The sequence below is a fragment of the Myotis daubentonii genome, chromosome 15 (assembly GCF_963259705.1).
Source record: "Myotis daubentonii chromosome 15, mMyoDau2.1, whole genome shotgun sequence".
Taxonomy (NCBI): Eukaryota; Metazoa; Chordata; class Mammalia; order Chiroptera; family Vespertilionidae; genus Myotis; species Myotis daubentonii.
This window is the reverse complement of record NC_081854.1, coordinates 42,255,146-42,395,487: the sequence shown is the minus strand read 5'-3', so window position 1 is coordinate 42,395,487 and position 140,342 is coordinate 42,255,146. Positions and strand designations below refer to the sequence as shown.

At 47.0% G+C, this 140,342-nt stretch overlaps 6 protein-coding genes, 2 non-coding genes and 2 pseudogenes across 31 annotated transcripts; 5 read left to right on the top strand and 5 right to left on the bottom strand.

Annotated features, from left to right (window-relative positions):
* Positions 1-2,668: 2,668 nt before the first annotated feature.
* LOC132216275 (endogenous retrovirus group K member 10 Gag polyprotein-like) lies at positions 2,669-4,035 on the bottom strand. Its single transcript, XM_059665444.1, has one exon. It carries the CDS (start codon positions 4,033-4,035, stop codon positions 3,241-3,243), a length of 795 nt encoding a protein of 264 aa, XP_059521427.1. The 3' UTR covers positions 2,669-3,240.
* Positions 4,036-25,394: 21,359 nt separating this feature from the next.
* Positions 25,395-36,187, top strand: TAT (tyrosine aminotransferase). The gene is made up of 12 exons (XM_059667503.1): positions 25,395-25,519; positions 26,141-26,387; positions 26,542-26,646; positions 28,823-28,890; positions 30,285-30,443; positions 30,886-31,024; positions 31,421-31,473; positions 32,244-32,396; positions 32,992-33,120; positions 33,872-33,955; positions 34,638-34,736; positions 35,126-36,187. Exons 2-12 carry the CDS (start codon positions 26,153-26,155, stop codon positions 35,264-35,266), a joined length of 1,365 nt encoding a protein of 454 aa, XP_059523486.1. The 5' UTR covers positions 25,395-25,519; positions 26,141-26,152; the 3' UTR covers positions 35,267-36,187.
* A 2,228-nt stretch (positions 36,188-38,415) lies between these two features.
* Positions 38,416-93,312, top strand: ZNF19 (zinc finger protein 19). 12 transcript variants are annotated; one of them, XM_059667528.1, is made up of 7 exons: positions 38,416-38,633; positions 43,859-43,937; positions 87,473-87,537; positions 88,688-88,783; positions 90,019-90,247; positions 90,457-90,570; positions 91,850-93,312. In XM_059667528.1, the coding sequence occupies exons 3-7, from the start codon at positions 87,505-87,507 to the stop codon at positions 92,950-92,952; spliced, it is 1,575 nt and encodes a 524-aa protein (XP_059523511.1). In that variant the 5' UTR covers positions 38,416-38,633; positions 43,859-43,937; positions 87,473-87,504; the 3' UTR covers positions 92,953-93,312. The 12 variants fall into 12 exon arrangements, with proteins under 12 accessions (XP_059523511.1, XP_059523515.1, XP_059523512.1 ...); XM_059667532.1 differs by lacking the exon at positions 88,688-88,783 and having other exon boundaries at positions 38,419-38,633; XM_059667529.1 differs by lacking the exons at positions 38,416-38,633; positions 43,859-43,937 and adding an exon at positions 85,101-85,326.
* CHST4 (carbohydrate sulfotransferase 4) lies at positions 53,508-65,569 on the bottom strand. Of its 3 annotated transcripts, XM_059667540.1 has the most exons (3): positions 65,333-65,569; positions 59,768-59,937; positions 53,508-56,046 (listed from the first exon to the last, which is right to left on the bottom strand). In XM_059667540.1, the coding sequence occupies exons 2-3, from the start codon at positions 59,924-59,926 to the stop codon at positions 54,880-54,882; spliced, it is 1,326 nt and encodes a 441-aa protein (XP_059523523.1). In that variant the 5' UTR covers positions 59,927-59,937; positions 65,333-65,569; the 3' UTR covers positions 53,508-54,879. The 3 variants fall into 3 exon arrangements, with proteins under 3 accessions (XP_059523523.1, XP_059523526.1, XP_059523524.1); XM_059667543.1 differs by lacking the exon at positions 59,768-59,937 and having other exon boundaries at positions 53,508-56,068; XM_059667541.1 differs by lacking the exon at positions 59,768-59,937 and having other exon boundaries at positions 65,333-65,567.
* On the top strand, positions 73,194-77,073 carry LOC132216274 (glyceraldehyde-3-phosphate dehydrogenase-like; annotated as a pseudogene).
* A 2,498-nt stretch (positions 93,313-95,810) lies between the features above and the next one.
* On the top strand, positions 95,811-109,047 carry ZNF23 (zinc finger protein 23). 11 transcript variants are annotated; one of them, XM_059667521.1, is made up of 5 exons: positions 95,811-95,828; positions 101,867-101,931; positions 103,983-104,159; positions 104,752-104,865; positions 106,674-109,047. In XM_059667521.1, exons 3-5 carry the CDS (start codon positions 104,126-104,128, stop codon positions 108,473-108,475), a joined length of 1,950 nt encoding a protein of 649 aa, XP_059523504.1. In that variant the 5' UTR covers positions 95,811-95,828; positions 101,867-101,931; positions 103,983-104,125; the 3' UTR covers positions 108,476-109,047. The 11 variants fall into 11 exon arrangements, with proteins under 11 accessions (XP_059523504.1, XP_059523502.1, XP_059523500.1 ...); XM_059667517.1 differs by lacking the exon at positions 95,811-95,828 and adding an exon at positions 95,847-96,551 and having other exon boundaries at positions 104,033-104,159; XM_059667515.1 differs by lacking the exon at positions 95,811-95,828 and adding an exon at positions 100,940-101,277 and having other exon boundaries at positions 104,033-104,159.
* On the bottom strand, positions 99,852-100,502 carry LOC132217387 (large ribosomal subunit protein uL1-like; annotated as a pseudogene).
* Positions 109,048-113,401: 4,354 nt separating the features above from the next.
* Positions 113,402-113,504, bottom strand: LOC132217750 (U6 spliceosomal RNA). The gene has a single exon (XR_009449008.1). It is a non-coding gene; the product is annotated as a U6 spliceosomal RNA (small nuclear RNA).
* Positions 113,505-116,697: 3,193 nt separating this feature from the next.
* On the top strand, positions 116,698-120,292 carry TLE7 (TLE family member 7). Its single transcript, XM_059665542.1, has 9 exons — positions 116,698-117,008; positions 117,170-117,192; positions 117,336-117,394; positions 117,872-118,084; positions 118,191-118,432; positions 118,822-118,963; positions 119,109-119,262; positions 119,802-119,875; positions 120,188-120,292. Exons 1-9 carry the CDS (start codon positions 116,698-116,700, stop codon positions 120,290-120,292), a joined length of 1,323 nt encoding a protein of 440 aa, XP_059521525.1.
* Positions 120,293-124,819: 4,527 nt separating this feature from the next.
* On the bottom strand, positions 124,820-124,892 carry TRNAM-CAU (transfer RNA methionine (anticodon CAU)). The gene has a single exon. It is a non-coding gene; the product is annotated as a tRNA-Met (tRNA).
* Positions 124,893-140,342: the final 15,450 nt, after the last annotated feature.

The following is a 140,342-nucleotide window of genomic DNA, read 5'->3' as shown; positions in this document are numbered from 1 at the left end:
ACACATGCCCTCATCCCCAGATTGGTACTGGATCGGGCCCATACCATAAGCCTGTCAAAGGATCTTCCCAGCGCACCTGAGCATAAGTGTTTGCGGTACCGGTACACCAAAAACGCTGAGCAGCAGAGTTCCCTTGTGAGTCCAGAATTAAAAAAATTAAGAATAAAGAGAGCATGATGTAGAGAATTCTGTGGAGATATAGGATATAGCTCCCCCTTTTTTATTTTTTGCAACTGATTTTTTAAGGTGCTGTGTGCTCTTTCAATTATACCTTGACCTTGGGGGTTGTAAGGAATACCTGTTTTATGACCAATCCCTAGAGTATGACAAAATTTTTGAAATTTTTGATCTATGTAGCCTGGTCCATTATCAGTTTTTATACATTTGGGCTGTCCCATGACTGCAAAACATTTTAAACAATGAGCTATGCAATGCTTACCTGCTTCTCCGGCCTGAGCAGTAGCCATCAAGAATCCTGAAAAAGTGTCTATAGTGACATGCATATTTTTTAATTTGCCAAAAGAGGCAATATGAGTGATGTCCATCTGTCATAAGTGATTGGGTTTTAACCCTCTAGGGTTAACTCCATAATGAGGAACAGTATGAGTTTCAGGACAATGGGCACATTGTTTGACAATTTGTCTGGCTGCTTCTCTGGTAATTTTAAATTGCTGGCGAAGGCTGTTGCTATTCTGGTGTTGTATAGCATGAGATTGTTGTGCTAATTGTTCTTGAGAGTAAAAAATTTGCTGTGTAGCTAGATCTGCCTGATTATTTCCTTCTGAAAGAGGGCCTGGAAGGCCAGTATGAGCCCGTAAGTGGCCAAAAAAAACAGGGTAAAGTACGCTGCGGAAGAGCATGTTGTATTTCCCTGAAAAGGCTCTGTACCTGTGGATTAGTAGTTTCTATGAAAGGTACAGTCTCTATTACCTCCATAGCACATACAACATAGTGGCTATCTGTGTAGAGATTAAAAGCTTGTGTAGGCAAATGCTCAATAACAGCTAAAACAGCATGGAGTTCTACAACTTGAGCAGAGGTGTATCTAGTATTAAAGACAGTGACTTGACCCTGAGTTGTAAATACTGCTCTTCCATTGGAAGAGCCATCAGTGAAAACCAAGACAGCGGAAACAATTGGAGCATCCCTCACTACTTTGGGAAATATAAAGGCATGACTGCTAGCAAGTTGTAATAATTTTTCCTTTGGATAATGATTATCTAGGACATCTGAATATCGTGCTAAAGCGATGGCCCAATTGTCGCTGTTTTGCAAGAGCCAATCTAACTGTTGCTTGGCATATGGGAGGCAGATAGTGGGTGGTTCTTTTCCGATAATTCTTCGAGCTTCTACCCTAATCATTTGTACTAAAGTAGTAACCTGATCAAAATATGGTGTAAGGATTCTGGCAGGAGATACTGGAAGATGGAGCCACAGTCAGGGTCCTTTTTGCCACAGCACCGCTGTAGGGGTGTGTCGAGTGGCTAAAATATACGCAGACCATGTTGAAGAGTAATCAAAGTAGGTAACCTGCTGCTGACTGATAGCCTCCTCGACTAGGGCCAAGGCTTGACGAGCCTCCTCGGTGAGCTCTCTTGGAGAGGTAGGCTGTGCATCTCCTTTTAGAATGTCAAATAAAGGTTTTAACTGACCAGTTGTAATCTTTAAATATGGTCTTAGCCAATTTATATCCCCTAGAAGCTTCTGGAAGTCATTCAAAGTTTTTAAGTGATCTTTTCGGAGTTGCACTTTCTGAGGAGTTATATTGTGTGGATGTATTAGATACCCTAAATATGAATAAGGGGGCTTTCTCTGCACCTTTTAAGGCGCAATGACTAATCCCATCTCGTTAAGTCCTAATTGTAGCTGGGCATATGCAGCTAAGAGTAGACCTTCTTGTTCATGTGCCATTAATATACCATCCATGTAATGAATTATATATACCTGAGGGGAAAGTTTTCTAGTCTGGCTGAGAGCTTGTGCTACAAATTTTTGACACAAAGTGGGGCTATTAGCCATACCTTGAGGTAGGAAAAGATAGCCAGTGATATCTTTTCATAGGCTCTTGAAAGTTGGTGGAAGGGACACTGAATGCAAACCTTTTGTAATCTTGAGGTGCCAGAGGGATAGTATAAAAACAATCTTTTAGATCTAAAATAATTTTAAATGTATTAGCTGGAATTACCGAGGGCGAAGGCAAACCTGGCTGTAAAGCACCCATTAATTCCATAGTTTCATTTACTTTCCTCAGATCCTGTAAAAGCCTCCACGTTCCTGACTTCTTCTTGATAACAAAAATAGGAGAGTTCCAAGGCCAGTTGGAAGGAGCTATGTGGCCTTTATCCAGCTGCTCCTGCACCAGCTGCTCTGCGGCCTTAATTTTTTCAGTTATTAGGGGCCATTGATCAACCCACACAGGAACATCCGATTTCCAAGTAATCGGGTCTGCATGGACTGCAGGAGTGTCAAGGACCCCTTCTAGATATACCCTAGTCCTGCTCTAGTAGGTCTTACTTGTGGTATAATAGGCTCAGCTCTTCCTTGATTCTGTCTTCCCAAGCCCTGTGTGGGCAGTAGCCCTTGATCAAACATCTGCTGAGTCACAGCTGCACTAGGGCTATAGATGTATACTCCCATGTCCTGCATGACATCCCTTCCCCATAGGTTCACAGGAAATCCTGGAATGATATATGGTTGAAAAGTTCTTTCATGACCCTCTTCGTCTTTCCATTGTAGGCAATTACTGCTCTGCTCTGGGGCATTGGCCTGACCTATTCCTTGTAGTTGAGTCATAGCCGACTGTTTTGGCCAAGAGGGTGGCCAGTGATGGTCTGCAATAACAGAGACATCAGCTCCTGTGTCTAATACCCCCTTTAAATTTCTTTCTATCTATGGTAAGTACGAGTTCAGGTCGCCGTGCCTTGATGGCCTGTACCCAATAAACATCCGATGATCCAAATCCTCTCCTCCCTCGGAAGGCACTTGTTGCTGTTCTACCTGCCTTAATATAGGGAATGAGCAAGAGCTGTGCTATTCTTTGCCCTGACTGTATTATAGAAATTGTTGTAGGGGAATATGTCATAATTCTTATTTCTCCTGTGTAGTCCTCATCAATAACTCCAGGGGCCACATGCAATCCCTTCATGGTACTACTGCTCCTACCTAAAATTAAACCCATAGTGCCTTTTGGAAGTGGCCCATATACCCCTGTAGGTAAGGCCTGCATTCCCATTTCTGGAGTTAATACTGTGTAGGTGGAGGTCCAGAGGTCCAGTCCTGCGCTTCCTGGGGTTGCCCTGTATAATTCCTGAATGGATTTCCTTGCTGCAGACTGGGTTTGCTCTGCAGCGCCCCGTAACACTGTTGAGGGGCCTGGGGCTGGCCCCTCTTCCCGTTTCTCTGCATCGGGGGTAATGGATTTCCTTGACTGTCCTTTTTGGAACGGCATTCATTTGCCCAATGTTTACCTCTCTTGCATCTAGGACAGGTCCCAGACTGTTTGCTCCCATCTTGTTTCTTAGGGCATTGTTTGACTTGGTGACCTAGTTGTCCACATCTATAACAACTACCAGGTGGACCAGCTGTTCGCTGACCCGTAGACTTTTGCTGTTGGAACAAAACTTCTTTGACAGATTTTCCTTGCAAAGCAGCAGCGATAGCGAGTCCCTGGACATAGGAGGGCCCAATATCTGAGCAAAGCCTCACATAATCAGATAAACTACTTTTCTTTCTAAAGGGGCGTATAGCCGCCTGACAGGCTGAGTTAGCATTTTCATAGGCAAGCTGTTTTACCAGTAACATGCCTGACTCTCCATCTCCTATAAGTCTTCCCGCTGCTTGTAACAGCCTGGACACAAAGTCCTGAAAAGGCTCTTCAGGCCCTTGACGGATTTTGGATAAGTCCTCTGTCTGCCTACCACTAGATGGTAACTTTCTCCAAGCTTTAAGTGCTTCAGTATTTGTCTGGGCATAGACTCCCGGAGCAAAATGAATCTGCTGATCTGTATCTCTGTAAATCCCTTCTCCTGCAAGCATAGAACCGGCCATTTTTAATTCCTTAAGTTGCTTAAAAGGGAGAGGTTGATGCACTCTTTGCACTTGCCCTTGGGCATCTAATTGCTCAATTACTGGATATAGCTGAAATCCTCCTGTATCCTCACCTCAATCAACAGCCTTCTGCAAGGAAAGCTGAAGCGGAGAGGCTTCTGGCACCCAAGGAGGGTCTCTGTTAGGTTGAGACGGAATTCTCAGTGGGTGTTTTTCCTGGTTATTTTGAACCATAGCTATGACAGGGGTTGCAGGGGGTGGAGGATCTAATCCAGCTATTATAGTTGGAGTTGCTGGAGGGACAGGGGTTAACAACCGCCTCCTTACAACCATCTGCTCTACCTTGGAAGTCAATGCAGCTATAGCCTCTTGCAATTTTCTCATTTCTTTTTCAATTCTTTGTTCATGCTCCTTGTCGGATCTTCCTGAGCCGCTGGCCATGGACATGACAAGCCATTCATCATCCTCATGATAATGAGCGGCAGCTTCTTCTAAAGCCTCCTGATCCTCCTTTGAAGGCTCAACAGGGTCACTATAGGGGTGTTCTTCCTTTTTAAAAGCCAAAAGTTTGTCCTCTCCTGGTTTTAAACTATAGGGATTTTCAGGAGGTGGAGGTAGCGGAGGCAAGTCCACCTCTTTTTCGGGCAGGGAAAGAGGAGGGGCTGATGGTACAGCCACAGTCTCCTCCAATGTTAGCTTCTCTAGACTCGGGCAAGAGGGACTTTTCCCTTTTATCTCTGGTCCCCATCGATTGCTTTCATGGTGGGGGTCAATACAATCCCTGATAAAATTCCATAAAGAAAATGTATCTACAGGAATCTTTTTTGGTCCATGTACAGAATAATAATCCTGTAACCTCTCACCTACCTTTGCCCACGTCTCTAGACTCACAGTCCCTTCCTCTGGAAACCATGGACAAACTTCTACAGATTCTAAAAAGCGCTCAAGCTGTTTCTGGCCAACCCTTGTTCCTCTAGCGTGAAGCATATTTTTTAGCACTTGCATAAACAACACGCGGCTATTGCCTTGCCCCATGATTATTCTCTCCCGACTCTACCTCCTCACTGCCCCTACTTACTTTGAATAGACACATCCCCTGCTTCGGCAATGTCCTTCACCTGGTCCCCTGTTTCAAGTCCCTGTTCGGGCGCCACCTACTGGAGCCCGCCGGCACTACAGCTGAACAGTACCTGAAAGGGGGGTGAGGATTAAGAAAAGAGACAGACACAAAGATGGGATCGGAAGGACTGACAGTTCAAGACTGCAGCCCCGAGTTTATTTCACACCGTCTTTTTATACCCTCACTGGTTACATATGCATTTAGCAGAACTTAAGCACCTTTCGATATCATCAGCGCAAGCCTCTCCTCTAACTGTCTCGGCCAGCTTCCCTTTTTTCAGATCCTTCATCTCAGCGGTGGCTGAGACTGACTTTCTTGTTCTGAACTCAGCCTGACTACTTCCTTATACTCACATGCTATACTGCTGCAGCACAATTTCCTGCTTATGTGGCATTTAGCAAGCTAAATAAGTAACTTGAACTTTAGAGGGATAGAGCGTGAGACAGCCCACCTTGTGAGAGACTGTCTTCTCGGGACCTTGTCAAGCCGAGACCGCTCCCCACAATGGGGGGCAGTATTCAGTTTACTACACTGTGGGTCTGAAGTTCAGGAGTGGGTGGGCTGGCTGGTTAGGGGGTCTTCCCCAAGGTTGCAGCCAAGAGTTTGGCAGGGACTGCAGTCTGCTAGGCTTTAATGGGGCTGGAGGAAGTATCTGCTCCAAAGGCCATTCATGCACATGGTGGGCAAGTTGTCAAGAGGTCTTACTTTCTCTTCACGGGGAGCTCTCCACACAGCTGTTTGGTGTACTTACAACATGGCAGCTGGCTTTTCCCAGAGCAAGAGATCCAAGAGTCCAAGTTGGAAGTTGCAATGCCTTTTTTGACCTTTGCCTTGGAGGTCACATGGTCCTTATGAAGGACCATGCAGAGGCTTGAATATAGATGTCAAGGATCATTGGGCCACCTAGGAGACTGGTTATCCCAAATGGTTATTCTCACTCATTTTTTAAAAAGTACATTTTATTGATTTTTCACAGAGAGGAAGGGAGAGGGATAGAGAGTTAGAAACATCGATGAGGGAGAAACATCGATCAGCTGCCTCCTGAAACTCCCTACTGGGGATGTGCCCACAACCAAGGTACATGCCCTTGACCGGAATCAAACCTGGGACCCGTCAGTCTCAGGCTGACGCTCTATCCACTGAGCCAAACCGGTTGGGGCCTCACTCATTTTTTGATGTGTGGTATCCTTAAGAATTTCTCCAGATTGTGGAGATTTTTGCACAGTAATCTCTGGTTTTAGAAAAAGTCTATAAAAGCATCCTATAGAATAAAAGACTAATATGCAAAATGACCGAACGGCAGAACGACCAGTTGCTATGATGCGCACTGACCACCAAACGGCAGACGTAGGAGCTCCCCGCTGGTGGTCACTGTGCTCCCACAGGGGGACCACCACTCAGCCATATAAGCCCTGAGCCGGGCTCACAGCTGGCAAGCTCAGTGGCAGTGGTAGGAGCCTCTCCTGCCTCCGGGGCAGTGGTAAGGATGTCCAACTGCTGGCTTAAGTCCACTCCCCACAGGTCTAAGATGTGCGTTGGACATCCCCCAAGGGCTCCTGGACTGCGAGAGGGCGCAGGCCGGGCTGAGGGACCCCCCACCCCTGAGTGCATGAATTTCGTGCACCAGACCTCTAGTGTCCTTATAAAAAGGGTACATTTGGCCCAGCTGGTGTGGCTCAGTAGATTGAGCATCACCCCATGGATCAAGAACCAGTTCACCTCCTGTCAGGACACATGCCCAGGTTGCGGGCTCCAAACCTAGTAGGGAGCATGGGCCCATGCACTTGCCTCACACTGTTGTCCCCAGTATGTCCTGTCCTGTTCTCAGCCCCATGTTGACCAGTACCAGGTGTGGGGTGATTCCCAACTCAGGTTTCACAATGTTCCAGGGAGGGTGGTTACGAATAGGAGGTGGCCTTGGATCAGAGAGAGTGGCGCTCTGACGACAAGAGCCAGATCCAGTAAAACCTAAACACAGATGAAGCATGCTGCTCACTACCTTCAAACCTCTCCACACCACATTGTTTCCCTCTTTGGGTCACACGTTGCCCCCAGCAGGCCGCAGTCTCTCCCCCCATATCACCTATCCCCAAAATCTGCTCAAAGTACACTTTTCCACAGAGGGACAAATGATCTGTGCCTCATAACATTACCCTTCCCCACCATGGAAGCTTCCCGGGACCTGCTATTTTACGGTTAAGACAGTGCCTGGCATGTAGTAAGTGCTCAAGAAACACATGTTGAATAGAGGAATAAACTTCTTCATCTTTTAAAGTTATTGCTATTATTTTGGATTATTAGCAGTAGTTACTTACAGTAGAACTATTTGAAAATAGAGAAAAGTGTAGAGAAGAAACAAAAATCACCCTTAAACCTACCATCCCTTATTCCAAAAAATGTTAATGCTTTATTTTTTCCCCAGTAATGTTGACATCCAATCCTATACACTTGCTATTGTGAAAGTGCTTTAAAATAGTATAAGGTGGGCCCTAGCCGGTTTGGCTTAGTGAATAGAGCGTCAGCCTGCAGACTGAAGGGTCTCAAGTTTGATTACAGTCTAAGGTACAGACCTTGGTTGCAGGCTCCTCCCCTGCCTGGGGCCCTGGTTGAGTGTGAGCAGGAGGCAACCAATCGATGTTTCTCTCATATTGATATTTCTCTCTGTCTTGCCCTCTCTCTTCCACTCTCTCTAAAAATCAGTGGAAAAACATCTTCAGCTGAGGGTTAAAAAAAATAGTATAAGGTGGTTGTTATGCCCAGATTTCAGGATCCCCAATAGACCACACCAGGGAGCCAGCTGTGTCCGATGCAAAAGCAAAGAGTCTTTATTCGAACTAGTTCGGCTCCCTGACCACACTCACCGATGCAACGGCAAGCCAAGTGGCAGAGAGAGCTAGCCCGGTGGGAAGAGGAGTTTTATAGGGGGGTGGAGTAAGGGGAGGAGAGGTGACTATGGGCCCTGTCGATTGGCCAGGTGCAAGTCGGGTCTTGTTACACAGGATGTGGTCATATCTATGGCGCGCACCTCCCTTGATTGTCATTGCTTAGTTTAAAGAAATCCTTGGTGTGGCTAGCAGAGGCTTGGGCTTCTGGGAAGACCGAGCACATGGCCCAAAAATGGAGGATCTAGGGTAAGATGGAGGGCGTAGTCCTCGCCTTTTCAATGGTATTAAAGATAATAATTTATAATTTCCTAAAAATGGTCTCTTGGTCCCAAATATTCTCTCCTGCATCCATTCCTGTGCCCAGGGGCCATCTTCTTTTGTTTACAATCTTGACAGAGGGGATAGGATTATCTTAGGATATGATGACACTTGCAAGAACGAATTAATTTTTAAAAGTAAGCCCATGCTTTGGAGAGGGAGGCTGTAGGGAGCTGGAGGGTAATGGGTAGTGTCACAAAATCAAATAAACAACCACAACATCTTGTATGTCGCAACTCCAAAAAGGTTGGGAATGATCGTTTACCAACAGCAATGGTCCTGTGACTCTGTATGTGAAGGACAACCCTTCTAACAAGCCAGCCCCAGGGACCGTACACCTTCTGTGCTGGGCCTCTTCAGACTACAGTTCTCTCAAAAGCTCTCTCTTTTGAGTTGATGGCTTGTTTAAAACCCAAAATCTAACTTAAAACTTTGTTTTAGGTCTTCTCATAGCAGTGCTATTGTGAGAACAGTAGGACTAGGAGAGAAACTTGGGTATTTGTAGGAACTCCCTTGTTTTGCAAATGAAGAAACGGGCCCAGTTCGCTCAGGATCAGCCACACATCCTCAACAGACTAAGACTAGAACCCAAATTCCATGACCTCTTTTTATTTTGTCACACCAGTACTGCTGTTTGCTCCTTGTTAGGGCTTGAATTATGCCGCCAGGTGAGGATGTGGAGAAACAGGAATCTCATTCATCAATGGTGGTGAAAGGAGTTTTAGCAGAAAAATAGGCAGGTTTAGGGAGATTTAGTAAAAAAGAGTGTCCACGGGGGAGGACTGCGTAGGTGAGGGCTGGGAGCTGCCAAAAGGCAGACATTCACAGAGGGAAAAGGAAGGTGCCACAGGATAAGGGGAGAGGAAGACATCCGTCTACAGAAGAAAAGGAAAAGCCGCAGGGTATGGGGAGAAAAAGGAAACAATCTTTCACAGAGGATAGAGAAATGCGGACAAATGGGAGACAGAGGAAAACAGATTTTCACAGGAGAGAGAGAATTCTACCACTGAAGGGGAGAGAGAGAGCGCGGGCGCACCAGGTGGGTTTTGGGCTTTGAAGCTGATATAGTGACCAATAAGAAGGGAGCATCAAGAGACGAAAGAACTGCAGCCTTTATAAACCTTAGCAAAAAAGAGCGTGGTGGGTTACCCCCTTGAGACCCCCACCCTACTTGGGAGCCTGTATTTGCTGCCAATACATTTCCACTCTTTTCGTCTACCACCTTTTGTCGGTGGCTTCATTCTTTGAATCCACCTGGACAAGAACCTGGGAAAGGAAATCACCCTTGCATCCTGCTCAGGAAAACGACCTGACTCAGTGGGAATGCAAAATTATATAACTGCTTTGGAAGACAGTTTGGCAGTTTCTTCCAAGGTCAACATCATCTTACCATCGGATCCAGCAATAGCGCTCTGTGATATTTACCCAAAGAAGTTGAAAACTTATGTCCTCATCAGAACCTACTTGATGTTTATTCATCATTGCCAAAACTTGGAAGCAAACAAGATGTCCTTCAGTAGGTGAACAAATAAACTCAAGCTAAAGAAATAGCTTAAGCATTATCAGAAGTCCCCAAGCTTCCTGAATCTTCCATTCTCAGCTATCATGTTACCAAAATGCACATTACATATACACCAACAATCCAATAACTTAAAGTAAGTTTTAAATATTTTGGATTTTTTTTTTGCCCTGACTGGATAGCTCAGTTGGTTAGAGCATCATCCTAATACACCAAGGTTTCGGGTTTGATCCCCGGTCAGGGCACATAGAAGAAGCAACCAATGAATGCGCAAATAAATGTAACAACAAATTGATCTCTCTCTCTCTCAAATCAAAAAATTAAAATTAAAAAATATTTCAGAATTTTTGTTGCTGTTTCCTTTTTCAGTCTGTGGTTTTGCTATGGAAAAAGAAATTTAAGAAATTTGAGGGTTACTGTACCACTTACTAAGTACCTGGTCAAAAGCACTCATGATAAAAAAAAAAACAAACACAAAGAAACACTCATGATAACGATAAAAGTGACTGGCAAATCCTTGAGAAGTTTCTTTCTGGTTATATATTTGTGATTAAGGTAGATCTGGGAGCCAGTCTATCTGGTTTTGTGTAGGAAATGGGCCTCTGTGATCCATCTCCAGCATGGTCTGCTTTTGATGGAATTGGTTGCTGAATTTCCCCAGGGCAAACAGAATGTAGGGAGGAGGGAAGAGGATGTAGGAACAAAGAACTGTGGATGTGGGCTAGCAACAGGGTAGAAACCCCTGAGGCGACTGCCTCAGCTATACAGGGGGAGGTGGAGGCAACTAGAAAAGGCCTCAGCCCATGTTTATTTTATTTTATTGTAGTTTTGCACATTACTTTATTTATTTATGTATTTATTTTTATGATTCTTTATTGTTGAAAGTATTACATATGTCTCCTTCCCTCCCGCCATTGACCTCCTCCATCCTGTCCCCCCCCCCCCCCCCACCTCACTGCCCCCTTGTCTGTATCTATGGGCCATGCATATATGCATACAAGGTCCTTGGTTGATTACCTCCCACCCACCCACCCTCCCCCACTTCCCTCCGAGACTCTACACTCTGTTCCGAGCTTCCATGTCTCTGGATCCCCTCCATTCATTAGTTTATTTTGTTACTTAGATTCCACATATGAGTGAGATCATATGATACTTGTCTTTCTCTAACTGACTTATTTCACTTAGCATGATGCTGTCTCAAAGAGTAAGAGATTCTTCTTTTATATTGCTGCAGAGTAGTCCATGGTATAAATGTACCACAGCTTTTTTATCCACTTATCTACTGATAGGCACTTGGGCTGTTTCCAGATCTTAGCTACTGTAAATTGTGCTTCTATGAACATAGGGGTGCATACATTCTTTCTGATTGGTATTTTGAATTTCTTAGGATATATTTCTAGAAGTGGGATCACTGGGTCAACAGGCAGTTCCATATTTAATTTTTTGAGGAAACTTCATACAGGTTTCCATAATGGCTGCACCAGTCTGCATTCCCACCAGCAGTGTACTAGGGTTCCCTTTTTTCCACATCCTTGCCAGCACTTGTCATTTGTTGATTTGTTAATGGTAGCCATTCTGACAGGTGTGAGGTGATACTTCATTGTTGTTTTAATTTGCATCTCTCTGATGATCAGTGACTTTGAGAATTTTTTCATATGTCTCTTGGCCATCTGTATGTCCTTTTTGGAGAAGTGTCTATTTAGGTCCTTTGCCCACCATTTTTTTTTTTAAATGGCACAATGGGAGACAGCAAAACCTAGGAGACGTTTGAGGAAACAGGTGACTCCCTAGTACTCAGCCTGTGAGGAACCGGAAGAGGAACTGAATAAATAAGCTGTGTTTGTTGCTGCAGGTGTGCCTGAACAACCAGACAAACACCCGCTCTCAAGAACATGTTATAAGTCTCGTTTTCGCCATACTTCTGTCTCTGAGTGCGTTATTTGACTTTGAACAGGTGAGCATTTCTCACAGTTTGGACCCCAGATCCATCACCTGGTAGACTTGTGAACTTGAGCAAAATATTTAACCTTTCTGGACCCATGTTTCCTTCAATGAAGTGAAGTTTCCCTACATTGAAAATGAGTGTAATAGAACTGACCTCATAGAGTGGTTGTAAGAATTGAATAACTAAAGGTATGTAAAATATCTAGAATTAAGACTGATGTATAGTAAGTTCTATGTAAGTGTTAGCTGTCATTTTTAGTTTCTCTTGTATCACTTTACCCTCCCATATTTTGCCAGGAGGGAAAATATACGCTTGAAAAAAACCTATTTTTATTTAAAAGAGGGGAAAGTCTTTTTTTTAAAAAAAATATATTTTATTGATTTTTTACAGAGAGGAAGGGTGAGGGATAGAGAGTTAGAAACATCGATGAGAGAGAAACATCGACCAGCTGCCTCCTGCACACTCCCCACTGGGGATGTGCCTGCAACCAAGGTACATGCCCTTGACCGGAATCGAACCTGGGACCTTTCAGTCTGCAGGCTGATGCTCTATCCACTGAGCCAAACCGGTTAGGGCTAGAGGGGAAAGTTTTGATCGAATGACTTAAAGATCCACGCAGAAGGGCAGTTGGAAGAGGACCTCCACTGCTGTGCTGGAATCTTCTCCCCACTCTGCCTACATCAGACCCAGTCGAGAACTGGCGCTCCGTGCTAAAAACATCAGAGTACACGTGCTTGCCCAAACTGTCGCTTGAGCTGGGGTGTATTTTTGGTCTGATTTATTTGGCACTTGTAAATCACCTTTGTTTTATGAGTTTTAAAAAACTGAGATGTGTAAAGGTGTCATATTTTAACCTTCCCTTGAAAATAAGCACCCACCTCTGGATTGCATTGGGTTGTTTATGTATGCCCTTGTGCGTGGAACTAGCACTGTGTAAAGTCAGTTAAACAAACATGGCCCCTGCCCTCAGAAATGCACAAATATGTTGGTCTTTCGGGAAGGTAATGCAGGGAACCCAAAACTAGTGTAAGAATTCAGCTCCTGTGCAGGTCGCTGTAAAGACAGCACACCTCGCAAATAGAAGATACACAAATGTTTGCTGAACATAAGAGTGAGATTTTGTTTAAATGAACCTGTATGTCCAGTGTAATGGAGCACGTGGGGTATCGATGTAAGAAATGTTTTGATGAACAAGAAGAAGAAAAAAGAAAATAAAAGACACAGATATACATACACTTTCCCAGAGTTCATACTTTGGTAAAACACAAGCCAGGAATACATTGGTCAAATATTTACAAGACACAAAAGCATTGTAGTTAATAATTTTAATGTTAGGGCTCACTGACATCTAAGTGGGAACTTAGTGATAGTTGAGAAATCAATAGAGCTGTAAAAATTAATAAGTTTTTTAAAATATATATTTTTTGGTTTCAGAGAGGAAGAGAGAGATAGAAACATCAATGATGAGAGAGACTCATCGATCAAGCCGCCAACCCAGGCATGTGCCCTTGACTGGAATCGAACCTGAGACTCTTTAGTCCGCAAGCCGACACTCTATCTACTGAGCCAATCTGGGCTCGGGCTAAAATTCGTAAGTTTTATGAGCAAATGTATTGGTTACTTTGCTAGATTGATCATATATATTAAATCTCTTGGGAAAAAACTGATGTAAGTACCTGTGTATATAGTTATAACTATTATTTGCTGGTTTTTGTTTGTTTGTTTGTTTTAAAGAAAAGAGACAGGGTTCCCGGGAGACCCTAGAACAGCTGGCATTCACTGGCCTTGTAGTGACTGATTATTGGGCTGATGTCAGGCAATCTTCCGTCACCATCTCCACATGCCCGGTGCCCTTTCCAACGTATGCAGGGAACTTGGCAGGCCCAATCTCCAGCCACTCTTTTTGGGTTCTTCCCTCTCTCTCTGTATCTGCAGGTGGTCCTTAGTTATTTCCCACTCCCATTTCCCAGGATTCAGCTCTGCCTTGGCCTCTTGATTCTCATTTGGGGTGGGAAGGTGGGGGTGCGGGGGTTGGAGAATAGATCCATTCTGTGGCATACGCAATCGGGTGCAACACTGAAGTCATTGCGGCCGACATTTCTCAATGTTTGCTCTAGCAGAGATAGGGAGCCAAGGCTGATCTCTTGTTCCAGGGGACTGACAACCATGTTGTCAACAGAAGGCCATGAATCTACTCAGCCTCAGGTCTGGAGGGCAGGAGGCTTGCAGGGCAGTTCAGTCCAGTCTTCCTTTGCTCATTCACTTGGCAAATCGACTCCTTCAAGTTTAAGCTCGAGGGTCGACAAAGTTCCCTCTCCTCCTCTGGGCTTAGCCGGCACTGCCTACAGATCTGCACAGTGGCAATCATTGGCTTACCAGCCTGTCCCTTATCTGTCCATCCCAGGCATCTGCCACCGTGCTTGTCATGTCAAGGACACTCAATAAGTGTCAATAGAACAGAAGCCAACCAGAGCAGGTTGGCTCTGCCTTCTCTCTGCCACTTGAGATAATGTAGGGCAGAAAACAAAATGGCCCAGTTAACCAGGGGGTCCCTTTGGTCAAAAAAGATTTTCGTAGCTTTATTAACTACCCCTTAAGTCTCATCAACATAAGGTAGGATGTTTTAGGGGTTATGAGATAGCCTGATGGATAAGAGTGCAGGTGCCTTGGTCTGAGTTTTGACTCTGCCATTTAGTAGCTGTGTGATCTTGGGCAAGTTCCTTAACCTTTCTGTGCCCTCTAATTCGGTTCTGTCCCATGCTCCTTGCGAATGTACCTCACGCACAGAGACTCGTCGTAATAGCAAAACCACTCCAAACCAGTGTCCTGATAGTGATATGTTTTCACAAAGGACATTCCTTCCTAAAATGAGCAACACACCGCTCCTGGGCGAAATCCCAGCTGTTTCTGCAGAATTACTTTGGAGGATGAGATATTCGATTGAGATTCAGTGGTAACCTTCTCAGCACAGATGTCTTTGGTTTGGTTTGATTTTTGGGGGAGGTAACCTGTTATTCTTCCTCTTTAAAAATTAAGATACAATGTCCAAACAGTAAAATGCACTCTTTTGGTGTACAATTCTTCAGTCTTTTGTCATATAACCAGCATCACAATCAAGATATGGAACAATTCCTTCGTCCTCCCAAATTCCCGCATGGAGCCATTCCCTCCTTCCAGCCCCAGCCCTGGGAAACCACTGATCTGTTTTCTATCCTTGTAATGCTGCCTTTTCCAGAACAAGAGTGAGAGCCTTTAAAATAAATTAATAGCTTTCTAATGTCTCCTACAAAACCTGTAAGGTCCTATAGCCGTAACCACTGAAATTATTGCTCCCTCAAACCGTCTCTCCGCAGGACTCTCAGATGAGGGCCAAGGGAATGGCTGGATTTGCAGGTCCTTGAGTGAGAGGAGGCAGAGTGTGTGTGAAGCCCCTGAAGGGTGGGCTCCCCACCAGAGCCCTAGTCTGTACAGACTCAACCAGAAGAACAGCTGCTTACACCTTATCTGCCTGTCTGTTTGTCCTTCTGGTCTGCACCCAAAAGCAGAGTTGAGTGACCCTGCTGACCCACGGCCGGCAGCACATTGCTTTGTGGGATTTGTTTTAGTTTTGAGTGGGGGTCAGTTCTGACGCAGATGCGCGCTCCCACCCCTTTCTGTCCGAAGGCATTCGTAGGTGGCAATCTGGGCTGGGAAACAAATTGCCCCAAGTTAAGCCAGGAGTCCTACTCAGTCCTCTCAGTAGCAAGACTGGAGCGCTTTCTCTCTTACTCCGTCCCGGCAACCTCTGCTCTGCTCTGCTTGCAGCAGCCCGCTCACCTGGCTCTGCCTGGAACATGCCAGGTGTAGTCCTGCCTCAAGGCCTTTGACCTTGCTGTTCCCTCTGCCTAGAATGCTTGTTGCCCCGGCCCCATCCACAGGACTCATTCTCTCTCCTCATTCCCATCTCCCATTAAATGTCACTATGTGGTGGTTGGAGGGCGCGGCATTTCGATGATCGTACACTTCTAATCCCGCGTCCTGCTTTATGTTTCTTTACGACATTGATGGCTCCTACCATATGTTTCTCTGTTCATTGCTTTTCTACCCCCCAAAGGAACATCAGTTCTAGGAAGGTGGGGGCTTGGTTTGATTCCCTCATTACTGTATCTCCAGCACTCGGAGCAGAGCCTGGCTCATAAACACTTGTTCAATGAGTGTATTCATGGAAGTTGGTTGCAGAACTCTTGCTGTGGAAGAGCTTTAAGTGATCAGTAGGCACTATGCCCCGCCTCTCCAGGGTTGACTTGGTTCAAACCTGAATTCTGTTCTTGTCTCATTTTTTTTTTCATTCTCTCTGCCAGTCCTCCAGCTGAGAGAGGTGTGTGTCCCGTGGTCCTCTTCGCAAACATGACAGTCCCACTGTGTTTCATCACTTTTGCACAAGGTCTTGCGAGAACTCAATGTTCCCAGGCTTGGGTAGTTCCCTGTGGTTTGCCCCCATGAATGGTTCTCTCCCATCCACAGATGCCAGCAGTGAACCTGGATAAAGTTTGTGGAGTTACATCACCTCTGGCACCTGGTTCGAGGCAGCATGCTGAAGAGGTGGCCTTGAGGCCTCATTGGGGGATGGCAGCAACAAACCCTTTCACCTTTGGAACTTCTGATACTTCTTGGCCGAGAGAATTCTTCAGAACGGCAGAGCCATGGAGATCTACCCAGGACTTTCTACAGCACAGAAGCCAGGCTCAGCACCTGCCTTGTCTGTAAGGAAGACCCCGTAAGGCACAGGGCAGGGGGTGCTTAAGTTTGTGCTGTGCTATAAGCAGCTGCTCTTCTGCATGGGAAGTCCTATGTTGTGGCTCAGACATCTCACTGCAGAGGAAAATGTAGGCCTGAGTAAAAAGCTGAAGGCTCTTTTGGGTCTCATAAGCTCAGGAGCCCCCCAGAAGCTCAGGAAAAGAGAGAAAGGTTATGTAATTCATGTCATCATTAAAACTATCCCTTTATCATTAAAACTATCCCTTTAGTTGGCTGCTCAGAGATCAGACTGGATGCGGAAGGAATCCCTCTCTCTACGTACACTATATCTATATATCCTCCTCTTATTCACAGAACTAGTTAGACCTTCATGAAAGACTGAGCTCCATTTTTCAAAGAAGGACAAGGAAATTACAAAAAAACAATTTGCTCGGCTTGGAAAGTAAAAGACGATGCTTTCTTGAGCATATGAACGATTCACTGTGCAGCAGAATACATCCCTCCTTCTCCTTCTCCTTCTTCTCCTTCTCCTTCTCCTTCTTCTCCTTCTCCTTCTCCTTCTCCTCCTTCTCCTTCTCCTTCTCCTTCTCCTTCTCCTTCTCCTTCTCCTTCTCCTTCTCCTTCTCCTTCTCCTTCTCCTTCTCCTTCTCCTTCTCCTTCTCCTTCTCCTTCTCCTTCTCCTTCTCCTTCTCCTTCTCCTTCTCCTTCTCCTTCTCCTTCTCCTTCTCCTTCTCCTTCTCCTTCTCCTTCTCCTTCTCCTTCTCCTTCTCCTTCTCCTTCTCCTTCTCCTTCTCCTTCTCCTTCTCCTTCTCCTTCTCCTTCTCCTTCTCCTTCTCCTTCTCCTTCTCCTTCTCCTTCTCCTTCTCCTTCTCCTTCTCCTTTTGTGGATGGCTGAAATCTCAGTCCCTCGGTAAGTACAAATGACACTCGTTCTCGATGAATGTGGGACTGAGATTTCAGCCATCCACAAATGAAGGGACACCGAGTTCTGACCAAAGAAAAATGACTGCGTTAATAGGGCATGATTTCAATGGTTATGCAAAGCACAAAACAAACAAGATGGTGTTATTTGCCAGACTTCATGCCAGCAGTTATTTCAATCAGCAAATAGATGAAAGTTTTATGTCCTTTTTAACCATTAGAGCTCTGATATGAAGTGAATGGCCATTACATTAAAGCTCCACTGGTCCTCCCTTCTAACCAGGAGAAAAACATCAGATGAACGCAAATGGAGGGACCTTCTGCATCACAACTGCCAAGGTCATGAAAAATAAGGAAAGTCTGAAAAACTGTCAGGGGAAACTGTCTAAGAGCAGATTAGTTTCAGGAGACAGAAAAAAGGATATTAGAAAAACTAGTGAAGTCCAAATAAAGTGTGGAATTCAGTTAATATTAATGGACCAAGGTTTATTTCTTAGTGTGACTAAAAATGTGTCATAGTAACATAGACGTGAAAAATAGGAGAAAAATTTGTAATCCTTTTGCAACTTTTCTGTAGATCTAAAACTATTCTAAAATAAAAAGTTTAGTTAAAAAATTTAAAGCTCGCCGAAACCAGTTTGGCTCAGTGGATAGAGCGTCAGCCTGCGGACTGAAAGGTCCCAGGTTCGATTCCGGTCAAGGCCATGTACCTGGGTTGCAGGCACATCCCCAGTGGGAGATGTGCAGGAGGCAGCTGATCGATGTTTCTCTCTCATCGATGTTTCTGACTCTCTATCTCTCTCCCTTCCTCTCTGTGAAGAATCAATAAAATATATTTAAAAAAAAAAATTTAAAGCTCAACCAGGTTCACCTCTCTGTTCTGACAGCCTTTTCTCTACCCAGCTTACAGATATAACTTATTTGTTTTGTTTTTTGATTTTGATTTTGTAAAAATTACATGTGGGGACAAATTACAAAGCTCTCTCTATGAATTAAGATGGCATTATGAGTGATCAAAGTCCAATCTAGCCTCCCAATCCCTCCTAAATTCCTTACCCCACCCTCTCTAACTATGCAAAGGCTTTGGTTTCCCTCATCTACCACACCTACCATTTCTTTCCCTCTAATTTATGTACTATCCATTGTCAACTGGCAAGCAAGCATTGAACATGGCTCATATAAGGCTCCATGCCAGAGGCTGTGGAGAAGTCCAGGATAAGGGATGCCCCCTTGTACTTTCTCAGAGAACTTACGGTCCACTAGGGGAATTAAAACCTCAGTACCCAACTGATGAATGATCATTCATAATGGTTTAGGACGAGAATGCACAAAGAAATAAGCAATAAAAAGCTGGTGAATAGCCCATGCTTAATCCACATAGTTAATTCATTATTTTCTTAAAGTTATCACCAGCTGCCTGTCTCTTCATGTTTTCTATTTATTTATTTTTTCCTATTTATTGAAGAAAGGACTCTACTTTTCAACTTACATTGTCCTCTAAAGAGAGGCAGACTTGTGTAGTGAGATCTGGAACTCCAATTCACCACTCATTACCTGTGTGACTCATGTTCACCCGTAAAGTGGGCAGAGCCAAGGCCCGACTCCTAGAACGGATTTGAGGATTCTGAGTTGATTCAGCTAGAGTGTGTCAAATAGTGCTTGGTATGGGATAATTGTCCAGTGAGTATGCTCTGTTATGCCGCTCTGCATGGGTAAAGGAAGGGTGTAAGAATTAGATCTCTAGACATGAAGAGCCCAGGCAATCATTAAAAAATAAGTTTAGCCTTGGCCAGTGTGGCTCAATTGGTTGGGCGTCATCCTGTGCACCGAAGGGTTGCTGGTTCAATTCCCGGTCAGGGCACATGCTTGGGTTACAGGCTTGATCCCTGGTAGGAAGCGTGTAAGAGGCAGCCGATCAATGTTTCAGCTTCAGATTGATGTTTCTTTCTCTCCCTCTAAAACTCAATAAAAAAATAATATATTTTTTTGAAAAAGTAAGTTCATAAAAATTTTATAGTTGTAGGAAAATGTTCATAATACCATGAAAAATGAGACTCACTGAACATTGTGATACATAAAGCCTATGGATGTACGCCTAGAAAAAGATACATTTCAAAATGTTAATTGTTGGGAAAATGGTTAACAGTGGTTATCTTTGGGTCGTGGCACTATTTAAAAATTAGTTTTCTATCCAAAAAGCAGAAAGTTTTAATGTAGAAAGGTGGTTGCCAAGAGCTGGGAAGAGGATGGAGGGAGAATGAGTGTTTAACGGATGTAGACTTTCAGTTTTGCAATATGAAAAAGCTCTAGAGATCTGTTGCCCATCAGTGTGAATATACTTAACATTACTTGTTGAACTGTACACTTAAAAATAATTAAATTGATAAATTTAACCCTTTGAGTGCCAACCAATATCCTAGGAACTATGCCAAAATTGCCAAGGCATTTTTGCTGATTTTACAGCAGTTTAGGAAAAAAATTATGATTCGCAAGGAAATGAAATTACATATTCAAAAACTTAAGGGAACATTTACTACATTGACATATTTAGCAATATCATCATCACTAACAAAAGCAGACTTAGAACTGGACACCATTTCAAAGCTTTGATAGCGCTCCCGACACTTTTGGCGAAAGACGGGAGGAGCGTGATTGCACTCCCTGGCACTCTAGGGGTTAATGTTATGTGTGTGTTTTTTTACCATAATTGAAAAATTACTTTTCTATGGCAATCACAATCTTATCTAATAAAGAGGGAATATGCTAATTGACCCTCATGCCATCACAAAGATGGCGGCACCCACAGCCAATAAGGAGGGAATATGCTAATTGACTGCCCCGCACTCAAAGATGGCGGTGCCAAAGCCACAACATGGCCACCAGGGTAGGGCAGTTGTGGGCGATCAGGCCAGCAGGGGAGGGAGGTTGGGGGAGTCCAGACTGGCAGGACAGGGCAGTTGGGGGCAACCAGGCTGGCAGGGGAGGGCAGTTGGGGGTGACAGGGTTGGCAGGGGAGGGCTGTTGCGGGAGACTGGGCCAGTAGGGGAGGGCAGTTGGGGGTGACCAGGCCAGCAGGGGAGCAGTTAGGTATCGATCAGGCTGGCAGGGGAGTGGTTAGGGGGCAATCAGGCAGGCAGGCAGGCGAGAGGTTGGGAGCCAGCAGTCCCGGATTGTGAGAGGGATGTCTGACTGCCGGTTTAGGCCTGATCCCTATTGAGGGTCCCAGATCTGAGAGGGTGCGGCTGGGCTCAGGGACACCACCCGCCCCCAGTGCACAAATTTTGTGTACCATGCCTCTAGTAGTTTTATATTTAAGAAAAAATCAATGAAAGGTGTTCTTTGATTTTTAAATGAACATCTTAACTATGGCTGGGTGGTGCAGATTGTATGAGTATTTCTACAGTGCCAGTGGAGTTCACCTGGTAGCAGTATTTTCCTAAATAGAGTGGGGTGGGGTCCTCTCTTTTGTCCCCTACCCTGCTCCACCCCCGCCCCCTCCCCAGCTTTCTACAGAGAGAAAACATGAGCTACAGAAGAGGGGTATTACCAAAACAGTTTGCTTTGTCTGTTTTTCCTTCTGACGTAGGTTCAGTTGTCAGCTACTGAATGAGGGTGGTACCGCAGCCCCGGCCCCCTCAACCCTCCTTGGGTCCTGCAGAATCTGCGTCAGCTGCTCTGTTTGCAGACTGCCCTCCACTGTCTTGTGCTGCTGGCTGTTTATTGATTTGTAAACCTGAGTCTGAGCCAGACTAGTTGAGACAGAGGAGGCTGGGCTGATGATCTCAGAGCAGCTGTTTTGTTGCCTTGGGTAGCTTCCTAGGCCCAGGTGTTACCTAAGGAAAACATGTGTTCCCCTGCAAGACAGGTGAGGGACAGATAATTCACAGACCACCAAGAGCTAATAAATACTTGCAAAGTGACCCCCCCCCCCAACACACACTAAAATAAAAATAACAGAAATAACAGCAACCTTTTCTTTTCTGTCAATCAAGGAGCAAAGATTTTTTTTTTTTTTTAAGAAAACCATTTCCAGGGTTTGCAAACAGTGACTAATAGGTAGGAATTGGCCTTTCTGAAAGCGAGCTCACAATGTGTATCAAGAACCGTAGAAACATTTGTTCTAGGAATATCCCATAAAAGTTTCAGGAAGACTCACTCGGGAATTCCGTGTAAGGTAAAGGGGACATTTCAAATGAACAAGGAGAGAGACTTCCATGTCTGACAACACTGAGCTTAGGATGACCTGAAAAACCTGTAATTATAAAAATATTGAGAAGTGTTGGATAACATATAACAAAATGCTTGAGCTCCAAAGGTAAAAAGAGGCCAAGCAACGAGGACAGAACACCAGTGACAAGGGCGGGCTGACACGGCGGCTGCCCTAGGTTATTTATTTGAACAATCTAAGGCTACCGTTTTAGTGTCCGAATGAGGACAGGACACCAAGCCTTGAGGTGGTGTGTGTGTGTGTGTGTGTGTGTGTGTGTGTGTGTGTGTGTGTGTGTAGGAGTTGAACCTGAGTCTCAGGTGTAGCTGGGGTCCTTGAAAGTCCAAACCTTGAGGGGCAGAAATCAGTCACAATAGCTTCTCCCTTCCAGGAAATCCCACCCTTGTTGCCTTGACTCTTTGCTAAGACTGATATCAAGGAGGGTCTTCACCTCGGAGAGCCTGCTCACCATGAGAACGCTCGCTGATTCCCTGTGTCACCCCTGAAGGCAGACATGTTATCCAGAACAGGCAGTCTCAAGTCCAAGAGGATGCCAAAATAAGACATATTTGTATGTTTTCTCTTCCTACCGGCCTATCTGTGGATCAGTTTGGCAGGCCTATCAGTGTTTGAAATGTGATTCTATCTCCCGGAAACTATCCCATAAATCACATGATTCTTATAACAGTTGGGTTCATTATGCTTCATCTGTAATAGAAAAAAGTAGAAGCTGCCCATGTCCAAAAGCCAGGAATGGTTAAACAAACACTATTAAAAGGAGTGAAGTGGATCTCAATGCATGAGCAAGGAAAGAATATCCCCACTACACATCATTCATTAAGGCGTTTTAAAAAGTGAACAGCATTGTCCAATAAGAACAGAGTGCAAACACATAGTAATTTCAGATTTTCTAGTAAAAATATCTTAAAACATAAAAAAGAAAGAGGTGAAAGTAATTTTAATAATATACTTTATTTCTCCCAATGTACCCAGAATACTAGTTAAGCATGTAATCAATAGAACATAATTGATGAGATAGTTTACATTACTTTTATATGTCTTTGAAACCTGGTGTGTATTTTATACCAACAATACATCTCATTTCAGACAAGTCACATCTACAAGCACTCAAGAGCCACTTATGGCCAATGGCTGTAATAAGGGACAGTGCAGCGAGATATATGTGTGTATATTTGTGTGTGTGTGTGTGTGTGTATATATATATATTTTTTTTCCCCAGGGCCAGTTATATAGTACTGTACAGACATAGGAAACACTTGGAAAGATACACAAGAAATGGTTATAGGGTCTATCTCTTCAGAGTGGGATTGTGGGGAAAGAAGGTGTTCAGAGTTTAGAAACATCTATATTTGAATTTATTACATGAGGATATATCATGCTTTAACTACTAAAAAAAAAACAAACCTAGAAGTAAAATGTTTATTTTCTTCAATGCAGTAAATCAATGTACAGAAAAATTTATCTTAAGGAAATAATAACTATACAAACCAACATTTTTGTGGCATTACTCACAATGATATAAACTAGACTCCACATCATGTCCAACAATAGGAAAATTATTTAATAAATTGTGATACTTTATGATGGATATTTTGCATAACATGGGAAAATAAATATTCATGACACAATTTTAAAATCCACAAAACAAAAACGATCCAAATGAATTAGAATAGATATATGTTCAGACAAAAAAAATGTGTACAAATGTTAATAGTAGCATAATTCATAGTAGCCAAAAAGTATAAACAAAGCAGTGTCCACCAGCTGGTGAGTGGATAAATAAATGCGGTACATCCATGCATAGAATATTAATCAGCTATGAAAAGGAATGGAATATTGATATAAGCACCACATGGATGAACCTTGAAAACATTTGCTATATGACAGGAGTCAGACACAAAAGGCCACACATGGTATGAATCCATTGATAAGCAATGTCAGGAATAGACAAGTCCATAGGGACAAAAAGTGGGTTTGTGGTTGCCAGGGGCTGGGAGGAGGGGAGGGGGAGTGGCTTTTCCATGAAAATGTCTTGGAATTAGATGGCGATGATGGTGACACAACATCGTGAGCTCTGCTGACCCTTCTACTTTGAAATGGCTAAAACGATGGATCTTTGTTATGTGAATTTTATCTCACTTTGAAAAAGATGTCTATAGACTAAGATCCCAACTTGATAAAATAAGACTAATGTGCCAAGAATGGTGGTGGGGTTATAAATGCTTTTTAACTTTTTCTGATTTTCTCCAGCACACATGCACTATATTTTAAATGGAGGGCCATGGAATAAAAGCACTTAGAAAAGAATGGTCTCTCTGGGTAAAATCTGTGTGCTTTGGAAACAATGCCATGCTCTCACTGTATTAGCTGCTACACAAAGGGCCGGCCTATCCAACCTGTGGAGCATGCTCCCACCTATGCAGTGTTTAATGGCGTTTGCTACAACAAACAAGCCGTAGGTGCCGAGTAGCAGAGTTGACTCCAGACTTTCCTTCTCTGTATCTGTGCATGTTGTAGAGATGGGGTTATCCAGTCACCTTTTGAAACAGGGTTGCCCTGATTACGTACCGTAATGTTCAGGGCTCCAGCTTCAGAACTTGGACTCTCTTTGTGCAGGCTGGCTTCCTGCCCTTGGAAGAAACCCTGATGATTTCTGCCACTGCACTGATAAGAGGAGGTGGTAAATGCTTGCTTCACCGGAGTGGAGAAGAGAATGTATTAGATAAGATCTTCAACGCACTAAGAAACGAAAAGGTCCAGAAAAACAAAAGGTTATTCAACCCCTCTGGAGACTCGAATCACTGAAAAGTAGATGGAGGTGAAAGAACTTACATAATGACTCCTCATCACCCAATAAAATCAATAAATAAACAGATAGGATCTGGGGGGAAGGGGTTGGAAGGGGGGTGTCACTGAGGTTTCTCTTAACCCTTGAATGGGTGGCATTTTTCATAGGCTCACAGGAATGATGGGATCTCGGCTGTGCTTGCTTAGTGATGTTTTGCTTAGTGATGTTTTGCTGAGTGGGCCTTAAGTCACTTCAGCTGTCCAGTTTGTTTTGACGGGGGTAGAGCTTTGTAGACTGACAGGGAAGGGAGTCCCAGATGTAGGAAGCAAACAAACATGTCGTGGGACAAGTTGCAGAGCATGATCCCATCTGTGTTTTGAAAATCTAAAATCTACATGTATCTATGTACCCTCTACCTACCTCCCTACCTAGCTGCCTATCATCTCTCTACCTTGGTGAATGGATAGAAAAGGCCCTATTATTACCACTGCTTGCCCCTGAGCGCGAGAATGGAGTGTGGGTTAGCAGAAGGCAAGGAAGGACTCTCACTTTCTACTTTGCACATTTCTGTACTATTATAAAATGCTAATAAGTTGTTTTGTAACAAAAAATAATAAAAATTACCAATTGTAATCACAACTAACACCCCCCCCCCCCCCCACATACACACACATACAGTCCTCTCCAGCATCTCTCCACATACCTAGAAAGAGTTAACACAGAAAATTCCAGATGTCTGATGAGGACAAATTCCTGATTTGGTCCCTGGGGGTGGGAGGAGGGTTAGAGGTGAGAAGCGCCAAAAAGTGAAAAGGGGAGGAATGCAGAGGATTGGCTGCCCAGCTCTCCACCCAACCAATAGCACAAAAGTTTCAGGTCCAACACCCACCTGTGGAGGGTATTTCAGGAGACAGGAGTTGCATCGGAGTTCACTGTCACCTGTCAGAGAAGAATTAAGACAGCTTTCTGGTTTGGCTCCCCGGAGGCTGCTTGCAACTCCTTCCCTCAGAGGTAAAATCTAAAGCGTCAGCGGTTCTGCTGGTGGGGATGGGGGGGTATGCTTTTCCCTCTGTGGTGTATTGACTTATTTTTCCACAGGGCAGACATGTGTTTATAGGAGAGTGCTCGATTTTGACAACACTATTAACACGAAATCCCTAACAACGTGGAATGAGCCTTCCTGGTTCTTGCTTACAGAAGGCAAGATACAGTCTGTTGGTGTGTTAGGGAGTCGTTTTGCTTGGACAGGCACTACATGGGAAAGAGAAAAATACCTGTTCTTTGATTGTTTAATAGTTATTGTGTCAGTCCCCCTGTTTCATTGAGAGCCCGGTTAAACTTTTATGAGGACTAGGATTGCAAACAGCGAATCTCACCGTAGATAAGTATTCAACAGAATGCTAACATTATAGAATGGGCTCTTGATTTTCCATCTCAGCAAAAGGTCTTAAGACTCCCCTCATTCATCACACAGCTACTCTTCACGAGAGAGCAGCAAAACAAAGAAAGAAGTTTGAAAAGGGATGTCCAATGAAATCACTCCTATGTTCAGGTCCAAATATAGCCGCCTAGGATGGTGCTCTGTGCTTAGTATCTCTGCGACCTCCTTTCCTCTCCCTTCTCCCCCCACAGACCTTGCTAGTGATGGACCCATACGTGATCGAGATGAATGGCAGCGGCGACCTCCCCTCCGTTCTGGATGTGCATGTCAGCGTCGGTGGGAGAGGCTCCACGCCAGGAAAAGCAAAAGGCAGGAAGGCCCGGTGGTCTGTGAAACCCTCGGACATGTCCAATAACACTTTCAATCCCATCCGGGCCATCGTGGACAGCATGAAGGTGAAGCCAAACCCGGACAAAACCATGATTTCTCTGTCAATTGGTGAGTTGGGGACACTCGACTGAGGGGTGGTCATCGTTGCCCTCTCCCCCATCCTCGTAGGCTGTTGGGAGAAGCCGGGAGAGGAGGGTGAGTCTGAGCACTGGGCGTGGAAGAGTAATCTCTTGGTGGCTTTTCTTTTTCCTCCCATGAAAAGGGGACCCTACTGTGTTTGGAAACCTGCCCACGGACCCAGAAGTTACCCAGGCGATGAAAGATGCCCTGGACTCCGGGAAGTATAACGGCTACGCCCCCTCCATTGGTAAGCTTCTCCTGAGACTCTGAGTGGCTTCCGAATCTTTGGTGCTCTTCCAATAGGAGTACATTTCTAGCAGTTCTCCTTGCTTTCCCGCACATGGTTCCTCAGGAGAGGCTAAGATAAATGGCCACCTGGATTCGGGGAAAAGGGTCTAGGATGCTTAAACACAAGCCTCAAGGTCCAGCTTCTTACCCGGCTTTCTTGGGCGTACTGATACCTCCCTCTAGGCTCCCATCACATACTTCTTTCTCAAACAATGCTCCTATCCCAGCCGTGGGCAAACTACGGCCCGCGGGCCGGATCTGGCCCGTTTGAAATGAATAAAACTACGAAAAAAAAGAGACCGTACCCTTTTATGTAATGATGTTTACTTTGAATTTATATTAGTTCACACAAACACTCCATCCGTGCTTTTGTTCCGGCCCTCCGGTCCAGTTTAAGAACCCATGGTGGCCCTCGAGTCAAAAAGTTTGCCCACCCCTGTCCTATCCTATCATGGCTAATTCTCAAATGAAGGCCTCGAACTTGGCTGCAGCTGCTTGTTTACTGAGCCCTCTGGGTCCTAAGTTAATTGGCTTGGCTTTATTTCTCCTCCTCTGTGTATTCAAGGCTTATTTTATTTACTAGAGGCCTGGTGCACGAAATTTGTGCACGAGGGAGTGGGCCTACGCCGTCAGCCAGACACCTTAGTGCTGCCACGGAGGTGGGAGAGGCTGCTGTGGAGGTGGGAGAGGCTCCCGCCACCGCCGCTGTGCTCGCCAGTCATGAGCCCAGCTTCTGGCTGAGTGGCGCTCTCCCTGTGAGGGTGCACTGACCACCAGGGGGCAGCTCTTGTATTAAGCATCTACCCCCTGGTGGTCAGTGCGCATCATAGCGAGCAGTTGAGTGGCCTTAGCATATTATTAGCATATTATGCTTTGATTGGTTGAACAGCTAACTGGATGACCAGACACTTATCATATTAGGCTTTTATTATATAGGATGGTCCTGATCACACTCCTAATGAAGTTGTAATTGTTTCATATTAAAGAGGAATAAATACCACCCACACCACCAACAAAGAATAGACTGTCCTATTGAAGAATAGAGGGTTGTTTCTGACAGAAAGAAATTATTCTTATTTATGTTTAACCCTCTCCATCTACGAAACATGTGTACACTACACATTTTGGTAAAATACGTGATTCCTTGGCTTTGTTTCAGTGTTCACATTTTTCTCCTGTGTTTATGTGCACATAGAAACGTATTCTTAAGGCAGAATAAAAGTTAAGTTTCATGTTAAAATAGAATTTTAAAAATACTTCACAGAGGTTTCAGGGGCATGATTTTTAGGTTGCTTATTTACATTTTATAAAGCTTCATATAACAAAAATAAAGACAAATTAAGACCAAAAATTAGGTTATAAAAAAAGTTTGTAGTGATTTTTATAACCAAAGCTTAGAGAATTGACTCAACCTGAAAAACCAAAAACAAGTTTTGTAAATATTCAAAGGATATGAGCACTCAGGCCAAAGAAAACACAGATAGGAATAGACAGTATATCTTGGGAAATGCTCTTCCTTGTTAGTAATTAAAGAAGTGCTGATATCTGTAACTTCAAGAGAGCTTTCTCTACCTTTTAAGTTAACAAACATTGTAAAATATTGTCTCTGGCCCTGCCAATGAAAGACAATCTTTTTGAAGAGCAGTTTTGCAAAACATGGTCATTTGCATGAAACTGTCTATACTTTCAGCTTATAAGCCAACATTTGGAAGTAATGTATGAGACTATGATTTCAAAGGTAAAAATTGTACAAAAAACAGTAATAGGGATATAATATGAAAAACTTAAGATGGACTGAATGCATCACACTCTTTGATTATAACTTTTCAAAAAATATAGTCCCTGGGTGGGACTAGGGAATAATTGAAATCCTGTATTTTATGGAGAATAAACACATAATCATAGTAACCAAGACGGTGCAGAGTGTCCTACAGTTTGGTGAGCTCTTTCTTGTTATTATTTCACAAATTTCAAATATAAACTTAATTTCCTTTGTCAACAGCGGCTGAGAGCTAACCTGAGTAGTATGTGCTCTGAGCAGGGGCAAAAGGAAGCCCACAGCCCTGTGACTCTGGTAGAGCTGTCAGTCCTGGGATGGAAACTTCCAGCTTCCTCCTTCTGTTCCTTTCGTTCAGGTTACCTGTCCAGCCGGGAAGAGGTCGCATCCTATTACCACTGCCCCGAGGCACCCCTGGAAGCTAAGGTGAGCCTGAGACAGGGTTCCAGCTCTGAAGCAACACTGGGCAAACTACACCCTTTCCATGGTTCCTGTTCTGCAAATAAAGGTTTCTAGGGGAACACACGCCGGGGATGGTTTCCCTTTAACAACTTGAGGACTTCTTATATAAGGAGGACCCTAATCAGTGATTACATTTAATGTCGTCACAGTATGATGATGACACTGCATACAGTTTATATGGTGTCAATCTAAAGGAGGCTCAAATGACTCAGAGATCATTCTATGTTTGAGTCATAAATGCCAAACAGTTAAAACTTTTTATTTTACCAATAGGATCTTTGCATTTTGTTAATCTTCACTTGAGGATATTTTCCCATTGATTTTTAGGAAGAGTGGCAGAAAGAGGGAAAGACAGAGAGAAACATTGATGTGAGAGAAACACATCGATTGGTTGCCTCCTGCATGAGCTCTGACCAGGGCCCGGGCCTGGGAAGAGCCTGCAACCAAGGTACGTGCCCTTGACCGAAATCGAACCCGGGACCCTTTGGTCCGCAGGCTGACTGAAGTTCTATCCACTGAGCCAAACCGGCTAGGGCCCAATAGGATCTTTTTAAAGCTTCCCTCATTCACTTTAGGTCCCTCAAATAGGAAGACTGAGCTACCATGACATATTGAATTGATGGCAGCGCCAAGTTTAAATACCACCCTCACCTCTATTGTTTACCCTTCACCTACATTTCAGAGAAGAGCTAGGCTTCAAATCTCTGGTCAAAAGTAAATAAATAACCAGGTGAAAATACCCAAGGTTATAATGGCCACTCATGGAAGTTGGCTGAATCAGAGTTGACCTGTCCTTTTTTTAAAAAAAATGATTTGTTTACTTCTTTTAAGTGGCCAGCATTTTCAACAATCTTTAGATCAGCGGTTCTCAACCTGTGGGTCGCGACCCCTTTGGGGGGTCGAACGACCCTTTCACAGGGGTCGCCTAAGACCATCGGAAAACACATATATAATTATATATTGTTTTTGTGATTAATCACTATGCTTTAATTATGTTCAATATGTAACAATGAAAATACATCCTGCATATCAGATATTTACATGATGATTCATAACAGTAGCAAAATGACAGTTGTGAAGTAGCAACGAAAATAATTTTATGGTTGGGGGTCAGCACAACATGAGGAACTGTATTAAAGGGTCGCGGCGTTAGGAAGGTTGAGAACCACTGCTTTAGCTAGAGACATATATATAAGGCTGTTAAATTCTTTCTGGCTTAGTACAATCCCTACTCCTTTACTTAGAATTTGTAAGTCAGTTTATCTTTGTCCCACACACACCCATCTGACAATTTCCTTTCTCCTGTTGCTGGTGGAACTGCTAACAAAATGAATCTTTTATTTTTTTTTTCTTCACAGGATGTCATTCTGACAAGTGGCTGCAGTCAGGCTATTGAACTTTGTTTAGCTGTGTTGGCCAACCCAGGGCAAAACATCCTTGTTCCGAGACCCGGTTTCTCTCTCTACAGGACTTTGGCTGAATCTATGGGGATTGAGGTCAAACTCTACAACTTATTGGTAAATGACTTTTTAATTTAAGACACAAGTGCTCAATTACTACTAATGTTAGCAGGAAAAGATCTGGAAGTGGGTGGTTGAAACCACAGACACATTTTATTATTTATATTACACCATTGGTTTAAATGAGTTTTCTCCTTAAATTTCTCAGAATCATCTTTTTTAATGTATATATAATATTTTTTATTATATATATAATATTTTTTATTGATTTCAGAGAGGAAGGGAGAGGGAGAGAGAGATAGAAACATCAGTGATGAGAGAGAATCATTGATCGGCTGCCTCCTGCACGCTCCACACTGGGGATGGAGCCTGCAACCCAGGCAGGTGCCCTAACCGGGAATCAAACAGTGACCTCCTGTTTCATAGGTCAATGCTCAACCACTGAGCAACACTGGCCGGGCTCAGAATCATCTTAACCTCACCCTTTCTTCCTCCGCAGCCAGAGAAGTCTTGGGAAATTGACCTGAAACAATTGGAATCTCTGATTGATGAAAAGACAGCTTGTCTCATTGTCAATAATCCATCAAACCCCTGTGGGTCAGTGTTCAGCAGAAGTCATCTTCAGAAGATTCTGGCCGGTGAGTCCAGCAGGGGAGAAGATGAGGATGCAATCCTTTAGTCATTGATCCAAATAAGAAAAGAGTCTGTCACTACGTTCCAAGCCTAGGATGGAGGTTGGGGCGCTCCACTAGGGTCTCTAGTGTGCCATTGGAATGGTAGGACTTGCTTAAAAGAAGGAGAAAGAGAGGAAATACTTGACACATCACCCATCATGTGGAAGAAAGGGTCTGAAATATCTAGTTAATTAAATGGCAAATTTAGGCCTTGTACCTTGCAAGAATGTGTACCCATTTAGTTCTTAGTGAGCAAGACAAAGTACAAAAACATGAAAAGCAAAGTACAAAAGCTCAGGTAGATAATAAATGCACAGGCAATTCACAGTAATGATTTCTGCATGTTTCTTTTATTTTCAGTGGCTGCAAGGCAGTGTGTCCCCATCTTAGCTGATGAGATCTATGGAGACATGGTGAGTCTTGGGCAGGAAATCTCACTGCAATAATCTCCATTCCAAATTATTTCGTTGGACCTTCAGAGGTGGCATCTAAATCATCAGAAGCAACTCCTAATCACTTCAGTACAGACAATCACGATCCCTGTACTCTTCACAGATACATAGATCTATCTATGACTCCTCAGCCAGTTGTCTGAAATCCAGAAAAGCTATGCAAATCCAAAGATTTTTTGCAATTCATTTGGTGGCAAACCCTGACTTGGCTGATATAAAGATATTTGTAGATTTCTATTTTTCTCACTTATGGACCTGTATGAGCGTAGGGGGAGGGGCAGAGACGTTAATATGCTTGATTAGGGGTGCTATCCCAGAGTGCTCTGGGACTGTTACATAATAGGTGGTGACACGTGCTATATAACCTTTCTAAAATCCAAATAATTCTGCAACATATTTGGGCCCAGGGATTTCAGCTAAGTGTCTGTGGACCCATATTATACTTCTAAACCTATAGCTCCAAAAGCCATGCCTTCTCTAGAACTGGCTTCAAGGGGCTGTCCAGATTTCAGGGCTAGGGCCAGTTTCCTCACTTTAGGCTTCCTTTAATCCAGACCAGACACCAGGTTCAATGTCTTCCCATAGCCCCCTTGGGAGCCCCTTGGGGTCCCAATCAAGCTTCAGGGTAGGGATGAGCCCCCAAATCCGAGTGATATAAGGAAAAGGGGAGGAGGCGTGGGATTTGGAGGAGGGTACGCCAGAAGACAACTACAGCAAGCTCTTCTCCACAGGTGTTTTCAGGTTCCAAATTTGAGCCTCTGGCCACCCTCAGCAGCAACGTCCCCATCCTGTCCTGCGGAGGGTTGGCCAAGCGCTGGCTGGTTCCTGGCTGGAGGTTGGGCTGGATCCTCATCCATGACCGCAGGGACATTTTTGGCAATGAGGTGAGAGCCGCGTGGTGTGTCTACTTTGGGATATAGACTTACTTTGGGTGCACAGTGGGTGGGAGGTAGATTTGTTTTTTCCCCCTTTCTTCCTGGCCCTGTCGTTCTGGATGCCTGGAAAGATGCTAGATAAAGATGGTACTGCTTCCTCTCCAAACTCAGTTTTTCTTTCTGTCCCTGGCTCTGTGAAGAAGTTACAGCTGTCTCCAATTTTTGGACCAGCAAAAGGGAAACAACAGCAGCGATAACCCTAATATTGTTTGCAGGCATACAATGTGCCAGTACTTTATATGCATTATTTTAATTTAAATCTTCCCAACAACCCCATGAGGCCAGTATTAGTATTCTCTCCATTTTACAGAGAGTTGAGAAAAACGAGGCACAGAGAAGTTGTACACTTTTCCTAGAGTCACACAGCAGGGTCGTGGCAGAGCTGGGCTACAAACGCAAGTGGTCTGATCTAAGCATGACACTAGGCACCACCACTTCTCCAGAAATATAAGAACTGATAGAAAGAATGGTCAGCACCAGAGTTCCCAAGGCCAGGGTGCCTAAGACAGGCTAAATACCGTGTTTGCTGGGGGCGGGCTTTTAGATCCGAGATGGGCTGGTGAAGCTGAGTCAGCGGATCCTGGGACCCTGCACCATTGTCCAGGGAGCTTTGAAAAGCATCCTGCGTCGCACCCCTCAAGAGTTCTACCACGACACCCTAAGCTTCCTCAAGGTAAGGGCAGCCCGTGGCCTTTCACTTTGGGGGGTCAGGGAATGCCACCAGTGGAATTAGGAATAATGGGTCCTCATTATTCCTGGAGCAGCGTTCCATGATGGTACGTCCAAACCCGGGAGTGGCATCCGTGCAGGTGTCTGTCCACCCATACATTTCTGGCTTCTGGCAGTTCGCTCTGCTCCTGGCCAAAATTTCATGGGGCAGGTTTTTGCCTCATTGACTCCTTATGCCTTACCTTTGATGTGGACTCTCTTTAAAAATAATGTGTTTCTTTAAAAAATATATTTTATTGATTTTTTTACAGAGAGGAAGGGAGAGAGATAGAGTTAGAAACATTGATCAGCTGTCTCCTGCACACCTCCTACTGGGGATGTGCCCGCAACCCAGGTACATGCCCTTGGCCGGAATCGAACCTGGGACCTTTCAGTCCGCAGGCCGACGCTCTATCCACTGAGCCAAACCGGTTTCGGCAAAAATAATGTTTTTTAAATTGATTTCAGAGAGAGGAAGGGAGATGGAGAGAGATAGAAACATCAATAAAGAGAATCATTGATCAGCTGCCTCCTGCACGCCCCCGACTGGGGGATCGAGCCTCCAACCCGGGCATGAGCCCTGACCGGGAATCGCACTGTGACCTCCTGGTTCATAGGCAGAGGCTCAACCACTGAGCCACACGGGCTGCTCTGGGTTCTTCTTTTAATGACTTGTTTTTTCTTTTACTTAATTTTTAATCTGCCTTCTCTCGTAGTCCAATGCTGATCTGTGCTATGGGGCGTTGGCTGCCATCCCTGGACTGCGGCCAGTCCGCCCTTCTGGGGCCATGTACCTCATGGTAAGAGTGCGGGGGCAGTCACTTGTGGAAAGCCAGGGTGCAGGGCTCACAAAGAGCGAGGCTCCTGTGTCAGTCAGTTTGGGAATTACTGTGTTCCTAACTGTTCCACTGACACGATCTAAGCTCAGCGTTAGACAAAACAGAACCCCCTTAAGATGAGTTAATTCCTTAATATACTCACTTTATATATGCACATAGAGAAGAATAAGACAGAAGAGGCTCTCTACGCATTGTCGTTCTCAATTTGGAATGATACTGGTTCCCTCGGGATGTGGGGGAATCTTGTTTTTAGAATGACTGGGGGGTGCTGTTGGCATTTTGTGGGCCGGGCCTGCTAAATATCTTGCAATGGGTGGGAACGTTCCACGCAATTCTGAATTGCCTGACCCATGAGGCAAATAGTTTACCTTTTGAGAAATACTGGCATTCTATTTCCAGCTGTCATTTATCAGCATACAGGAAGGAACCGCTCAGTAAACTAAAACATTAATATAAATATATTCTCTCTTCGTTATGAACAATCCCATGAGCTCGTAAGGGCTAGGACTTACTCATCAAGCTGGTTATCCGTTGCAGAGTTCCAAGGTATTTTTCAGAGCAGTCCCTACCTCACTTTCTGGCACAGGGAGTTGGCCCGTTCCCCTCCTTCTGCTAAGTGCGCCTCTCCCTGTTATTGGTATAGGTTGAAATTGAGATGGAACATTTCCCAGAATTTGAGAATGATGTGGAGTTCACGGAGCGGTTAGTTGCTGAACAATCTGTCCACTGCCTCCCGGCAACGGTGAGTGTTTCTACACCTCCCAGGACATTCTCCACGGTTTCTAGACTCTCAGGAGCTCTCCCTGAGCCGGTTTTTATCGCCACCTTTCCTCCCCCAACAAAGTGTATTCTCATTTGATAAGATCCAACCCGATGTGTCTTGTGGCCTCTGTTTAAAATTTGTTTCTCTCCATCATTATCCCATCAGTACTGGGAAGAAAAGGTGTGGTGGAACATTCCCGGGGAGGGGAAATCAAGCTTTTAAGATGAATTAACTCAGTGACTGACTGAGTGTCCCAATGATGCCCTGAGTCAATGGCGCTGCTTCTTGCTGTTGGGGCCCTGGCCATTTTAGGGTGGTCCAGGACCAGGTTGCATTGCTCTGAGAATAACAGGCTCTTCTTTTTGCAGTGCTTCGAGTACCCGAATTTCTTCCGGGTGGTAATCACCGTCCCTGAAGTGATGATGCTGGAGGCCTGCAGCCGGATCCAGGAGTTCTGTGAGCAGCACTACCACTGTGCTGAGGGGAGCCCCGAGGAGTGTGACAAATAGGCCTGAGCCCATGCTCCTGACGACGTCCCCTCCAGGGAGGGCCGGACTGGGCCCCGCTGCTCCTCAGGGAGTCAGGCGCCCCTGTTGGGAGAGGAGCCTCAAAAACACATCGAGGGTTCAGAATTGCCCCTGCTTTACCCCAGCCCTATCCATATGCACACTCTGAATCCCGGATTCTTCTCTCACTCTGTCCTGCTGGAGTGACTAATTCATTAACTTGCCCCACTTCCATGATGACTTCCTCCTTTTTTTCTGAGAGTAGCAGGTGAGCAAAATTCACCAGCAAGCAGTAGAGACAAGAAAATTCAGAGCTCCAGATGAGAGAAACAAAAGAGAGAGAGAACTTGGGCCCCCAACCATTTCCTCACGCTCTAAGAGCATAGTCTCTCTAGTCAGATCTGAAGCCCAATTCTGTTACTGCCTAACTTAAGGTATTCCTCACTTTATGCGCTAGAGTTACAATGAAAGAAGTTGAGGACATATGTATTTGGTTTATTATATTCTAAACCCATTAGGAAAATTTGCTAATTCAGAGGATCCTTTACAGAAACACTTTTTTGGGGGTAAAGAATTACTTTTCGATACAAATAAATATCCTGTAATGATTGCCTTTCTAAACTTAGATATGTGTGTATCAAGCTTTCTTAAAATGAAGACACATCGATACTAAAAAATAAAAAAAAAGGGAGGAATCATTGGCTCTTCCAGAAACACTGCTCTGTAAGGGTCACAAATATCCCTACTTGTCATTGTTATAGAATCATTGTTACTTTGCCTGTAATGTTACTGATTTATTACTATATATATTATATTATCTTTTCATATGTTTTCTAAGGAACATTTATATTGACAAGATCCTTTATTTTGGCAAAGGCATAAATTATTGTCTCTTTTTATACAAAAAATAAAATTGACTAAGTATGTTCTCTGGTTTTGTGTTTTTTTTCTCCTCTGTGGAGGATTTCTATCCTCAGGTGCTGCTCATTGCTCAGTCTGATTGATGCCTTACCCATCAGGCTTCATTTATTTCTTTGTAGCTGTACTGACATTTGGAGTTACTTAAGAAACACTATTCCTAAAATATTTTATTTGGGAACTCAACTTCTGGCTTCCTACTTACACACAAGGCAAACTAAGAAGCAACATTATTAACTTCTGGCCTTAGACTTTACACTTTCAACCTTTTGGGTCCCCAATCTCTGGTCCCAATTTCCTACACTTGTCCAGATCCACTAACTCCCTGGGGAACGAAGGCGAACTGGTTCCGTTAACCCAGGGAATGAAGGTGCCCAGGGTCTCCTTTCATTATGAGCTTTTCTTCTGCAATCCCTCTTAGGCACAGTTGCCTAATTTTTTGCCTCACCATTTCCTTTAGAGCAGGGAGTCTGAAGTTATCTTGCAATTGTTGGGGGCAGAAATATAATTCCGCACAGAGGGACATTTTCCTTATCTGAAAGAGGAACTTCGGTATCAACAGCTGGCAGTCACACCCAATTAATTTCCTTTACAAAAATAAACATCGCACGTCCCCGTTCAGGGAGCTCACACTACAATTTACCTTTCCATTTTCTTCAGTAAATCAAAAGGAATATGCAATGATTGAGATGATAAAGATTGGTTTCCTGTATGGTGCCACTGCTGATAATTTTCCAAAAAGGCTGGCTCCTCTTTTCCTGTGGCCTCCCCAACCCCCCCCACCCCCGCCCCCGCCCCCAGATCTCTGTTCAGAAATAAACAGGAAGACTTGGTGGGTTACACAAGACATTTCTTCAAACATACATATTCTATCAAGCATTACTCAATTCTACTCAGACTTCTTAAATTTCCGAATTTCCTTGGTGTCTACATTTTGATGGAGTCAAACATTCAAACATTTACAAAACAATCCATGAGCATTGGACAAACTTAAAACAATACAACCCTCCTCCCCGCTCCCCCCAAGACCCCCCACTCTGATCGGTTAGCAGTTGCTGGTTCATTCTTTGAGATTACCCTGTGTATATGCATATGTAAACGTGGTGGTGGTGGTGGGGGGGAGTTTTCCTCTTTTACTTCCTTTCTGCAAAGTATCACTCAACTTTATAATTCAGTTTCCTATTGAAGAAATGACATTTGAGGCGTCCCTCACGTCCGGGATGCTTCTGTAAACATTCTTTAAAAAATTGTGTTTTTTAAAAAATGTGTTGATCTGAGAGAGAGAGATACGGACTTGTTGCTCTAGTTATGCATTCGTCGTTGGTGGATTCTTCTTTGTGCCCTGACCGGGATCCCACTGCAAACGTGGATGGGGAGGACCAACTGCGCTACCCGGCCAGGGCCGCCCTGGATGTTTCTAGATTAAATAAAAAATAAAAAAAGGAACCCCGCACCGAGGCTGCCTCCAAACAAGTTAAAAATTCCCCGAGAGACGACTTCCAGCTGCTTGGCGGATAACGGAGAACAGGAGAGGCGGCGGCGCCAGAGCGCCCCGGGGTAAAACAAAAGGATGCGCGACAAGGCTGGACACACGGGTTCCGGTCTGCAGGTTCCCCTTTCCCGCTGGGCCGGAGCACCGCCTGCCGGGAAGCTACCCACTGGGGGTGCAACCAAGCAGCCCACTCGGGTCCGCGGCCGCCACCGGCCCCCCACGCGGGGGAAGAGGCGGGAGACCCGCGACTGCGCAGACGCGGAGGCGAGCGCGGAGGGCGTTGCGCTGCGCGGGGCGCATGCGTCGTCGCGAGGCTGCGAGGCGCCGCTCGGGGATGCTGGCGCCGCACCAGAGGGGATGGCGAGGGTCAGTTCCTTTAAGCGGGCGCGGACTTTCCTCAGTGATGGCTTTGGGTTTTATTTCCTCCTGGACCCGCGCCCTGTGGAGTGATTCTCTTCCTCCTCCGTGTCCTGCTGCTTGGGCCGCGGCCAGCAGGAGGCTTCCGGGAAGTCGACTGGTCATCCCTAGGTAAACCCTTACCCTTGCCCAGCTCTGGGCCCGGCCCAGCAAGGCGGAGGTTTGTGAAACAGAAGCAGAAATTCCGTCCCAGGAGCGGTTGCCGGTTTCCAAAAGTTTGGTTCCTGGAACTTCCCCCCTAAAGAACCGTGGACTTCACGCTCCCACGTGCCTGGTGAATGCCCGCATCTTGCAGCCAGCGCGTCCCGGCCCCGCCCCGCCCCGCCCCTCACACCAGCGCATTACCACGCGCCCGGGGCCATGCTTTACGCTACAGGTCGAATTATTGCGTCCGTTGGGGGAGAACTGAATTCCCAGTACATCTTACTGGTTTTCAGCCATGTTGGTGTATTTACAAACAAGTTCCAGACGGTTTCGTGGCAGCGGCTAATATGGATGCTGCCGTGGGTCAAATTGTTGCACAGCGCCTTCCATTCCATTGAGGTGTGTGTGTAGGAGGCGATGCCAAGTCTGCAAAGAAAAGGATCAGAAGTCGCAAGTGTGTCTTCATTTTTGTTAATGCTCCAAGCAGGGGAAAAGCTGCTTGCTCCTTGAGGCATTTGCTCGTTGATAACTGAAATCCAACGTGTATTATAAAATTCAGAGTGCATTGTGCCCCGTTACAAAAATAAAGCCACTTGGAGTTTTTGCTTTGGCAGCCCACATACTAAAATTGAAACAATGTAGAGACGTTAGCAGTTTGAATGCAACAGCACTTTAAGAGGATTATACATCCTGACTAAGTGGGATTTATTCCTGGGATGCGGGAATAAATGTGAAAAATTAATCAATGTGATATACCACAATAACAGAATGAATGACAAAAAGATGACCACCTCTAGGAAAAAAACTTTTTAAAAAATCTCTATGAGATAATGGATATTAACTGAACTTCATGTGGGCATCACTTCATAATATACATGTTCATATACAATATACATAGTCAAGTCAGTAGGCTGTACACCAAGCATGTCAAACTCAAAGGCTAACATGGGCCAATAAAATGAGGCATGCGGCCCATGGGCTGCACGTTTGACATGCTTGCTGTACACTTTAAACTTACACAGTTTTGTATGTCAATTATAGCTCAATAAAACTGGAAAAAATTTAAACCATGAAAATAAGTTTTATGGGGCAAGAATTTTTTGGTCTGTTTTAGTCTCTTCTATATGCTCAGTAACCAGAACAGCCTCTGGCATACAATAGGTAGTCATATTTGATGAATGAATGAGAAAATACAAAGACTAATGTATTGCCATTACTTTTTATCTTTTAAGTGAACTACAACAAGGAGATACGAAGATTAACTAAAGATAGTAGTAACGTAGATGGAAGATTCAGGGACAGAGGTATTTATTTATTTATTTATTTATTTATTAATTTATGAGAGAGAGAGAGAGAAAGGGAGAGAGAAACATCAGTTTGTTGTTCCACTTATTTATGCATTCATTAGTTGTTTCTTGTATGTGCCCTGACTAGGGATCAAACCCACAACCTTGGCATACCAGATGATGCTATAACCAACTGAGCTCCACGGCCAGGACAGAGACAAAGATATTTAGAAAATTTATTTTCAAAGAGGTACAAGGAAGTGGTCAACAAGCACTTGAAAAGTTGCTCAACATCATTACCCATTAGGCAGGTGCAAATCAAAATCACAGTGGGGTCATACCCACTACAATGGCTATCATAAACATACACACACACACACACCCCCAATAGCAAGTATTGGCCAGGATGTGAAGAAATTGGAATACTCGTATATTGCTGATATGGATGTAAATGATTCAGCCACTTTGGAAGACAGTTTGGCAGTTTTTCAAAAGGATGAACACACAGTTACCATGTGACCCATCACTTCCACTCCTAGAGAAAATAAACCAAGAGAAATGAAAACCTGTGTGCACATAAAACTTTTACAAGACTGTTCATAGCAACATTATTCATAATAATAAAAAAAATGGAAATAACCTAGATGTCCATCAGCTGATGAATGGATAAATAAAATGTGATATAGCCGTAAAATGGAATATTTTTGGCAGTAAAAAGAAATGAAGTACTCATGTAGGCTGCAACATGAATGAACCTTGAAAACATTGTGCTAAGTCAGTGGTTCTCAACCTTCTGGCCCTTTAAATACAGTTCCTCATGTTGTGACCCAACCATAAAATTATTTTCATTGCTACTTCCTAACTGTAATGTTACTACTGTTATGAATCATAATGTAAATATCTGATATGCAGAATGGTCTTAGGCGACCCCTTGAAAGGGTCATTCGACCACCAAAGGGGTCGCGACGCACAGGTTGAGAACCGCTGTGCTAAGTGAAAGGAGCCAATCAAAAAGACTAGTTTGTGTGATTCCATTTATATTAAATGTCCAGGATAGGCAAATTCAGAGACAGAAAACAAGATTAGTGGTTGTGTAGAGTTCAGGGTGAGGTGTATGTGGGTTTTGGGATGGACAATGACTGCTTACAGGTATAGGGTTTCTCTTTGGGGTGATGAAAATGTTCTAAAATTGATTGTATTAATGGTTGCACAACTGAGAAAATACTAAAAATCATTGAATGGTACACTTAAATGGGTGAATTGTATGGTATATATGGTTTCTCTAGACATATACAAGCCAATTGAAATACAAATTTATATTCCTCCTCCAGTACAAAAGATAGCATGCAATCACAGTTTTGTACCTTGCTATTTTTCTTTAAATACATAAATATATATAGAAATTGTGGAGCTTTCCATATGTGCACACAGAAAAATTTTTCTCTTTCCTGCTGCATGGTATTCCATAGTATGGTTATCACCCTGACTTTTGCCCATAAATTCTGCCCATCACCGCGGGATTGGTTAATAGCTAAGTTAGTTGCTTAATAAATAAATCATGGTATAATTTGGGTAACGCCAGGAGAGAAGCCCAGGGCCAGAGCAGCTTTCCCAGGAAGCAGTGGCAGGCTGCCGGCAGAGGCTTGCCTGGAGGGTGAGTGATAGAGCCTGTCAGGGGGGAAAGCGCGGGAGCCATCCTCCAACACTGGTGAGGATGGTGCCCCTGCTGGAGGGAATGCAGTGCCTCTGGAGGCAGCGGGAATGGCACTAAGGCCCGGCACTTGTCCTCAGGTTCCTCACTCAGCCCCTCCACTTCTCCCTTCCAATATTTCTTTTTTTAAAAAAATATATTTTATTGATTTTTTACAGAGAGGAAGGGAGAGGGATAGAGAGTTAGAAACATCGATGAGAGAGAAACATCGATCAGCCGCCTCCTGCACATCTCCTACTGGGGATATGCCCGCAACCCAGGTACATGCCCTTGACCGGAATCGAACCTGGGACCTTTCAGTCCGCAGGCTGATGCTCTATCCACTGAGCCAAACCGGTTTCGGCCCTTCCAATATTTCTGCATCAACTCCTGCCTTCTCCTTAAGAACCACTGAATCCCAGAGGTTTCCATTGGCTAACTCCTCCCTTTCTGAGACGTCTTGTCCCTGCCTTAGTAACCATAGGGTGATGATTCCCAATGTACGTCTCTACTCTAGACTTCTCTTTTGAACTTTGGACTTGCACATCTATCTGCTCTCTCCCATCTCCATTTGGAGGCCTCAGAAGCACTACTAACTCTTCATTTCCAAGAGGTCACTCATATCTCCCCAAATCTGGCCTTCTCCCAGTGTTACTTCTCTCAAGGAATGGCATCTCTGTCCACCTGCACAAGCTAGAAACCTAAGAGTCAGCCTCAGCCTCTCCTTTTTCTGCATTTTCCCATACCCAGTCCTCCCAAGCACGCCTCAGATCTGGCCTTTGCATCTCCACTGCTCACTCTATCCAAGCTCCAGTGGCTACCGCAATCTCCTAACTGGTCTGACAGCATCTATTCTGCTCAGTTATCCTCTCAACATGTCGGCTGAAATTTGTCTTTTTTTTTTTTTTAACATGAAATTTGATTTTGTCACCTGCTTACCCCCTTTAATAATGTTCCATCGCTTTAAAGATTGAACAGAATCTCTAGCATAGCCTTCAAGGTCCATGGTCTGGCCCTACCTGCTCTCCTCCGTTCTCACTTTGTACACATCCTTGGGGCTTTCCTACGGTGAGGTCATGCTCCCTCCTCTTGCCATCGGCTTTTTGCTCACGCTCTTCCCTCGGTCTGTATCAGCTTCTATTCCTTCTTCGAAGCACAACTCAATGGAAGTCTCCTTGTGTCCCTCCACTTGGGACACTTCCTTTTCATCATTGCTGTTAGCATCTTCTGTTGCTATGCATTCCTTTGGGTGGTCCCAGCGTCTGATTAATGCCTGACTCCTTCACTAGGCTGGAAACAACCTCAGCCCAGCGGCTGCCTGGTTTTGCTTATCATTGTCACCCGACAGTTAATTTGGAATAAGTGAATGACTGCTGGTTCCATGACAACCGTGAATGGTGCCCCTTTACCATCTTTAGCCACAACCATTCCCTTGGGCGCACTGTAGACCACAGTCCTATTTCTTACTTCCTGGGGCTGCTGGAGGAAGAAGCATCCGCCAGCCAAGAGCATGTGCTCTGGAGGCAGGGAGATACGGACCCACTTCTGCGCTACCATTTACCAGCTGTGGACCACTGTCTCTCTGAACCTCCGTTTCCCAGTCCCTAAAAGAGGGTTACCGCTTACCTCATAAGGTTGTGTGTTTTTTAAGTCACACCCAATACATTTAATTTTTTTTCTCAAAAACATCTGGCACACTATTCATTTTCAAAGTTTTGAATTGTCCCCCACAATGGTTTTTTCCCAGCCTTTTTTTAAAAAAAATCTAGTTCCAGTCAGAGTTTACCCATTGCATGTAGATCATATCTCTTTAGTCTTCTTTAATTTATAGCAGTATGCCTGATTTAATTTTTTTTTTTTTGCCTTTCATGATAGTGACAGTTTTGAAGAGTTCAGGCTCATTGTCTGGTAAAATTTCCCAAATTCAGCTGCCTCATGATTAGATTCCAGGTAAACATTTTCAGCAATGATGTTGTGTTCTTCCCCATACCTTCCACCAGGAGGCAGACAAAACCAGTTTATCCCATGATTGGTGATACTAAATTCAGTCACTTGGTTAAGGTGCCCTTAATGTCACAGAGCTATGATGGGGGATTAAATGAAGGAATGTACCCAAGGGGTCTGGTCCATAAACCTTACTTCTTGCCTATTACCCTTCAACCTTCACTTTCGGGCAAATACACAACATTCCTGACTACACTTTCCCACCACAAGTGCCTCTTGGTGGGACTGGTGGTTATCACTAACCTGAGACTACTTAAAAAAAAGTCTTCTAATGACATTTTCCATAAAAGTAGGGAAAGTATTATAATGAATCTCAATGTATTCATAACTCAGTTCCAAAAACTATCACCATTTTACCAATTTGTTTTCTTCCCTCCACTTTTTATTTTTCTGGTGCATTTTAAAGCAAACCCAAGATAGTATATGAATTCCTACATAAATACTTTAATATGGTTCATCATTAACACATAGGGACTTTTTTTCCTTCCTTCTTTCTTTCCTTCTTTCCTTCCTTCCCATCACCATTAACACCTAACAAAATTGAAGATAATGTCTTACTGTTACCTAAAAACCGAATCATAACGCTTTGACATTGCTTTGGAGTTTTATCTTTTTATGCTTCACTTCTTTTTCCTAATGCACAGGTCCCGGAAGCCTACAGCTGCCTCTTGGGAAAACAGTTCACTTAGGAGTTCTCCTCACTCTGCTGGTCCAGTTTGGCAGGTAAGTGCTAATGGTCGATGCACATTTTTGGAGATAGTAGGCACTGGTTCACTATGTCCAGAAATTGCTGTAGTGCTTCTCAACCGTACACAGATCACCTGGGGGTCATATGAAATTGTAAATTCTGATTTCACGGCTCTGGAATGGGGTCTGAAGTTCCGCATTCCCCAGCAAGCTTCTAGGTAAGGCTGATGCGGCTGGTTGGCAGAAAATGTTTTGAATAGCACAGTGTTTGTGGAAGGTGAAATCTTGATGTTTTGGATGTAGGTGATAAGAAGGAAACAAGTTAAGTAAAGCCTTACATTTTTTGAGTCTTTGATTCTAATCTCTAGCAGTTTCCAAGCCCAGTCATTCCACTCCACATCTGGGAAGGAGAAAAGCAAACTTGAATTAACACGTTGAACGCGTCCCCCCCCCCCCCCCCAAAAAAAAATTGCTGTATGTTTGTTCCAATTTTTCCTATATAATCAACAATCCTAGTGTCTTGTTTGATGCATGGAAGCATTCCCCAGACTGTCACACAGACTTTCTTCTTATCCTTTTCAGACTGTTTGTTTCTAAAGGCAGGCAGATATGTAGTTAAAGAGCAGAGACAGACCAGTCTCTGCAGGTGTGACCTAAGAATTTGTAGTTTTAATAAGCACCCAGGTGATGGAGACTAGACTAGGTGAGGGAGAGATTATTTGTGCTCATGAGAAATGGGAAGAATGGTTGGAAAGTTTCAAATAATTTACTTGTGGATTTATCATGTTGGTGTGGGATTTGCATCACATACTTATTGAGCATCTTCTATGGGGACAAACAAGACAGAAATATCCTAGCAGTAGGGGAGACAGAAAACAAACATGCACACAAATAACTAAGACAATTTCAGGCGCTGAAAGATGTTACAAAGAATTGTAAAAGAATTAAAACAGCCCTAGTTGGTGTTTCTCAGTGGTTAGAGCAGGGGTGGGCAAACTTTTTGACTCGAGGGCCACAATGGGTTCTTAAACTGGACCGGAGGGCCGGAACAAAAGCATGGATGGAGTGTTTGTGTGAACTAATATAAATTCAAAGTAAACATCATTACATAAAAGGGTACGGTCTTTTTTTTTTTTTTTTTTTTAGTTTTAATCATTTCAAACGGGCCAGATCCGGCCCGCGGGCCATAGTTTGTTTGCCCACGGCTGGGTTAGAGCATCGGCCTGTGCACCAAAAAATTGTGGGTTCAGTCCCTGGCCCTATTTGGGGCTCTTATGGAAGGCAACTAATTGATATGTCTCTCTCATATCAATGTTTCTTGCTCTCCCGTCCCTCCCTCCCTTCCACATTGTCTCTGAAAAACAATGGGGGGAGGGAGAGGAGGATCCTCTGGTGAGGATTAAAAAAAAAAAAAAAGAATTAAAACAGACCCTAGTTTTCCACGTTGTACTCTTTACCATCTTTCCTTTTTCTCTCTCTTCTTCTTTCCTCTTTCTCCCCTTTCTATTTCTTCCTCCCCTGAACCTAAATTAGCACTCAATGACAACAGGGCTGAGAAAAACCGTTCTCAAAATTAGCATAGAACCAGTGAGTGAACTGAGGTGGAGGCAATTGGGACCCAACATGCTCAGCTTTCTGTGCCCAGGTAATGATTGTGCCTACAGGTGGAAATTGGGTTTTGGAAGGAAGTCCCAATCCAGTCCCCTGCCTGAGAAAGAGCTGATGTGCTGGCCATCTGCCTCCCCCGCCCTGCCCCCCCCCCTCCCCCAGGTAAAACCATAATCCTAAACTAGAAGCTGAGGGGCGAGGGAGCCCTATCCTCTTGGCACCTGCCTGGAGTAAAGCTTCTGTCACATCGAGTTAGGAGGAGATGGGGTCCGGTGATGGCTCAACTGCCACAAACTCTTACTGTTCTTAGCAAGATTTACTGCCCAGCTGCTGTGGCTTAGTGGTTGAGTGTTGACCCATGGACCAGGAGGTCTAAGTTCCATTCCAGTCAAGGCACGTGCCCTGGTTGCTGGCTTGATCCCCAGTAGGGGGCATGCAAGAGGCAGCTGATCAGTGATTCTCTCTCATCATTGATGTTTCTATCTCCCTTTCCTCTCTCTGAAATAAATAAAAATGTATTTTTTTTAATTTACTAAATTTTCTTGAATAAATGTTTCTCTGTTTGCTGCATACTCTTAGGACAATATCCAGAGACTTTAAATGGTTGCTTTCCATAATTTTCCCTCGTTAAATGATCTTTCAGCAGGAAGTGTCAGACAGCACTGCTGTTGCAGGAGTGTGGGCACCTTAGAGCAGCGGTTCTCAACCTGTGGGTCGCGACCCCTTTGGGGGTCGAATGACCCTTTCACAGGGGTCGCCTAAGACCAAGGGAAAACACATACATAATTACATATTGTTTTGTGATTAATCACTATGCTTTAATTATGCTCAATTTGTAACAAGGAAAGTACATCCTGCATATCAGATATTTACATTATGATTTATAACAGTAGCAAAATTACAGTTATGAAGTAGCAATGAAAATAATTTTATGGTTGGGGGTCACCACAACATGAGGAACTGTATTAAAGGGTCTTGGCATTAGGAAGGTTGAGAACCACTGCCTTAGAGGTTTTCATTTCTCCCATAACTTTAGTATGAAAATTTTTAAACAGCAAAACTGAAAGGTTTTCACAACCAATACCTATATTCTCCTTACCAATATTCTACCATTAACATTTTAGTATAGTTATTTTATTATATATCTATCCATCTATCATTCACTCTGATGTATTTTTGATGCATTGCAGAGTAAGTTTTAGACATCAGTAACTCCTAAATTTCTAAAATATGTGTCATTAATTAGAATTCAATATTTTCAATTGCAATTAGCATTCAATATTATATTAGTTTCAGGTGTATAGTATAGTGGTTCGACATTTCTATAACTTATGAAGTAGAATTCAGTATTTGCATTTTTTATTTTGAGGTAAAATTTACATACAATGAAATATATAAATCTTAAGTATAGCCATTAAGTTCTGACAAATTCATGCACCTCGACAAACCAAACTATCAGGATATGAAACATTTCCATCACCTCACAAAGTTCCCTCGTTTCTCTTCCTCAGTCTATTACCACCTCTTCCCTGTGATGATTTTCCCTCTCCAGGTTAGTTTTTCCTGTTCTGGAACTGTGTATAAAAGAAATCATGCAGTATGAACTCTTTCCTGTTAAACTTTTACTTACCCTAATGCTTCTGAGAGGCATCCATGTTGGAGGAATCAGTTCATTCCTTTTATTGCTGAGTGGTATTACATGGTAGGAATTTACCAGTTCGTTTATCCAGTCTCCAGTTGACAGTCACCTGGGCTATTTACTGGAGGACTGTAGGCAGAGGGGTGACCTCTAATTACCCTTTAGATGGGTCACTGTGGTTAGTTCGTTAGTGGAAGGTGAGCTACAAGGACAGGGCAAGAAGAGACAATAGAGCAGTCAGGAGGCTCTGTCAGTAGTTACAGTGATAGTTGAGGTTGGCTTGGGTGCACATTGTGGCATTGGAGATGGTGAGAGGCGGTCTGATTCAGGGTGTACTTTGGAAGTCAAACTGATAGGAATTGCTGATGAATAGGATGTGGAAAGTGAAAGAAAAGAAAGAATCAAAGATGACTCTCTTCCCTCAAGCCATTCTTTTAACCATACTTTGCCAACATGATGGTGGAGAGGCAAGCCGGAAACTCTCTGCTTGGAAATTTGGCTAAAAACCAATTGGAAGGCAATCAGTAAGCAAATATTTGCCAAATGCTCCCAGGTGGCACTTAATTAGTTCATATGCTGTACCCTGTGAACACATGCAGCTCTTCAGAAATCCAGCATAATTTGCAGTGTCTCTTGCCATGGTAATATCACTGTTAGAAATATAAGTCAACTTAATTTTTGAATCCCTACTTTATTCCCCCTTGCCACCTGCTACCCCACTCAGCCCAGCACTTCTGAGCTGTTGGCTTTAAGATTCAACTTCCCTTCTTTTAAACAGGAAACTTTTAAATGTCACTTCTTTCTTATTTTAATCTTTAAACATGTCACTCTGTTTCTCATAATAGAAGATTCTGTGATTGACCTTTTGTCTAAGTGTTACATAACGAATGAGACCTTTACAAATAATACAGATGAGATCAAGTTAAACTCATTAAACAAGTATTTATTGAGTGCCTACTATGTGCTAGAAATCGTGCTCGGCATTGGTTATACCAGAGTGAATAAGACAGTGTCTGCCCTCAAAGAGCTCAAAGAATATGTATATTGGAGGGGTTTATTATAGCATGATCGTTTTTATGATAGTAGAAAGCCTGCACAGTGGCACTCAAGAGAGGCTTAAGAATAAAACCAGAAGAAGAAAAAAACCTCCCAGAGGAGGTGTTTTCGTTGAGAACTGAGAGGTCAGAAAAAAACAAGCCAGAGAAATTGGAGTGGGACAGAATAGGGTATTCCAGATGGGAGAAGCATGACCTAGGATCCAGATGTGTACATGGTTGGGTTCAGGTGAAATGAAAGTTAGCAAATGACCACTGAGTGAATGAGCAATATGAAATTTAATTTTTACTGTTAGTTAGAGCTGTTTGAAAAGAGGGCAGAATCCAGAGTGGAGTGGTTGAGGAGGAAGTAGAAGGTGAGGAAACAAAGCTAATGAATAGAGACAACTCTTCAGAGCAGTTGGGCTGCGAAGGTGAAGAGAGAGAGGCTAGTAGTTGGATAAGGATATGGGGGTGATGGAGAGGTGGGTTTTTTCCCCCCAAGAAGAAAGAGAATTGAGTAAGTTAAAATGCGAGAGGAGTCCTTTGGAGAGAAGTTGAGTTCAGAAGAGAGGGAGTGAATAATAAAAATGTGTAGTTCTTGAAAAGGTGAGAGGGGATGTAATCTAAAGCTGGGGAAACTGGCCTTAAACAGGAGATAAAACAACATCAATATTGTAGCACAAAATAGGAGGGAAGACAGAATGGTAAGGGAGGTTTAGATGCTTGCATTGAAGAGCTGAGAAGTCCATGTCTCATGGCTTTTCTTCTCTCTGGGAAGGAGGGCAAGGTGTGTGGTCAGAAGATGGTTGGGGAAGGTTCTTGTGGAGAGGGCGAAGGGTTTGCAGATGACTGTTGAAATGATCATAAACTCCTTGTAAAGTAAGCTGCCTTCGTGTGATTTTCTCCATTCGACGTTTGCCCGCTTGGCTTGGGAGAAAGCTAGGAGAAATCAATGTTGGGGCCTTTGGGGTTATGATTGCTGGACACAATTCAGCATTTCTCAAACCGGTCTTTTTCAAAACATTCTCCTAACAGATGTAACTAGGTATATTGATTAAAAAAAAGTTGTTAGTCCAAGAAGTTTGGGAGCACTGCTTTATACTCTATTCTTAATCTGCACATGAACATATTTGAAGTTCTGAAGATCTTAACCCAGTTAAATTTAGAATAGCCAACTTTTTCAAGCTTAGTTGCATCCAGAATGCTGTGTGTGTGTGTGTCTGTGTGTGTGTGTGTGTGTGCATCTCTCTGTGTGTGTGTGCCTGTGTGTGTCTGTGTGTGTGCGTGTGTGTGTGTCTGTGTTTGTGTGTGTGTCTGTGTGTGTGGCATATGTTAAGGTATCATAGTTTGGTTTATGATGGGTTAGATAATCAAGAGTTTCCTCCATTCACCTTATCTTTACAGGAGCCTTTATTCCTTTCATTCAGCACACTTACTTGATCTGTAGTTAGCCATTTAAATCACATTGATTTGGGATGCAATCAATGAATCCCAAATGTTCTCCTGAAATGTACCTCATTCTTTTTTAAAAAAAATATATTTTTATTGATTTCAGAGAGGAAGGGGAAGGGAGAGAGAGACAGAAATATCAACGATGAGAGAGAATCATTGATTGGCTGCCTCCTGCACACACCCTTCTGGGGATCCAGCCCGAAACCCGGGCTTGTGTTCTGACCAGCTGTCGAGCCATGACCTCCTGGTTCAACACTCTGAGCCACGCCGATCAGCCTGCTCTGTATTTTTATAATGTCTACTCTGCCACTCTCTTTGAGATGAATTGAGTGGGGACCAAAAGAGCCCTGGCTGTGGCATCTCCCCAGTCAGGACACTTGGCTGGTAGTGTGCTATTTGAGTGAGATTGAATGTGATTGAATGGGGATGGAAGAGAAATCTATTTGAATAGTCAGCTCTTCATCCTTCATGTATTGTTCTCTGATTAAAGTAGGGTTTCTCAACAACTGCACTATTGACGTTGTGGACCAGAGCATTCTTTGTGGGGGAGGGAGCTTTTCTATGCATGGAGGGAGGTTTAGCAGCATTCCTGGCTCCTCCTCACTAGATGCCAGGAACACTGCTACCCCCAGCCCCAAGTTGTGACAACCAAAAATGTCTCCAGACATTACCAAATGTCCCTTGGGGCAGGGAGGTGGGGACGGGGGGCGGTGTGTGTGGGGGGTGGTGGAGGAGAAGGGATGGGGAAGGGATCGCCTCCAGTTAGAACTTCTGCTGAAGAGAAATTAGAAGATCAGGAAGCTATGGATCTCCTAATCACTATCAGTATGATCAGCAATGCCATAAAGGGCTCGTGATCTACTGTTAAGCATCACCTTAATAAGGATGTTACCAGAAATGATGGAAGACAGTCCTTGAGAACCAAGACCAGGTGTTAGCATGATATTCACAGCTGACATTTAGGGAGTGCCTGCGTGTGTGCCAGACACTTGGTAAGTGCGCTCTGTACTGCCATTATTGTACCCACCCTACAGCTGAAGGATCTGAGACATGGAGATGTTAAGGGACTTGCCTGAGCTCACCCAGCTGGTAATAAGAGTCAGCTGGGCAGCATAGTTCCAGATCCCATGTGCTCATGAGCACATAACCCTCCTGTCATACTGTCCTTCCTATAACATCTGTACTTCTTCATTCTGTACAAATTCAGCATAGCACCGAGCACATGACAGGTTCTCACTAGACCCTTATTGTTTCTGTCCATATTGACATTGGCATTTAATGGGGCACTTTGCTCCAGATGTCTGCTGCACAAGCTTCTGTGCTCAAATATCACTTCCTCAGTAATAACGTTCCTTATCACCATCTTTATAACATTACTGCCCTTCACCCCTAGGTCCTTATCCTAATCTACTACTGCTTGTAGTACATATGATCATATATTTATTGCTTGTTGTGCCACTCCCCAACTGAAATATAAGCTGCATGAAAAGAGGGGCTTTGCCTGTGGTTTGCTGCTGTATCCATAGCACCTAGGACATACCTTGGCATATAGTAGATGCCCATTTAATGTATGAAATTAATGAAGAACCCTTTAATGGAAATGCTATATTCAAATCTCCTTACTCTGCTTATTTATCATTACTTTTCCCTCAATACTGCATTTAAAAAGTAACCTTTCTCTTAATGACCGGGAACATTTGTGCAGAAGAGGGGCAAAACCCTTGATAGGTTATTGGGAATCCTAAACTAATGTCTATCAGAGATTTATTGTTATCTGGCCTTTGTCACTCACATATATTCATTTTAAATTTTGCTTTGCTGGTCTGTGAAAGTAATTAATAGAAGTCATGATAATGTACATAGTCTGTAAAATTAATTTATACTTAGCTTGGGTTTAAATCACATAGTAAATTATAAACTGTATTTAAAATTTTTTTAATTCATACCTGATGATATGTTTATTGACTTTTAGAAAGAGGGAAGGAGGGAAAGAGAGAGAAACATTGATGTGAGAAACATTGCCTCCCATATGTGCCCGACTGGGGATTGAACCCATAACCTAGGTATTGCCCAGGAATTAAACCCCAAACCTTTTGGTATAGAGGACAACACTCCAACCAATGGAGCCACCTGGCCAGGGCTATAAACTATTTTTTGAGAAACATGTTACAGACAATATAATGGAAGATTTTTGTACAAAAATAATCTTAAGTTGATTCAACCTTCCCATCTCTCTCCATAACTACTATTCATAAGTTGAAAAGGATAGTTTTAATTAACATTTACTAAAAACTTAGCAATTGTTCTCATTATATGGATAATGAAGCCATCTAGTAACACAGTTAAATGACAGTCAGTCTAAGCCCCTTTGTTTCAAAATGATCTCTTTCTCACCCTCCAAAAAACTATCTAAAATGTTTTGACTCCTTTCTCTCCCCAAAGTGGAGAGCTCAGGGTAGGTTCCCAGTATGGTTTTTGTGAAAACATCAATTGCTGACCTGAAATAAGGCAGTTCAGTCCACTTTGTTTGATCTAGACAGGAGAGAGCTCATTCCCCAAACTTGCATACTAGCCCTGAGAAATTTAGATAAAATGCCCTCTCATCTGTGTTTAAACACCTCAGATCCCCTGCAGCTACATAAGCTGAGCAGGCAAATAGGCGCCTTTCTGTTGCTTGGATTTAGGGATGGAACAGATGTCTCCAAATTAGGAAGGATGTTCAGCAGAACACCATCCTCTAGGCTCGTCACAGGTTCTCAAACTCCCCCTATACAACAATTAGTGTGCTGCCACCTTCATCACTGAATTCCAGTGTCAGCCACCTGAGCACATGGACAGGAGACTAAGTGCTCACTAAGTCTTGCTCAACACTGGGTCCGATTTTTAAAGAGGTTATATAGCATGGCTTTATGCTACAGCTACACTGTCTTATGTTTGTGGAAGCAAGAACCTTTGCCTGGGAGATCCTAGGCTCTTGAGGTGTGTCTAGAGTGGCTTGGATTTGGATAATAGAATAAATTCACTCCTTTAAAGCCCCATATAAATTAACTTCAAAGACACAGCTGGCAGAGGTAGCTACTTAAGCATGTAGAAACATAAGGAAAGATGAAATGATGTTACCTTTCAAGTTTGGACAAAATGAAATATTTTAAAAGTTAGGACTCAGAGGTCCATGGAGTTCCCAGATAGATTTAGACCTTCTTCCAATGCCTTCCAACCTGAGGACAGCAGCAATATCAGGAGTAAGTGGTATAGACACTTGGCATGCCATGAAAAGTCACCTGTCTTGGAGCAAGAAGGCCAACAGCGCTGGTGCCAATTGCCAGGCTGGCCATGAAAGAGTCACCTGGTCACTTATTTTATATAATCCCATCCCCTGTCCTGGGAGATTCCAATTCCAGCAAAATGCATTTTTAACTGATGATTCTGATACACAGCTAGATCTGGGGAATGTTGCAAAGACTGAGAGAAACAACTTTTCTTGTTAGGAGAAGTGACTAGGAAGGGCTCAGTATCACCAGTCATACTGGGACTGAGGTCCTCTGGCTGAAAGATCAGATTTAAAAAACTCCTTGCCCAGACTCTAGAGCAGCAGTTCTCAACCTGTGGGTCGCGACCCCTTTGGGGGTCAAATGACCCTTTCACAGGGGTCGCCTAAGACCATTGGAAAACACATATATAATTACATATTGTTTTGTGATTAATCACTATGCTTTAATTATGTTCAATTTATAACAATGAAAATACATCCTGCATATCAGATATTTACCTTACGATTCATAACAGTAGCAAAATTACAGTTATGAGGTAGCAATGAAAATAATTTTATGGTTGGAGGTCACCACAACATGAGGAACTGTATTAAAGGATTGCGGCTAGAACCACTGCTCTAGAGTGATGCATAAGGTATCATTACAACTTATGCCTCACACAAGAAAGAAAGGGCTTGGTTGCTGGTTGTCTACTTTCTACAAATTCTTAAGAGGGCAATGTTTCAATTAGTATCGATCAGTTTAGACTTACTTTATCGTCTGACACTGGACATCTTGGTAACTTTTCTATGTGTGGGTGATCCTATATAATAAAAGGCTAATATGCAAATTGACTGAATGGCACAATGACAGGTTGCTATGATGCACCCTGACCACCAAGGGGAAGACGCTGAATGCCAGAGCTGCCCCCTGGTGGTCAGTGCGCTCCCACAGGGGGAGTGGTGCTCAGCCAGAAGCCGGGCTCACAGCTGGCGAGCCCAGCGGCAAGAGCTTCTCCCGCCTCCGTGGCAGTGCTAAGGACCCCTCGGGGGATGTCTAACAGCCAGCTTAGGCCTGCTCCTGCTAAGCTGGAAGGCGGACATCCCCCGAGGGGTCCCGACTGTGAGAGGGCACAGGCCGGGCTGAGAGACACCCTCCCCCGACAGTGCACGAATGTCGTGCACCCGGCCTCTAGTAGATAATAACAAGAGAAAAATATATGTGGAGATGATTATGCTCTTAGAATGGGATCCTCTAAGGAGCATTTACTATTAAGAAAATTAGAAAACATAAAGTGGACATTCCAAACAGAATCTTATTTTGGAATTTTAATGTTAACAAATGGTAGCTTCCCAGGTCAAAATCTTCTATGTATTAGGAAAACACTGAGGAGAAATGACGTGGAAACCAGGCCCAGCCACCCCATAAACTTAAGAGCTTGCTCTGTTGTGCAGAGATTTTGTTTTATATTTGTGATAACGAATAATGGATAACTGATGTCCAACCTCATGGGTAAGTGTCCAATCCTGTTCCTCACCCCCTCTTTGAATCCACTGGGAACTCTGAGAGCTCAGAGTTCACATCCCTGTGGAATGGACTTATGGGCTCTTTACTGGAAGACCCATTTCCTGTCTCTCCCCTTTCCCATTGGGCAGGATATGGACAGAGAAGTTAATGGATTTACTCCACTGATACTGTGTGGTACCAAATAGGACCCCAGCCACGAAATCTCTGAGGTATACACAGATAGGAAGGCTAAGGAGGGATGGCAGTATTCCTTCTCCAGTGGTGGAATGTGCCACACACACATACACACAGTTACTGAGTCTCTTTTCTAGACCTGAATAGAGCTATAAAGCTTTCTTGGCTTGAGCATGTCTGGGCACAGCTTGTGCTCACATGTACATGCCAGCAGAGAATAAGCAATGTTCAGACATAAGCAGTCTTCAGTTAACATGGCTGAGGCTGGTGCCAATGGGGACAGAGCCTCCTCAAGGGGTCCAAGTAGACAGAAGACCCAGCGACAGGTTTCTCTGCTCTTGCTCAGATCTGACAAGGCGGTAGCCCAGCAAGTTCATGGTATCACCACAGACTTTCTGAAGTCGAGAAACATTTTCATAAGGCAAGGACTGGCGCCAGGCCTGGGAGATTCTGAGGGCATCCCTGGAATCTGTTTGGAAGGAGTGGCTACCCGTGCCCTTGCCTCGAGTGATGTTGTGCACCCAGGCCTGGAGGTGTGGCAAGAATTTCAACCCTGCATATTCATACATTCGGGCAGTCTGGGCCAGGGGGTCCTGGACCATGTCCTCATAGCGCATGAGCAGGTAGCGCTGCTTGAGGGCTTTGGGCAAGGTCTGAGCAGCCTTATAGATCTCCAGCTGGCTTTGACAGATAACCTGCATCACATAGTAGGGTTTGTCGCCCTCCTTGAGTTTCTGCTGTTCCTGTCCCATCACAATTTGGCTGTCAATCATGAGTTCACTTGTGGTGTGTTCTCTGGAACGGAACACCGCCCGGGGGTCCCGAACCAGGTGCACGATGTGCAGATTGAGGGAAGGGTCCCTCAGCAGCGGGTAGAGCACCTGCAGGTTGAAGAAGCGCACCTCCTTGAGCACCACGTGGCTGTAGTTGCGGCAGGCCTTCTCCACCATCTCAAAGGGCTGTCTGCTGCATAGGGTCTTGCAGTGAGCACTCGGTATGATGGTACCCCGTGGGAAGGCGTTGCAGGCAGGCGGGGAGCACAGAGCCCGGCTGGTTTCCCACTGGAACAGGCTGGACTGTATTCGGGGACCAGGTTTCATGTAGGCATCAAAGACGCTCATGTCACACAGAAAGATGGACCGGATCAGATCCCGCACCGCCATATGCAAGTTCCTGGAGGTGCTTTGTGTGAAGGTCATCCAGACGTGCCAGGCAGGCTCCATCAGGTAGAAGACATCCGGGTGCTGTCCAAAAAGCTGCCCCACAAAAGAAGAGCCAGAGCGCCAGGAAGACAGGACCAGTACATGCACGGGCTTGGGCTCCTCCCTCGTAGACAGGGAGTTGAAGTTGTGGTTGTACAAATGGATGTATAGAATGAAGATGGCCATCTGGGAAGCCAGGAACAACAGCAGTGGCCTCATTTTGGGGGGCAGTACCATCGTGTTGAAGTGGAAGACCTTTAAGGAACAAGCAGAGGGGCTGTGATGGGCTGTTGTTTTGGTGTCTGCCTTCTCTTCCCTCCTCAGCCAAAGCCACCTTCTCCCCAGTCCCTACCAGTGAACAATGCAGAGAGCTGGAGCCTTCTTGCAACCGTTTGCACAAATCCCCCTCAGAATCAATTCCTGACTCTTGTAATTTGTGTGTCAATAAGTTCTATTTATTTTAGGCTCTTTACCTTCTCTCTCCTTGTCTTTCTTGTCCTTTTGTGCTATCAAAAATGTCTAAACTCTGCCATATTTCATCATTCATTGTAGGGGAACAGCTCCACCCTGGAGCCCTGGTGACATGCACGTCTTCACTCAGGCCACTAGGCAAAGCTTAACTGCAGTCTGGCCCAAATTGTGGTTGAAAGCCCTAAGGTTCCTTCGGGAACTAAGGAAGATAAGCTGGCTTATGAATAACTACCATGAGGCCACCCTCTTTTCTTGAGATTGCCACATTCTCTTTCTTTATCTCAATGAAGCACAGTACTCTCCGTCCACTGAAGGTTATGGCTGCAAGCTACAAAGCTGCTTGGCTTTAGTTTGGAGTAATCTCCTCAGTGTCACGTGGTCCCCCTGATTTGGCCTCATCCTATGGGACTAGGAACATGGGGAGCTGACCCAGTGCTGACCTCACATTATGTGGAGGTAATAAATTATCTGAAGCTATTTAGGTAGAATTGTCTCTTTGCAGCCAACTCTGTAAAGTGTGGTGAGCCAACCTGAGCTGCAGTCATGATATTGTGGCCTGTTAGGGACTGTGCTGCCACTTGGGGGATGCTGGGCCACTTAACACAACCTACTCAGGGCTGCCCAGTATGGTTGGGCATGTTGTGTGCTGGACAACCCTAGGGAATGCTATCTCATCAAGAATTTAAGATATTTATTATTTAAAAAATGTTCTGGTAGGTAACAGTAAACTAATTTTGTCTGACAGAATAAGTATATTAGATTGATTTGCTAGTTGTTAGATCCTATATAATAAAAGGGTAATATGCAAATTGACCAATCAATGGAATGACTGGTTCCTATGACGCACACTGACCACCAGGGGGCAGATGCTCAATGCAGGAGCTGCCCCTGGTGGTCAGTGCGCTCCCATAGGGTGAGCACCGCTGAGACAGAAGCCAGGCTCAGCCGTGGTGGCAGGAGCCTCTCCATCTCCGTGGCCGCACTAAAGATGCCCAACTGACAGCTTAGGCCTGCTTCTGTGGGACATCCCCTGAGGGCTCCCAGAATACGAGAGGGCACAGGCTGGGCCGAGGAGTCCCCCCCCCCCCACCCGAGTGCATGAATTTCGTGCACTAGGCCTCTAGTGTTAAATATTTAGAGAAGCGAATCTCACTTTGTGATTCTCTGTAAGGCTCACACAATCCTGAGCTACTCCTGTCACAGTCGGGGCTTGCTTTGTGTGAAAAGACCATGGTTCTCAGCGTCATGTTAAAATACTATTCCAAGGGAGATCTTAACCCTCTTCAGGGGTTAAGATGATTCTGGATCATTTTGAGTGACTTACTAACTATTAAGAGATAAGATAGCCTTGGCTGGTGTGACTCAGTTGGTTGGGTGTCATTCCATGCACCAAAAGGTTGCTGGTTTGATTCCCAGTCAGGGTGCATGCCAGGGATGCAGGCTTGATTCCCGGTGCGAGGTGTGCAGGAGGTAGCCGATCGACGTTCTGCTCTCACATTGATGTTTCTCTTTCTCTCTCCTTCTCCCTTCCTATCTCTCTAAAAATCAATATTTTAAAAAAGAGCTAAAATAGCTTATTTCACAAAGGATAAAATATTAATAGTAGCAAGGTGCTAATTTGCATATCACTATATAACCCAGAAGTTCTTCCTTCAAGCTTTAATAAAGAAGAGAAAATATATTTCTAGACAGTAACTGGAGTTGGATTCAGGGTTGTTGTTACTTTCCTGGTGACAGGTCTTATCACAATTTTAAAAAAAGTTTTTACTAGGTAATAGTCACATGGTTCAAATTGTTTTTAAAAATATCATTAAGTATTGGGGGATCACTTCATGAATTATATAAATGTCAAAGCACTATGCTGAACACCTGAAACAAAAATAAAATCATACTGAATGTCAACTGTAATTGAAAAATTTAAAAAACCCACAATCAAATAAAAAAATCACACCAGTATACAAAAAAAGTATTATCATGGACATTAAACCCACAGATTCAGAATTTAAAAGGAGGCTTCCTAAGATTCTGCAGCAGAAAGGAAATAAGAGAAGTACTTGCCAGCTCACAGCTTGCCTGTTACTCGGTCTGTCACATACTGCACGGTAGGCAAGGGGAAATCCTGTGACAAGGAGCTGTGTCTGTGGAGGAGGCCTTGTCATAAATTAGCAAACTTCTAGAGCTATTTGTAAACACAGGTAAAGACATACTTTTTAAAGAGGCCACAGTATTGTCCTGGGGGAAAGAACACCTAAAACGTTGATCTGTTTCTGAAGCAGTAACCTCTTCTCTATTTACTATCAGCTAATATTTACCTATTAGCTGGTGTTTTGTCTTCACTGTCAGTGAAAAGTCTACTAACACGGTCCTCCATCTGCCCATTTCTAAACCTTCTCCCAGATAGCAACTGAGTTCATTTATTAAGTCCTTTCAGTTGCTTTTTTTTTAATACATAAGAAAATTCAAATGTATATGTGTTCTTCATTTTTCCTTCTTTATAATGCAAAAAGTAGCAAGTTAATCCACCCTTGCTACACCTCACTTTTTTAGCTTAACAGTATGTCTTGGAGAGCTTTCATGGCCATATGTAAAGTGTTTTCTCTTTCCGTTTTACCACTAGAATAGAATACTATTGTGTGGATATACCACAATTTATTTAAACAGTTTCCTCATTGATGGACTTTTGGGTTATTTGCCATTTCAAAAGCCTCAATAATGACCTTTATATTCACACATCATTACTCATGTATGTAAGCTAATTTCCCAGCAACAGAATTGCTAAGTCAAAGAGTACTGATGTAAGTATCTTTGATATCTATTGCTCCTGAAGCCTTCATACTGGTCACAAACCATGCTGTAGGTCCTGAGTTCCAGAGATTCTAGGGAATGCAGCTCCGAGGAAGAATTGGGCAGCCGCAGAGGTGACATTGGGAGTTTATAGTAGAGCGTTCTTGGCCAGTTCATGGGCTTCCCATGGAAGTCCCCTGAACCTTCTGGGAAGTGTGCAATGGCCCAAGCCAAGCCTTGTGTGTCGGTGGCACAGAAACCCCTCTCTGTCATTCATTACAACAATGCGTTTCCTCCCTGTGTGCCAGAAGGAGCCAGCAAGGATCATCTCTCCTTGGTGGCCAAAAAGTGCTTTGCTATGTGCGAGGGAAATGCCAATGAGTGGTAATCCCTGTCTTGGCCCTTACGGTTAGAACAGGAACAGCGAAGGTGTGCTCCTAGTTCTTTCCAATTGAGCCCAAGTGGAAATGATTAGACACCAGGCCATTATTGATAATGCTCCTACCCCTCAAAGACTCAAGAGGTAACTTTAGCAAGAGATGTTCTCCCAAAGGCCATGTGAGCATGAGGAAAAGTTTGAAGCAATGGAGCAAAAGAGAGGAAAGTGAAGAAGACCTGTGCACAGTTATAAGGAAACAGAATTTTATAAGCAGGGCCTGTCATCAACTCAGGAAAAAGCTAACCTTTCCTTGGGATTAGACAAGGAAACGTTTCAAGTTACCCCTTTCCTCCCCATAATCCCAGCTTTGAGCCAACTCGGTGTCCTGAGCAGGGCCTTCTGACTCTGTCCCCAGTTGACCTCAGAAGTTAGTCGTTCTTGCTTCTCAGGAATTCCCATGAAAACCCTTTGCTTCTTTCTCTGTTTGTTTGTTTTTCCCATGGGCACTCTCCCTGGCCAGAAACAAAGTATGCTTTTGTCAAGTGAGTTCCATCTTTTATCTCTGGTGGGATCGAGGCACATCCTGGATCTAGGCAACATGACGGGCTGACCAGAACTGCTAGGGAATGCTTTAAGGGGCATCTTGGGCAAAGCTCATCTCTGCAGAGACTGTAATAAGTGGTAGAGATGGACATTCTTTTTTCTTTAACCCGGGGATATTTTTTTTATAGATTTGAGAGAGAGAGGAAGGGGACAGAGAGAAACATCGATGTGAGAGAGAAACATTGGTCAGTTGCCTCCAGTACACACCCTGACCAGGATCAACCCACAACCTGGGTATGTGCCCTGACCAGGAGTTGAACCCTCAGCCTTTTGGTGACGACGCTCCAACCCACTGAGCCACCTGGCCAGGCGAGAAGGACATTCTTGAGACCCTGGGAGAAGTGAGGTGATGTGGCTTCGGAAGAAAAGGGAACCGGCAATCTCTTCTAACGTAGCCACTACCTTTCCCCGATTGTTCTGCACTCATCTCTGTAGTCCTTGGCATCGATAAGCATTTTTAGGAAGTCTGTGACCTGCCTCCATCTCAGAGTCCCTGCTCCACCTTCCCAAGTGTTCTTTTCTGCCTGTTCAATTGCATGCTCGAATCCCGCCCTCCCTGTTGTCCGAATCCTAAATCTGCTCATCTCTAGCCTGGCTTTGCCAGTAAGTACTAGTAGCCTCTCTCTTCTGTTCCTCAGCTCTCCACATCAGCCACTGCTGCCCCAAACTACCTTTTTAACCTGCAAACTGGTCACTCCCCTCCTTAAAATTCTTCAACAACTTTTGGGAGGAAGCAGAGTTTACCACCCCAAATTATGCCTTTTGGAATCTTGATTATTTTAAGTTGGTTTTTTTTTTTTTTTTTTTTTTTTTTAAGAAACAGAGACTCAGAAAGAACTTTTAGCCTTTGCCCTCATTGAATAAAATCATTCAGCCAGAAGTCCTGCTCCAGGCCAGGAGCCTCTTACTGACAGATAGCTGTAGTTTGCAATAAACTAAGTATGATCAAAGTCCTCTCTGTGTCCCATTGTTAAAGATGCCCCAGCAAACACTTAAGGACTAAATGTTTGCTTTTACATCTTTTTTTTTTAATATATTTTATTGATTTTTTACAGAGAGGAAGGGAGAGAGAGATAGAGAGTTAGAAACATCGATGGGAGAGAAACATCGATCAGCCGCCTCCTGCACATCTCCTACTGGGGATGTGCCCGCAACCCAGGTACATGCCCTTGACCGGAATCGAACCTGGGACCTTTCAGTCCGCAGGCCGACGCTCTATCCACTGAGCCAAACCGGTTTCGGCTACATCTTTTTTTTTTATATATAGTGCTGTACATATTTATCTAAAAAAAAGACACACCCTTGCGTATAATTGGACCTGTGCAGTTCAATTCCATTTCAAGGGTCAACTGTATTTGTCTTTTTACAACTGGCTTATTTGCTTAGCATAATGTTCTCAACGTTCATACATGCTGTCAGGATTTCATTCCTTTTATTTTTTAAAATATATTTTTTATTGTCGATAGTATTACAGATATCTCCCATCCCCCCCTTCCTCACCTTCCTCCCAGCCCCTACCCACCTTCACCCTCCCACCCCCCAGGTCTTCACTACCCTATTGCCCATGTCCATGGGCTATGCATGTAAGTATATAAGTTCTTTGGTTTATCTCTTCTGGTCCCCCCAACCCCACATAGAGGTATGTCTGTCTGTTCCATACCTCCATGCTTCGGGTCTTATTTTGTGGGTCAATTCATTCTGCTCATTAGAGTCCACAAATAAGTGAGATCATGTGGTATTTGTCTTATTTCACTTGGCATAATATTTTCCAGGTCCATCCATGCTGTCCCAAAGGGTAAGAGAGCCCTCTTTTTTATAGCTGCATAGCATTCCATTAGTGTAAATGTCCCACAGCTTTTTTAGCCATTCATCTACTGATGGGCACTTGGGCTATTTCCAAATCTTAGCTATTGTAAATAACGCTGCTATGAACATAGTGGTGCATATATTCTTTCTGATTGGTGTTTCTGGTTTTTTGAGATATATTCCCAGAAGTGGGATCACTGGGTCAAATGGAAGTTCCATTTTTTATTTTTTGAGGAAACACCATACTGTTTTTCATAGTGGCTGCATCAGTCTGCATTCCCACCAGCAGTGTACTAGTGCTCCCTTTTCTGCACATCCTGGCCAGCACTTGTTGTTTTTCCATCTTTATGTGAATTACCTTCCTGCCTTTTGAAGTCCTAACCACAACCCCTTCAGCTCCCTTCTCCTTAGCTCAAGATGGTGTATAAGCCTTAACTGCCCGATCTGTCTTTGGCCTGGTACTCTTTGGGAACCCCCTATGAAAATGTGGTCATTTTCTCCTGTTAATATCCCTCATGTTAATTTGATTATCAGTTCAGCCAGAATTTAAAAGTGTAGAAGGAAAAATTGTTTTTCCTCCCCCACACTTTCTAACCCATACAGTATTACGTCAAAATCCCCAAGTCTTGTACGCAGGGTCCTTCATGATCTGATCTTTGGTTACCTGTCACTCCCCTCCTTTTGGTGCCATAGGCTCCAGACTTTACTTTCAGTTCTTCCCAACTTGCCCTGTTGTTTAGAAGCCCCGAGACATTTGCAAGACTACTCCTCCCTCAAGATTGCCCACATAGCTGCTTTCTCCCTGAAAGTTATCTCCCTTCCTCTAAGATTTAGTTCCCCAAACTTTCCATTAGCATCCACCTCTCACTCTATAGTAAACAGCTGTAGAGGAATGTCTCCCCCCTGGTGGTTGTAACCTAAGGGTAAAGTTTATGTCTCACGTTATTTACAGGTACATAACACTTACAAGTGATTAGGGCTCAATAAATACTTGTTGAATAAATAAATAGTTGACTGTGGGAAGAAGCAGTTCCTACAAAGCAGATAACTGAACAAGATGCATCAGAGACAGAAACTTGTCCTTTTCTAAAATGTACACGAATGTCTCTTTAGTACCAGTTACTAAAATTTAGGTGAGTCCATTGAGTATAGAGCACAGAACCAATAATGTCTTAATTGCATGAAGCAAAATACTAATACATACATCAGAAGCATAGGTTCAATCCAATATGGCACAGTTAACCTCACTCCAAAAACATAGTTACTACACTGAGCATGTATTAATTAAAACTAGGGGGAAATGAACATTATAAGAAACATTAATTAATAAGAAATAAAAGCCCCCTTGCAGAGCAACAGAGTACTCAGATCACTTCCCTTGCCGTAACCAGCTCTGTTAGTAAAAGAAGAAAAAACCCTCAGCATATCCCATCATCACTGCCCCCCCCCCTCCTAAAAAAATAATTTAAAAACATGTTGCCTCAGAATGGGCAAGTGTTATCATCTTGGCACACAAAGGACACCCCATCATTGAAGAGTCATGAGAACTTTAGGATCTTGACATAGGGGTGGCGCCTATGTCAGGCACAGGGAACATGAGGGACCAGATTGGCGACCCCATTGAGCAGCCTGATTACAGAGGGCTGAATTATAGATGTCCCCCAAATCGGTACCTGTAGCCTTTTAGAAACAAAATAAATCTGAGAGAAAAACAGACAGACATCAATTTTTGAGTCCTGTATCCAGCTCCTGACACATTCCTAACTTAGATTCCCCAGTGAGATTATGCCTCTACAACCAGGAATTATAGATGGCAGAAGATATGTGCACAAATAGAGAAGAGAGAGAACAAATAGAGCAGAGCTGGGCTGAGGAAACCAACACCCACACATATAGCTCTAGGCCTGGGAAACCTGTGGGGATAAGCACCCAGCACAGGAGGAGCACAGGGTGTCCATATGGTAACAGACTATAACTAGACTGAAAGGACCAGGAAGACGGGAACTGGGTCCTGGCCAATTGCTATGTCTCTAGTGCCAACAACAGTGCCTGGGACATAGAAGGTGCTCAAGAAACATCTGTTGAATGAATGAATGAACGAACATTTGTAAAGCATTTTTTACTGCTTAAAGTGCCCTCATTTGACCTGGTTAGTAAGGAAGACGGAGGCCAGATATTTTTATTTTGCACATATAAAATATTTCAATTCTAGTTAGAAGTTCCAGACTTGTCCAAGGCTGTACAAGATAGAGATCTCTTCTACCTTGGCTGATGTGCTGGTCTCATAACTTAGTCTTATTTTCCATGCTAATGGTGCTCCACAACTTTGAAAGCTCTTTTAGCCACAGACATAACACTAATCCAATGAGATATACTAGTATAGACAAACCATTTTATTGCACTTTGCTTTATTGCACGTCACAAATACTGTGTTTTTTTATTGTTTTTCTTAATCCTCACTCAAGAATATTTTTTCCTCATCAATTTTTAGAGAGAGTGAAACGGAGGGAGGAAGAGAAAGAGAGAGAGAGAGAGAGAGGGAGGGAGAGAAGAGAAGAGAAGAGAAGAGAAGAGAAGAGAAGAGAAGAGAAGAGAAGAGAAGAGAAGAGAAAGAGAGGGAGTGGGGAGAAAGAGATACGTCTATGTGAGACACATGGATTGTTTGTGTCCTTCCCCGCCCTGTACATTCCTCGACTCTGGGATCTGAGCCAGGATCCAACCTGCAATCTAGGTATGTGCTCTTGACTTGGAATCAAACCTACGATAAGCGCATGGACCAATGTCTAACCTCTTATCAACACCAGCCAGGGACAGATGCTGCATTTTTTAAAAATCTAAGGCAAGACCTCCACCAGTAAAAAGATTACAGCTTGCTTTATTATGAGACTCTTGATTGCTGTGATCTGTTACAGAGCCCAAAATGTCTGTGAGGTATGACTGTATGGGACTGTGGTGGTCCACGTCCCCATTTTTTTTACAATAAATAAACTGAACTTTGATGGATTGATTCAGTGGTGAAAATGCCCTGCCAGAGCCAGAACCCAGGTCTGTTAGGTTCCAGATCCCAGAATGTTCAATTATCACACTACCCTTCACCGAAGTTAGGGGAAACCTGCAGCTCCCTGCACCTCTGGTCTGCCACTCCCCAGCACCTGCACAGCGAAGCCGCAGGAGGTACAGAGACTTGACCTCCGAAGCAGGATCTGAACAAGTTAGATGCTTCAGGGGACTGGCTACAAAATACGCATCAAAACAGCCCTGCCGGCATTCTAGGCTCTTTCAGACCCTCTTAGGGATGGAGCCATGTGGATGGAGGAGCTACTGGCAGGAGCTTGCGTTTTGTCTGGGTGATTCTCCAGGTGAGTCTTTGTCAGCCGCCCTCCCTGTACGTTATCACTGAACTCCCAGTTTAGCTGTCCCGGTGACCTGATACCCACTCCCGTGGCCCTGGGATAAGGGCCCTGCTTTGGAGGTGTATACAGAAAGATCTGTTCTTACCTTGTTACTGGCTTAAGCTTCCCACTGCTTTAGAGGCTCGCTGCTAGCCAAGCCCGGCAGCTTTTCTCCTCTGACTCACTCTCTTCTCCGCGTCCTCCTCCGCTTCCTCCTCCTCCTTGCATTTTGCATACCCAGCCCGTCTCAAAGGAAATTCCACTGCCCTCCCCTTCTGCCAAAGAAATGACCCACCTTCCAAGGCAGGGTGGAGAAAGCCTTCACTCCTAGGGAGTCTTGTGCGGCTCAAGGGGTGGGGAGACAGGTGGGCTGGCGAGGGTCCTGGAATGTTCAGTCCTGTAAGCTGCTGAAAGGTTAACGCCCTTAGGGCAGAGTGAAAACCTGAGGGCAACCCAGGAAAACTGGGAGCTGAGGTGGATAAGCAAATCATCCGATAGGTACAACCAAAACGCTGCAGAATATGAAACCTGTCTTCTATCTTAACCTTATCTCTTGCAAAAACAAAGGGTGGGGGGTGATGAGAAAGCCATGTCTGGATTGCATCTGACTGCTCACTCCATGTTATTAAGGCGGTTAACTTTTTTTTTTTTTTTTTACTGCTATATCATATTTAACATTTCTGTCCTTCTTGCAGGAGGTAATAACTAGGTGTATTACCTAAATGTAAAAACTGAATGTATGGGAGGACATAGGAGCATTGGCATTTAGTTGGGGCATAGGAAAAAAAATTTTCCCCCAAGAAAAGAAAGAAATGAATTAACATCAAAGAATATAGCTTCTCATTAGCTGCATGTCGTTGGGCAAATCACACAGCTACTCTGAACTATTTTACACAGATTGTTGGGAGTGTAAAACAATAGATGAGAAAACTTTACAACATGTACACAAATACATGTAAATTGTGGTGGAGTGTATAAAAGTCACTGACTTTGGATTCAGACATCTGGGCAAGTCATTCCACCTCTTTCAAGCCCTGGAATATCAGTAAAATAAGGTGTAAAATATCAGTGTGAAATATATATTCACCTTGCAGAATTTTTTGTGAACAATTATGATTGGGTTACTGCATATAAATGTCCCAATGTGATATTATGACAATAATGAGTTAAAAAGTGATAGTTATTATTGAATCAAATAATACTTCTTTCTTCTTACACAGCTGCTGGCTCATTTTCCAGGCCTTGAAAGAGAGGGCAGGCAGAGATGTCTGAGTTCTGGGGTAATCTAGGAAGTATCTTTACTGGTTTCCATCAGCTGAGCCCCTGAAGGCTTTATCGCTGGCACAGATGACCAGCCACGTGGCGGTTCCTTGTTTTGATTGCGATTGTGTGTCCCTTCCTCCCTCCCTGTTTCTCTCTGGCGGGAGGAGAGAAATGTCTCTTCCCTTGTACTCTGTGCAGAGATATAACTTGAAGAGCGAGAACTGGGCAGTTGGTGGTTTTGCTTGTATTCTTATTATCAAAGTAATACTTGCTAATTATTAAAAATTTTGAAAACTACAAAATGTATAAGGAAGACAATATAAATTCCTTTATATTTTGCTAACCAGAGAAAGTGATAGTTGATCCACCCTCCCACACACACCCTCTCCCCCACTCCACGAATATAGAAATCTGTATACTTGAGATCACACTCGAAAATGTAGGCTTGTACTTGTTTTCCCTTGGTCTTTATTTTAAAACATTTACATTATAAAAGTAGAGCATAAAGGTACGACCACTTTTTAAAAAACTTTTTTTGTTTTTGTTAAAACTCACCCGAGGATATTTTTTCCATTGATTTTTAGAGAGAGTGGAAGGGAGGGAGGAAGAGAGAGAGACACTTGGACTGGTTGTCACAGGAGTTGGGGGGCAGGGGATTCAAACTCCTGTCCAGGTATGTGTCCTTGACCAGGAATCTGCCCATGACTCTTCGATATGCAGGCTGACGCGCCAATCACTGAGAAACACCAGCCGTGGCAATTCCTTGTTTTTCTTTATAGTTTATCACCTTAAGCAATACAATTAAAATTTCCCCAGTTTGACCTTTATTACATAGAATTATGCCCCATGTATTCTTTTGTGCTTTGCTTTTTAAAATTTCACATTATCCTTATAAGATTCATCATATTGTTACGTATAGTTATAGCTTTTTTTGGTTTTTATTACTGGACTAGAGGCCAGGGGCACAAAATTCATGCATGGGTAGGGTCCCTAGGCCTGGCTGGCGATCAGGGCTGATCCAGGCCTTCCGGCTGCTGGCTGGGGCCTCTTTTCCCCAGCTGCTGGCCACCGTCGGGGACCTTCCTTCGTTCTGCACCACCCCCTGGTGGTCAGTGCGTGTCATCGTGAGTGATAGACCTCCCGGTCTCCCTATCGAACTCCTGTGGGGACACTTTGCATATTAGCCTTTTACATATATAGATAATATTCCCTGTGTGAATATACCACGATTTGTCCATGATGTTGTTAATGGACAGACATTTAAGTTCTTTATGGTTAAGAGCTATGACTACACATCCTAGACCCATGTCCTGACATGTTTCCATAGGGACATGGGAGGGGGTTGGCTTTGATTTTTTCAGTTCACACTGTATCAGAATCATGTACCCATGTCAACAAATATTTATGGAAAACATTACTTTGAGAGGATTTACCATATGCCAGTATTCTAGTGCTCTATTGTTAGACATTTAGATTGTTTCCAATTTTTCCCCTATTACATATAAGTCTGTGAGGAATACAGTGATCTCAATAATTTTCAAAGCAACTAGCACAATCCTCAGTACAAGTAACTGCCCCATCTCTTACCTTCCATGTAATACCACATATCTTAGCCCCTTGAGTTTGTGATTTATAAATCAGGAAGAACTATTGGAAAGGTTGGGCTGGAAGCAGCCATTAGAAATAGGTGTTCATAGTAATTAAAAATCCAGGGTATCCAAAACAAAGGGTATTCCCAGTAAGTAAGACGGAGCATGAAGACGGTGAAAGAAGACAATTACGGCTGCTGTTTGTTCAGAGCTTGCTATAAGTGAGGTACTGCACTTCACACATAGGTGGATATCGTATTCAGTCTTTCCCAGGACCTTATGGTGTATGATCCACATTTTCCAGATGATAGAATGGAGGCTTAGAGATGCTAAATAATATATCCAATTTTATGGTGTAAAGTCTGGACTGAACCCCAGGTTTGGGATAAAAGTCCAGGCCTATTCATCAAGCAGTGCTATGTCCCTACATTATCACGGAGCAGGACTATTGAGTCTATTTCCTTTTATTGTGCTACTGAGAACTGTCAACATGCAGAGCAGAACTCTTTCTAATTATAGGAATAGAAATTTAACATTCATAAAGAGGAAAGAATTGCCAAAATTCCCTGTCCCACCATGTAATCCCAGCCCTTGCTGACCTCCCAGGGGTGTCTACTAACCTCTGTAAAAGTAAAAGAGAGAAACACCATCTTTGTAATTGCTGATGAATACTGATAGTTTTTTTCTTCTTCTAAATCTCACCTGAGGACATTTTTCCATTGATTTTTAGAGTGGAAGGGAGAGAGGAGGGGCGGGGGAGAGAGAGAGAAACATTGATATAAGAGAAAATCATCATTTGGTTGCCTCCTGCACATGCCCTGACTGGGGTCAGGGATTGAACCTGCAACACAGATATGTGAACCTTTGGTGTGCGGGCCAACACTCTAACCACTGAGAAACACCAGCCAGTGCTTTAGTGGTAGTTTTAATCCAGACCTTTCTAATGTTCTCTTCATGCTTTTTTGAAGCCTGCCGAAATCTGAGGTCACTCAAACACAGCATAATCCCTAAATAATCATATCACCTAAGTAATTGATTCCTTCTTTTCCTTGATAGGAATTCATGCTGATAGAATGCCAAGCAGCCAAAGAAAAGCATCTTCTGGTCACTACTAGGTGGTAGTCAGCAGGTTTAGATATTGGGCTCCCAAGGACCTACAGTATTCCACAGCACCAGGAAGAAATTTGAATGCCAGTGTCTGATATCCAAGCTTTCTCATGGAAATTTCATAGAGAAAACACCATTTCTCTAAGGCAGCACTGTCCAATGGAACTTTCTGTAATGGGGAAATGTTATGTATTGCACCGTCTAATTCAGTAGCCACTGCCCATGTGGTCGTTGAACACTTGAAATGTGGCTAATGCCACCATATTGGAAAGTACAGTTAAGGTTGCACAGATCCAATCTCTTTATTTTTGAGTCTCAGAAAATCTGATGAAAGGGGAAGACCTTCTCTCCAGAAAAATGCATATTTGCTCATCATACAAACACAAAATCATGTCCAGTTTCAAGGGGTTCCAAGTTAAGAATGCCTACAAAAGGTGGCATGTATTTCATGTGCTGTTCAGCAGAGCCTTGTGCTCCCTCCTTTGTCCTTGGATCCTTACCATCTAAGTCTGGGTAAAGGGACCCTGGGTCAGCCACTGAGCCAGAGCCTGATTTTCTCAGGGGACAAGGAGGATCTTCTGTGGGAGGGCATGTGCGGGAGACTACCTTTGCCCAGACCATAGCTCCTTGTGTACTAGGATCAGAGTTCCTTCATTGCTATACTTGGCTACGTGTCTTCCCTGTCCCCTGTGACACTAAAAGAGTAGTCGGCTTTCCTTGAGTCCTTTTCATGTGGTGCTCTAGCCTTCCTCACTTAACTCAGTATGCATCGGCCTGCAATGTGGATGTCCGGCTGAAACCTGAGTGGCATTACGCTCTCTACGTTGGTCACCAGCCCTGTGCTGCTTACCGGAGCCTGGTATCAGGCCTGACTAGGGTACTGGCTAAGTTGCTGGGTTGAGAGAATGGATTCTGGAGGACTGGGACTTTCTGCTTTGGCTAAGCATATGCAGGCTGTAGAGGTTGGACCCTCTGCATTCTAGGGAACTAGTATCTTCTGAAGAAATGTGTCAGGAAGGCAGTCTTGATTGCAATAAATCCTATCATCAAATGGACAATGGCCTTCAGTAGAACCTGATTCCTTGAGTTGGGCCATGGAGGTGGACACCTATATAGAGATCCCCTGGCAATAGGATGGATCGCTGTATCAGAAGTATTTGTTCCCACAGTGGGAGAGTAAGTTGGGTTAAGGTAGGTCAGGATTTGTGTCAACAGTGGGAGAGTAAGTTGGATTAAGGTAGGTCAGGATTAGGGAAAAGGTGAACACAGTTTTAAGTTTCTTGGTTGTTGCTTTCTTGAGGCCCCTTAACAGGGCAGAGAGGGTGAGAAAAAATGGGGAATAAAGACCCAGGAGTTCCTTATAAAGTCCAGTCTTGTATGTCTTTGATGGTTCAGGAACTTGAACCATCATTTCCTTACCTGGAATAAGGCCAGGATGTGACCTGAGAATTCTACATCCAAGCTTTCAAAAACTTCCAAAGACTAGAAGCAATCTATGATGCAATTTGGGAAGGATAAAGGGTGTCTTTTGGTGGACTGTAAATCTGTGTGTCACATGATCCTCAAGGTCTGTCTACTCCTAAATGTCTAATTTGCTTCCCTTCTCTTTATGACCACAGCCATTGTCTTTGCTCAAGTTCTCCATTTTTTCTTGCTTGAGTTTCTGTCGACTCAGCTATTCCCTCTAGCTCCAGTCCTGCCCCCTCCAGTCTCTGCTGCACCTGTAGCTAGAGTGATCTTTCATTGTGTGGATCTGATTCCTATTCCTTCTCCGATGAAAACTCTGCAATGGAGCGCATTCTAGACAAGCTCATCCTTGGTGTGTCATTTAAGAGCTGGTGTCTCTACTCTCCATCAGAATCTCCTTTATGCAATAAATTCCAAAAATATTTTGGGGTACCTTTACATATCAGGGTCTGCTCTAGGCCCGGGAAATTACAAAACAGAATTCTCTGGCTTCCTCTGGCTGGCATGGCTCAGTTCGTTGGAGCATCGTCCTTTATAATGAAAGGTCATTGGTTTGATTCCTGGTCAGGGCACATACCCAGGTTGCGGGTTCGATCCTCGGTCGGGGTGTGTACAGGAGGCAAATGATTGAGTTTCTCTCCCACATTGATATTTCTCTCTCTTCCTTCTCTCTCTAAAATCAATGAAAACATACCCCAGGGTGAGGATTTAAAAAAAATTCTCTGCCTTTGTGGAACTTGCATTCTATTGGGTAGGGGACAAACACATCAATAAAATGTGTAGCATATCAGCTTGTGGTAAGTGCAATGAAGAAACATAAGGAAAGAAGAAAACAGAGATTGTGACTGGGGGGTGAGTTTTCCCCATTTTAAATAGAGGGGTCAGGGAAGGTAACATTTTTGGGAGGACTTGAAGTGAGAAGAACAAAAAAGAAAATACCTGAGGAAAGACCATTCCAGGCAAGGGAACAACAGGTGCAGAGGTGATAAGGCAGGCATCACAAGGAAAACAGTGTTCGTGACCGGTCAGAGTTAGGGGTGGGCGGGGATATTTAAAAAGGAAGTTGAGAGGTAATGATGGGCAGGGTGGGACAAATTGTGTAGGAATGCAGTAGTCCTTATTAGTGGGAATTTGACTCTTATTTATAGTGAAATGAGAAGCTACTGGAAGGTATTTGTTTAGGAATGACTTGTGTTCTAAAGAAATCATTTTGGATATAGTGAGGACAATAAACCATAAGAGAGGGTCACAGACAGAAGCTGAAAGATTAGCTGGGACAGTGGTCGGCAAACTGCGGCCCCTTGAGTGTGGCTCTTCCACAAAATACCACGTGCGGGCGCGCACGTACAGTACGATTGAAACTTTGTGACCACACTCAAGGAGCCAAGAGCTGCATGTGGCTTGCGAGCCGCGGTTTGCTGACCACAGAGCTAGGAGGCTAGGCAAGAGACCAGTGGCTTGGATTAGGGTAGTCGAAGTTTAGGTAGTGGATTCTGAAATATATCAAAACATCTTTTTAAAAAAGGTAGAGTCAAATAATTCACCAATGGATCAGCTGTAAGGAAGAGAGTAAGAGAAGAGTCAAGGCTGACTGAAGAATGTGGTTGCCATTTTCAAAAATGTGAAATATTGGGTTTGGGGTTGAAGATCAGGAGTTTAATTTTGGATGTATTAAGTTCAAGATGGCTGTTGGATATTTAAATGGAATATTGAGGAGGCAGTTGGATATATGTCTAGAGTTCAGAGCAAAGGTCCAGGTTGGGGATATACATTTAAGAGTCAACCTAGAATGGTAAGTAGAGCAATGAAGCTGGATGAGAACACTCGAGAAGAATGAGAAGATAGAGAAGGGGACAGGGAAAACCAAGAATGAGTCATCAGCAAGTTAAGAGGAAAATAGGTGAGTGTGGTGTTCTGGAAAGCAAGAAAATGTTTCAAGGAGAAAGAAATAATCAGTTATGTTAAAAGCTTCTGAAAGATTAAGAAGGATAAAGACTGTATATTGACCATTGTTTAAAGCAACATGGATATCATTAATGACCTTGACAAGAGGATATTCTGTGGAGTCGTAAGCATGAAAATACGATGAGAGGAAAGGAATTGTAGATAGGGAAGATAGCCAACTCTCCAGTTTAAAGGGGAGGAGAAATGGGACAATAGTTGGAAGGGAAAGTAAAGTCAAGAGACAGTTTTTTAGATGGGAGAAATAACAGCTTGTTTATTTGCTGGTGGAAAATGATCCAGGAGAGAGAAGAGAATGGTTATAGTGACGGAAAGGTGTACACACGTGGAGAAGTTGGCCAAAATTTGGAGCAATACAATTTCATCCTTATGCAGATAGGTGCAGGATGCTATTCTGGGACTTTGTGGATATTGTCCTATTGTTTTCATTTTCTAGGATGGGGAAAGAGTTATGGAAAGTTTGAAGAGAGAGGAGAAGATAAGGAATAGCCATCTATGAGGATGGTTTAGGGTAATGTAAGAAGGATTGATGAGTGACATCGATGGCCTTTTCAAAGTGAGTGCCCACAGTCAGTTTAGATGTGCGAGTTCTCCAGCCATGTCCAGTGGCTGCACTGTGCTGGCATTGGTGGGGAGCTGGATTTCGTCAAGGCTTGTGTTCTATCAGGAAAGTACACTGAGGTATGAGAGGGGAAAGGGAACCAAGGGCACATTCAAAGGAGTGACTATAATAATGGGCCATGGAATCTCAGGTGGATAAGAGGTAAACAAGGGCACGAGAGGAATAACTGAGATAAGGAGGACATGCTTTGGGGAGGAAAGAAGGTCAAGAACTTAGCATTTTGGGAGGACCATCAGTAATAACAATGAGAACAGGTGGGAGCAAAGTTGGAGAGTGACAGTGGCCTTATGACTTGGATGAGGTTAGCATAGTCTGTTTAACATCAGAATCAAACCTAAGCTAGGAAGGAGGGAGGCAGAGTGGTCTGGAAATAGCAGTGAGGAGCAAGGAGGACACTTACTCCACTGTGGGATGGGGGAGAAAAACAGCCAACTCTTTCAAGGGCTGCAGAGGAAGCAGTGCCCTCAAAGGAGTCCTAGGTTTCCCTTAGAACGGGAAGGTGAAGAAAAAAAATTCGGACTTTGTAAAAAGAGAGATTTTCTTGATACTGATAATGAATTCTTGGGGGTTTCAGGAGGTGGAGGTAGGAAATGGGGTCAGAAAAGGGATGTACAGGGCCCTTTGGGGTGAAATGCAAGAGATAAGGAACTGACTTAGGATCCTGGGCTGCTTGTGTGACTCACATAAGCCAGGATAAAGGGAATAATGATAATGGATAATGATGATTTCAAAGTAGGTGTTGGTGGCTGAACTATGAATACCTGGGGCTGTGAAGGATTTGCCAGGAGAGTCTAAGGTGCCCCGTCTTTACTCATAGCAATGACAATGTGGAGGCCAGGGCCGGGGTGTTGCCTTACCCAGAGCACCTGAAATTCTAGACTTTGAGAAGCCATCCTGGAGGTAAATAGTATCACCACTTCTGCTAAGGATGTGAAGCCTTTGGAATCAGCTTGGCCAAAGAAACAGGAGTTTTGATTGAAGGAAGAAAGCAAGGTAGTGGTGGAGCCTGAAACACTGAAGGGCAGGGTGGTTCTGCAGAGGATTTTGCAGGGATTCCTGGATGCTGACCCAGATGACAAGAAGGCTAGAGGTGCTCGGTTGGAGTTGTTGCTGTGACTCAGGATGCTGTTAGATGCCATCTTTCTGTAGAACTTCAATCTGCTGTCTATTGCCTCATGGTCATAAGAAGGCTGCTGCATATCTAGGACTCACACCCAAATTCCAGATAGGAAATGGGGGGAAAGTTTATAGGTGGAGGGTATATACATTGTATGAAGCAAAAATGCAGGAGTACTTACAGTCTTCTAAATTATTAGGTCTCGTGGGTTGATCTGAGAAAAGCACCTCCCCTTCTTTATGATTTAGCTAACTACCATCTCTTTCAAGGTTCAGCTCAAATCAGCATGAGTTAGGTGTCCCAGGTCTAACTATTTAGAGCCTGTGATAGATTGCAGTGACCTCCCCAATTCTCCTGTTTTTGTATTCATGCCCTGTGCCATGAGTCTGATTCTGGTCTTAGCCATGAAACGCGCATTGATCAATAGGACATTTTTAAGCAGAGGCATAAAAATCCCTTGTGCGGTTAGGCGTGCTCTTCCTCTTGTTTCTAAGCCACTGCCATGAGCGTGAGAGACACATAAAGCAGAGTTGAATCATCATAATGAGGCTATCCTATATCAGTGCAGCCACCCCCCAAACCCAAGGCACCCAACCAAAGTCAGCAGAACTGTCTAGGCAACCACCCCAGATACCTGAGAAATTAACAGTTATTGTATAACACTGAAGCTATGTGGTTGGTTGTTACTCAGCATTACTGTAGCTTTAGATAATTAATACAGAGTCCCTTGGGCATAGCTCTGTCACAAGTCTTAGCCCTGTCTCTCCCACTAATGGTGGGGAGTCTTTTAGGAAGGGCCACCTTTTTTCACAGTGCCTGGCACATGGAAGATGCTAAGTGAAAGCTTGGGAAAAGAATGAATGAATGAACCTTTGTTCAGTCTTTAAGAAGGAACTTTGATGCTTTGCTCACAGCAGGTGCAAAATTCCTAACCACACAGTGTAATCAAATGAACCCACCCACAGAAAACCTGGTTCAACAAGATATGTGAAGCTACAATATAAATAAATTCTCATCACAGATTAAGGTGCTTTTTTTCCTCAAGTACAATGGTCATTTCTTAAACATGGGTACTCTATTTTATATTTTATTAATACTGCATAGATTAGTTCACAGGTAATCTAAATCCTATAAGTACACTTTAAAGGGTAGAATGTAAATAAGTGGATATGACTCAGTCTAGATAGCCTTACTATTATCTTCAGTACACAATACCAAACCATTATTACTGTTATTTCCTAATAAAGTCAAGAAACTTGAATTGCTTTTAAAAATGATATTATTTATATTAACATAAAAAATAAAAAGAGAGGTCTGCAGAGGAAAATATATCTTGTAGCCTAGCCATGTATGGGGTGGGATCGTGAGAACATCATCTTTATAAAAGGTCAGCAATTGGTTCTCCTCTTCTCCTGTTCGTCAGCCACATCTTCCTGTGCCGTGCCAGTTGCAACCCTCAGACATGATGGTGAAGATCAGAGTGAATGGATTTGGTCATATTGGGTGCCTGGTCACCAGGGCTGCTTTTAACTCTGACAAAGTGGATATTGTCACCATCAGTGACCCCTTCATTGACCTCAAACACATGGTGTACATGTTCCAGTATGATTCTACTCATGGCAAGTTTAAAGGCACAGTCAAGGCTGAGACAGGAAGCTTGTCCTCAATGGAAAGTCCATCTCCATCTTCCAGGAGCGAGTCCCATCAACATCAAATGGGGTGATGCTGGTGCCGAGTATGTTGTGGAGTCCACCGGTGTCTTCACTACCACAGAGAATGCTGGGGCTTACTTGAAGGGTGGATCCAAGAGGGTCATCATCTCTGCCCCTTCGGTGATGCCCCCATGTTTGTGATGGGTGTGAACCATGACAAGTATGACAACTCCCTCAAGATTGTCAGCACTGCCTCCTGTACCACCAACTGCTTGGCCCCCCTGGCCAAGGTCATCCATGACAACTTTGGCATCGTGGAGGGACTCAGGCCACAGTCCATGCCGTCATTGCCACCCAGAAGTTCGTGGATGGGCCATGTGGTATGATGGCTGAAGGGCTGCCCAGTACATCATCCCTGCTTCTACTGGCGCTGCCAAGGCTGTGAGCAAGATTAGGTGAATGGGAAGCTCACTGGGATGGCCTTTGTTGTCCCCACCCTCACTGTGTCAGTGTGGATCTGATCTGCCACCTGGAGAAAGCTGCCAAATACGATGACATCAAGAAGGTAGTGAAGCAGGCGTCAGATGGTCCCCTTAAGGCAGTGGTTCTCAACCTTCTAGCCCTTTAAATACAGTTCCCCATGTTGTGACCCAACCATAAAATTATTTTTGTTGCTACTTCATAACTGTAATGTTGCTACTGTTATGAACCGTAATGTAAATATCTGATATGCAGGATGGTCTTAGGAGACCCCTATGAAAGGGTCGTTCGACCGCCAAAGGCGTCGCGACCCACAGGTTGAGAACCGCTGCCTTAAGGGCATTCTGGGCTATACTGAGGACCAGGTTGTCTCCTGCGACTTTAACAGGGACCCAGTGGATCCGCCTTCAATGCTGGAGCTGGTATTGCCCTCAAGGACCACTTGTCAAACTCATTTCCTGATATGACAGTGAATTTGGCTACAGCAGCAGGGTGGTGGACCTTATGGTCCGCATGGCCTCCAAGGAGTAAGAGCCCCTGGATCACCAGCCCCAGCGAGAGGAAGAGACCCTCAGCTGCTGGAGAGTTCATGCCTCCGATCGGTCCTTGAGCACACCGAGAGTCTACTGACCGCCACAGTTTCCCTCCCAGACCCCCTGAGAGGGGGGGGGGACTTGGGGAGCTCTACCTTGTCATGCACCATCACTAAAGTTCACTGTACCCCTTCCAAAAAAGGTCACTGATCACATAGTATAGCATGTTTTGGGGATACTGAGCAAATTAATTTTGCTAAAGAAGAGGGTTTCTGCAGAGAAATAGTAAAAAAGTAACTAATATGTTATGAGCCAATTACATCCAAATTTTTTTCAAAAGGCAGGGTATGGCAGGGCATTATGAAGCCAAATATATGGAAATCTGAATATAAGATCAGGGGCATTTAAAAATTATATTTTACTCAGTAGGAATGCTATAACTTTTGATGAAGGGAATGGCATAATTCTAGCAGTATGGTATGGGAAGGTTTTTGCAGAAACATGCTTAATAGTCATATTAAATAATTTAATATCAAAAACTATTATGCAGATACTATCCCCATTTATTTCTAAATCACATGTCTCATTAAAATCTAGATTTATGCTGGATGCAAATGACCAAGGAATTATTTTGAGATCATAGGTTTGCTCCTCTCTTCCTGACAGTCATTTAGCATATTGTCCATTGGGAGTCCATGAATTATTCCCCACACATCCTGCTGGTCCAGTTCTGTGAAAAACTAATTATAGCGAGGGTCAAGTTCAGGAGTAAGAATGAATGAGACTCCATGTAGCCAAAACCAGAATCAACATTGGGATAAACTGTTCCAAGTGCCTTTTCTAACAGCACATCTCACCTGAGTTGTGGTAGCATTTACCTTCTGGGTGTGAAGGTGTCATATTTTCCTTGAAAGGCGTTTCATAACCCATTAATTTTATTTGCCACATGGGTGTCACTATTTGTTCTTATTTGAGTTGAACTTAGAGTCAGGAAGTGTAAATATCTTACCAAAATTTTATGTCGTGTTAGTGATAGAATGTCTTTTCATACTCCATTCCTCTATACCTGTTTTCTCTAGAATGTTCTCCTCTCCACCTTACCCCCATTCCACCTTAAAAACTTCAATTCAGCCTTCTAAACCCTATTCAAACATGCCCACATAAACAAAAACTCTTTGAGACCAAATAGCTTGAGAATAAATGTACTGATGATATTTAAGTTTCTTCCCAGCTCTAAAATGTAAGGGTTCTCTGCTTGGAAAGCAGTTGAGGTCATATATAACTTTTGGAGGTCAGAGGCTCAGCAGTGAGCATTGACCCATGAACCAGGAGGTCACAGTTCGATTCCCAGTCAGGGCACATGCCCGGGTTGTGGGCTCGATCCCCAGTAGGGGGCCTGCAGAAGACAGCCAGTCAATAATTCTCTCTCATCATTGATGTTCCTATCTCTCTCCCTCTCCTTTCCTCTCTTTGAAATCAATAAAAAATATTTTTTTAAAAGAAAATCACTTTAAAAAAATCTGGACATACTAAAAACTTAGATATATAAAACTCGATGTTGTATATACTATATATACTGGATAAACTTTTTATTTTCTGTTCATTTGCTGGTGTTTAAATTTGCTGGTGATTTCTTCGTGCTCTTGCATTGTTTTCCTGGTATTTTCCCAGTCTGATGCATGTGGAGAAAGAGGTCAGTGTAGGTGCTATTCTGGCCCAGGTCACTGATTTGCTGTCAGATCTTTGGCAAGTCTTGCCGTAGGTCTCCATGACCCACAGCTGTTGCAGAAGAGTAACACTTGCCTTTGTGAGACAGTGAGGAGGGAAACACAAGACTCATACAACAAAGCCTTTTAAAAAGTTAAAAGTCCTACTTGGGGCCCTGGCTGGTGTGGGTCAGTTGGTTGGAGCATCGTCAACTTCTTTTTATTTATATTACATTCAAGCTACCCATAGGCATGGCCACACTTGAGACCTTAGATTCACACCCAGTCCTTTGTAGTAAAGAAGACTGTTGGCAACTGGCCGGCATGGTTTAGTGGTTGAGCATCCACCCATGAACCAGGAGGTCTCGGTTCGATTCCTGGTCAGGGCACATGCCTGGGGTTGTGGGCTCAATCCCCAGTGTGGGGTGTGCAGGAGGCAGCAGATGGATGATTCTCCGCCACCATTGATGTTTCTCTCTCTTCCTCTCTGAAATCAATAAAAATATATTTTAAAAAATAAGACTGTTGGATTTTAATTGATAGATCTCTACCCCAGATGTCTGTAGGTTACCTGGGGTTATTTGTTGCCTCTCAAGAAGGGTCTTCCAGGCTTCCATGCAGAGAGTATAAAGCCTGGTTGATAGTGTTTGAGAGCCAGGTGGGAGAATAGGGCTGGGCAGTGGTGAGGCACTGTGGTGCTTCTCTGTTCAGTATGCAGACTTTCATTCATCTTCTTGTTTTACTATACGTAAATCCTCTGCTTTAATCTGGCCCTTTGCTATTTTCTTCCAGAGAATAAACCTCCTGTGTTACAGGGCTTGGGAGAAGTCTCTGGGCTATGCTTGTGGGGATGGGATCTGCAAGTCTAATTGCTCCTTATATCTCCCCCTTTGGCTGTCTCCGCCTGGCAAAGTACTGTATCTGACGCCTAGTTCCTGAGCCTTTCCCGGAGGCCCCCCCAAAGTGAGTCCACTTACTTCCTGGTATTAGACATGAGTCCTAACCACCCTCCTCCCTACTCCACTCCCCTGCAAGGCTTCCAGTTTTCCCTGGTTACCATCTCTATCCCAAACTGTATTGACATCTCTCATCTGTTTTCATCTTTCTCATGCTCTTATCCTTGTAGATTCTCATCCATTTTGTGCTTTTAGTGCGTCATGTTCCAGAAATGCCTGTGTTCACTCCACCCGTATTCAGTAAGCAGCTGTTCTTTAAGCCCGCCAGTGCCGTGCAATGTAACATTCCGCAGTCACTAAATGGAATAACAGCGACATGTCTGGACCTGTGAAGTGGGCAATACAGAAAATGAAATGAAAAAAGACAGCTGCAGGTTGGTATGTATGATACCATTTTCATAAAAATTTTATATATACAAACACACATATACATATGTTGTATATATAATATAAAACATATTCTAAGCATTATCTGAGACAATATAAATAACTATATCAGAATAAATATACTTTTAGAGCTAGTTGGATATATTCATTTGGCAAAAATATTTCCAAGGATCTGATTTAAAGTCTAGTCAATCTGGTGAATGTAGACATTTACTTTGGGGGCCATGGACTGCCGGGAGCCGGTCCAACCTTGCGGTTTCAAGGGACCTGGCATATATGGCATACTGTTCTTAATATGTTTGCTCACCTTCTTGGCACTATGTGTTTTAACCAAGGTCACCTCTCTGAGAAAGGTTGTTTCCCCAGGTAGGGATTTTCCCCTGAAGTTAGGGAGGGAGTGAAACCCCTTAACTAAGTGCCAGGCGGGTAATTAATCACTTTAACTACGAACAATCATGCTTAAGCTACATAATCTTTACTCCCTGGAATGGAGATAAGAAACGCCCTAACCTTTGGAATAGAGATTGATAGGATTGGAATCAACTGGTATAAATACAGATGTAACAAGACAACAAGACACAGAACTTAGAGACAGAACCTAGACACAGAACCTACACAGAACCTAGAGACAGGTTGGACCCCAGCAATGGACCAGGAAGTAGCATTCACATTGTGTTCTATATGAACAGTGCCCCCTGCAGTTGTGCAACTGTGGCGGCCCTTCCTGGAGGTCCCCCCAAAGAAGAACCTGACCTCTACAGAGTAGCAGCAGGGGTTCACTTGCAAAGGAGGTGCTTCTCCCACGTGCAACTTCTAGTGTTACCTTAAGCTGTCAGTTGGAGTGTAGGCCTGGCTGGCAACTTTGGAGGGGCAAGCCAGGCACGGGGGCTGGGCAGAGGATGTGGCCACACCTAGATCTAGGGGTGCCCTGTGGACTCCAAAAGGCTCCTCCAGATGTGTGGGTTCGATGTCCAGCTTCTGGAGAAGGGCTGAGGGCTGTTGGCATCCCCCAGAGACAGTCAGGGAGCTCTGGGGAGTCTCCTCTATTGACCAAGATAGTGTGTGTGTGTGTGTGTGTGTGTGTGTGTGTGTTCGTTCTTACACTTAGCGGCCAAAAGCTAGAAAGATGAATGGACAGGGCTCAAGGGCCCCCCAAAAGCTGGCAAGATAATTGTATAGAAAAAAAGTCCTCCCCTCCCTATCCCTGGCCGAGTAGCTCTGTTAATTAGAGCACTGTCCAGATACACCAATGAATGCACAAATAAATGGAACAACAAATTGATGTTTCTCTCCCTTCCTCTCTCTCTAAAATCAATCAATAAAAAAGTTTTTTAAAAAGAACCACAGGCTTGAGCAGGAAGGGGGATGGTCTTTGAGACAGGAGTCCACCATTCTCTCAGGTCTGTGGCATCTGAATTAACCTTTCATTTTGCACCAGCACCTGTCTCATTAGTTTCGTTTTCCTTGCGGCAGGCAGACAAACCGATTCCGGCCAAGGCATGTGCCCAGGTTTCGGGCTCAATCCCCAGTCTGGGTGTGTGCGGGAGGCAACCGATTGGTGTTTCTCTCTCACAATGATGTTTCTCTCTCACTCTCCTCTCTCCTTTCTTCCTCTCTCTCTAAAATCAATAAAAATATATTAAAAATAGATATAAATAAAAATCTGATGCTGAGGCCGAACCTTTAGAGAGTTGAATCTTTAGCAGGATTTCTCAACCATGGCCCTACTGACCTTTGAGACTAGACAATCATTTGCCATAGGGGGCTTTCCTCTGCATTGTGGGATTTTAGCACCATCCGTGGGCCATACACACTAGATGCCAGTTGAACCCTCTCCCAATTGTAATGACCAAAAGACATGGCCAAGTGTTACCTGGTGGGAGGAGCAAATCGCCCAATTGAGAGTCACTGCTGTAGGGGCCAGGATCCAGGCATCATATTTTTAAAAAAATCTTCCCAGGTGATTCCGACGTGCAGTCGAGTTTGAGAGTCAGTGCTCGGATGGAGTTTCCTCTGGGAAGTGTATTCTGATGGAAAGTCCCGGGAATTTTAGAGAGGTTTCTGTAAACTGTGATTTGCTACTGACTCAGCATGAATGGATCTATTCTGGGCCAGACGAGCAGTTCCGCTCATCTTATCTAGTAAGACTATTTTTTTCTATCAAGGGGACTTTGGAAAACAAAGAGGCTCTAACATCTCGAGAAGCTAGCAAAGCCAGCTGAGCTAGAAACACAGAGAACCTTTACAGCAAGCCAATGAAAGAGACCCAAACTAATGAATGGTCTAACCAAGCATGTCAAACTCGAGGCCGGTGGAGTTTAACATGCTTGGTAAGCAATACTTGAGGACCCACAGGGTGAACCTTATTGATGCCAAGATAATATTGACTGGAGATACCCTGTGGGCCAGGGTCTTGTGCTGGGGGGGTCTCTTTACATGCCACCAAATAAGACATCTAAGTTATAAACAATATGTTAATAAATTAATCCTATATAATAAAAGGCTAATATGCAAATCGACCAAAGGGCAGAATGACATGCACTGACCACCAGGGGGCAGATGCTCAACACAGGAGCTTCCCCCTGGTGGTCAGTGTACTCCCATAGGGGGAGCACAGCTCAGCCAGAAGCCAGCCTCACAGCTGGCAGTGGTGGTGGCTGGAGCCTCTCCTGCCTTCTTGGCAGTGCTAAGGATGTCTGACTGCTGACTTAGGCCTGCTCCCTGCCAGTCGGATATCCCCAAGGGCTCCCAGACTGCGAGATGGCACAGGCTGAGCTGAGGGACCCCCCTTCTCCACCGCCACCCCCCCCCCAGTGCACAAATTTCATGCACTGAGCCTCTAGTATTAATAATAAATAGGTCTAGTTTAAGGAATAGACATGTCGATACTTCTGAAACATGTTTTAACCCTAACTTGTGTACAAAAACATTTATACATTTTGAGTCTGCTCCCCAGTATCATTGTGGCAGAAACTACAGTTTGGCTCTTTCTACACCCTTCCATCCTCTTTTCTACTAAGGACACCAGAAAGCTAAACACTTGCCTTCCAGATTTCTCTGCTGGTGGGAGTAGCCATGTGACATAATTTTGGCCACTAAGAATGCAAGCTCTATGAAGACAGATTTTTGTCTATTTTGTTCTCTGCTGGTGAAAACACACCAAATCTTACACTCTTAAAAATGTCCACTCCAGTTGGGGGGAAAAGACAGATGTTGTTTAAGGGTACAAACTTGCAACCAATAGTAAATAAATCCTAGAGATCTATATGCATAGCATAGTGATTGCAGAAAACAGTATTGTATTACAATCCTTAAACTTGCCAAGAGACTAAAACTTAATTATTCCAACACTAAAAAAATGATAATTGTGTAATGTGGTAGATGTGTTAATTATTGTCACAATAGCAGTCATATTATAATATATAAATGCATCAAATTAACATGTACACCTTAAATTTACACAATGTTATGTCAACTATGTTTCAATGAAAAAAATTAAAATGCCCGGTTTATGTATATCAGTTATTTCAAAAATGTGAAAAATAAAAGAGCAATTGTTAATAAATTACAAATTGGAAAAAAAAAATTGGCCCTTCAGAGAGAATCCTGAGAGGAATTAAGACACCAAGACCCTGTTTCTCTAAAGTTGAGGTAAACTGCAGTGCTGAGATTGATCTTGCTAACACTAGATGTCACCATTGTGCTGTGCAAAAGTAGCTGACCCTCAGGAGTGCTGTTTATTACTCACCACAGGGTCAGGCTGTTCAAGTGGTAGAAGATTGTTCGTCCTCATTCCACCCATGCTGGGCTATGATCGCTGTGGCCTTATTAAAACTCCCTAAACGTGGATTTTTTCTTGGTTATAATTCATTCTACATTCCTGTGCCCAGTACTGCTTGGGGCCAAGTTAGAAGGAGAGGAGGGTGCCAGCCTCCATGCTCTGTGCTTCAGATAAAGAGTTCCCTGTGCCGTGGTTCCCACCTCCAGGTCTCTCTGGGACCCGTGCTTGCATCTCTCTGGAGGCCTCTGGGGGCTAAATTTTAATAATGGACTTATGATTCTGCAGACACCAAAGTGATTCAGATAAAGAATCAGTGGAATTTGCTTGGATCAAGTGTCTTTAGTTCCGGTTGTTGCTTCCTCAACAAGATATTAGTCTTTAATTTTCCACAGCGGTTCTTTAATGAATACTAATAACCAGTACATTTTGTGATGCTTATTTATCAAAGATTCAAACCCAGGCAGCCTGGCTTCAGAGCCCATGCTCTAACCATCACACAATATAGCCCTCCTTTATCCACTGCTGTTTTGGGGTAGGTTTTTTTTTCCAGCTTCATTGTATGATTGATATACAATCAGCTTGTTGATTTCTACAAAAGGTCTTGCTGGGATTTGATTGGATTGCTTTCAATATATAGATCAATTTGGGGAGAACAACATAGTATCCATGTATTAGATATTTTTGCATTTCGCTTGTTATTTTTTAAAACTTTTTTTTTAACCCTCACCCAAGGATATGTTTACAGTATTGATTGAGAGAGGGGGGGGGGGCAGGGAGGAAGGGAGAAAGGGCAAAACATGGATCAGTTGCCTCCTGTATATGCCCTGACCTGGAATCAAACCTGCAACCTTTGGGTGTGCTTTTTATTCAATCTCAGATTTCCCCGCTTGGCTTTCTCCTGTCTCCCTAATCTACCAATGGATTTCATATACCCCGCGGCCCCCGCCCCCCCCCTTCTCCTTTGATTCTAGTGTATAAAATAAGGTGCAAAACTGCCATTCCTCAATCCGTTGAGATTTTGCTTCCCGGCAAACTGTTCTATTGTTGGTTTGCTCAAGTAAACTCATAGAAATTCTTACAGATTTGGACATTTCTTATGTCGGCAAATTATTGATAAGAATAACCTTGATAAGAATGACCCGTATTTTGAGATACTGCGTCTACATCAACTGTAATGCGATGAAAATACCCGATTTTCTGACAAAAATCACAGGTACTACGGATACTACCGTGGTTTGTTGCCAACACGTAATTGAAGGAAATGCTGTTTCGGTTAGAGATGAGCGAAAAGGACCATAAACTTGCTCACCTACTCAAGGTCCCTGAGGGTCCCAGCTTAAGAAGCCCCGCGCTGGGAGCGGCGCCAGAGAACCACCGAGCTGCGCGCTCTGGCATCCTAGAGAGGAAGCACGTGCGGCCTGGGCGGCGCGCTCAGGTGACGCACTTCCGGTCACGCCGGCCTCGGCGCCTCATCGGAGGTGAGTGTTGGGTTTGTCACCTGGGAGTCCCTGCTAGGAGCGCTCCTTTCACCCTTAGAGAAGGCAGTCGCCTTTGCCCCTGCTGCCGCGGCGGAAGGCGTCGGAGGCGGCCTGCGAGCCAGGCCCGCTCGCCCCGGGTGCCCTCGCTCCCAGCGGCTTTGGGGAATGGAGGCTGTGGATGGAAGGAGACGCGCTGCGTGCCGGGCACAGCCACAGAGTCCAGTTGCTGTTCGAGGTTCCCGGGATGCAGCTAGGAATGAGACGGGTGTGGGTCCCGGCCGCAGGGAGCTTTCAGTTTAATGGGAAGTTAGATATTAATCACCTCTGATCATCTCACCCCTCTGGTCCTAACCGCGTCGCCGCAGCCGGTTGCTTTTAGGTCGAAGACCAAGTCCTCAACGTGCGCGAGGCTGCGGGGCTTGGTCCCTTGCGCTGCTTCCCCTCGTGTTGCAGCGCACTCCCCCTGGCTCAGCTGCAGACTTTCGCTTCTAGGACGAGCTTTCGCACTGGCTGTCACTTTTGTAAAGATTTTCCTTTTAATCAAGCCAATTCCTGCTCAGTCTTACCATTTAGAATAGATTCTCCGGGGCACTAGTCACAAATGTGATCTTAAAGTTATTTATGATAATCTTGGATTGATATGTGTGTGCCCTTTAGCCCTAGCCCAGGGAGGAAAGGGATCACCTTTTTTTCTCTCGCCACTATCTCACACTTGGGCTGGAATGGATGCAGTAGATGTTTGTTGAACGAAGAAAGCGTACATCAATGTGTCATCTCAAACATGGGAGACATGGTACACAGGGGAGGGAATGCAGTGCTAGTGGAGTGTGTAACAGGGGTCCTGACCTGGTCTGAAGAGGGTGACCTGAAGGGTGAGTTGGCATTACCTAGCTGAAGAGGGGTTCCGGCTGCTGGGGAGTATGGCAGGTGGACAGAATCCGTTACAAAGGCTCTAAGGCAGGGGTGGGCAAACTTTTTGACTCGAGGGCCACAATAGGTTCTTAAACTGGCCCGGAGGGCCGGAACAAAAGCATGGATGGAGTGTTTGTGTGAACTAATATAAATTCAAAGTAAACATCATTACATAAAAGGTCTTTTTTTTTTTTTTTTTTTTTTAGTTTTATTCATTTCAAACGGGCTGGATCCGGCCCACGGGCCGTAGTTTGCCCACAGCTGCTAAGGTCTCGTACAGATACAGAGGTCCTGAATTAGCATCGCAGAAGAAACTGAAAGAAGGCTAGAATGGCTAGACCAGGAATAAGGGTGGTACAGATGAGCTTAGCAGGAAATTATACCTTGCAATGAGTTTTCTTAAGGAAGGTGCTGGCCTTTTGGTAGAATATGACTACTTAACAAGAATACACAATGTTCGTAGGGGATATAATTAAAGTAACAACTATTATTACATTTTGGAATGTTGAGTTGGCCTTTCAAGGTCCTTTGAATGGGACGATGAACAAAAAAGATGCCTGCCTCGAGACCCAAGAAAAGGAAGACTTACTCAGACTCTTATCCTGAATTTCTTGGCTACTCATTTATTTCCCATATTTACCTTAGAATCATGTTACCAGGTTCTAACAGAAATCCTATTTGGATTAGATTGGAAGCAACCGAATGTAGTTATTAAAAGCATGACTTTTGGAATTGGCAGATCGGAGTTCTGCCTCCAACTCATCCATCCACTGACTGAGTGACCTTGGTAGAGAAAATTATTCACTTAGCCTTGTTTTCTCATTTGGGAAAAAGAAAAGGTTCAGAAGATTATTGTGGTTATTGAGTGAGAGGGTGCCTATATTTCACCCAAAAAGCATGGTATTTGTTTCTATTTTCTTTAACCTTTTATGTTTCCCAGTAAAATAGTTTTTAAAATGAAGGTCTGAGTTTCCTCTTGTTAGGAGTTGCTGCTAGTTTTTTTGCTGTTTGTGTACTCAAGTTCCCGCTGTATTCATGTCCTACCTAGGACAGCGCATTGCTTGATGTTGGGGAGTATAGGTTTTGATGCCCAAGGGCCTCAGAAATATTTACATACCACCTACCCAGTGGGCGTTTAGTAAATGATTGCTGCGGTTATTGGCAGGTTTGTTGGTGTTATAGAGGAGAGCCTTTGGGCAAGGCTTACTCTGGTTCTCTTTGCTTCTTCCCTCAGCCCCTGCCCTTCACTGAGAAGGAGCCCAGGTGATGGCAGCCATGCCCCTGAAAGCCTGGTACCAGGTGAGCTGTTAATTCCTCAGGTCAACCTTCGAGAGACGTGATTTGAAGGAAATGATGAGAGGGATGATTCTGGCAAAATTCTTGGAGCCAAAGCAGTAGGAAGATCCCCCGTTGATTCTCTCCAACTGGACGCTGGGGGAAAAGCCAATGATGGTGAGGGGCTGAGCAGCTAGAAGCCCACCAAGCAATGGCTGGAGAGAGTGTCCTGGCAAGTGGAATTGTAGCCTGTTCCACACTGGAGGGTCCCCAGGTTTAGAGGGATCTGTGAGAATGAGGGACTCGGGCTAGTGGTGTAGGTATCTGGTTGCAAGGTTCTTGGGAAGTGGTGACAGAAGGGTGGCAGGAAGAAGACAAGAATGAAGGAGCTTATATCATTTATCCTCCTAACTAACGAGAGAAGTTAGGGCTTCAGAATCAAGGGTAATATATCCTCCTTGAGGTCAGTATTGGCTAAGGCAAGGCTGTGGGCTCTGACAGGAAAGCTGTGCACTAGGACAGGGCACCTGAAGTTAGGAATCCCATCAGGCCTCAGTGGCCTCGACCAGTCACTTAACCTCTTTGCATCTTAATTGACTTCATTTGTAACGTGAACATTCAGGACCTTACATTTGTGGGACAAGGAAATTTTTGTTTTGACTTGTATTTCACTCTGAGACTGATGAGTTGCTGGGTACTGCTTTACTTACCATGTCTTTCTCGGGACTTATTTACCCAATAACTTAGCATGAACCATATCCCAAGTGCCAGTCCTGGATTTCTGACATCTGGCAGGTGCCTCTGCCTGACTGTTTCACTGATACACATTGTCTTCCTTGTAGCTCACCCCGCTTCTGATCTTCCGTAAGTACTGGAGAGTCACTGGTGCCACCATCTCCAAGTCCTGGCCACTCACTGTTTCGATTGCTGCTTGCTATTGGCCCTTCTCCCTGGGTACCGCTTCCAGAGTCACCAGGTCCAGTTGCTCCTGCCTGCTACCCCTTCCACTTGTCCCACATTTTGTATTGCCTTCCTTCAAGGTTTGTTCTTCTCTGGGATTTTGTTTGAGGACCTTCCCAGCTAGTTTCTCTGTGTACAGTCTTGTGCCTCCCCCTCACTGTCCACTGGTCACCTGATACATCTCAATTTCCTGAGCTTGGACTTTATCTTCTAGTCCAGGTTTCTCAGATGTAGTGTGCATCACAGTCACCTGGAGGGTCCATTGATGGAACATTTACTCTCCGATGGGGCCTGCCAGTGTGCCTTTCCAGTAAGTTACCAGGTGCTGCTGCCCTGGGGACCATACTTTGAGAACCACTATTGTAGTTAGTGATGACTTATTAAATCATTCAGTTGAGTGGGTCAGGTTGTCATTTAAAGTAGATCATTGTATGTGCTGGCAGAGGATGGATTCAGTGTGGGACAGCTGGAATCGGAGCTGTTTAAGGTCCCCATCTGTTGAACTGTTGTACGGATTGTACAATAGTGAAGAGTCGGTTGCAGAAATATTTTGGCAATAAAATGGGCAGAATTTGATTACCAACTGTCAGAAGTGAGCAGTGACAGGGGCAAGTTAGTCTAGGATGAATCTTAGGGAAAGAAAATTGTCACTTACGTGTGAATTAGTTTATGTGAATTAGAGAGGGAACCAGTTTAGGGGGGCAGATGATTAGTGTTAGCTGGTGGGTCAGGAGAGAGAGTGAGGCATGGGGACTAGTGGAAGGGGCAGATCTGCACATCAGTCAAGGTGTTAGAAGTGGGAGGATATTCACCACATGTTCAGGTAACCACATTTGATACTAAAGTCTAAGGTGTGAGTAGAGGGCCTAACCAGATGCCGGAGCTTTCTGGGAAGGTAGACTTGGGGCCAGCTGGAAGGGGCAAGGATGGCTACTGAAAAAACCCGGAGGCTTGGTTGGCAAGAGCTATTGCAGATCGTGTTGGGGCTATAAAGACACGAGGCTAAAAGCACTCCCCAGCAGCAGTTTGATTCCGGAAGCATATTCTCCCAGCAAGACACATCAGGGAGCAGAATGCTAGGCGGCCCCGGCAGCACGGCTCCCTCTGCTGGGTGATCTTGAGCACAGACAGCACAGCAATCAAGCAACAGATGGGGCTGGACGCAAAGGGCTCAGCATGGCCAACCGTGACTCTGTTCTTGTTGTGTGGGCTTGAGGTTTGGGGCGCAGTGAGCGCTGGGGCAGTGAAAGGGGAACAGGTAGTCCTGAGATGCCACCTGGAGTGAGTGTCTGGACATTCTGAAGCTAATGGCCCACCTGTAGGTGTAACAGTGAAAGAAGGACAGTATTTATAAAGTCAGAGATTTTGCTCTGAGAAGGTGAATAATGGGAGACTCTCCAGGCTTTCTGAAATGTTTTATCATGTTTTGTAACAGTACATTTTATGTTCCAAAGGAAGCTCTTCTGATAGAGAATTTCCAGGTTGTTGGTTGTAGAAATAGCCATTTAATGGTCTAACACCTATTCTTTCACCTTTTCTCATTAGCCATCTCTAATGGGACTCCTCCCTCACACTGTCCCCTGGGTCCCACACTCTGGCTCTGAGGCAGAGGATTGGTTCTGGGACAGCAGGAACCTCTTGTTGCAGGAGGTGGTGACCTTCGAGGACGTGGCTGTGCACTTTACCCAGGCAGAATGGGCTGGCCTCTCTTCTGCACAGAGGGCCCTGTACAGAAGTGTGATGCTGGAGAATTACGGGAACTTGACATCCCTGGGTAAGGCTACTTCCTCCTGGGACTCAGATCTATGCTTTTCTGCTTCCTTCTTTTTCCTTATGGGCTGGGGGTATGGCGTGGAGAAGGAGGGGTTGTCTCTGGTATCCCCGCTGCATGGTTCAACCACTGAGCCACACGGCTGGGCAGTTTTCCTTCTTTTGACATAGCAGACCCAGGGCTGAAAGGTGCCATTTCTCTCCCCTTTTCAGGATACACAGTTCCCAGCTCTGCCCTCATCTCACTTCTGGAGGGAAGGGACTTGCCTTGGGGCCTGGAGGCACAGGATGACCCACCTGCAGAGAGGAGGACACACGTCTGTCAAGGTAAACGAGGCCAGTTTAAAATGGGCAGCTGTGGGGCTTCACAGAGCGTATGCTTTAAAATGAACCATGCTCGCAAGGATTTAAATAGGTGATCTTTCCTAATAGGTAAAGTATGAAACCTTTCCCGCCAGTTTTAACCCTTATCAAGATAACTGTTTCCTCATGCCTCTCATGCAATTCTTGGATCCCTTGTTGCCTACTCAGTGGCCCTTCTTCTTTGGACAGGATGGATTTACGTAGGAGCAGTTTTTCGGTACTTGAGTGTGCCAGGTTTTGTTTAAGACTCTCTAGAGCAGCAGTCGCCAACCTTTCGGACCTCATGACCACCAGTGGTCCGCAGATACCGCTGCTCTAGAGGATACAAGTTGTGGAGACCAATGTAAAAGCTTTTTAAAAATGCGTATATAGGCAGTGGGCTGTGGGAGCTCAGCAGAAAAGCTTAGAGGAGTTACCATTTAGAAGCTCAAGTAATGGTCTTCAGGGGTAATGCCATTTGTTCTGAATTTGACCGGTTACGTGGATAGCATGTGGAGAAAAAGAAGGTAGACTGGCCCGAGGAAGGGAATAAAGGGTCCCGTAAATCAGTGTGAAGGACTTTGCAGCATAATGTGCAGGCGGATCACCTGGGGAGCATATTTTAAAACGGGGTTTTTCTGGAGCCCACCTGCAAGTATTCCTCTGTCCTTTCTAGTAAGTAGTGCAAAAGGACTCCGAGCCCAAGCAAGGCTTCCTAGCATCGGGGGCTGGCACATCCCGAGCCCCTTCCTCAGCCGAAGGTGTGAATGGAGCTGGTCTGTCTCACCCACCCAGCATTGGGTGGAACATCCAGATGCAGCCTTTGTGGTGGACCCAAGGGCTCCATCCTGCATTTACAGCTCAGGAATAGGATATGGGAGAGCAGGCAAAACAGAACATGCAGCAGTAGCAGGGACACTGATGTTACCAGCCTCAATGTCACTACTTAATCTTTGAGCCTGCACCTTCTTTGGTATTTTGTAGGCCTATAAGTGCCTGAGGTCAAAAGATACTAGAACATACGAGGGACAAGTTCTTCAAATACAGAGTCTGGAAAAGCTTAGGAAGCAGTCCAACGTGTCGTGTGTACGTTGACCCCCTATTCCACCTCGACAGTTCTCTGCCCGTGTGATATTTGGCACTTTTATTGCTAGCAGGCCAATGTGGAGGTTGAACTAGTAATCTCTAAAAGCTCTATGTTATTTGATGCTCTTTTGTTTCTAGTATCATTCTCAGGTGGCACTGTGCTTTCTGTTTATGTCAGATTCCGAGACCAACATTGGCAGTGAGTCCACATCAGGACAGGGAATTTCTGAAAACAGAGCTGTGGTGTTGTCTTGTGGTCTGCAGAAGATTGCTCCTCAGAGAAGCAACTTCCTAGGAACATGTAAACTGGAGAAGCACCAGGAAATCTCCACAAGGAAACATGGTGGAGGAAAGGTTCCCAGAATCCACTGTGACGGGAAACCCTTCTGGTGTGAGGAATGTGGGAAGTGTTTCAGCTATTTTTCTCACTATGTTAGACACCAGAGAATCCACACTGGGGAGAAACCCTTTGAGTGTAATGAGTGTGGAAAAGCCTTCAATGGCAATTCCTCATTGATTCGGCATCAGAGGATCCACACTGGAGAGAAACCCTATCAGTGTGAGGAGTGTGGGAGAGCCTTCAATGATAATGCAAACCTGATGAGGCATCAGAGAATCCACAGTGGGGACCGACCCTATCACTGCCAGGAGTGTGGGAAAGGCTTCACCAGCAGCTCTGAGTTTGTTATACATCAGAGAATCCACACTGGAGAGAAACCTTATGCATGTAATGAGTGTGGAAAAGCTTTTGTCGGTAACTCACCACTACTTCGGCATCAGAAAATTCACAGTGGAGAGAAACCCTATGAATGTAATGAATGTGGCAAAAGCTTCGGAAGGACTTCCTATCTTATCCAACATCAGCGTATTCACACAGGGGAAAAGCCTTATTCTTGTAAAATATGTGGGCAAGCCTTCAATTTGCATAAAAAATTAACTCGACACCAGAGAGTCCACAGCGATAAGAAACCCTTTGACTGTGTAGCTTGTGGAAAAGCCTTCAGTGCTCAGGAACAACTAAAAAGGCATCTGAAGACCCATATTCAAGAGTCTTCCTATGTATGTGATGAGTGTGGAAAAGTCTACACTAGCAAAAGAAGTCTTCTACAGCATCAAAGAGTCCATACTGGAAAGAAACCCAGTGGGTGTGTCAAGTATGAAAAGACCTTTAGGACTTCTCCCCAGCTAGGTGACCTTGAGCACGTCCACCCCGGAGAGAAACCTGCGCTGGACATTTGTCGTTTTGGCCTCCCAGAGTTTTTTACCCCCTTTGACTGGTAGTATATTCAGTTCCCTTTGGGACCCCATCTCCTACTCACGAGTAGACTGTGTGACACAGACCCGCCTTAGCCATTGTTGTTGGTCAGTAGGTGACCCAAGATGGTCCAGTTAGAGTTCCAGGATGTGGCCAGACTTCACAGGAAGAAATACTGTTCTTTTTCCTTAGTCTTAAAGCTGAGAGGATTTCCTGGATTATTGTGGAAGCTGAGAATAGAGTCAGTACAGCAGAAAAAAAAAAGTGTTGGAGAGTAATCAGCCTTGACAATTCCATTTGAACTACATTAAACTATGTCTGAAGCTAGAAATGCATCTGGGCTTTTGAATTCCAGTAACCAATAAATTCAGTTTTGTTTTTCTCAAGCAAGGTTGAGTTAAGTTTTCTTTCCTTGGAATGGTGCCTTAACAGTCTAACAATTATCCTATATAATAAAAGGCTAACATGCAAATCGACCGAACGGTGGAACGACCAGTCGTTATGATGCACACTGACCACCAGGGAGCAGATGCTCAACGCAGGAGCTGCCCCCTGGTGGTCAGTGTGCTCCCACAGGGGAGCGCCATTCAGCCAGAAGCAGGGCTCAGGGCTGGCAAGCGCAGTGGTGGTGGCGAGCCGTGGCAGTTGGATATCCCCCAAGGACTCCCAGACTGTGAGAGGGCACAGGCAGGGCTGAGGGCCCCCCCCTGGAGTACACAAATTTCGTGCACCAGGCCTCTAGTTTTTAATAATGGTTATAATCTAATAATCTTCAGGACTAACGAAGGAGAAATGTTTTGTGTGTATGATGTATGGGAAAGTCTTCAGCTATGTCCCAGCAGCTCTGGTAACTGTAAGAAGAATAGGAAACCCATTGGAACATGGGAGCCCAGGGTGCATCAGGACAGCACCAGGGGATGGAAGTTCTAACAGCTCAAACTCTGTGACAGACGTTTAGTCTTACTACAAAATTATCAGTGAGTCCATTCTCAAGAAAAGTCTTAACTATGTAACCAAATGCTACCAAACAAAAGACTTCAATTTTGTTTTCTCAGTTTTTATTTGGAATGGATACTATTCTAGGCACCAGACTGGTAAATGCCAGGCTGTTGTAGCTTTTCCAGCTGGGTGTTTGTCTTGAATAGCATGCCCATCCTTCCCTTTGATCTAGGGCAGTGGTTCTCAACCTTCCTAACGCCGCGACCGTTTAATACAGCTTCTCATGTTGTGGTGACCCCCAACCATAACATTATTTTTGTGGCTACTTCATAACTAATTTTGCTACTCTTATGAATCGTAATGTAAATATCTGATATGCAGGATGTATTTTCCTTGTTACAAATTGAACATAATTAAAGCATAGTGATTAATCACAAAAACAATATGTAATTATATATGTGTTTCCGATGGTCTTAGGCGACCCTTGTGAAAGGGTCGTTTGACCCCCAAAGGGGTCACCACCCACAGGTTGAGAACCGCTGATCTAGAGTCTGTTACCGGATAAAAAGGAAAGAACAGAGGTTGGCAGACAGTGGTCTCTGCTTCTGCATGCCTTCTGTAGAACTTCTGTAACCTGGTGTGTGCCTATCTTAGGAATTGGGGCTTCATGATTATTGAGGAGGTCTTATTTTCTTACCTACAAAATGAGGTGACTTTTTTGCGATCCACCATTTGGGGTCAGCATTTCTGTGACACTGATCTGCTAATTTCTTCCTTAGACAAGCCTTTATTCCTAGCTAAAGCTCTGTTTTCTGAGCCTAGGAAGAAGTGGAAATCTTCATTGCCAAGAGCAACATAGTCCCCAGCAATCACTGCCCAATTGTGGGACCATTTTCCTATCTGAATGAGAGAAGCCATGTAAATTGCACAGGATCAGGGCAAAGCAGAGAAGGGCTCCTAGCAATGGTCAGAGATCCCAGGTATAGGACATATCCTCACTCCAGTGCCAGAAATAAAGAAGGGTCCTGCCCTGGAGTTGGAGTTGGACCTGGAGCCTTTGGATTACATCAGTAACAAACTACATACCTCCTTCATGCCAGGCCTTGTAATTTACCTGAGGATAATGGTGTTGAACAAGGCAGCTATAGTCCCTGCTCTCTGGAGTGATCAGAGAAAACATGTTTAAATAAACTGTCACCGTTAAATAAGCACAAATGTACTAAGCACTGAAGTACAGAACGCTGCAATGCTTCATAACTGACCAGCCTCCCTTTTACTAGGTGGTCAGGGAAGGCTTGCTTTCCAAGGGAAATGGGATTTTTAGCTGATACCAAGTAACAGTCAAGACCGAGGTGGGAATGGGAAGGGAAAGGCATGGTAGGTATAGAAAACAGCATGTTCAGCAAGTGGGGCTGAAGTGGAGAGGGGGAGAATGGGAGTGCTGAGAGGCTGGAGAAGTGAGTGCAGGCCTCCAACCACCTTCCAGTGCAGGAAAGGAAGGGATCGGAGCTGGAAGGAGAAAGGCCAATACCATCAGACTTGGGAGGGACCCTGCGGGTGGGTGGTGCAATCCAAGGGCTTATTTTGGGATTTTATGGGGGTGTTTTTGTTACAGTGTTTGGTGGTAACCAGGAGGGTCACAAATCCTGCAATGCACAGGATGGTTCTCCCCACTGAAAAAGTTTTCACAGCCGTAGTCAGTTTGGCTCAATGGATCAAGCCTCAGCCTGCAGACGGAAGCTTTACTAAGGCACAGGTCCCCGGCACCACCCCGAAGAGCAAACGCTCCGGAAACGACACCCAAGGGAAAGGGACAGAGAGCGCCAGGCTCGGGGGCTCAGGTTTGGAGCGCAGGGGGCGGGGCCAGGGCACCACCGAGAGGGAGCGACGGCATTCCTAGAGGGGCTCGGCCTCAGCCTAGTGACGCACTTCCGGCCGCCCCGCGGAGGCGCGAGCAGCGGAGGTGAGTGGTACTGTGGCTGGTGGGGTGGTACCCTGGCTCTTTGTGCGTGAGGGGTGCCCTTCCGCCCGGGTAGGAGCTGGGTTGCCCACCTCTGGAGCAGGGGGCAGGTCGGCGGCCCCTCTCTGACTCCCGCTTTGAACCCGGCGGCCGAAAACGTCCCGTTCCCGTGGGAAGCGAAGCCCCAACCAGTTGGGGAGAGATGCTGCTGACTTTCGGGAACGTGTGTCGGAGCAGCCGGCGGGTGGGATGTTTGCGGGGCGAAGCGGCCCGACGGGGTAGTCACGAGTCCTTTGACACGTTGAGGTCACGCAGGCGCCTTCACCAAGGGTGGGCTGCGTGCGCTCCGGCTCCTGACGCGGGGTCGTGCAGCAAGGCCCCGGGGAGGAGCAGAAGAGGCAGGGCCCCTCCGCCCGCCTGAGAGCGGAACAAGCCGGCGTTTGGAAGGCGCTGGCGTTTGGAAGGCGCTGTCCGCTTACCGGAGCGGTGTCCGTTCCCAGAGGTAACCGCGCCCTGCGCCCCATCTGTGGGATGGCAGCGGCCCGGCAAGGATTGCTACAATGTAATCAGTGACTTGTTCAGCCCTAGAATACACTTAACTCCAGCATTGTAATTCATACCCGTATGGAAAGCAAGTTTGCTGATGTCAACGAATAAAGATCTGAGGCCACGAAGCAAGTTTATTTGGGGTCTTCAAGGACTCGGATCCAAGAGAAGCGGATTCAGGTAACAGCCCACACTAAGCTCTGGAGAGAACGAAGAAAGGCAGGGTTTATAAAGGCGCAAGTCACAAAATGTAATTCTTCCATGCAATTGAGGTATTGCCGGCGAGCTTAACAGGGTTTGGTTAGTTCCAATATGGAAACGAGGGAGGTGAGAACTGAGGAGTTGGAAAAATTCCATACATGTCCGTGTAGCAGCAGTTCTAAGATGTTAATGATTCCCGCATGGTTATGTCTCTGCCTGGAGCGGAGTTTAGCACCAGGTTTTGTGCTCTGTTTGTTGTAGTGTAACAACAGGACTAGCAACAGTAAAAGTAGCTCTGAAAACAGAGGCACAACGTGTGCGTAGGCCCCACTTCCCTCACAGCCTCCTGACGCTATTAAAGTGACTCAGCAATGTTTATTACATTGTAGTTTTCCCATTCTCACTAGAGGGCGGCGTTTGAGTGCAGGTCTTTATAGCCTTAGAGCATCTAGTTAAAATACTGTTTTCCAAAGTTACCTAGTTCTTGTCTTGCCCACCATTTCCGTGTGGGCACGTGACTCAATTGCAGGATAGTTAGGCTCATTTGATGTTGTTTGTGTTCCTGTTTTGGGTCATCACCACCATCCCATCCTGGTTGGTTGATTTTAAATATTTATGTGTATTTATTTATTTGTTTATGTGAAACATTACTCTGGTTATAAAAGAACAAAAGGCACACTCAGAGACACGACACTCCCTCCTCCCTTCTACCCAGTTTCCTTCCATCCTGTTCCCATTCCAGGGTTCCTTTCACCCACTTCCCACCCACACCTGGTGTAACCACTCTCCTTTGTTTCTGGTTTATCCTTCCATTTCTTTTTGTATAAATGACCAGACACATATTTTCTTTCTTTCTTTTTTTTTTATTGCTTAAAGTATTACAAAGGGTATTACATATGTGTCGGACACATATTCTCTTATACTCCTGTTTTTGCACTTTGTGGTTTTTTTTTAATTTTATTTGACAAAATACTTTGAAAATCACCCATATCATAGAGATAATTATCTTTTTTAAAAAATGCCATTCACGTATACATAAGACTGCATCTACTATGACAGTTAAGAAGCATAGTAAAATGAGCAGCCATGAACACACCACCCCATTAAGGAGGAGAACATTACCAGTACTGCTGCATCTGTCTGTGTGCTCAGCCCCAACCCAACTCCCAGCATCCCACCCCTAGAAGTAACAACTGTCTTAAATTTTGTGTTAATGTAGCCTTGCCTGTTTTTAAAAATCATTTTCTTACATATGCGTGTATATGTAAATAATGTGTTTAGTTTGCTTTTGAGCTTTGTGAAAACGACAGCGTAGAGTCTGTAGTCATATGTTCCTAAATTCGTCCATGTTGTGAGTCATTCATTTTTGCTGCTGGGCAGTTGTGTTGACGCTACCCAACTCAAGGGGTTCAGTGCTTAGGGGGTTCTAGTCAAGGAGACATGGTTGTTGTTAGGTAGTTTTATTTACTCACAGCAAGTAAAGGAGACCACAGATTCACATCCAAATCTGCTTCCTGGAAGAGAGGCTTAGCCATTGCTTTATACACTGTTTGGTCAATTACATGTTGATTTCTTTGCAGTTGGCTAAACTTACCTGGATTTGGTTAATTGCATGTTGAGTTCTTTCTTTTTTGGGGGGTGGGGGCAATTGGCTAAACTCTTGGGTTGAGTGGTTAAGCTCATCCTGAGTGGATAAGCTGCATCTGCAAAATACTGTGCTACATTTTCACACTTAACAAGATCTGCCCAGACCTTGAGACTCTTGTCCCATCTGACATTGGCGTGATCAAAAGATTGGGAAACTTATTTTGCTCTTCTCTACTACAGTTTAAATAATGTTAGAATTACTCATTTCTCCAATATTTGAAAAGATTTACCTATGATATATATGGGCTCAGTACTTTATGAGTACACTCTTTACTGGCTCTCTCAGTTTGATTAGGTAAAAGTAATCATGGATTACAGAGAAAAATCTATTTAATAAAATTGGTAGAGTTGATTCATTAAATTCATATAGAATTATATGTTCTTCCATCATATACGTTTTTAAGCATCTATAGACTATTTTTTAAATGGGCACTTCAGCTATTAACCCTCAAACATTCGTAAAGCAGAAATAAGTGTATTGGACTATTCAAACACCATCAGTAAAGCCAGAAATTATGAACAGAGAAGAAATTAACAACATACTATCCTAAACAATTCTTTGGTCAGAGACTAAACACCAACTATCAAATAGTAATTAAAAAATGACATAAAACCTCTGGTATGTGGCTAATTTTGTATTCAGAGGAAAATTTATGGCCTTATAAGTTTTAATTGCCAAATAGGAAAGTATGGAAATAAATGAATAAGCCATGCTCCCCTAAGAAGTTTGAAAAAGCCTTTATAGTCTAGTTTTCCCCAAAAGCAGAACAAAGGGCAAAGATTTATGTGCCGGTGATTCATCTGGGAATGTAGTCCCGGGGCAGAAAGACAGGGCCTGGCACAGAGGGGAAGGAGAGCCAGTACCAGGGTGCTCTGTCAGTGTGGCCCTTCTCCATCTGATTGCTGCTCTGTCTTACAGGATCTTGGAGGAGCTTTGGAATCTCATTTGGGGGTCTAAAGGGGAAAACATTTATCCATTGACCTCTGTCCCCTATTGGTCAAGGGTGGCACCACAGGCATTAACTCTCCTGCACTTTAGGGACCAGCAAGTGTCCACAGGTTTCCGCAGGGGCCCCATACAGGACAGCAGAGAAGCCCAGGGCAGGAGCCAGGCATCAGTGATGGAGATCCTTGCAGAGGCATTGGCAGGCTGCACCTGCACAAAGCTGAATAAGCTTCTGGAACAGGACTAAGTGTGAGACAAGAGGAATGGAGTGGTGCGTAAAAGTATCTCTTGCAGAGCCTAAGAAACAAACTAAGAAACAGAGCTTAATGAATTAAAATCAATTAGGGGAAAAACAAAAACAAACAGTGTTCTAAATAAATTAAAAAGCTGGTTCACTGAAAATAAAACAACATTAAAATAAATAAACCACTGCTCAGCCTTCTTTATTAATCTGTTTGGGATGCCATAACAAAATGCCATTGACTGTGTGGCTTTAACAACAGGAACCTAATCTTATCGTTCTGGAGACTGCAAGTCCAAGATGAAGGAGCTGCTGATTTGTTCTTAGTGAGGGCTCTCTCCTGGGGTTTCAGGTGGCTGCCTTCTCACTGTGTGCTCACATGGCAAAGATGGAGAGCTTTGGAGTCCCTCCCTCCCTCCCTCCATAGCAGTATGGTTTATTAAGCTTAGTGCAGGCGCTGGGACTTGCCCCTGGTGCTCTTCATGTACAAAGCCTGAACATTCTGCCAGTTCTTTTTGAGCAATGACACCAAGAAATTGACAGCTAAGTGGATGTTGTACACATCTCATCACCTGTCATCTTCACGTGGCCAACAGCCGCTGCCAGACACAGCACCTCCTGCATCTGGAACTTGATTGCGGATTTTATCTCCTCAGCTTTAGCCACCATGTTCTCATTGTGGGTCAACAAGGACGGGAACTTGCCAGCCTTATCAGGCCCAGGCCCAGGATTCATGGGATTTGCTTGATCAGAGACTCTGAAGCCAGAAAGGCATCGTACTTGGCCATCTTCTTGACCAGTTTCTTATTCCTGCTGAGTTTCTTCAGCGCCTTGATGTCCATGTGCGGGATGTCCACGGCCTTGGCCTCATCACAGTGCTGCTGGTCGCCCAGAACACACATGGAGAACTTGGGGTGGGGCGTGGACTTAAGCCTGATGGTGCCCGAGAAGCGTTTGTCCCCTGAGGGTCATAGTTCTTCAGGCCAATCTGCAGCTCAACTGTCTCCATAAACTTCCGGCGCTTGCGCTGGTTCCTTTGCAGCACCTCCCGCACCGCCTAGGAGAGGGTGTCCTGGGAGACTTTGCTGCTCATGGGTCCTCGTGCTGCAAAAACCGGAAAAGAGCTCGTCCTTTTCTTTTAAGTGCATCAGCCCTATTAGATTTGGGCCCCGCCCTTATGACCGCATTTAATCTTATTACCACCTCAGGGGTTAGAACTTTAACATAGGAATTTTGTGGGGACACAAAATTTACCAAGGGAAGAGGTCTAAAAGCATATATATTCAAAAGAAGTGGAGGATGTGAGGGCGATCTGGCTGGGACATCTGTCACTCCATTGATTGCCAGGGTTGATTCGGCTGATCTGGCTGGCTAGGTGGGTGTCCCCCTACTCCCTCACCGATCCATGTGCGTCCCTCCCCCCCCCCCCCCCCAGGAGAGGACCGGTCTTCGGTCAAGGGTATACGAGTAGCTGCGCTCCCCTGCTAGGACCAAGCTCTAAACTAGAACTCCCCTCCAAACAAGCTCTCAAAAGAAGTGGAAAAAGCAAAGTAGCTCCAGATATGGAGGAAGTGAAAAAAATCATAAACCAGTTTTCCCCACACCTGTGCTAAAGTTGAAATCCTGGAAGTTGTAGATGAAATTTTAGGACGCATACATTTTCAAGACTGAATTTAGGATCCGTGAGAATCAGAAAATAGCCACTCCGTGTGTTTTTGAACATGGTGAGCAAGGGGCTTTGGGTCATGGGCCCTACATGCCACAGCGATCCCCTCTGCCAGGTCGCTGAGATCTCGGCTTCTTTGCTCTCAGCAGGCTGGGAAGTATGAGGAGGCAGCCTGGTACCTCACTTCTGGCCCAGCTTCCTGAAGGTAAGTCTGGGCCATGGGGGAGGCTGACCTCCCAAGGTCTCTACAGAGACATTAGACCCTTGAGGACTCTCATCTGTGTGAGGAGATAGGCAGGATGTGGGGGAGCAGCTGTCCCTTTCCCTGGGCCTGACCCGGGCCTCTGTGCTGGGGCTGCAGCACCTCCTGCCTGTCTTCTCTTTGAGGGGGACCGAGGGTGATACTTGTTTAGAGAGAGAAATAAATCAAAGATCTTGGTATTGTTCTGTCTCTTGAGCTGAAGCACTGCTCCTCGAGTCTTTGTTTTATTCTTTAGGCTCTGCATACATTTTTATGTACACTCGTGCGTGTGTGTGTGTGTGTGTGTGTGTGTGTGTGTGTGTGTGTGAGATGTGTGTCAGAGTTGTCAAATCCTAGGGTTCCTGGCAGTGAGCATCAGTGTCATGGCTGGGAGGAGTCCGGGGTACTGAGCGATTGAACAGATCAGCCCCACCTTCCTATGGCAGCTCCTGCTCACACTCCTATGTGGACACAGGCTGCCTGCATCTTAGATCTTCTCTTCTTGGTCAGGGTGGCTTACCTCACACTTGTCTCCCTCTGTGCTTTTCCTTAGCTCCGGTCCTTCTCTGAGAGGGAGGCGAAGCAATGGCAGCCACGCTCCTGACAGCCTGGCCTCAGGTGAGCTGTGGTTCTTCGGGTCTTGCTCTGAGCAGTTTCACATTGAGAAACCGAGAAGGGGAGCTGGTGAGCTGGTGATGAGAGCTGGAGAGGGCCTCCATGCTCACACCCGCCCGACTGGACTTGTGGGAAGAGTGGTGATGTAGAGGGACGGAAGCAGCAGGGGAGCGGGCCCGAAGGCAGGGTGTCGTGTTGGGCACATTGAGGTTCTTGGCTCCCCTCAGCAGAGGGCTCTGGGGATAGGAGATGTGGGAACTGACCAGGTAGGACGCTCCGTGTATGGGTGTGAATGGAGGAGGCAGCAGAGGACTGGGATTCCCAGGGACCAGGTACAGGTGAAGCAGGGCTGTGCTTCTAATTGAGGGGAAGAGGAGGGTAGTGAGGGCAAGGGAGGAAGGAAACTGGAAGCCTGCGCGACAGGCTGTCTCACTCTGTCTTCAGAGGCTTTCAGGGCTTGGGGGGCAGTGGCTCAAACTGTAGGTCTCTGATAAGAGCTCTGGACCCTCTCCCCCAGAAAAATACACGTGCAAACAAAGTTTTCCATGCAATTTCAGGGACTTCAGGGACCCCCATGGACTGCAGGTTGGGAAAGTCATAGTCACAGGAACTCCAGTAACCGCTTCAGGCTTCCTATGCTGCAGGCACCATACTAAGCACTTTGCATGGATCGCTCATTCCTGACAACTGACCTCTGAGAGAGGTGCTGTGTTGGACTCATTACACCACAAAAGACACGAAGGCAAAGGAGATAGAGTGACTTGCCCAGGGTCTCACAGGCTTCACTGCCCAGCCTTGGGGCACGGGTGGGACCAGTGGAGTTAACTTGGTCAGATTTGTGATGGCCGTGTAGGGAATAACTTTCAGGGAGATTCAAAAGCAGGGTGACCACTTCAGAAAGAAGTCCCCTGGTCCAGGCGATGGGGCTTCATCAGAAAAGTAGTTGTTAAAGAGGGGGATCTAATTCCAGTAATGCTTAACATAAAAACCGTTAGGAGATGGGGGTAAGGGAGAGGGAGGAGTCAAGAATGAATCCCCAGGGTTCTAGCTGAGGTTTCCTGCACAGATAGTGGCGGGTGACACCAACTGAGGTTTGAATTCAGGAGGAGGCACCAGCTTACCTGGGGAAAGGGCGGTGGCAGTGGGCTGTGAAGGCATTTAATTTTGTGTGGAGAAGTTATTTGACCTGTCCGAGGTCACACAGCGAGTGACTCGCAGTAACTCCCAGAAGCTGACTAGGTTATTTGCTGGGTGGAGGTTGGTAGAGTCAACAAAGACAGATCCTGGCAGATAGTTGAGGGCAAATCCCTGCCAATGTGTCCCCAAGGTTGTTAGAGAAGGCTGAGGTGGGCAGAGAGCAGCCAGAGTCTGCAGCTGCAGGACGGAGGAGCCGGGCCTGCGAGCATGCAGCGTCAGCACTGAGTGGCAGAGCCGGTGCTGACTGCAGAGGGTATTGATGCAAAGAGGAGCAGCCAAAGGGTGTTTGAGGAGCTCGCCAACAGGAAAGCTGAGCTCCCTTCTCGTCCAAACCTTGGATGACGGTGCAAAGGATGAGGCTTGAATGGGAGGGGGTAACAAAACGTCAGGTTTTCAGCAAGACCCATCTGGAAGCGGAATGGCTGTTGCTGCCACCCCCTCACCCTTGGTCCCCAAGCTGATCTGGGCAGCGCTGAGCTTCCTCTGCTGGAGGTTCTGAAGCAGAGGCGGCACAGCCCCTTGCTGGGAAGTTGGTGACGCGGATCAGGCTGCAGATGGGGCTGGATGAGATGGAAGCCATGGCCATTCTTTGGGAGCAGGATGGAGAAGCGCAGACCTCAAGGAGAAGTGGGAATGCTGGTGGGTGGGTCCTGAGCCGTGCCCACCAGTGAGGGAGTGGCTATACTGTCTTTGAGAAGTATAAAAACGGCATGAGGTTTCTCTGCCTCGAGAGAAGTCACATGTGCCCTGGTTTGCTTTTCAGGTATTTTTCTCACATTTTTTGCCGTGTTATTACTTTCATGCTCTTCACAAGCTCCCTCCCCGAGCCCTTATACTGCCCTCTGCCCCCCACTTAGGGCCTGAGCCATGGAATTGGCCCTAGGGCAGCAGGAACCTGTTGTTTCAGAAGTCGGTGACCTTTGAGGATGTGGCTGTGTACTTCACCCCAACGGAGTGGGATGGCCTGTCCCCTGCACAGAGGGCTCTGTACAGGGATGTGATGCTGGAGAATTATGGGAATGTGGCCTCCCTGGGTAAGGCCTCTCCCCTGGACCCAGACTTGTCGGTTGGGGTTTCCTGACTTCCCTTACATGTTGCAGGTGGGGTCTCTGGTGAATCCTTTACTGAGTGGGGACTCCAGAGGCTGAGATTCCTAATTCCCTAGACCCAGGGATTGCTGGGAAGGGCAAACCCCAAGCCCTTTTTGGGTCAATATAGGATTTTGCCGGGACTAGTGTGCACTCTTTATGAACCCTATAGAAGCTGTGTTTTAGACAGTGTGGAAAAAGCAACTTACAGCGTTATCTTTAGTTCCCCCTCACCTGCATCTTCGGTCTTTCCAAGGATGTCAGTGCACTCTGAATATCTCAGGCCAAGGTCAAAAACTGGTGTCCGTTTGGGCAGATTCTGTTTTCTCTGCATGAAGTCTCCTGGGCCCATGGTCTGGGCCCTTGTCGACTTCTCCCTCACCTCCTCAAGCCCTCTCCTCCCCACCTCATGGACACCTTGGGGCTCTTACCTCCCCCCCAACCCCCCCAGTTGCCAAGACAATCGGAGAAGAGGCTTAGGTATCACCCAATGGCAGACTATTCACCCTTCTCTCCTGTTTCCTTTTCCCCAAAACAGGATTTCCACTTATCAAACCTGCTGTGATCTTACAACTGGAGGGAGGAGGTGAGCTGGGGGGCCCATCTCCACTGGCTGCTGAAACAGGCACAGACCCTCCAGGCCTCTGGACTGGTAAGGGAAGCACATATTGCCTATTATGCTGGAAAGTTTAACTCTTTAGGAAGAGTTAGCATGTAAGCATAAGTTAGCATGTTAGCAACATATAACCATGCCACGCTTATTGGCCAGCTATACAAAGTAAAATTTAAATAAATTTTGATGATCTATATAGAGATAGATTCAATTAAGATCTTTTCTATTTTCACAATTTTCTATTTCTTTGTACTTAGAACAGATCATTTTCAAATGCCTCATTCTAACTTTTTTAATCCTAATTTTAGAATTTTACCTTACTTAGAAAATAAGGAATGGATTAAGTAATTTGGGTGCAGGGAGAGGGTTCTTGCTAGTTTTCTAAACATCGTCTATTTAACACTTTACACAGAACAAGAAAATAGCCCTGTGGTTAGAAGTATAGTTTTGGGGGTAGATTTTCTGAGGTTCAGTCCTAACTGTGCAACTTCCTAGGAAGTTGACTGTGTGACTTTGAGCAAGTCAGTTATTTAGTTCTCTGAGAGTTGGTGTTCTCATCCCTGAAAATGAGATAATAATAATAAAAGTAGGTTTTAGTGCTAGTCTTACAGTTTGAGGATGGAATGAGATAACATGTATCATGTGCCTGGCTAAGAGTGTGTGCTCAATGATACATTAGTTATTTTTGGTTTTTTGGAGGAGACAGCTTTATAGAGTAAGCTATAGGGAATAAGGCAATCGGGAGGAAGTGCTGTAATTCATTGCAGCAAATGAATTACCTGAGAGTCTTACAAATACGCAGATTGTTATTCAGTAAGTCCGGTGTGGGGCCAAGATTCTGCATTTTTGTTAAGTTTCCAGGTGATGCCAGTGTTTTCGGGTCCCAGACCACACTTGAAGTAGTGAGGCTCTCATTGGCTCAAGCAGAGCAGCTGCCAGATGACTTCTCATTTCCCATGAGGCCTAGCTTTACCTCCTGCGTTTGGGTTCCATAAGATTCTCTTACATCCCTTCAATGAATCCTCTTTTTTTAAAAGATGGTTTCAGCCAGATGATCTCTGACCAACAAAGACATGTTTTGGACATGGAGAGTTTGAAGTGCTTGGCATGGGGGGGGGGGGGGGTGTGATATTGTGGAGACCCTTAATCAAAGGTGTCTGGAAAAATCTATAGACAGTAGATAGTCCTGAAGTTTTTGAACATCCCATCATGATCTGAGCTAATAGTGGAAACATTGATCTAATCCATGAATATAGGTTTATTGGGGTGAGGACTCAAATGGGTTTTAGGCAAGCAGAAGGGGAAGGTGTAAGGTATAAGACTCATATCAGCAGAGTTGACTTTCTTTTAAAAATTATTTCCTGATGTCATCCCATACACCAAAAAGGTTGTGGGTTTGATTCCTGGTCAGGGTACATATCTAGGTTATAGGTTTGATAACTGGGCAACCAATTAATGTTTCTCCCTCACATAGATGTTCCTCACTTTTAACCTTTATGTTATTGGTTATTATTGGTTTAGAGACAGGTAGTCTTTTCAAAATCATTACTTTAAAATTATACTATTGGCACATGCTCAAAACAGTAAAAAAGGTATAGAAAATGGTGGGGAAATATATTAAACTTCCTGTTATTTTGCTCAGTTTCTTTTGTCTTCTTTCAGAAGTTTTCTAGGCATAGTACAAAAACATATGTCTATGTCCGCCCTTTTTATTTACTTTTACACAAATGGAATCTACTCTACATACCATTTCTCAACTTGTTTTTCTACTTAACAGTATATCTTTATATCTTTTCCTATTAGCACATATGGATTTAACATTTCCTGTTTTATGTTTTTTATACTAGATATTGATATTCAGGCTGACAATAATATGACAAAGAAAATGAACAAAGAAAAACATAATACATCATTTGTACTTCAGGGGGACTTTTCCCAGGAAACAGACTTCTCAGAAGCCTATATTCTAGAAAAACAACAGCAGGAAGTCCACCTAGTAGTAAGTATGAAGAAAGAAAACAGCAGTGTCATTGACGGAACAATGAAAGATGACGCAAGCCTCATGGAGGAGTGTTTGTTTAGTCAGAGTCTAAACTTGAATCAGTGTAATACCATCATCACCACTGGAGAGGAGCCCCCTGAGTGTACAGGACTGGAGAAATCCTTAAGCTTTGACACAAAACTTATCCATCATGAAATAAGTAATTCCAGGGAAAGACCATTTGAATGTGAACAATTAGTGGAAACCTTTAAGTATAACTCTCAACTTCATCATCAAAACAGCTACCTTGGGGAGAAGCCCTATCAGTGTAAGGATTGTGGCAAAGCCTTTAGTGTTAATGCAAAATTAATTTGTCATCAAAGACTTCACAGTGGGGAGAAACCCTTCAAATGTGTGGAGTGTGGGAAAAGCTTCAGTTACAGTTCCCATTACATTACACATCAGACAGTCCACAGTGGGGAGAAGCCCTATCAGTGTAAGGTGTGTGGGAAAGCCTTCAGTGTTAATGGGAGTCTCAGCAGGCATCAGAGAATCCATACAGGAGAGAAGCCTTATCAGTGCAAGGAGTGTGGAAATGGCTTCAGCTGCAGTTCTGCATATATCACACACCAGAGAGTCCACACTGGGGAGAAACCTTATGAGTGTAATGACTGTGGGAAAGCTTTCAATGTTAATGCAAAATTAATTCAACACCAGAGAATCCACACTGGAGAGAAACCTTATAAATGTAATGAGTGTGGGAAAGGTTTCAGGTGCAGTTCCCAGCTTAGGCAGCATCACAGCATCCACACTGGAGAGAGGCCCTGTCAGTGTAAGGAGTGTGGGAAAGCCTTCAGTAATAATACAAAACTCTCTCAGCATCAGAGGATCCACACTGGTGAGAAGCCTTATGAGTGTACTGAATGTGGAAAAGCCTTTAGTGTCAAAGGGAAGTTAATCCAGCACCAGAGAATCCACACTGGTGAGAAGCCCTATGAGTGTAATGAATGTGGAAAAGCTTTCAGGTGTAACTCCCAGCTTCGACAGCATCTGCGAATCCACACTGGAGAGAAGCCCTATGAGTGTAATGAGTGTGGAAAGGCCTTCAGCGTCAATGCAAAACTAATGCAGCATCAGAGGATTCACACTGGGGAGAAACCCTTTGAATGTAATGAGTGTGGAAAATGCTTTACTTCTAAAAGAAACCTACTTGATCATCACCGAATACATACTGGAGAAAAACCTTATCAATGTAAAGAATGTGGGAAAGCCTTCAGTATCAATGCCAAACTAACTAGGCATCAGAGAATACACACTGGGGAGAAACCTTTCAAATGTAAGGAATGTGAGAAAGCGTTTAGTTGTAGTTCTGATTATATTGTACATCAGAGAATCCATACTGGAGAAAAACCCTTTCAGTGTAAGGAGTGTGGAAAAGCCTTCCATGTTAATGCCCATTTAATTCGGCATCAGAGAAGCCACACTGGGGAGAAACCCTTCAGATGTGTGGAGTGTGGCAAAGGCTTTAGCTACAGTTCTGACTGTATTATACATCAGACTGTCCACACTTGGAAGAAACCCTATGTGTGTAATGTGTGTGGGAAAGCCTTCAGGTTTAGCTTCCAACTTAGTCAACATCAGAGTGTCCACAGTGAAGGAAAATGCTAATGAGAAGGATGTAGAAAACTCTGGAGATTAATGTTGAACTGAATCAGGTACCATGAGACTTACCCTGGTGGAAAACCCTGAGAGAGAAATTAATGTAGCAATCTTTACATGGAAACAAATCTTTCTCATTTTATTTATTACATTTTAAATCAGAAATGAAGACCAGTTAAAAAGTAACATTCAAAAACAAATAGGTCATTGGATGGCAGAGAGAGGCTTGCCTACGCCCAGCATCCTGGCCATGGACATATGGATAGTTGATAGCCTGACACTCGGAAAACAAACAAAAACAAATAGGTTTTTTTATACCAACAACCAATTAGAAAATATAATGGAAGAAAATATCCCATTCCCAACACCATCAAGAAAAGTAGATTTGCTAGGAATAAAATTATATGGATCACCACTGAGGGTCACAAATGGAAACAAATGGGGAGAGAGAAGCCTTGTTCTTGGATAGGAAAACTCAGATATTCACTGTACCTAAATTATTTCCCTTTCATTTTTGACAATAAGCATGCATCACTTTTGTAAAGAGGAAAAACAATAAATATTTCTTTAGAAAAGGAAAACTGTGAGTAATTTTTATTTTCATGGAATAGAGCTAACCTTTAGAAGTTTAGATAAGATCATCAGATGAAACCCCACCCATGCTCAGCAAGCCCAGCCTCCAGAAACGAAATATAAGGGAAAATATTGATAAACTGACTTCAAAAGTAAATATTTGTTTTAAATCCAAATAAAGTTAAAAGATAAAGCACAAAACTAGAACCCTTGTAAAATTTGTTATGTAAAAGTAATATGCAGAGAGGTCTTACCATTAAGAGAAAAATGCTATATAATAAAAGCCTAACATGCAAATCTACTGAACAGTGGAATAACTGGTCGCTATGACGTGCACTGACCACCAGGGGGTGGTCAATGCAGCAGCTGCCCCCAGCCCAAAGACCCCAGGCCAGCCAAGGCAGGTGCCAGCGACCCCTGCCTCCCATTGCCCCACCAGTCGCCCCACAGATCAGCCCTGACCGCTGGCCAGGCCTGGGGACCCTACCCATGCATGAATTTTGTGCACCAGGCCTTGAGCAATCTAAGAAAACCCAGTAAATCACACTAGTAGGCAGCTTAAAAAAAGATTAAATTATTAATAAAGATGTTCAGTCTTGGTAGTATTCCAAGGAGTGGAAACTAAAACGGGTGCAAACAACCACGCACAGGAAGCCCCTGAACCTCTAACACAGACACAAGATGTACACACAGACCCTCCCATGGAGGCACAGGTCCCTGCAGACAGACACACAGACCCTCCCATGGAGGCACAGGTCCCTGCAGACAGACACACAGACCCTCCCATGGAGGCACAGGTCCCTGCAGACAGACAGACCCTCCCATGGAGGCACAGATCCCTGCAGACAGACACACAGACCCTCCCATGGAGGCACAGATCCCTGCAGACAGACACACAGGCCCTCCCATGGAGGCACAGGTCCCTGCAGACAGACACACAGACCCTCCCATGGAGGCACAGATCCCTGCAGACAGACACACAGACCCTCCCATGGAGGCACAGATCCCTGCAGACAGACACACAGACCCTCCCATGGAGGCACAGATCCCTGCAGACAGACACACAGACCCTCTCATGGAGGCACAGGTCCCTGCAGACAGACACACAGACCCTCTCATGGAGGCACAGGTCCCTGCAGACAGACACACAGGCCACCTCCCTGCCCAGACCTCCCTCCTGCGCTCTCCAGCGTGAGTGACCAGTGTTGGCTGGGAGTGCCATCGAGGGCTTCACAGGAACCGCTCCGGTAGGAGAGCTAATGACGCGCTCCAGGACTTGAGCTGGAGTGTCCGGGAGATGCCATGCACACGCCCTCCCCTGCCCCCATGCACCTCGGAGCTGGTCATGTGTGGAGGCAGACCCTGGAGCCTCAGAACAGGGGTGGCAGGGCCCTTCTGACCCGCTGGCCCTGCTCTGGGAGACTCCAGGCCGAACACCGAGACCCAGAGTGCACCGAGGCATGGGGGCCATTTACTTACAGGGAAACTGAGGCCCGGAGTTGGACACTCCCTGGTCCCCAGGCCAGAGGAGAGCTGCAAGGCCATAGCTCGCTGCAACCCTCCCGGTTCCCGAACGTCCTGCCGATGGTTTGTGGGTGTGCGGTCAGCGGAGGCGGGGACAGGAAGCCCTGCAACTCTGGTCCCCGGCCGGCCAGCCGCAGGTTCTGCTATGGCAGCGACTAGGCAGGGACGCCAGGAGGGTCCAGTGGCTGCAGACAACCTGATCTTTTGTTGTCCGGATCTGCCTCCACGGCCGCGTGTCCTCGGTCTCCCTGCTTCTCCGGCTCCTGGGCGGCTCAGGGGTGGAGGACGGGTCCCAGGCTCACGGCCCTTCCCACCCGGGGGGTCCCCGAGGGCGGCAGGAGGAGGCAGGCACCCGCCCGTCCTCACGCAGCACCGTGGCCCGCCCGGACTCCCGGCCAGTGGAGCCCTTGCCAGGCGGGAAGGGGCCACAGCATGGAGACCCGCCCCTCACACGTCCAGAGGAGCCAGGGTTAAAGTCCCCTCGGCCTGGGTCAGCGCGTGCTGCCCGCAGCGCAGGCGCCCCCGCCCAGGCTGTCACCCTGTCAGAGCCTCGGAGAACAGGGGCCGCCCTTCCAGGTCAGAAGGGGAAACTGAGTTCGGGGAAACATGGCTGCCGCGGGGCACCCAGCCATTCGGGGAGGAGCCTGGTGAGAGGCCCAAGCCGGGCTGGGATCTAAGGGGGGAGGATGGGGAACGAGAGGATCCGCACTGCTCCGGCAGCTCTCCCCTACGGGCGGTGGGGCGGGGGCTTCCGGCCACACCCCCTCCTCCGGCCACACCCCCTCCTCCGGTCCGCTCACAGCCCACCCATCATCCCGCGCCTGGGCTCGCCAAGGGCGGGAGCGGGCGCCACCCGACCTCTCCTCCCCGAGAGCTGCCCCTCCGCTCCTGCCCCGCGCGGGCGCCATATGCCCGAGACCACGTGGTCTCCCCTCCGACAGCTCCCAGGACGCCCCGGGCTCCGCGGTCTGGGCGCGCCCGGGCCGGGTCCTCCGCCCGCTCCGCTCCGCTCTCCCCTCACCAGCCTCGCGGCGCGGCGCCCACGCTCAGCTCTCCTCACCGCCGTCCACCCGGGCACGGAAGCCCCACCCACGCCCGCCTCCAGGAAGCCCTCCCGGCTGCACGGCCGCGCGGAGGGCGCCTCGGCGGGGCTCCTTCAGCCGCACGGTAAGGGCCGCTCCTCGCGTCCGTGGCCGCCTCCGCCCGGAGCGCCCGGGACCCACGTGCTCCCAGCGTGTGGCCGCGACGCCCGGACCCCGCGGGGCGGCGGGAGGGCGCGCGGATGAGGAGAGGGCGGCCTCCGCTCCCGGCGGTGGCCATTGGCTGCCTCGGGCGCGGGCGGGAAACCATCGCAGGCGGCCCAGCCGGCGCTCGCGAAGGGAGAGCGGTGCCTCCGCGGGCTGGGGGCGCGCGCTGGAACCCGGAAGTCCCGCGGGCTGGCGGCCGCGCCCGAGAAGCACCGCCCGCCCCGCGGGGGCCCAGCCCGGGGACTCCCGCCAGCAGGGCCGCCGCGGGAGGCGGCGAAGGGCCCGGGGCCTCGGGCTCTGCCTGGAGGTCCTGAAGGCGGGGCCGGGAGCCGTCGGGGGCAGGACCAGAGCGCCCACGGCCCGCCCGCCCGGCGGGGAGGGGCCCGATGGCACTAGATGGGGTGACGGGAGCCTCCGTGCTCCCGGGGGTCGCAGGATGAGGGCGCTGGCGGGAGGCTCCGTGACCACGGGGAGAAAGAAGGCCGCCCCGGGAGCGGGGTCGTGAGGACGGTCCTGGCTGCGCCTGCGGGCCCTCCCCGGCTTCCTCTCCGCTCCACTGACCTCGGCCCGGGGCGCCCTGGTGCCGCGGTCCGCCTGGCCTGCCCGCTGTCAGCGCTCAGCGCCGTCTAATGGCTCCCACTCTCTGCCCCCCGCCCCCCCATTCTACTCGGAGTTGCTCCCTGGGGTGCGCCCTTGGCCCCGCAGGACCCGCTGGGGCACCCTTTCGTGGAGAGGATGGCGGCAGGGAGCCTTAAGGGAGGCAGTGGTTGTGTCTGTGTGATAGGGCGCATGCATTTCGCCGGCAGCCTCCCAGGTGAACGCCCCGGGGCTCCGGGCGGGGTGCGTGCGCGTGGGAAGGGGCGTGGGAAGGGGCGTGGGAAGGGGCGCGGTGCCCTGAGCACAACCCTCGGGTCCACCAGCCGGTGGCCACAGTGGTACGAACGGGGTTGCGCTTCCGCTGCCCGCGGGAGGGCGCTCCAGCCTCCAAATAAGGATCTGGAAACTGAAGTTTGAGGTCCGGCTCTGCGGATCCAGTCTAGCCTCGGGGTGCGCCCAAGGGCTGGGGCTCCCCCCGCCCCCCCCCCCCCCCACACACACACCACCGCCGACACCACCAGCTGTGGCTGTACCTGGGCAGGGACACAGGCAGCTTCCTGCTCCTCTCCCGGGGAAGCAAAGGTAAGAACCCCGCCCGCCTCTGGCCAATGAGTGAGGGAAACGATAGAGAAGGGAAGAGTGTGCCCAGCGCGGGGCGGGCCGGGCCCTGGCCGAGGGGAAAGGAGGGAGCAGACAGGAGAGGCTCCGGGCCACCCCCTGCCCCTCCTGCAGGAAAGGGACCAGCGGGCAGAGCGGACAGGCCGTGCCGCTCAGTGGGGCCCCGGCCGCCGCAGGGTGACATCACCTGGGAACTTGTTAGAAATACCGTCTTGGGCCCGACCCCAGACCCACAGAACCAATCTCTGGGGCTGCCCGCCCCCCACTCTGTTCTAAGAAGATCTGGGGGGGAGGGGGTTCTGATTGCTCAAATTGAAGAACCCCTGGGCGAGACAGCCGCAGAAAAGAATGGCTTCCCTGCTCTTCACTTTTTTAAAAAAATATGGAACGCTTCACGAATTTGCGTGTCATCCGTGCACAGGGGCCATGCTAATCTTCTCTGCGTCGTCCCAATGTTAGTATACCTGCTGCCGAAGCGGGCACCCGGCTCCTCACCTTCAGGGACACTCACCAAAGGTCACAGAGCCAGGCCTGTGAAGCCAGAACAGGGGAAGGAGAAGAAGCGGCTCCTCCTTCCCCCAGTCACCCAGGCTGGGCAGCCCATCGCCGGCTCCCTAAGCGAGGGGGGTCACCCAGAGACGGACATTTGAGTGGCTCCGGTGCACAACCCAATCCAGCCGCACACCTCTGAGGAAACACTAGCTTTGTGGGCGGCCTGAACACCGTCCAAAGACGTGTCCCTCTAAAAATTTCTCACTCCATCTTTCCTCCTGCCCTGAATTTACTTGGCAGATCCCCACCTTGCCCCTCATCCAAGGACACCAGGGTTTTTCGGAAATGGCACCCCAGGGGTGGCCTGCGCTTGGCTGTGGTTGTGGCCACGCCTGGTCGATGGGCCATTCGTGGCAGTGCCTGGTGTGGCGGGGAGGGTCCAGAGCTGGGCACGGGGTTCCCAGCACGAGCAGAGCTCCGCCCTGCTGACTTCCCGGCTCTAGGGTCTGACCTGCTTTCAGAGGTGGGTGTCATGCCGTGGGCGCTGGTGGAGTGCTCACCTTGTTGGCAGGGTTGCCTCCCTGCTCTGGCGTTCTATGGTGAAGCTTGGGAAAGAGGGAGAGGTCTCTGTGTTCCCACCGCTGGGGATTGGGCAGAAGGGGAATCCGGCTATCAACTCTCCCTTCTCCTCTTTCTAGAAAGACTCTTCCTTCTCTTTCTTAGGGCGAAATCCTGGTTAAATGGCTTCACTGCCTGTAAGCTTCACCTCACCCCCAAGCGGGCGTCTGGGCAGCTGACACCGCCCCCGCCCCCCTTCACACTGGGCTGGGATGTGTGCTCTGTGCTTCTGCCCTCACCAGGGCCCAGGCAGCCCTGGTGGTCCAGTGAAAGGGGCCTGATATGTGTCAAGGCGGATTTGGTTGAGTATCGACCCATGAACCAAGAGGCCATGGTTCCATTCCCCGTCAGGGCACATGCCGGGGTTGCAGGCTCAATTCCCAGTGAGGGCTGTGCAGGAGGCAGCCGATCAATGATTCTCTCTCATCATTGATGCTTCTCTCCTTCTCCCTCTTCCTTCCTCTCTGAAATCAATAAAAATATATTGATTAGCTATTTGCTCGCCTGCTCTGAGCTTCAGTTTAAAACACACACACACACACACACACACACACCAAATAACTAAGAATCACCAAGGCCCCAAATGATCATTTGGGGGAAGGTGAGAAAGGAAGGACTTGGTTGAGAAAAAGACTCAACTTCCCACAGTTTTTAATTTAGGTTCAAATAGCCACAAATATGCAGAAACTATCCCAAGTTATTTAACAACAAATCTTCCTCCCATTCTTCTTTCCTGTTTGCCAATTTCCATGCCCAAAAGCATCCACTTTCCTAATATGTACATCCAGACATGTGCAAAGAAAGGCTCTCAAGTTCGTCTTTCTTTTACACAAAATCTACGTGTTTTCAGAGCCCACCAGTCCGCCCGTGAACATTCCTTGGAATTTCCGCACCCACGCTCTAGTGTCCATGCCCTTGTTATTTTTAACAGCTGCACAGCATTCCGCGTTATGCGTATACTGTGACTTACCTCACCAGCCCCCTCCTTTGGGGGTGTGCACTCATCTGCTGTCACAACCAGTGCTTCAGTTTGTACCGATATCCTCTTGCATACATTCAAGGGCATCTTCAGGACAAATGCCTTAAAGTGGAAGTGCTGGGTCTGAGGGAAGCTGCCTTTTAATTATGGTGGATGCTGCCTTCCTCTGGTGGGGAGGTAGGAGAGGAGACTGTTTGGAGCTAGACAGGGCAGAGAAGAGAACCTTTTCTCTGTGCTTTTGAGCTATTTGCTCACCTGCTCTGAGCTTCAGTTTTAAAAATCTGTAAAATGCGGCACAGTTAAAGGATAAAATGGGCTCCGCTACATAGAGTGTTTGCTTCAGGGCCAAACACACAGCGAGAGCTCAAAGGTGTCAAGAGTCGTGGAGGCTTTGATACAACTGCCCCTGCATTTGCCGAAGAGCAGGCAGCCTGTTTTCCCTGGGGAGTCTGCTGGGGCGTTGGAGAGACGTGGTATCTGAGAGCCAGTGTTTGAGCCTGGTCCACAAGGCAATGGCTCCCATTAGAAGATGCCCTCCCCAGCCCCACCATCATTTTGTCCCCGAGGATTCTCACGTTCCCTGATAATGGCACCCTGGGCCTCCCCCGGGCCTTCCAGGGCTACCTGAATGAAGGCACTTGGTCTGCCTTAAGTCTTCCCCGCTGTGGTCCCTGGCACAGTCCACAAATAAACGCAACCTCTGCCGTTTATTGCATGTTTGGCACTGGCTTTACCTAATTCTGCGGCGTCTACAGGCATGATTCCCTCCAGCTCTCAGAGTCCTCCCACAGGGGAGGAGAGGTTACCACCCGCAGCCACCCTCCTCCTTGCTCCGCAGCCTGGTCCCATCCAAACGGAACACCATGTTCGCGTGACTTCTTCAGGGTCCGCCCCCCCCCCCCCCCCCCCCCCGCCGCCGCCCCACTGTCCCCTCCAGGTGGCAAGAGGCCCTGTGATGTGAGTGGAGTTTCCTGTTGCCTTACGTTTTATTTACGCTGGGGATGAGCCTTCACTTGTCAGATTAAAGGGTGGATTGATTTTATGGGACTGGCAATGCAGTGTGTGTGTCTAGAAGGAAAAACACGATACCTGGTAACATCTCAAAATGTCTCTATGAAACTTGTCACCAGTGCTGCCGACATTTTTTTATATATATATTTCTTTATTGATTTCAGAGAGGAAGGGAGGAGAGAGAGATAGAAACATCAATGATGAGAGAGAATCATTGATTGGCTGCCTCCTGCACGCCCCCCACTGGGGATCAAGCCTGCAACCCAGGCATGTGCCCTTGGCCGGAATCGAACCCGGGACCCTTCAATCCTCTGCAGGCTGACCTCTATCCACTGAGCCAAGCCAGGCAGGGCAGCTGCCAACATTTTGTATAAAAAGTTAGCGACTGATCTTCTGAATCCTCTCACGTGAGAGGTGTTCTCTGACCCTTCTGAATAGACCCCAAACAGCGTGCCCGTATCTGTTCTCTCTCTTGCTGCAGGGGGTAAGGACGGATTGGGAGTCCAGCTCTGTCTGAGGGCCCATCACTTAAGCTACACCAGGTGCCTCAGGCAGTTCCTCGGTCTAAGGACATGAGCGCAAAGAAGGAAGAGACCGCTTTCAGTATTCTCAGAATTTATGCGGGATCAGAGCCGAGGAGGTATGAGCCAGAGGGCTCTGGCCTTTCCTCTCAGCACAGGCATCAAGCACAGCCCCAGCTGGATGGGGTGTGTGGCACCCCGCAGTGGTCCCCAGGCTCCCCGGCGCAGCAGGGCCCGGTGTATCAGGAGATGAGCACTGTGACCCCGCAGCAGTGGGCCCTCCAGGCCCTCGACAGGTCCGAGCTCCAGGCCAGCTGGTTCTCCGAGGGGCGGTCCAGGGAAGAAGCAGAGTTTGCCTCCAGGTAGGTCTCCCCTCCGGGTGGGGGTGGGGGTGGGGGGGGTGGGGGTGGGGGTGGGGGGAGGGCGGGGGTGGGGGAGGAGGAACTGAGGGGGGCGGGGCTTCCTAGCAGGGAGCCCTCCATTTCATGCTCTGTCTCCCCCTCCCCCTCTCCCTTTGTCCCAGCAGCTTACTAGGATTCGAGTTTGGTGAGTGCCACCCGGACAGTGTGGGCTGGGAGGGTGGCAGCTCAAGGTGCTCAGACGGGGCCTGGGAGAGAGGCCCTGGCGTCAGGAGAGCAGGCTGCCCGCTGCCCTCTCCGTGAGCCGTGGGCATCGATACTTCCCTGCAGGCCTGCCTTGTTCTTCGCCTCGGCCCAGCGACAAAGTCTGGTCCTTCCTCAGAGCAATTGTAAGTGTCTTGTTTTTTAAAAACAAAAACTTGGGATCTTTCTCTTCCCTGTTCCCCCCAAACAAGAAGGTGAGGGTGTGCAGTGTCCACACTCACTCGCTCTCCCATAGGTGGCGGGGGTCCTGTGGCTCCCCCCTTCTCCCGCCACCGGTATTCAGGGCCTCCGCTCACAGTCACTTCCAGAGCTGCACCCGTGGCGGCTCTGAGCCAGGCTCTGCCCTCGCTGCTGGCACTCGGAATGGTCTCAGAAACGTGGCCCTGCTTATCGCGGAGGCGGCCTGGGCCTGACCTGGGCTAGCGCAGAAGATGTCAGGGGGCTGGGGTCCCCAGCTGAGACACGATCCTGCCTGGGGGTGAGAGGGGAGCTGTTGGGTGAATGGCTAGGAATGTAGTCAGAGGACGGGGGCAGGCAGTCCCCACGGATGAGGGGGGCCCAGGGCGATGGCCGTTCAAGGCTACCACCCTCTCCTCTCCCAGCCTCCCGTGGCAGACGAAGTGGTGGTCAGGCAGAGGATCCCACGCAAGTCCTGGAAGGTGGGCAGACTCTGCCACGGCAAGAAAGTCTCTGCCATTGCCATCAGCAGCTCGACTCACCACGTGTACACGTGTGGCCACGGCTACCTCAGGGTGTGGGACGAGAGTGCCCTGCATACCTGGAACAAGGCCCCGCAGGCCCAGCTGAACTTCCAGGTGAGGGCTGTGCTACGAGGGCTCAGGGCACCCAGACGCGATTCCGTCAGGAGCCTCGCAGCCTGCGCTTTGCAGAGGTGATGTGAGCGTGTGACCGTCCCTACAGGACCGTCATAACTGTGTCCTCAGCTGCAAGCTGTTCCCCGACGAGCAGAGCCTGATCACCGGGGGGGTGTCCCGGACCCTGACGCTTTGGGATCTGGCACCCACACCCCGCATCAGGGCACAGCTGGCCTCCGCAGGCCCCATATGCTACTCTCTGGCCATCTCCTCCAATGCCCAGATCTGCTTGGCTTGTTTCAAAGGATTCATTGAGATTTGGGATCTGCAGAACCAAATCTTGATCAGGTATGCCCTGGGGGCGGGAAGGCATGTGTCCTTTCTGGACCTCACTCTCCCCTCTGTGCGGCAGGACTGAGTGAGTGTGGAGAATATATCTGGGGTCCTTCTAGGGCAGCGGTTCTCAACCTGTGGGTCGCGACCCCGTTGGCGGTCAAATGACCCTTTCACAGGGGTCGCCTAAGACCATCCTGCATATCAGATATTTACATTACGATTCATAACAGTAGCAACATTACAGTTAGGAAGTAGCAACGAAAATAATTTTATGGTTGGGTCACAACATGAGGAACGTATTTAAAGGGCCAGAAGGTTGAGAACCACTGTTAGGGCCTTCCTGGGCCCAAAACTCCTGGGGGTCCCAACCAAACACAAACCTCTGAGTTATTTCCCACCAGGAAGCACCAAGTCCCTGAATATGGGTCCCGATGTGTGGATATCACGGGCAATAAGTTCTGGACCGGAGGCGAAGACACCAGCCTGTATTCCTGGGACCTGAGGAGCTGCCAGAAGCTGCAGCAATACAACCTCCACCATGAGGTGCCTGGCCGGGCCCAGCTGGCCGAGTGCGGGCCCCAGGGCCTGGGAGCCGTGGGTGCCTGCAGGAGCGGGACCTGAGCTTGGAGGTGGGCACAAAGGATGGAGTTGGCAGCTCGGAGCCCTGACTCCACCTCCTTCCCCACAGATCCTCAGCATCGCCCACGACCCCAGCGAGGAGTGGCTGCTAGTGGGCCTGCGGACCAGTGACATCATCATCCTGCACACGCACCGGAAGGAGGCGTTTAAGGCCGTCATACATAAATACGTCCACCACCACAACCTCAAGTTTGCCGCCTCTGGTGCGTGAGAAGCCGGGCAACACCTCGGGGTGTCCTGGACACTCTGGGGTGTCTACTCACTTTAAAGTCTGGGCCCAGACTATTTCAGACTCTTAGTTCCTCCCTCTCCAGCCCCAACACTGGCCAAACAGAGATCCAGGTGTCTGCTTTCCCACTGCTCTCACCCCTGCATCACCCCGCACTCCCAACCCCACCAGTGTTTCTCCCTCTGATAGCCCGGCTACCTTTCCTGTCTTCTCTCTCTCCTCGCCCCTTTCCTTCCTGGCTCTGTCAGAAAGGGTTGCTGCCCCTGCAGAATGGCAGCCTGAAGACACGGGCAGACGGAAGAGGCACGAAGCCCCAGCTGCTGTCCTGTTCAGCGATGCTCACCGTGATCCTCTGTGGGGTTGGCGGGTGGGGGAAGATGAGGGAATGGTTTGTGTTGTGTCTCTGATTTTTATATTTGGGGAAACTGAGGCAGAGAAACCTCTTCCCTAGTCCGGCGGGAACAGCGGGACTAGAATGCAGTATCTGGCCCTCCATCTGTTTCTCCTTTGCAGGGAGCTATTTTGTGACCACAATGGATGAGTCGATCTACTGCTTATCTGCACCTTATCTACAAAGGTTGTTTCAGGTACTGGAAGGAGGGGTGTGAAAACCCCGTACTAGGAGCTGTAGTCCTAGATCCCAGTGGGTCAGGCCCCAGAGGCAGTGTTGGAGAGGACCTCTGAGATGGCACCCAGGGCCATTTAATAGATGCGGGGGGATGAGGACTTGAGGCCCTGTAAACTCAGGGGCTCCACCGTGAGCCCCGAGACCTGGCCCTGCCTCTAAACTGAGCCTCAGGTCTACGCTGAGCCTTGAAAGAGCCCTAAATGAAACCTTCATCTCTGGCCCAAGCCTGGCCCTGCATAGAGGACCTTTTTTGGCGCCTCTTTTCCCCTAGGAGGAGGAGTCTACAGAAGTCCTGTGTTGCGACGTGTCCTCCGACAACCAGTATCTGGTCACAGGCTCCAGAAACTGTGCCACGGTTTACAAGCTCTTGTATTGAAGGTTGGGTGTCGGGTCCTGCTGGTGAAGATCCAGAGAAAGCAGCGTGCTGAGAGGTGACCTTGGGCGCCGACCAGCTTCCAACACTTCCTGCCTCCACCTTCTCCTCGATGGCAGGTCACCTGTCTGTTCCCCTCTCCTAGCCTGCGCTCCCAGGTTTTTAGTGTACAGCTTAGCGATTTTTCACTTTGTTATTTCTCCACCACCGATGGCTGGGTTTTGGTGGGGAAACTTGCCTTTATAACTAATAAAATAGAAAAGCAAAAACCAGAATGGCCTGGATACGTTTCATTGTGGTGGATTCCTTATGCCCCCAGTCAGCAAATCCAGGGTAGGGAAGGACTTAGGCTTTTTTAGAAATCTTCTTTTCTTTCTTTCTTTATATTTTTTAAATCCTCACCTGAGGATATTTTTTGACTGATTTTTAGAGAGAATGGAAGAGAGATGGAAAGACAGAGAAACATTGATGTGAGAGAAACGCATTGATTGGTTGCCTCCTGCACAAGCCCTGACCAGGGCTGGGACCAGGGAGGAGCTTGCAACCAGGTACGTGCCCTTGACCGGAATTAAACCCGGGACCCTTGGGTCCACAAGCCAATGCTCTATCCACTGAGCCAAACCTGCTAGAGCAGGACTTAGTTTTGTTTGTAACTTTTTTTGGCGGGGGGAGGGGGTGCATGCAGGGAATTCTTGGAATTTAAGAAGGCTTAAGAAGCCGAAACCGGTTTGGCTCAGTGGATAGAGCGTCGGCCTGCGGACTGAGGGGTCCCGGGTTCGATTCCGGTCAAGGGCATGTACCTGGGTTGCGGGCACTTCCCCAGTGGGGGATGTGCAGGAGGCAGCTGATCGATGTTTCTCTCTCATCGATGTTTCTAACTCTCTCTCTCTCTCCCTTCCTCTCTGTAAAAAATCAATAAAATATATTTAAAAAAAAAAAAGGCTTAAGAAGAAATGTATGTATATGTACAAATTTTCAAGTTATATATTGGAGTTGCTAGATTAACAATGCTCAACTCTTTTGTTAATCCTCACCTGAGGATAAAGAAAAAGGGAGAGAGTGATGTGAGAGAAATATTGATTGGTTACCTCCCATATGGGCCCTGACTGGTAATCGAACCAGTAACGTTTTAGTGTACGGGACGGTGCTCCAACCTACTGAGCCACCCGGCCAAGGCTGAGTCTCTATGAGCTGGTCTAACCATATCCTGAGAAAGGCTCTCCTTTTAGCTTCCTGATTCACAATACCTCATTTTATCTGAGTCTTCGCAAGTCCTGATCCTAATTCTGGCATTTGGTGCCAGTGAAAAGCTACAGTTTTGTGTCAGCTTCCTCATGTTTGAGGATGTGATAATGTAATTTTTCTGGCCTTCCCCAAGTTGAAAAAGCCCCAGCTCCCCAAAACAAGCCAGCTAAGCCTGCTTTCTATTCCTCTCCCATCCTGCCGCCTCGTTGCTTGGTGTTGGCATGGCTGAGAGATAGCTGCCCACTCAAGTCTGTAGCTTAGAGTTGTCACTGGGAGGAGACTGCAAAGCCATGGTTTAACCCTTTGCGGTCGTTTGTCTACTCTCAGCCACCACAGCAAGGAACCGTACGAATCTTAACTCCATTCATGTATCAGTTCATAATTTCTCTGAAAGCTCTTAAGTGTCTAAGCGACCTTATCACGAACCAAAACATTGCCCCGACAAATCGGAGATATCGAAACTCTATAAACAAACGTGGTCGTTCCACACTCGCCATGCAAAACACCGTGGCGAGTCAGTCGCCTTTTGAGAGTGAAGAAATGGACAAGCTTCGGAGATACTTCGCAGAATTTCAAATCAAGCTTTACAAATTACGTTTAACTGTAATTAGGCATTCTCGCTTGTTAAGATATTTCAAAATAATACTCCAAAATGGCAAAAAGAAAGTTACCGAAAGAAGTGTACTGCGAATCTGAAAGTAACGATGAAGAGTTTTATTTTGGCACCTTGAATACTGACTCTGACGTAGAAAGTGATAACGTTTGTAGTGATTCTACTAGTAGTGATGTAGTTCCAAAAAAGAATTAGTAAATCTTGTTTATCCTTCATAATCTTGCATGTTATGTATCACTGCTCTTTCAATGGAAATTAATTCCGACCAGTGCGACACCCATGTCCAAATTTAATACGACCGCAAAGGGTTAAGTGTGCCATCTTTGCATTGAGATGTTGTTGGGTACCTAATTCTTGCTGACTAATGATGAGAGAAGAATGGGTCCCATTTCTGGGCCAAGGCTAAAGGAGTAGGGGTGTCCCCTCCAGGTTCTCTGTCCTCTTCTACCAACCCAAGGCGAATGGCATGGAAGCCCTAGAGCAGCGGTTCTCAACCTGTGGGTCGTGACCCCTTTGGGGGTCAAACGACCCTTTCACAGGGGTCGCCAACACCATCGGAAAACACATATATAATTACATATTGTTTTTGTGATTCATCACTATGCTTTATGTTCAATTTGTAACAATGAAAATACATCCTGCATATCAGATATTTACATTACGATTCATAACAGTAGCAAAATTACAGTTATGAAGTAGCAACGAAAATAATTTTATGGTTAGGGGTCACCACAACATGAGGAACTGTATGAAAGGGTCGCGACATTAGGAAGGTTGAGAACCACTGCCCTAGAGGATTGTGGAGCCATGAGGTGGAAGCATCCTGTTTCCACAAATCAAATATGGAGAAAAGCTGCGCACTTTGGATTGTTACATGGACGAGAAATAAACTTATATTAGAGCTGTTATAAATTTTGGAGTCTATTTGTTACTGTAGCCCTGGAAACAACAAACTTAAAGGGCCAGGTAATAAATATTTTAGGCTTTGCCCCAAATCTCAACTCCTCTGCTGTAGCGTGAAAGCAGCCATAGACAATACATAAATGAATGTGTGGGGCTGTGTTCCAATAAAACTTTATGTATAAAAACAAGCAGTGGCCAGATTGATTTGCTGGCTATAGTTTGCCTACCCTGCTGTTGCCAGTGTGCCTCTAAATCGGTGGTTCTCAACCTTCTGGCCCTTTAAATACAGTTCCTCATGTTGTGACCCAACCATAAAATTATTTTAGTTGCTTCTTCATAACTGTAATGTTCCTACTGTTATGAATCGTAATGTAAATATCTGATATGCAGGATGGTCTTAGGTGACCCCTGTGAAAGGGTCGTTCGACCGCCAAAGGGGTCGCGACCCACAGATTGAGAACCACTGCTCTAAATAATATAATTAGCATCCATGTAAAAATATGATACAGAGGGTAGAAGCCAATAGTAGATCTATCCTACTGGGCTATAGGAACAAATAGACTCCAAAATGTGTAATGTTCATCGAGGTTTAAATCCAAATATATGAGCAATTATAGTGAGTGTAAGTAGAGTAAATATTCCTATTAATGTGTTTATATATGACTGGATTTTTAAAATTCTCAGATGTATGTGTTTAAAATATATTAAAACATAAGGATACAAAAAGGATGAAAATGAGATATTTTGTGTGCACGCTAAATCCAAGCAAGCTGATATATTAATTTTAGATTACATGTGCTCTAAAACAAAGCAATATCTGAGATAAAGGTAAACACTTCATAAATCCAACAGGAAGATACAAAAATTCCATTATGTTTTATGCATTTATTAATAGTTTCATATTTATAAAGAAAAAATGACAAAAATAGACAAATCTCTCTCTCAGTAACCAGTAGTTTAAACAGACAAAATAATAAGAATATAGAAGAGTTGAATAACATAATGAGTAAACTCAGAATAATTCATACAATCACTAGAGTATATATTTTTCACATACACAAAGCATTTATAAAACTTGACCATAAACTGTCATAAGTTTCAGAGGATTTAACTCTTACAGAATAGATTTCATGACCACAATGCAATTAAGACAGAAATGAATAATGAAATGAAAACTAGAAATGTTCCTATTTTTGAAATGAAGAAATAACTAATAGAGGCTAGATCACAACATAATTGGAAGCTACTGTAAAACTGAATAATCGAAAACTGAAAAGGTTCAGGGAACATTCAGATCTAGCTCCCTGGCATATGTTGTCAATTTGGCTCAAGTATAATCTTACTAAGAACAAACACCTGAATTGAAGAATTCAGCTAAAACTGGTTAGAGCTTGGTCATTCTGGGTCAGCGAAGCCCCGCCCCACCTCGCTCTCGGGCACGTGGGGGACCCGCACTGGCTGCCCGAGGCTCCCGCCTGTTGAAAGCGGAGCTGGAGGGAGCGAGGACACAGTCCGGAGACAAGAACCCGGGGCACGGCCTTGCTCCCAGCAAAGGGGCTGGAGGGAAAGGGATCAGTGGCCCGGGCGGTTGATTTGCGCAGACGTCGCAAAAGGAATGGAACTTCTCGGCCGCGATGTGTCCATTTCCCCGTGTTCTCTTACCTGTGTTCCCGGGAGCGGGGAGCACGCTCACTCCTGCGGCTGTGGCTTCACCCTTCCTGGGAGGGGGAATCACGTGTGTGCCCGGCGCCGCCACAGCAAAACGCCTGTGCCCTCTCTGAGGCTCGAACTCAGGACCTTCAGATTATGAGACTGACGCGCTGCCCACTGCGCCAAGAGGGCCGCCGGCGAGGGCGCCTTCTTTGCTGCTAAAGAGAAAGGTCTGCAGCCCCTTTCCCGGCCGAGCCGCCTCCGGGCGTCAGTCTCCCCGGCCTCGCGGACGCCTGGTGCTGTTCGAGGCGCACGTGGGGAAGGAGGGACGTGCCCCCGCCCGGCGTTCCCCTGCGGACCGGGCCGGAGCCGCCGCGCGCCGGGGTCCCTGGGGTTCGGAAGGATGGGCCGGAGAAGCGGGCGGGCGAGCGCGAGGCCGGGCAGGGGGAGGGGGCGGAGAGCCTGGCTGCCCCCGGGGGCGGGGGCGGGCGCGAGGGCGGGGACACGCGTCGGAGGGGCCGGTGCCAGCGGAGGTCGCGGGCGCGAGGTGACCAACGGCGGGTGTCGGGTAGACGGAGGCTGTCGGGGCGACAGCGGGCGCGGTGGGCGTCAGGGGGCGCCCCTGAGCAAGGTGAGTAGGGCGCCGGGGAGCCCGTGGGCCTGGGAGGGGCGGGATGAGGAGGAGAGAGGGACAGAGGAGTTTGGGGTGTGAAACTCCCAGGAAGCTAGGAGTGTTCAGAGATGGTGGGGGCTGTCAGGACACGGGCTAACTCCAAGGTGCTCCCAAAGGCCAGGTCTGGGGTCCTTTTGGCAAACAAACAAACAAACAAATATTGATAGTAATGGATTATAACTCATAGAATAAAGTATCCATGAGTCCATCCTGATGGAAATAATTGGTTATGTAAACATACACATGTCCGTGGATATTATGATTAGAGCATATGTATCTACATATTGAGAAGCGGGGGAGCCGCGTGGCATAATAATGACAGGCAAGAATCGCCAAGGGGAGAAATTGTAATTCTTCGGTGGAGAGACCTGCCAGACATCATCTTTTCCAAGGCGCCGAAGTTGAAACCAGCAGCAATGATACCTGTCGATAGGGTGTGCTGAGGACAGATCACCACTTTTGTGTCATTCTTGCCTCCGCTGCATTATCTGGATGTATTCACCAGGAAATAGTAGATAAGCCCACATGGAGGGACAGTCTGCAAAAGCACTGCCCAGTCCTCCCCTAAAATATCGAGGCCGGATGAGCAGTTGGTCTGTTGGAATGCGGGGGAAGCGAGCGATCCGAGGCAGTTGGAGGCAGTTCGGAGCAGAGAGGACCGTTGCGGGGGCGGGGGGGAGTGAAGGGGGGGTGGGAGGTGGTGGTGATGGAAGGCTGCTGGAGAGGATGGTCCAGGGGAAGGGTCAGCGCTTAGAGGATCAGTTGGCAATAGTACTGGGCGCTGAATGGGATTGCTGGGAGCGGACACTGGGCCGAGAGCTGGGTGAGTCCTACATTCACTGTGCTGCTTGGGTCTGCGAGAGGCACCCCCCGCCCCCCAGGACAGATTCCTGCTTGCCAGAACCCCACAGTCAGGGCAGGAGGCCGGCGGCCATGCTGAGCTAGCCGTCTGCACAGAATGCGCTCTGCTGTAATAGACGGACAGGGTGAGCTCCCGAGGCCCAAGCTAGAGGAAGGGGCTGGGCGCTCGGGTTGGCTGGGTATCAGGGAAAGGCATCCATGTGGGTAAGTCCCACTGGCCTTTGGAAATGTGGGCCTGTCAGTCAGAGGAGGGTGACGGCTCAAAGCAAAGACTAGAGCTTGGTCCCACAGCGACCAGAGGAGGAGTTATCAAGGGGGAACGTGTGGCTTGAGGGGCTCTGTTCTTGAGTTTCCTCACCTTTATTTATTTATTTATTTATGTATTTATGTATTTATTTATTTATTTATTATTGATTTCAGAGAGGAAGGGAGAGGGAGAGAGATAGAAGCATCAATGATGAGAGAGAATCATTGAACGGCTGCCTCCTGCACGCCCCCCACCGGGAATCGAGCCCACAACCTGGGCATGTGCCCTTGACTGGAATTGAACACTGGACCCTTCAGTCCACAGGCCGATGCTCTATCCACTGAGCCAAACCAGCGAGGGCTTGAGTTTCTTCACCTTTAAATCGGGGTATGGGGAGAACCTGTCTTAAAGCAGTATTGTGGGAGTAGATGAGCTCATAGAAACTGCTTCAATATATGTACGGTACTAAACAAATGCTACCATTCATTAGGGGGCGCAAAGAGATGGAGGGGGCAACTCGAGGGGCTGCAGGAGATACCAAAGCGTGCCGGCCGCCGGGGCCCTGCGAGGAGCAGGTTTCGAGTAGAATGGAATCATCATGATGTTGAGCACCAGCTAGCTGCCAGGTATGAAGCGTGTTACCCCAGACAGTTCTCAGGGTAGCCTTATGGGTTTGTGTTCCATCCCCACTCCGTGATGTAACAAGGTAAATTCCTGGTCTCATCTGGACCTCGAGTATTAAATGGCCCTTGGACGGAAGCACCTTGAGTCAGGGAGGGTGTCGTAGCCATTTCTGGGACAGCACCCCCTCCCTCCCACAGTCCACATCCCGAGAGCTCTGGGCAAGTTCCCAAACCCCCCCCCCAAATTCCTGCCGCCAGTGCTTGCCACTTGGGGCCCAGGCCCAGCTCTGGGCTGGGAGAGCAGGGGCTGTGGACTGGAATGGGGGTCTTGAAGTCTGGGGTCTGTGCCAGCCCACCCAGTGCCTTGAGCAAATGGGTTCTGCCCTCTGGGCTTCGACCTCTGCACCCCTAAACCGCAGATACCGCCTTGGACTGGAAACTCCCCAGGGGCCCTTCTGGTCACTAGGACCATCGTTCCGCAAACTCGAATCTGCCTGGATTCCTGGAGAGGTTGTTAAAATACAGATTCTGATTCAGTAGGTTTGGACGGGCCCTGAGAGTTTGCATTTCCAACAAGCTCCGGGTGCTGGAGGCGCTGGAGGCGCTGGAGGCTCGGGGACCCCTGCTCGGAGTCACCAGGTCTAGCCCCGTGGTCCTCCACCCTCGCTGAAGAGTAGGGTGGCCTCAGGTTCCTTCTCTTCTGGAGAGAGAAGTGTGGTGCCAGGTTGCACCCCAGGCCGGTTTAGTTCATGGATGGGAGCTGAGGACCTGGCGTCAGTGCTGTTTGAAGCTCCTCGGGTGAATCTAATGTGCAGCCCAGGTTGGGGACCACTGCGCTACGGGGTGGGCAGAGAATTTAGACAAATTAGGGGTTTTCCGTTAAAGCTTTCGCTTTCTGCTGCCCCCTGGTGGCCATCTTGTTCCTGCACATTCAACCGCAAGCGGATCAGAAAAAGGAAACAATGCTGCTGGCGCGGGTGGAGGGCTGCCCGCTGCCCCAGGACCCACTCTGCCAGGAGGGGCTCCTCCCTTGCTCTGACGCTGCAGAGAATTCCTGAAGCCAGGGGTCCTCAACCTGCGGCCCGCGGGCCACATGCAAATACAGATATTGTATTTGTTCCCGTTTTGTTTTTTTATTTCAAAATAAGGTATGTGCAGTGTGCGTAGGAATTTGTTCATAGTTTTTTTTTTAAACTATAGTCCGGCCCTCCAGCGGTCTGAGGGACAGTGAACTGGCCCCTGTTTAGAAAGTTTGCGGACCCCTGCCTTAAACAATGGCCTCTGTCCCAGAACCCCGGGGGCAGCCAGAATGTGTTGAGAAATTCCGGGTTGGTCCGGGGACAGGGAGGATCCCCGAGAGGAGGGAGGCCTGGAGGAGCTGAGGAGGTGCCTGGATCCCTCCCTCCATCAGAGCTAGCGGACCGGGGTGGGCACTCAGGGTACCATCCGGGCCTTGGCCCGTCTGTGTTGCAGTTCCCAGTGTCTTACTCCAAAGCCCACAGTGGGAGCCATAGGAATGTCAATGGTCTCTTGTTGACTCAGAGAGTCTAGGGGGCCGTCAGGCGGCCTTGGAGGCTGAGATGAAGGGTTTTGAAAGGTGACTTACTTTTTAGATTTGTGTGTGTGTGTGTGTTTGCAAACTAAGAGGAACGTGCCTCTGAACACGCTTGGCTTGAACGCAGTTTCTTGATCGTCACAGGCCTCCAGGGACGCGAAGGTGCCGCACGTGCTGGGTGGTTCCAGCAGGAGCCCTGCGATCAGGCTGAAGGGAGCCCCGAGGGGCATGGATGTCCGAGCCCAGGCGTCAGTCCCCGCCTGGCCCACAAGCGGCCTCTTGCAAGGAAACAAAAGCAGAGAGACCGAGGCAGTCGGGGAGAGGCGTCATGGAGGACTTGCCGTTCCTCATTCATTTCCAGACATCGGTTGGCTGCTGGCTTGCGAGGAGCGCGGAGCGGGGCCGGCGCCCCCCGCGTGGGCAGGCTGGGTGCACAGGTGCAGGGCCTCGGTGCTGACATGCTCACCCCATGAAGCAGCTACAGGTGGGGCTGGTCATGTCTGCGGGTGAGCGTGGTTGGAGATGAAGAGGAGCTGACGGAGACTGCGAGGCTTCCCGCCTGGAGCCGGGAGCCCGGAGACCACCAGAGAGGGAGGGTCAGGGCAGGGTCCCTCTCCCCGAAAATGTGGGCCCCACGAAGGGAGTGGCCTCTGCTTCAGGTCAGGTGTCCGTGTCCGCACGTCTGCCCTGGTGAGACGGGGATGGGGCTGGTCGGCTGACGCCATCTCCCAGAGCGGGGAGGGGCGGGAGGAGGAGAGTGTGACCCGAAGGAAAGCCCGGCTGGAACTGGGGTGCCCTCCGGCTGGAACCGGGGCGCCCTCCGGCAGCTGCCCAGCCTGCTGTGTCACCTGGAAAGTCACCTGCACCCGGCTCCTCGGTTCCACGGTGATCCTAACAGTCCCAACCCGCCTGCGTGGCTGTGCGGTTTGAATAAGGTCACATGCGCCAAAGGTTCTTTTGAGAGGGGCTCCTTTTCTTTACAAGGATAGACTCTAAAAGGAGCCCCTGACCTCGTACCCCTGGGTGCCCGGTGTGTGTGTGTGTGGGGGGTGTTCATGAAAGGGCGTCAGGAATTAATGCCCCAAACTGCAAAGCTTTGTGCCTGCGTATGTGTGTCAATACTTCCCCCGGGGAAGCCTACAGACTGACTTAGAGGGGTGGGGCTTTCAGATGCCTTTCTCAGCTTTAGCGCTATTGACATTTGGGGACGGATAATGCTTTGTCCTGGGGGGCTGTCTATATATTGTAGGATGATTAGCAGCATCCCTGGCCCTCCAGGTTGTGACAATGAAAAATATCTCCAGACATTGCCACATGTCCCTGGGGAGCGGAGAAGGGGACAGACTCGCCTCCGGTTTGAGAATCACTGCTTGGCCATGCCCCCTGTGCAGCGAGCCCTCGGGAAGTGGCTGCTGGCTGTGCTGACGTTTAGCATGATTACTTTTCTTTTTCTTTTTTCTCACTCTATTTAAAAATTATTTTTGATTGATTTCAGAGAGGAAGGGTAAGGGAGAGAGAGAGAGAGAGAAGCATCAGTGAGGAGAATCATTGATTGGCTGCCTCCTGCACGCCCCCTACTGGGGATGGAGCCCGCAACCCGGGTATGTGCCCTGACCGGGAATCGAACCCTGACCTCCTGGTTCATAGGTCGCCGCTCACCCACGGAGCCACGCCGGCCGGGCAAGATTACTGTTCTGTTGGTCTCTGACTACTTCCAGGCGCGGTCTGGCCTGGCCGGTCCCGTGGGATCCTGCCACAGGCGTTTCTAAGTTGCTGGCCCGCAGCCCTGTTTCTCTGACATACTGGTCCCCGAGTTTGCGGGGCAGCGGTACCTGACCGGGACTCAGTTTTCATTGCAATCTCAATTGTGAGTTCCTTTACCATGAATGAAAACCTGGGCTACCGTTAAAACTGAGCCGGCAGTTCTGTGGGGACGGCCCAGCGGGAGGCTGACGGGACGCACTGGAGGGCCCGCCCGCGTTAGGAGATGAGAAGCACCCGCTCGCGGCGCCCCTGCTGGGGCGTCCTGGGTGTGATGAGGGCCTTTGCCTCTTGTTCAGTGATTGGTTGTCCTCCACAGACGAATCGAATGGGGCACAGGGCTGGCTCTCCTCTTGCTTCCCCCTTTCCTCCTCCTCTGACATCTTCCCGGTAATTCCAAGCAGAGGTGTCGCTGCTCATGAGTGATGAAGGTTCATCCGGACGCTGGGAGCTGTTTCTCCGGACGCTCACGGAGCTGCTGGCTCCCGGGGCTCCGTCAGCCGTGGGTTCACCAGCGCGGCCCCGGCCATGCCTGGAACCGGGCAGCCAGCGTTGGAAAGGCTGTGGGTCCAGCCAGGAGCGCCCTGGGTGCGCCCTGCCTCAGACCGCGGGAACCCGTGCCCACCCCGTGTTTGCCTTGAATTGGCCTCTGCTCTGCGGGGTTTGGGGGTCTCGTCCGCGGCCCCGGGGATGAGAGTCAGGGTGAAGTCGGGCTCTGGGGGGTGCCGTCGGAGTCCCCCGGCAGTCCTAGGGACCTGTGCCGTCACCTGCACATCGGGCCCTGTGAGCTCGGTGGCCAGGGTTCCAAGTAGGACCTGGGGACACTGTGGCTGAGCCGTGACAGTCAGAGTTGGGGGAGGCATGTGCGCCCCGGGAGGGGTGCTGTTTATTTTAAAGCGAAGAGGTGGTTCTTGCTGTAGCTGTTGTCCTGGGATCCTAAACGGTGGCGCTGGGATGGTGAGGGCTGCACGACATCGACCAAGTCGATGGTGCAGATCATGGACGTGCGGTGCTGGAGATTCTCGTTCCTCATACGAGCGGGGTCGCCATGGAGCTGGGGTATCAGGTGTGGAGTTAACTGCCGATGGCACCTCCAAGCATGCATTTCCTCAGGCTGGGCAGACGGCCCCAGGACCGCGGTGCAGCGGTCAGAACAGTGTGGAATCTTCTTTGCTAGACAGCCCGTGGGGGCAGTGCTAGCACGGCCAGTCTCCACAGGTGGGGCCAGCTGGTGGGGGAACCGGGGGGCGGGGGGGGGACTGCTGGGGCAGGTGATGGCAGGGGGGGCCCGGGCCCGGCCACCTTTGTAGGAACCGAGTTGGCTCCTCCTCGACACTGTGACACGGTGGCGCTCCCGGGGGCACCTGCACACGTGAAGGGTTCCAGCAAAGCACAGGCGGGACCTTAGATGAGCCTGGAGTGGACCTCCGGGAGGGCGGAGGACTTACAGACTGGCTCCTTGGTGGTGGGAAGGAGCCGTGGGCGCATCTTCATCAAACCCAGGCCGCAGGGGCTGTCTGCGAGCTCTGCTGTTGGTAGACCCTCTTGGGAAAAGAGAAATTCGTTCTTGGGGGAACCATCAGGTGGACGGACAGGGTGGTGGCCTCCCCCGTGGGCTGGGCGTCTTGGTGTGACCATGGGAATCATGGAAAGGACCGGTGGCCTGTGGCGTCCAGCTCTTTAGAAGGAAGGGTTTCTTGCATGTATGGGCGGGGAGACGGGCAGCTGTACCAGCTGGGAGGCAGGCCCTGCACTGGAGGCCTGCGGCGACCCCTGGGAACGGGTGCTGGGCCTTCCTGGCCAGGCCGGGCTCCGTCGGCAGGAAGAGGGCGCGTCCGCGGGTTGGCTTGTTGGGAGCGAGATGTCACCTCTTCCGGTGGTTGGGCCCCGGCACCGGCTGGTCGCTGCGTGGCTTCCAGGATGTCTCCTGTGACTGTTGACTTCCCGGGGCCGCTTTGCGGGTCACTGTTTACTGCAAGAGTCTTTCTGGGTGTGTTTGTCCCGAAATGTGTGTCTCTGTGCTCATGGCTCTCCTGTTTAGAACACAGTGTACATTTTACAGGGCCTTGTTTTTCTCATTTTTTTCTTCAGGTCTCGGGTTTTCTCTGTGCTCGTGTTCACGTCCTCAAGCGGCTTCTGCTCTCCCTCCTTCCCGAGGGGCCGCCTGGCTGTGCGTCCACACGCCCGTGGCCGACGGCCCGCATCGAGGCCCGCGCGGTTTTGCCATTTATTTTTCAGGTGAGCACGGACCGCATGCAGGGAGCATTCCCTCCTTCCTTGCCTTGCTTTTTTTAAAAAAAAATGTTTCTATTGATTTTTGAGAGAGGAAGGGAGAGGCAGAGGGAGAAGGGGAGGGAGAGAGAGAGAGAAACATCGCTGAGCGAGAGACGTCGATGGGCTGCTCCTGCGTGCCCACCAGCCCGCCAGGCAGGCCTGCGCCGCAACCCGGGATCAAACCGGCAACCTTTCGGTGCATGGGACGACACCCAACCAACTGGGCCACGCTGGCCGGCGGCCTTCCCCCTCTGATTGTCCCAGCTCCTGCCGCGGGAGGGACGCGCGGCACCCCCGGGATTGGAAGGCTCTTTTCCTTCCTGACTTCGTTTGTGCTGCAGGGCTGGCCTCCTCCACAGGGCACAGGCTGGACGCCCTCCTCGTTGCCCCTGCGATGGCAGAGCGGGGCCTCTGTCCGGGAGAGGAGGGTGCGGCCGCCTCGCTGGTACCACTGCGGACAAGGTGTATTTGATCTGACTCGTCAGACTTTGTGTTTTCCTTACCCTGGCATTCAACTGCTTTCTCTGACTTGTCGCTCCCGCGATGCCGCCGCGAGCGGGGTGCGCCCTGCGCGGGGCCGGGGGCCGGGGGCCGGGTGTGTGCTCACGGCCGGCTCTCCTCGCGGAGAGGAGCTCTGCGGCCTGGGTTCGCTTCTGCTCTAACGTTTTCTCCGGAACGCGGGGCCTCCCTGCCGCCGGCCCGTTTCGCTTGCCCTTTCTGTTTTTGCTGTGGCTCTTCAGCGGCCCTGCCAGCCGCCGTGGCCTTGATGAAATAGCCCATCTTCTCAGGGGTGTCTCTGGACGTTAGTGATTTTCAGGAAACCAGCAGCCAAGAAGAGTGGCCCTGGAAAGGGAGTCCCGAGTAGCAGCCCCCCTTCTTCAGCACTTTGGGGCGAGCTGAGGAGTCCCCCCGCTAGGCTGATAACTGGGCGCTGACAGTACTCCTGGGGGCGCCTGTGACGTAGGTCTGTGTTGTGATCAGGAGACGCTCTGGGACTTCGCTCGGTGTCGTTTTCTTCACGAACTCTCAGAAACCTTGCTTTTCCTAAGCCTTGACCTTCCAGTTGCAATTTCTGCTCTAACAAACGTTCGCAGTCCCTCTGAAGGGGGGATGGTGAGATGCTGGGTCCTGTTGGGAGCGGCCAGGGCTGCCAGCCCCTCTCCCGCCTCCTGCTCCCCACAGGCCGTGGGCCCTGCTCTGCCCCGGCTGGTGGTTTGTCCCTGTTGCGGGAGGGCGGGCTGCTTTGGGGCCTGCAAGCCGTGCGTTCACACCCTCCGTGCGCTCGGTTTCGTGCCTTGAAATGGAGGAGGCCCCATGTTCTCTCTCAGCACTGGGCCCTCCTGTCGTTTACCTGGTTGGTCCTGAAGAGGGGCGGTTCCAGAGCAGCCAGTGTCCCTGGCATATGACTGAGGGCAGAGGGAGGGGCCCATCGGAATCTCCGAGATGGACAGGATGAGAGACGGGCCTTCCGTGTGGGGCTCCGGGAGGCTCGAGAATGTGTGATGGTAACCGTGCAGCAGCCTGGGCCGGGGGCAGGGCTGGGTCTGCTTAGTTTCTTCTCTGTATAACCCCCAGGGTGAGTGCGGCCTGACGCCTGGGGTTCGAGTTCCGAACTCTCGTTGTCCCACGTGAGACACGTCACAGCTGAGGAGCGGAGTGGCCGTGGGATGTGCGATGCCCCTGTCGCTGGTTTAACGTGAGGGAGCGCATGCCCTTTGTGTACACCCGCGGGATCTCTGCTGGGTCTCCCCTCCCCCCCGCCGGGCACTCCCACTCATGCACCTTAAAAGTGTCCACTTGCAAGGATGACAGACAGTCCCCCCAACCCCTTCTGTCTCTTTCTGCCTATTTCTCCGTTGGGTACGATTCTTCCCACCTGGCCAGCACTCCCACCCTCATCCCCGCAACTGAACAAGCCCCTCGGTGACCGTGTGGTCTCTTCATAGTCTATGGCATCTCCCCAACCCGCCTGCCTTCCCTGTCCCGGCAGCTGCTCCCCGAGGCCAAATCCCCCTCCCCCTCGACTCCTCACTGCTCATGGACATGGAAGATCCTGAGGCTGGGTGCCCCGGGGAGGGTCTCTGTGTGCTGTCAGCTCTGTCCTGGTCGACTGCCGGCTGCCGCTGGGTTGGGGAGCCTGTAAGTATTTCGCTTGGGGGTGGGGTGGGCGGGACCCTCTGGTGCAGAGGGTGCATTGAAGCTCAGGCCTCAGTTCATGGCAGATTGCCATCCCCCGCCTTCTATTGCTGTGTCGTACGAAAGAATTGCACCGGGTCCTCAGCAGGCTCGCTGCACCTTGCTCTGCTCAGCAGGTGTGTTCTTTGCAGCCTTATTGCACTTAAACTGCGGGTACCATTTGCTGGGAGCGGAGAGCCAGGGAGTGAGTCAGGCTTCTCTGCACTGGCCTGGTCGCAGGTCCTCTCATGTCCGTCTTCATCTTCACTTTTATTTACTTCCTTCCTTTGCAAGCCATGACTGCTCCGTCTCCGTAAGAGGAAGCTGATGGGCGCCCGCGTGTTCACTCCTTCTTTGTTGAATAAATGCCTGCCGTCGGCAGCGGCATGATATGTTTTCTGCTCCCTCGGTTTCACTAGCTTGTGCTGCTGCTTCCCTTCCTGAGTCAGTGGACAAGCGGACCGGCTCTTTGGACTGATGAGGTGCTTTGGCGAAGGGCACAGGGCGGGGGGGTGTTGTATCATTTCTTATTCTGTTCCTTTTACACGGTTTAAAAAAAAATTTTCGAGGGCATTTATTAAAGCTGGGGACAGTGAAACAAGGAAGGGCCTAGGATAGAAGAAGTGACAGGAGAGAGGCGAGGCGGGCACGGGAGCCCAGGCGGGCGGCTTCGGCTCACTAAGAAGTCAGATGAAAGGGGGCCTTGGGGACGTATTCGGGGGCTGAGCCCAGCCCCAGCGGCCGCTGCCCCGTGGCTCCCTGGTGGCAAGTCCTGTGGGCTCCTTAGCGGTTGGGAGCGGCAGGCCTGAGGGGGAGGAAGAGGCGGGAGGGGGAGGGGGGGGATGCTCCTGGAAGGGAGGGCATGCCTACACCGTGTGTTTCACATGTGACCTCCCCCCCTACAATCTGAGAACTCACCGAGATTCCCCAAAGAGCTTTTGTTTATGTGGGTTAAAGCTATTGCTGTCTACCGCGTTAGCCATCGAAGCAGGGGCGGCGAGGGACGGGCAGTGATTTATTTGAAGGTAGCAATGAGGAACGCATGGCATGTGAACGTAAGTAGCATGCTGGCGTTATTATGAAAGCAGTTTTGCCTCTGCAGACGGCCCTTCAGGAAGGTGTCCGTTTGTCTCCCATGTGAAAGGGCGCTGTGAGGGACACAGTCTGGAGAAGGAATTCTGTTTGTATTATTTGATACACCTGCCTCTGGAAAGAAACTCCGACACGCCTTATATTTGAAATGTGTTGTGTTTGCTCAGGCTCTGTGGGCTTGCCCCCTTGGTTTACCGATGCATGCCGTTGCCTATAATACGGAAGATGGGTCTAGAGGACTGAGATTCTGTGTCTTGCCAGAAAACCCTTTGCCGCTTCATGTTGAATTTTTCATGCCCTGGAATAGATTATTTTAAAACACACTGAGCAAAAACCCCTCGCTTATGAGCAAGCCATGTTTATCTGCTTATTTTAGTCATTGCACGAGCCAAGCCTGCACAGGTTTTTTAAAAAGGGAATTAAGATATTATTTACCTCTGTAGAGAGTCAGGTCAGGGGGTTTTAGGATATTCATCGGTTGTGCAGCCACCAGCACTATCTAATTCTACCTAATTCCAGAACATTTCCCAAGTGACACCCCATCCTCATTAGCAATCACTCCCATTACCCTCCCCACCTGCAGCCCCTGGCAGCTGTTAGTCTGCTGTCAGCGTCAATGGTTGCCTGTTCTGGACCTTTCATGTAAATGGAATTATACAATGTGTGGCCTTTTGTGGGCTTGTTTTGCTTAGCATGATGTCTTTGAGGCTCATCCATGTTGTAGTATGGATCAGTGCTTCATTGCATTTTATGGGTGAATAATATTCCATTGTTTGGATATACCACTTTTTAAAAAATTAAGTACAACTGCCATTAGGACTGATAGCTGCAGGAAGCTGTTTAATCATATCTGCAGAAGATGGGGCCTCACTGGATGCCATAGGGAGACTGACACTTGTTCAGTCGCCCCAAAGGCGAGCTTGAGGCCTTCAGCATCTCTGGCCTCTAGTAGCCTCATCCTGCTGGCTGTTTTTGCTCAGGCAGCGTCTACTTCGTACTCGGGCGTGTGTGAGAGCTGCTCCGTGGTTGACTTGTGGCCAAGGAACGTGGGATCTTCGCTCCTCTTCCTTGTGTTTGCAACCTGGCACAGGTTTGGGAAGCTCACGGGAGCAAGGCGTTCCTGCCCCTCCAGTCTTAGAGCCTTTAGAAAAGGGAACACGGGTGGGCCATGTTCCTCAAGGAGGCTGTGTTCCAGCTCCAAATGGCTTAAGCTCCTGGCCGACTCCAGAAAGTAGACTAGCGTGAGGCAGACCTTCCTCGATGAAGGCCCTCATCGCCACGTACGGCGGCGTCTCAGCAAAGGTGGCATGAGCGCAACCTGCGCAATGAACGCTTGGGCCATCGGCCCCACAGGGACGCGCTCTGCAAGCTCTGACGGTCTGCGGCGTTTCTTTCTTTTTCTGAATCACCAACAAGAGTAGGACTTTAAGAACGCTCTACTCAGTAGGTTTTGAGGATGCGGCAGCTTGCTGCTCTCGGGGCTGCGGCAGGAGCGATTGCTTGTGGTTCAAGACACGGGGTTAAGTCAACATGTCCTTGAGGTGGGTGAGTAGAGACATAGAAGAAAGGTTTAACCTACTTATAAGTCTTTTGATGTCACCTATGTTTTCTTGCATCTCTTTGAGCTTCTTCTCGTTGCTTCCAGCCATCATTAACACCTCCTGAAGTGATGTAGTAGCCTCAGGAGGCTTCTTGAGCACTTCGATCAATTGAAGCAAAGTGGACTGCAAATTGCAAATTACAGCTCTATTGCTTGGTCGAGTCTCTGGGCGGAGAGCATTCCTTGAACCTGGCTCATTGCGTGTGCTATTGTTTTTGGGTCTAGTGATGTAGATTCTTCTGACGCTGCCGTTTCAGCAACTTCTACAGTTTCCGCATCTGAGGGGATTTCTCGGCGTAACCGTGTTGTTGTTGATCCTCTACTTGTGCTCTTCTGGGTGACTTGTCCAGATTCCTGGGTGGTGGTGGTCTTCCTCGCCCTCTTGGCGGACTTTGCCCTTGTGGCTGGATGGGACATGGTTTGGTTTCTTTGTGGTGGATGTCGGGTGGGGATCTGTGGAGGTCTGATGGGTGCCTTTGTGGACATGATGCCCCTGCTGTCCCTGCGGCTTTCTTTCCGTCCCTTTCCCTGCGATCGGGAGCCAGAGGGTGACCCCTGGCCGGATGGTCGAGGACAATGCGTTGAGTCGCTTCTTTATCTGCTCCAGAGGATCTTGCTGTGGTTCCGCTAGAAGATGGCAGAGAAGTGATGAGGGGGATTTGACAATTCCATGTTGTGTGTCATCCGGTACGGTGACCCCTTTAAGGACCCCTGAGCGTCTGGAAGGCTCCTGTCAGGTTCCATGAGGTTTTGGGTACCAGGAGTCACCGCGTTTAGCTGAGGGAAAACAGCCAGGAGAGCTGAGAGCGTGACAGCCGTTCCCCGTTCCCACGGCGAGGGCTGTCGCTGGGCTGGGTGTCGGCTCCACCGAACTCGAGTCTGAGCGACACTGTGTGCCACCACGTTTTGAGTCTCCATTTACCAGTTGATGAGGGTTGGGTTGTCTCCACGTTTTGGCTCTTTTGAATTATGCTGCTGTGAACATTTGTGTGTAAATTTGTAGGTGGCCATAGTCTTCAGTACTCTTGGGTCTGTTTCCCTTTAAATTCTATCACTTAATTAAACAGGTAAGCAGGGTTTGTCAGGCACCTGTGCTCACATAGTAACGAAGAGTCTGGATCTCTTCTGACAATTCTTTAGATTTTGCCTTCCCAAATATTTTAATAAATACAGAAAAAAAATGGAAGGGAACATTCAGGATGTCTTTGACACCTCTGATGGTCTTTGAGATTGCCCAGGGGAGCCCTGGAAAATCACAGACATTTGTTTTTGCACCTCATTAAGAGAGATGCCAGGAACGATTGGGTTTGTGTGATGAGTTACTATTGTAAGATTTGCATGAGGAGAGTTGTCAGGTCAGAAGACATGTTCAGCCTTCCTGAGGCTAAGCTTATATGGACGAAATGTTAACGTATTTTAGACATTGTACGTTTTACGGGGAGTCCCTGGCGGATTTTCAGTCCCCACTGCCCACCTGTGTTTACCCTCGGGGGAGACACCCATTAAAGTCATGAAATAGTTCTGTACTGTATCCTGACGGAGAAACGTCCGTCCTCCGCGCTGACATTATTGGTTAGAGCAGCGGTTCTCAACCTTCCTAACGCCGCGACCCTTTAATACAGTTCCTCATGTTGTGGTGACCCCCAACCATAAAATTATTTTCGTTGCTACTTCATAACTGTAATGTTGCTACTGTTATGAACCGTAATGTAAGTATCTGATGTGCAGGATGGTCTTAGGCGAACCCTGTGAAAGGGTCGTTCGACCGCCAGAGGGGTCACGGCCCACAGGTTGAGAACCACTGCTTTAAAGGCTGGACTCTGGGTGCAGGCCTCTGAGCTGCCATGACTTCAGCAGCTCTCAGACTATCCCTTCGGCCAAGGACTGAGCCAGGGTGTCCAGGGCTCGTCTTAGTCCAGAAGCAGCCGGCTTCGTGAAAGCGGACGCTAACCCCAGATCCAGCGGAACGAGAGTGGACTAGGTGGGAGTGCGGGAAGGGGTGCAGGAGTTCCCTGTGGGTATTTAAGCTCTTGCTCCTGTTGATTTAATGTTGGGTTTTCCGGCTCTGTGAGGAAGCCTCGTCTTTTTCAGCTCCCTGTAACCCACACCAATGTTGTAGACTCTGCTCTTGTAAATGGAAATAAAACTTCTCAAAATTATCTTTGGTTTTTCATTGGTGCGCAGCGGCATCTCATTGTGTTTTTAAAAAATATATATATTTTTATTGATTTCAGAGAGGAAGGTTGAGGGAGAGAGTTCGAAACATCAGTGATGAGAGGGAATCATTCATCAGCTGCCTCCTGCACGCCCCACAAGGAGGATCGAGCTGCCACCTGAGCACGTGCCCTGACTGGGAATCGAACCGTGACCTCCTGATTCATAGGTCGATGCTCAACCACTGAGCCACGCCTGCTGGGCTCATTGTGGTTTTGCATTTCCCTAATGGTTAATGATGTCCATCACCTTTTACACATGTGTTTGCTATTGATATATGCTCTTCCGTGAAGTGTCAGGAGGTAAGATGTTGAGGTACTTGCACACCATTTGTTCCAAGCTTCCCATTCTACAGATGGGGGACTTGAGACCCAAGGGGGGGTGTCTGGCCAAGTTCTCCCAGCAGACCGTGGTCTCTGAATGAAGCAGAGGACGGGTGTAAGGAGGAACGAGCCCCTGAGCCAGGCTTCTGGGCCGTTTCCAGTACCTCCATCTCTCGAGCATCCGCCCAGCCCCTGCCATGGGATCCGTGTGTGCTGGTGAGCCGCCAGGCTGGGGCAGACAGAA

Excerpts from the sequence above, each read along its gene's own strand:
- LOC132216275 (XM_059665444.1), bottom strand. The coding sequence starts at position 4,035 with ATGCTTGCAGGAGAAGGGATTTACAGAGATACAGATCAGCAGATTCAT.
- ZNF19 (XM_059667528.1), top strand. The coding sequence starts at position 87,505 with ATGGCAGCCATGCCCCTGAAAGCCTGGTACCAG. Across the intron at positions 87,538-88,687 it reads CCCTGAAAGCCTGGTACCAG|TCCAGGTTTCTCAGATGTAG; the intron begins GTGAGCTGTTAA and ends TTTATCTTCTAG. Across the intron at positions 90,248-90,456 it reads CGGGAACTTGACATCCCTGG|GATACACAGTTCCCAGCTCT; the intron begins GTAAGGCTACTT and ends TCCCCTTTTCAG.
- TAT (XM_059667503.1), top strand. The coding sequence starts at position 26,153 with ATGGACCCATACGTGATCGAGATGAATGGCAGCGGCGACCTCCCCTCC. Across the intron at positions 28,891-30,284 it reads AGGCACCCCTGGAAGCTAAG|GATGTCATTCTGACAAGTGG; the intron begins GTGAGCCTGAGA and ends TTTTCTTCACAG. Across the intron at positions 31,474-32,243 it reads ATGAGATCTATGGAGACATG|GTGTTTTCAGGTTCCAAATT; the intron begins GTGAGTCTTGGG and ends TCTTCTCCACAG.
- CHST4 (XM_059667540.1), bottom strand. The coding sequence starts at position 59,926 with ATGGGAAAAACAAACAAACAGAGAAAGAAGCAAAGGGTTTTCATGGGA. Across the intron at positions 56,047-59,767 it reads GGATTATGGGGAGGAAAGGG|GTCTTCCACTTCAACACGAT; the intron begins GTAACTTGAAAC and ends TGTTCCTTAAAG.
- TLE7 (XM_059665542.1), top strand. The coding sequence starts at position 116,698 with ATGAGCGCAAAGAAGGAAGAGACCGCTTTCAGTATTCTCAGAATTTAT. Across the intron at positions 117,395-117,871 it reads GGTCCTTCCTCAGAGCAATT|CCTCCCGTGGCAGACGAAGT; the intron begins GTAAGTGTCTTG and ends CTCCTCTCCCAG. Across the intron at positions 119,263-119,801 it reads CCTCAAGTTTGCCGCCTCTG|GGAGCTATTTTGTGACCACA; the intron begins GTGCGTGAGAAG and ends TCTCCTTTGCAG.
- ZNF23 (XM_059667517.1), top strand. The coding sequence starts at position 101,899 with ATGGCAGCCACGCTCCTGACAGCCTGGCCTCAG. Across the intron at positions 101,932-104,032 it reads TCCTGACAGCCTGGCCTCAG|AAGTCGGTGACCTTTGAGGA; the intron begins GTGAGCTGTGGT and ends CTGTTGTTTCAG. Across the intron at positions 104,160-104,751 it reads TGGGAATGTGGCCTCCCTGG|GATTTCCACTTATCAAACCT; the intron begins GTAAGGCCTCTC and ends TCCCCAAAACAG.